The 144,179-nt window shown below is 35.5% G+C and overlaps 12 protein-coding genes, 2 long non-coding RNA genes and 1 pseudogene across 18 annotated transcripts in view; 7 read left to right on the top strand and 8 right to left on the bottom strand.

Moving 5' to 3' along the window:
- The window catches only part of LOC140822125 (quinone-oxidoreductase QR2-like), a 1,650-nt gene extending 410 nt beyond the window's left edge, over positions 1-1,240 (bottom strand). Inside the window, exons 1-4 of the mRNA XM_073182874.1 lie at positions 1,065-1,240; positions 737-830; positions 246-511; positions 1-6 (exon numbers count right to left, since the gene is read on the bottom strand). The exon at positions 1-6 is cut by the window's left edge and continues 410 nt beyond it. Of these exons, the coding sequence (XP_073038975.1) occupies positions 1-6; positions 246-511; positions 737-830; positions 1,065-1,087 (389 nt within the window). The 5' untranslated portion in view covers positions 1,088-1,240. The remainder of the gene's footprint in view (positions 7-245; positions 512-736; positions 831-1,064) is intronic.
- Positions 1,241-28,153: 26,913 nt separating this feature from the next.
- On the top strand, positions 28,154-33,160 carry LOC140822113 (protein CIA1-like). Of its 2 annotated transcripts, none has more exons than XM_073182855.1 (10): positions 28,154-28,529; positions 28,778-28,921; positions 29,053-29,271; positions 29,429-29,493; positions 30,412-30,477; positions 30,643-30,714; positions 31,396-31,458; positions 31,592-31,661; positions 32,305-32,388; positions 32,826-33,160. In XM_073182855.1, exons 1-10 carry the CDS (start codon positions 28,335-28,337, stop codon positions 32,901-32,903), a joined length of 1,056 nt encoding a protein of 351 aa, XP_073038956.1. In that variant the 5' UTR covers positions 28,154-28,334; the 3' UTR covers positions 32,904-33,160. The 2 variants fall into 2 exon arrangements, with proteins under 2 accessions (XP_073038956.1, XP_073038962.1); XM_073182861.1 differs by lacking the exon at positions 32,826-33,160 and adding an exon at positions 32,645-32,817.
- Positions 33,161-33,362: 202 nt separating this feature from the next.
- On the bottom strand, positions 33,363-38,063 carry LOC140822099 (G-type lectin S-receptor-like serine/threonine-protein kinase At1g11330). Of its 2 annotated transcripts, XM_073182843.1 has the most exons (8): positions 37,752-38,063; positions 36,503-37,637; positions 36,267-36,389; positions 35,941-36,146; positions 35,665-35,875; positions 34,759-34,996; positions 34,535-34,685; positions 33,363-34,005 (listed from the first exon to the last, which is right to left on the bottom strand). In XM_073182843.1, exons 1-8 carry the CDS (start codon positions 37,767-37,769, stop codon positions 33,706-33,708), a joined length of 2,382 nt encoding a protein of 793 aa, XP_073038944.1. In that variant the 5' UTR covers positions 37,770-38,063; the 3' UTR covers positions 33,363-33,705. The 2 variants fall into 2 exon arrangements, with proteins under 2 accessions (XP_073038944.1, XP_073038936.1); XM_073182835.1 differs by having other exon boundaries at positions 36,503-38,063.
- A 10,488-nt stretch (positions 38,064-48,551) lies between these two features.
- On the bottom strand, positions 48,552-52,041 carry LOC140822080 (G-type lectin S-receptor-like serine/threonine-protein kinase SD1-13). 3 transcript variants are annotated; one of them, XM_073182806.1, is made up of 7 exons: positions 50,583-52,039; positions 50,380-50,481; positions 50,052-50,257; positions 49,776-49,986; positions 49,342-49,579; positions 49,096-49,246; positions 48,552-49,010 (listed from the first exon to the last, which is right to left on the bottom strand). In XM_073182806.1, the coding sequence occupies exons 1-7, from the start codon at positions 51,850-51,852 to the stop codon at positions 48,720-48,722; spliced, it is 2,469 nt and encodes an 822-aa protein (XP_073038907.1). In that variant the 5' UTR covers positions 51,853-52,039; the 3' UTR covers positions 48,552-48,719. The 3 variants fall into 3 exon arrangements, with proteins under 3 accessions (XP_073038907.1, XP_073038915.1, XP_073038923.1); XM_073182814.1 differs by having other exon boundaries at positions 48,553-49,010; positions 50,052-50,254; positions 50,583-52,038; XM_073182822.1 differs by lacking the exon at positions 48,552-49,010 and having other exon boundaries at positions 49,111-49,246; positions 49,318-49,579; positions 50,583-52,041.
- Positions 52,042-63,252: 11,211 nt separating this feature from the next.
- LOC140822064 (lysine-specific demethylase JMJ28-like) lies at positions 63,253-69,872 on the top strand. Its single transcript, XM_073182792.1, is given in 13 exon segments — positions 63,253-64,335; positions 64,552-64,688; positions 65,157-65,259; positions 65,347-65,479; positions 65,566-65,629; positions 65,724-66,453; positions 66,724-67,053; positions 67,165-67,408; positions 67,411-67,700; positions 67,780-67,849; positions 67,927-68,012; positions 68,802-68,921; positions 69,005-69,872. Coding segments are annotated over 13 exon segments (2,982 nt in total). The 5' UTR covers positions 63,253-63,735; the 3' UTR covers positions 69,080-69,872.
- A 620-nt stretch (positions 69,873-70,492) lies between these two features.
- LOC140822075 (uncharacterized) lies at positions 70,493-71,313 on the top strand. Its single transcript, XR_012115900.1, has 2 exons — positions 70,493-70,945; positions 71,044-71,313. It is a non-coding gene; the product is annotated as an uncharacterized lncRNA (long non-coding RNA).
- Positions 71,314-78,212: 6,899 nt separating this feature from the next.
- Positions 78,213-82,162, top strand: LOC140822055 (uncharacterized; annotated as a pseudogene).
- A 3,710-nt stretch (positions 82,163-85,872) lies between these two features.
- Positions 85,873-87,318, bottom strand: LOC140824013 (uncharacterized). Its single transcript, XM_073185618.1, has one exon. The coding sequence runs from the start codon at positions 87,316-87,318 to the stop codon at positions 85,873-85,875; it is 1,446 nt and encodes a 481-aa protein (XP_073041719.1).
- Positions 87,319-89,659: 2,341 nt separating this feature from the next.
- Positions 89,660-94,252, bottom strand: LOC140822046 (protein AUXIN SIGNALING F-BOX 3-like). Its single transcript, XM_073182776.1, has 5 exons — positions 94,056-94,252; positions 92,970-93,549; positions 90,915-91,407; positions 90,032-90,815; positions 89,660-89,877 (listed from the first exon to the last, which is right to left on the bottom strand). The coding sequence occupies exons 2-5, from the start codon at positions 93,497-93,499 to the stop codon at positions 89,849-89,851; spliced, it is 1,836 nt and encodes a 611-aa protein (XP_073038877.1). The 5' UTR covers positions 93,500-93,549; positions 94,056-94,252; the 3' UTR covers positions 89,660-89,848.
- Positions 94,253-100,415: 6,163 nt separating this feature from the next.
- On the top strand, positions 100,416-103,397 carry LOC140824510 (endonuclease 1). The gene is made up of 9 exons (XM_073186089.1): positions 100,416-100,608; positions 100,808-100,988; positions 101,411-101,518; positions 101,796-101,851; positions 101,958-102,041; positions 102,222-102,317; positions 102,497-102,561; positions 102,683-102,756; positions 103,068-103,397. Exons 1-9 carry the CDS (start codon positions 100,471-100,473, stop codon positions 103,190-103,192), a joined length of 927 nt encoding a protein of 308 aa, XP_073042190.1. The 5' UTR covers positions 100,416-100,470; the 3' UTR covers positions 103,193-103,397.
- Positions 103,398-105,715: 2,318 nt separating this feature from the next.
- LOC140822026 (internal alternative NAD(P)H-ubiquinone oxidoreductase A1, mitochondrial-like) lies at positions 105,716-109,634 on the top strand. Its single transcript, XM_073182754.1, has 9 exons — positions 105,716-105,858; positions 106,572-107,246; positions 107,359-107,572; positions 107,840-108,000; positions 108,166-108,231; positions 108,310-108,473; positions 108,553-108,667; positions 108,894-109,076; positions 109,170-109,634. Exons 2-9 carry the CDS (start codon positions 106,662-106,664, stop codon positions 109,323-109,325), a joined length of 1,644 nt encoding a protein of 547 aa, XP_073038855.1. The 5' UTR covers positions 105,716-105,858; positions 106,572-106,661; the 3' UTR covers positions 109,326-109,634.
- LOC140822037 (E3 ubiquitin-protein ligase AIRP2-like) lies at positions 109,550-112,677 on the bottom strand. Its single transcript, XM_073182763.1, has 5 exons — positions 112,431-112,677; positions 111,769-111,919; positions 111,549-111,615; positions 111,221-111,455; positions 109,550-110,023 (listed from the first exon to the last, which is right to left on the bottom strand). Exons 1-5 carry the CDS (start codon positions 112,517-112,519, stop codon positions 109,813-109,815), a joined length of 753 nt encoding a protein of 250 aa, XP_073038864.1. The 5' UTR covers positions 112,520-112,677; the 3' UTR covers positions 109,550-109,812.
- Positions 112,678-114,849: 2,172 nt separating this feature from the next.
- On the bottom strand, positions 114,850-119,890 carry LOC140822018 (uncharacterized). Its single transcript, XM_073182743.1, has 12 exons — positions 119,521-119,890; positions 119,318-119,402; positions 118,613-118,743; positions 118,406-118,508; positions 118,218-118,232; positions 117,602-117,747; positions 117,270-117,465; positions 116,893-116,967; positions 116,290-116,406; positions 116,032-116,076; positions 115,663-115,761; positions 114,850-115,023 (listed from the first exon to the last, which is right to left on the bottom strand). The coding sequence occupies exons 1-12, from the start codon at positions 119,838-119,840 to the stop codon at positions 115,003-115,005; spliced, it is 1,353 nt and encodes a 450-aa protein (XP_073038844.1). The 5' UTR covers positions 119,841-119,890; the 3' UTR covers positions 114,850-115,002.
- Positions 119,891-121,373: 1,483 nt separating this feature from the next.
- LOC140822010 (RNA polymerase II C-terminal domain phosphatase-like 1) lies at positions 121,374-143,765 on the bottom strand. The gene is given in 18 exon segments (XM_073182722.1): positions 121,374-122,179; positions 123,087-123,160; positions 123,272-123,337; positions 123,825-123,911; positions 124,018-124,160; positions 124,163-124,246; positions 130,805-130,901; positions 131,130-131,183; positions 131,270-131,403; positions 138,030-138,093; positions 138,201-138,785; positions 138,876-138,959; positions 140,045-140,150; positions 140,255-140,325; positions 140,407-140,564; positions 140,661-140,871; positions 141,822-142,298; positions 143,029-143,765. Coding segments are annotated over 18 exon segments (2,868 nt in total). The 5' UTR covers positions 143,293-143,765; the 3' UTR covers positions 121,374-122,070.
- Positions 124,257-125,317, top strand: LOC140822012 (uncharacterized). The gene is made up of 2 exons (XR_012115889.1): positions 124,257-125,008; positions 125,040-125,317. It is a non-coding gene; the product is annotated as an uncharacterized lncRNA (long non-coding RNA).
- Positions 143,766-144,179: the final 414 nt, after the last annotated feature.

The following is a 144,179-nucleotide window of genomic DNA, read 5'->3' as shown; positions in this document are numbered from 1 at the left end:
GTTAAACTGCATCACACCAAATCTCTAAATAAGTCTTTTGTGGAGTGCACAAGTATAAATGCTTTGGGTTTTAAGTGGCCGTGGTAGAGACAGAAATATCATGTGTGCGAATAAAAAACTAAATAAAATCGAGCTCGATTCGGTTGGTTTGCACCACTAAGCGAAACCAATCAAAGTACTTTTGTTGATCGATCACTCGGACCTCACATTATTCTTGCAAGCAAAGGCTAAAGATGTAAACATACGCTGTGGTCTCGTGTCCGCTTCCTTGAGATGAAGTGCTTGTGAACATGCCAACAGGCTTGCCTACTAGCGCTCCGGTCTGCCACAGCTTGCCTGTCCCATCTAGCAGTGCTTTCAATTGAGCTGGCATCATCCCGAATCTGGTGGGCATACCGAATATGAGTCCATCTGCCTCGACCAGTTCTTCGGGTGTAATCACTGGCACATCAGTACTCTTAGGGGGCGCATACATCTTCCCGAGAACCTCAGCAGGAAGCGTTTCAGCAACCTGCATATATTATTACATAATTATGCATTAGATATAAGATCAAACATGATTTCACCCCCTAAATTTCTGTAGAAGCGAAGCTCCGTCGAAGAATGACATTTGACAGAGGAAGCTAAAGGGTTGACTTTAAAATATTCACAACACATTCATGGACAAACTAACCATTTACAACAAGTGAAGGGGTGGTGGGCTATAAATTATTCAATTCCAAACACCAACACAAACCTGAAACAATTTGGCATCAACTCCTTTGACAGTGTCTGCCCCTTTCTTGATTTCACGGGCAAGTTTCTCGACATGTCCATACATGGAATAGTAACTGTGAAACAACAGATCAGATGAAATTAGAAAACAGAAATCAAGAATATCCAGTTAACACACAACCAAAAAATCCCATCAAAGTTTACACCTTTACAAACCAAAAACAGATCGATTTCTTACTTAGAATCATCGAAACACGTCTAAAATTCAAGAATCCACAGATTCCATGCTCACAAACACAAAACAAACCAGTTCACTAAAAAGAAATGAAAAAAGAGATCGAAATACTTACACAATGTGAAGTTTAGTTGCCATCTCTCTCTTTTTTCTTCTTGCTTACGAAAGAATTGATCGTGGGGTTCGGTAGAATAGTTAGTAATCTCGAAGTTGGAGTAAACAAGAAGGTGAAAAGGCCCGTTTTTATAGATGATTGGATGACTAGATTTCACATTTTTTCACATTATATTAATTTACCTTCTGGAATGTAAGGCAGCGTAGACTAATCGTTTCCAAAATCACGGGTTCTCTCGGCTGACTCCGTCAAGTTCTAGACGTGCCGTGGAACTTGACTAATCTCCTCGTTCATTGGCTCAAAATTCCTTATTTTTTGCAAATATAATAATAAAAAAAAGGAGAAAAAAATTACAAGAAAAAGGTTTGTTAGTGGGGAGAAAAATAGCTGTTTGTATTTATTGACTGATGTTTAGATGGCGTAGGCAATGAATGAAATTCGATCTACATATGGTTGGTTTTGAATTATTTTTGTTAAGTAATTATATTAGTTTTTTTTTAAAAAAAGGATTAATGATATTAGTTAAATCTAATAAATCAAAAAATTTGAGAGCCATTCGAAAAAATCGTTTGATTTTACTCAATACGAATGATTGAGAATAAAAAATAAAATTCAAAATCTAAATTCATCTGACTAAATAGGTAAAAAATGATTATTTTGGAATTGGATGAATTCATCTGTGACTAAATACGTTTTTGTTTAATTTATGTGTCTATTTACATCATATTAAATCTAACATGGATATGCAATTTATTATAGATTATTGCCCCATTTGACGTGTTACGTGATTGTACAGTGTTTTGTTTTTAAACAAAATTCTTTGGATTTTTTTGCAATTATTTTGGTTTATATTATAAAATTAAAATTTATTATATTTTTGAAATGTACTTTGGAAAATGATATAATACTACTTTTATTTTGGTATAATTTGGTCATACTAATAGGGAATTTGTTCTGGAGTAGATGCAACAACAATCGTATGTGATTTTCAGGTACTCGTATAATTTAATTATTTGAAAATATATTTTTTTAAAAGAAAAAACTACGAGAGAGAGAAAAAAAGAATAATACTAACGGTTTGACTGAAAATTCGTACAACGATATTTATAACAATTATATCGTAAGATTTTGTTATTATATCGTGAGGTTTTGCTATTATTTCATGATATTTGTATTGAATTTATCATGCGATTTTGATAAAATAAATTTTTGTAATGAATTTATTGTGTTGTAAGAATTGATGTACAAATTTGGTTGTACATGTAGCATTATTAAAAAAAATGAGTTTAAGATAGATAGAAGTTTGAGGAAAATTGGGAAGAAGATGAAAAGAATTGTGGAGATTAATAATAAGTTTAACACCATTAAAATTACATAATAAATAAGATATTTGGTAAGTTGCACCCTATAATCTAAGTTTTTTGACTTCAATTAAATTTTTTCCCAAATATTAAACTAAAGGGTAAATTTTGTCGAATGAAAAACAGTTATTTAACCAATCTTAGAGGTCTTACGTTGAATATATGTCACTTGTAATTTGTTTGAAATGTATAGTCTCACGGATAAAATCTGCGAGATGCGTTAACCTTATTCATATATACAATAATAAGTAATATTTTTTACATGAAAATAATGTTTTTCATTGGTTACTCAAATAGAAGATTTATCTCACAAAATTGACTCACGAGATCATCTACATACTCAATAATAATAAAATCATGAGAAAGTCTCTTGTGACACGGTCTCACGAATCTTTATGTGTGAGACGGATCAACCCTACCGATATTCATAATAAAAATTAATACTCTTTGCATAAAAAGTAATATTTTTTCATGGATGACTCAAATAAGATATTTGACCCACGAAATTGATCCATAAAACAGTTTCATCATTTGTGTAAAATCAAATGCAACATTTTAATATGTGTCCAACAAAAATAAGTCAAGGCTTTTAAATTTTTAAAAATAGCACACCACACCGAATAATAATGTGTCCTGATTCATTTGCTTTTATTTGACTTACAATTTAAAATGCTTCCAATTATGACTTCCTCCTTTTTGTTCCTTTGTTAATATACATGCAATCACGGTTCACTCCATATATTACTTATATTATTTTATGCATTTTTTTTATTGCGCATGGGCCTCTTAAAATTTAATCATATCATTTTAGTCCTTAAAAACTTTACTTGTACCAATTTTCAACATTTAAAAAACATTAACATAAGCAATCAAACAATTTTTATGATATTATCGACAAAAATATTCTAAATCGTACATTAAATCATACATTTAATGATTTAAAATATTAAAAGAATATCCGATATTACGGATAATTTCAATTAATTTAATTGTGTCTTTGTAATATTATTATTCAAATTATCTTATTATGTAATGTATGGTAATTTTTTTTACTAATGATTAATTTTATAAAACATTTAATACAAGGTATAAGTAATGTATGGAAAAAGCTATACAACAAGCGGCGACATGTATAATTGAGGCGGGCAATTATAGAATTAATTAATAAATCTAGGAGGTTTAAGGTAGTACGGCAGTCGAAATTATGACACAATAAATGATAATTAAGAAATCTAGGAGGTTTAAGGTAGTGTGGCAGTCGAAATGATGACACAATAATTTCGAGAGTAGGTCTCTTGCGAGACTGTCTCATAAATTTTTATTCGTGAGATGTGTCAACCCTACTGATATTCAAAATAAAAAATAATACTCTGACATAAAAAATAAGACAAAAAACTTGTGCGAGACAGTCTCAGGGGTCGTATTTTGTTATACGAATATCTTATTTGGGTCATCCATGAAAAAATATTATTTTTATGTTAAAAGTATTACTTTTTACTGTGAATATCGGTAGTGTTAGCACGTCTCACAGATAAAGATTCGTGAGATCGTCTCATAAGAGACCTACTCAAAAAATAATATTTTTTCATATATGACTCAAATAAGAGATCTGTTTCACAAAATACGGCATATGACACCGTCTCACATAAGTTTTTATGTGTTTGGGATGGAACAACTTCTGCAGTATATTTCAAATATATTTGAGGTGTTATTTTTTTTTAAATGGTTAATCAAATCCATTTTCCTAAATAGCCGCAGGATCTGCATGTGTATTTTCGGGTTAGGAGGAAATAGTAAGAAAATATTAATTGGGTCGTCGTCAGAAAAAATTGTTAAATTTCTGGGAATGTGTTGCCGTAGATGCTTCTCGTGTGAATTCCATGGTAAAAGGTTCCAATATCCAGAAAAATCCATTTTGTTTGGCTTCATGCTTACGCCTTCAATTTTTAAAATGGAAGAAGTTGACTTCATCCAGGTCGTTTGGAATAGGTCCGATCCACCGCTCAATCTGTCTTGATCGAATCGAACCGCATCACACTGTCAATTCGAAAACTGACCGTAACCACAAATACAATTTTATTTTACATAAAAAAAGGGTAACCAACAAATTTTTCAAACCATATTATATATGACAATACATTCTGAATTTAATGTAAGGAACGGTAAACAGATAGAATATTGACAATTCACTAATGTCGAAAATGCAACAAATTAAAGAGACACTTTTTGATAACAAATATCTATAAAAACTTGCAACTCTTGGTAAATAGTGCCGCCAGACGCCTAGATGTGCACGCCTCCTTGGGCACCAATGGGCGCACCTAATACTTTGCTGCTTGGAAAACTTTCTGGTAGCTTTTTTTAAAAGCATGCATTTAATTGTTCTTGTTTAGTCGAGTTTTCTTTGTCTTTTCTTTTGGTTAATTTTTATTCATTAAGCTCAAAAATTCCAATATCATCAACTCTAACGTTATGCTTGAATTAATGGATTTGAAACGATTTATCTACCAGTTTTAAAATCGTGTTTGGATTGATGAATTATAAATCCATCAATTTCAAATATATTTCTGTCGTTTATAGAAGCAAGACAATAAACTTTAAACTCACAATTTACATGTTTGTATAATATTTAATGTTAATTATGATGTATATCAATTTCATACAATTATAATATTATTTGAAATTCATTTTATTTTACATTGGCAATGTGTAACCAAATAATATATAGATTTAATATATGATCTATTGTTTCAAATAATAAAACTATAATCAAAATTCATTGATTTCAAATACATATCTACAAAAATAATTTAATGTTGTGCTTGTATTGATGTATCTTCGTATCAAATTATACAATTTTAATAATATTTGTGGTGAATTTGAAATACACTTGAGACACGTAAGGTTGTGTGTGTATTGATGAATCTTCCTATCAAATTATACAATTTCAATAATATTTATGATGAATTTCAAATGCATTTGAAACATGTTTCATCAATATTATCAATAAAATTCTTCTGCAATTCAAATTTCTTCGTCCATTTTTTTTATTTAGAAAAACTCTTGTTTCAAATAAAATCCATCCATTCAAACTTATAGAATATTTTCCAGAGAATCAAATATTTTCCATCGAAATACAATAAAACCAAAACGTTCATACAATATACGGTGGTCCACTGGTTCGGGTCATTTCTCTTCTATCATAATGTGACATAGGATACGATGATACTTGGTCATAGATCTTTCAATAATTTAAGATATATATCCAAAAAATCAGATTTCTGTTCGTTACAAAAACTACAATGAAAACATCTCATAAATCGAATTTATGATACATATTTCTTATCCGAACTGATTCATAAAAAAATATTACTTCTCAATATAAATATGAACGAATCGACCCATCTCACAAGATACTACTCATTTTTTAAATGTCAGTCTTTGTTGTTTATTTTCTCATTTGATCATTAAAACTTTTATAATTATGTCTACATTTCGTCATAATGACGATGACTAGCAGTCATCAAATGTCAAGTCTTTACACTATTTGGGAAAACCCAAAACCAAAAACAATAAAGTACAAACAGATCAAACAGCTGTGTTTTTATTATTATTATTATTTTTCATTGACATTCAAACCTTGAAAATTGGAATGATACAAAGAATTAACTTATAATATTCTATTTTGAATTGGAAATTCTGTTACGACTGACTGGAAAATTGAAACGAAAAAATCTCACAAATTTCAGACATTTAAATAATTGGTAAAAATTTATGTTAGACGATCTCACAGGTCGTATTTTGTTAGACAAATATTTTATTTTGGTCATCCATGAAAAAATATTAATTTTTATGCTAAGAGTATTACTTTTTATTGTGAATATCGGTAGGGTTGACATGTCTCACAAGAGACATACTATTTTTTTATATTTAAATTGGAATTGAATACAATTTGTCGTTCGTTAAGTGTGAAAATATATTTTGTCATGGCTTGATTTCTCCCTTCTTTCATAATTTATGTGTTTAAAAGACTCAAAACAAAAAACCTCATCCAACTCTTCATTAAAAAAAGAAACTCAAAACAAATTTTTTATTTGTCTCACACTCAATTTAAATATCTCAACTACTATTTAGAGTCTCACAATCATCTCATATTATCATTTCATATATTTTTATATTTGTAATTTATGTATATGATGTACTTTTTATATGCATTACTTATTTTTCATTAAAAAATTATTTATTAATTAAAAGTATACTTTTTTTAAAAAAATTATTATATTAAATTTATACAATTAAAAGAAATAATACACAATGACTAGTTGCAATAGTTTCTGAAAGACCCGATAAAATTTTCACGTGTATTAAGAAATTGTAGGATGAATGAAAAAATTGAAAGATTTCATGTGTATTTAAAGACAAAAAGCCACAGGTTAAATTTTAAAAATACATTACAAAGATTAGTTGAAAAAAATACATTTTCTATATTTTTTAGCCAATTTAGTCATGTGATTTACTCGAATTTATTAGAATGGCCTGATCTCATTTTGAAAGGGAATGTTCCAGGGAGGAAATAATTTGCACCTGGGCAGCTGACGGTGTATTATGTTTCATTGATATTGAGAGTGAAGATGGATTGGTATGTAAGAAAAAGTGATACATGTAAGAAGAAGATAAAACGTGTAAGAAATGGCGATGGTTGTTGACTACAACTTTTGACAAAACATGCGTAAGCAGCCTCAACTTTAGAAAATTGAGATGCGTACACGCTTCTTCTTTTGACTCTCGGCTCCCGATACACTCATCGATGATGGTATGAGAAACGCCTATAAATACCAGTGATTGAAGTCCCTAAACATACACCACATAAGAAAATTATACATCATCTATAGAGTGCGTGAAGTGCTTAGAAGGCTTCAACCGTACGTCTGGCTTCAGCAAAGTTGTAACTAGAACCTCCATTTTTCAGATCCTCTGTGAATTACTATATCTTTACTCTCTTATATTATGCATGTTGGATCTCGGTTTTCTACACGCCCAAACGCAGCGGAAGTTTAAAAATTTTATTTTATTTTGACAATCAAAATATGTTTGGACGCTCGTATGATTTTAACTTAAACATACATAGGATGTTTAGAAAATTATACCTTTGTGAATTAATCACGTGGACACCAACCGATCCGGTATGACAGATCTGGCTCTTGATGATTCCCTACGAACTTTCTTCAAAAATCCTCCTATCAAGTCCACGACTAGATAGTGTGTTCCTCTTCCAACTTGCACTAGAAAATATGGAAGATATTTTCGTAGGAGAGAAAAATAATTGAGAGATGGCACAATCCTTTTTCCTTTTTAAAAATGGTGGCCGATTTTTCCTTTTTATTGAGTGGAGGCTCACGTAGGTTTCATAGTGGTGGGCTAGGGTTTTGATGTTTGCATGTGTTATTTATATTTAAATTAAACCCTAATTACATAATTAACATTAACGGGCTTGATTTAATTAATTGGGCTAGTCCAACTAGTTTAATTAATTTAATCAAAGTCCATTAAAACTTTAATTATTTAATATGTTGGACTTGTACCCCTACAAGCCCATTAAACATATTATCCACCATATTTATTTTATTAATTAATCAACTCAACTTTTGAGCTTAATAAATTAAATACATTATAAATTCAACATTTGAATTTATTATTTAAATTATAAATTCAACTACTTGAATTTACATTACCTCCAAAATTTAATATTTAATAAACCCAACATTTGAGTTTAATAAATTAAATCCTCAATTTTTATAAATTCAACTACTTGAATTTATTTTCTCCAAATTTCATAAATTCAACTTCTTGAATTTACTATATCATAAATTCAACTCCTTGAATTTATTTTCTCAAAATTTAATTATCATAAATTCAACTCCTTGAATTTACTATATCATAATATAAATTCAACTCCTTGAATTTATTCTCTCAACGGGAACAAACGATCCAGTGCTTGTGTGACCCTCAATGGTTCAGGGATACAGCTAGCCGTGAGTTCACAACTCTTTGTGATTCAGGACATAATCCTTTATTCGGGCTTACCCTAGTTAGCCCCATTCTTTTCATCAACACCTTGATCAAGAATGTCAGAACTCATTTCTGATTGCACTCATCGGATCATGGTAAGAGCGTCTAGTAGCATCGCCCCATGATCCCCTAGGTATCACTGATAGTGCCTGCAAGAACCAGTCGATTATGATTAACGTACAGTACGGTCCCTTCATCTCATATATCCCGATCGAATCTGCAACCATTGGTTCATCGAGGGTTGCATATTAATTCGATAACTATGTGATAACTATAATAGTGGCATCGCGTGTACTATTTGTAGAACTCCTTCTCCAACGTACATCTCGTACTCTGGCCAGAGATTCCATGCACTATTATTTCATTAGATCACATAGGATATCCACACCCGTAGGTGAGCGGTGAATCCCCGACTACAATACACTGGCTCCTATATGTGTCGCAACTGTACCCAACCTCGCCACCTGATGACTCTCCTGGAGCCGGTAAACGAGTCAAAGCACAGCCCTAGCATATAGAGCCTCAGTGTTGTCCCGGGTCGTAAGGACTAATGGTGTACAATCATAACCACGGACTTATCCTCTCGATGAATGATAACCACTTGGAAAGTCCGAGGGAGGGTTGTTCGGTATAATCATCATATGACTACCCATCTGCATGTTTGGACATCTCCATGCCCTTACCAAGAAACGCAGTACACAACATCACAGATGCTAGTCTCAAGCTCAAGCGACCTTTATCCATGTTTTAGGCGGCTGAATCGACTAGGAACGAATTTAGATCATACAGTATTTACAAACGAGTTTCAACATCGAATTACGATTCATTTGTATTAAAGTATGATCAAGGTCTTTATCTATGTTAGATAACATGGGTATACAGATAAAGAATTAACAAACCATGAAATAATGAATTATATTAAAATAAAGATTGTTTATTACACTTGAGTCAATAAAATCCCTAGTCAACAGTTGACTTGTAGGGCATCTACTCTAACAATCTCCCACTTGCCCTAGAGCCAACTACCCATTAACTTTAATCCCATTGTTTCGCGATGCTTCTCAAACAATGGACCTGGCAAGGGCTTCGTAAGTGGATCAGCAACGTTATCTGCAGAGGGGACTCTTTCGACTGATATGTCTCCCCTTCCCACAATCTCCCGGATGATGTGGAATTTCCTCAGTACATGTTTGGACCGCTGATGAGACCTTGGTTCCTTTGCTTGCGCAACGGCACCAGTGTTGTCGCAGTACACCGGGACTGGATCAACTCCATTAGGAATAACGCCCAACTCTTGGACAAAATTCCTCATCCAAACTGCCTCTTTCGCTGCAGCAGATGCAGCAATGTACTCAGCTTCAGTGGTGGAATCCGCAACGGTGTCTTGCTTGGAACTTTTCCAAGAGACAGCCGCACCATTAAGCATGAATACAAAACCAGAGGTCGATTTCGAATCATCTACATCACATTGGAAGCTAGAATCAGTATAGCCTTCCAATTTTAATTCTCCACCCCCATAGACCATGAACAAGTTCTTAGTCCTTCTCAAGTACTTAAGAATATCTTTCACGGCCTTCCAATGCATTGGACCAGGGGTCGCCTGATATCTGCTTGTAACACTCAAAGCATAAGCAATGTCAGGACGTGTCGATATCATACCATACATGATACTACCAATGGCTGACGCATATGGAATTCGTGTCATCATCTCTATCTCTTCATCAGTTTTGGGACACATAGCTTTAGATAGAGTAATACCATGACACATTGGTAAGTATCCTCTCTTGGACTCTTCCATAGAGAATCGTTTTATAATGGTATCGATATATGTGGCTTGGGTGAGCCCCAACATCCTTTTTGATCTATCTCTATAGATTTGTATTCCTAATACATAGGATGCTTCACCCATGTCCTTCATGGAGAATTTACTGGCTAACCATACTTTAGTTGATTGCAGTAATCCTATATCATTCCCAATGAGCAGGATATCATCAACATAAAGTACCAGGAATGTCACTGCACTCCCACTAACTTTTTTGTACACACATGGTTCCTCAGGATTTTTAGCAAAACCAAACTCTTTGATAGTGCTGTCAAATCTGAAGTTCCAACTCCTCGATGCCTGCTTGAGACCATATATTGATCTCTGAAGTTTGCATACCTTATGCTCACTTCCTACTGATGTGTATCCCTCAGGTTGAGACATATAAATTTCTTCTTTGATGTCTCCATTGAGGAATGCAGTCTTTATGTAAGGACCGTGTATCGTATTATCGTAAATCCTATGTGATTATCGATAATTAATGGAATTGTCATGTGATTATGTATTTGATGTATATCATGACAATGGAATTGAGAAACAAATATTGTACATGAGTTGATGTTGTATGAATTTGATTTGAAAGGCCGGACGCCAATACGTACAAAATCAAACATTCTGTACAGAACATGTGGCGCCCGAGCGGTAGAAAATTACCGCCCGAGCGCCAGGGTATCTGAAATGAGTATTCGGGCAGAACACCCCGCGCCCGAGCGGTAATATTTGACCGCCCGAGCGCCAGGATGTGTAGAAACATGTTCGCGGACAGAACATGCCGCGCCCGAGCGGTAATGTTTGACCGCCCGAGCGCGGTACACTTGACACTCGGGGACAGAATGTCTCGCGCTCGGGCGCGAGAATTCTACCGCCCGAGCGCGAGAGCGGTGGCAAGATAAGAACGATTTTGCTATTCGTTTTCTTCATTTCTATTTTGCCAACTTCGAGAGACACGAGAGAATTCGAATTTCTATCGTCCGAATCGACTTCTAAACGCTGTCTAAACGCGAAACAAATTATATATTTGTTATCTGCGCGTCGAGGGCTTCTGACTGAGGTAATTTTCTTCGGGTTTCAGCAGCTTTAAATATCATAGTGCTGGAATAGCATGTATTTGAAGTTGAATTTCTGATACGTAGTAGAATAACCGACAATAAACTCGTATTTGAAGTCGGAATTGAATTATGATATGATTATGATTTGATATGAATTATTGAAGTTTCAAATGATATTTGAAACTCATATTAATGATTTTGGAGTATGTTATTGATTGAAATGAGTATGTAATTGATGTAGATAAAGTGTATCTTCAAGCTACATCAATTGGAACGAAGAATTGAGGTATGTTGCGACCGGGTAACATACGACAGGTATCTGTATTATATGATATATGATTGGATTGAGTTGATTGGATTGGATTGGAATACGTGTCTATGTGCCTATTTGATGATTTGATGTGGCATACATGACATTGAGATTGGAGTATCGATGTATAAAATAAATGTTTTGTTAACACACGTCATTTTATACATACATCGATACATGACATGCACGTTGAGCTATGATCCTTGGATACCCTGATATGATTTGATTGGATTCCGGGGTTTGTGAACACAATGCTATGTTTGGTATTACATGACCCTTAAAACATAGACATTTGTGGCCCCATATGATTGGATATGAGATGTGGGATTGACGACGCTTCGTCGACGTTGTCATATGTGTATTCCCATATCGGCCGGTGTGCCAGCTCGAGCATTGATTTGATTTGATAGCGATTCGATTGATTCTGACATGTGCTCAGTGGATGGGCATTTGACCCTATACCTCCACGACATACATGCATTGCATACCATATATCATTGTTTAGATATCTGTGGTATATATGATTGGTTGTTCCATACGGAGCTTTGCTCACCCCCAAGGGGGGCTGTTGTTGTCTTTGTGTGTGGACAATGGCAGGTACTCCAGGATATCAGGAGGTCAGAGAGGGCACTTCTGGAGGAAGCCACAGCTTGGGCTGAGGTTTTTGTTTATGTCTTGTTCCCAGTATATATGTATATGTATCTATATACCGGGGCATGTCCCGAGGATATGAGTTGTTTGTATGTGATTGGTTTTGATTCCGTGTGGGCGTGTTTTATGATTTGAATTCAGATACTATTTTTAGTATTTAAATCTAGAAGAGATGTTTTGGGCTCATTGTAAAGAAATTTTAAACCCGTTTTCCGCTGTGATTAATTAAACCCTAATCAGATTGCATTGTAATAACGATTAGGAGTCAAGGGCCCCACACAGATGGTATCAGAGCATAGCTGGGAATGCTCTATTGAGTCTTGTGTACACTTGAATAGGCACAAATGAATTGTGCGTATGTGTTTGACTTATTTGTATTACTTGCTCTTATGTGATTTGATTTGAGTAAGTATCTGATGAGATTGATGATATGAGATGATGAGATTATGAATTGATATGAAATTGTGATATTCATCTTTTGATTTGTAGATGGATCCCACAAATGAAACTGCGAGTAGCAGTACTGAGAGGATTGTTGGGCAATTTGAAGGATTGTCCATGGATGTGGTCATGGCTCGATTCCAGGATTTGAAACCACCGAAGTTCTTTGGCACCGAGAGTGCTGAAAGAGCTGAGGCCTGGCTGAAGGACATCGAGCATTTGTTTAATATTGTTGAGTATTCTAAAGCTCGGAGACTGAAACTTGCTTTGTATCAGCTGAAAGACCGAGCTAAATCTTGGTGGGAAGCCGCTGAGATTGGACTGAAAGAAGCCGGGACTGAAGTCACATGGGATGTCTTCAAGGCCCAGTTTTTAGAGCAGTATTCTCCTCCTTCTTATTATACTGCTCAGGAGAATGAATTTAATAATCTGCAGCAGGGAACGATGTCTGTTGCGGAGTATGCTTCAAAATTTTCTACTCTGTTGAAGTATGCACCTCACGTAGCTGGAAATGCGAGGGCAAAATATAACAGGTTTGTAAATGGTTTACATCCTGTTTTATATACATATGTTGTTTCTGGATTGCCTACCAGCTACGCAGAGGCAGTTGAACGAGCCAAGGCAGCCGAAGCTGGACTTAGGAGAGGAGGTCCACAGTATACTCCTCCACCTCCGGTGTCAGCTCAGCAGCCTACTTTGAGGCCGAGAGGTAAGAAGTTCAAGAAGACTGGTTCTGTTTCTTCGTCTTCTTCGAGCTCTAGTGGATCTCAGAGAGGGAGTCCTGTGATTGCTCCCTATTGTAGTCATTGTGGCGGCAAACATACTATCGATCAGTGTCGAGGTATGTCTGGTACTTGTTATCAATGTGGGCAGGAAGGCCATTTCTCTCGAGTATGTCCGAACAGGGGTACGACTTCTGCTCAACCCCAGCCAGGATTTAGAGGTGGCCCTAGTACGATGAGACCTGCTGTTCCTGTTCCATCCTTTCAGCAGTCGAGTGTGCCACGATATCGAGGACCGGGTGGTCAGAGTGCCCAAGTTCCTCCTCAAGTGAGAGTGTATGCCATGACTGAGGATCAGGCGAGAGAAGCTCCTGGAGGTGTGATTGCAGGTATTTGCACGCTTTGCGATTATCCTGCACATGTTTTGTTTGATACAGGAGCATCTCATTCATTCATATCTCATGCATTTGTTGCATCTCACGATATTGAGTGTACCTCGTTGTATGATACTTTGTCGATAGCCACGCCAGCAGGGAAGATTATTTTATCTGAGAAAGTTGTGCATAACTGTGTATTGATATATGAGGATAATGTGATATTTCTGAATCTGATTGTCCTCCCTATGCACGACTTTGATTGTATTGTTGGCATGGATATCTTGATGACAAATCGAGCTACCGTTGATTGTTGTCACGGAGTGGTTCGATTTCGACCGATTGATGGACCCAAGTGGAATTTTTATGGCAAGGGTTCCCAAGCCAAAATTCCATTGGTATCTTCCATGGAAATGTCTCGATTGTTGATTAGCGGAGATGAAGGTTATCTTATCTACGCTATTGATATTTCGAGGAAGGAGTCTTCTTTATCTGAGATTCCTGTTGCGAAAGAGTTTCCAGATGTATTTCCCGATGAGATTCCTGATTTTCCTCCTCATCGAGAAGTTGAATTTAGTATTGATCTTGTGCCGGGGACTGCGCCTATATCTAAAGCTCCTTATCGCATGGCACCCCTGGAACTGAAAGAATTGAAAGAACAATTACAGGATCTTCTCGATAAGGGATATATTCGACCGAGTGTATCACCTTGGGGAGCTCCAGTTTTATTTGTTCGAAAGAAAGATGGTACGATGCGAATGTGTATCGACTATAGACAGCTGAATCGGGCTACTGTGAAAAACAAGTACCCACTTCCGCGTATTGATGATTTATTTGATCAACTTCAGGGTACTTCTGTTTACTCGAAGATTGATCTTCGTTCTGGGTATCATCAAGTACGTGTTCGAGACGAAGATGTACCCAAGACTGCTTTTCGTACGAGGTATGGCCATTATGAATTCCTGGTTATGCCTTTTGGTCTTACGAATGCTCCTGCTATCTTTATGGATTTAATGAATCGGGTCTTTCGAGATTATCTTGACCGATTCGTTATTGTATTTATCGATGATATTCTTGTGTATTCGAAATCGAAAAAGGAGCATGCTGAACATCTGAGACTGGTACTTCAAACTCTTCGTACTAGTCATTTGTATGCCAAATTGTCCAAATGCGAATTCTGGATAGACAAAGTGGTATTTCTGGGCCACGTCATTTCGAGACATGGCATATCTGTTGATCCTTCGAAGGTCGAAGCTGTATTGAATTGGCCAAGACCTACGAATGTTCCTGAGATCCGAAGCTTCATGGGTTTAGCTGGATATTATCGTCGTTTTATTGAAGGGTTTTCGAAGATAGCTAAACCTATTACTCAACTGACACAGAAGAATCAGAGATTCATTTGGTCAGATGAATGTGAAGCTAGTTTTCTTGAATTGAAGACGAGATTGACCACAGCACCTGTGCTTACTATTCCCTCAGGTACCGGAGGATTTGTGGTTTGTACAGATGCATCTGGTAAAGGTTTGGGCTGTGTTCTGATGCAACATGGCAAGGTGGTTGCTTATGCGTCTCGTCAATTGAAATCTCATGAAACACGTTATCCTGTTCATGATCTCGAATTGGCTGCCATTGTGTTTGCTTTGAAGATTTGGCGCCATTACTTGTACGGAGAAAAGTTTGTTATCTATTCGGACCATAAGAGTCTGAAATATCTCTTTTCTCAATCTGATTTGAATTTGAGGCAACGCAGGTGGATGGATCTCCTGAAAGATTTTGATTGTGAGATTCAATATCACCCTGGATCGGTGAATGTTACGGCGGATGCCCTGAGCCGGAAAGTTCATGATTCTGTTCTAGCTTCTGTTTGTGTCGCCAAAGTACATGAGGATATTTGTACTTCTGGTTGGACTTTTCACTCGAATTGGAATTCTGTCACTGTCTCAGCATTGCAAATTGAGCCGAATTTAATATCGAAAATCCGAAAGGCCCAACGAAGCGATGCTCAAATCCAAAAGTCGAAAGAACTGGTATCTGCTGGACATCAGTCTGGATTTCAGATTTCTTCTGATGGTTCTTTACGACTTAATGGTCGGCTGGTAGTTCCTGATGACTCTGATTTGAGATCTGCCCTTCTTCGAGAAGCACATTGTAGTAAATACAGTATTCACCCGGGAGGTCGGAAGATGTATCTGACATTGAGACCTCAATTCTGGTGGAAACGTATGAAGAAGGACATTGCTGAGTTTATTTCGAAATGTCTTGTCTGCCAGCAAGTGAAAGCCGAGAGAATGAAACCTGGAGGATTACTCCATAGTCTTGAAATCCCGAAATGGAATTGGGAACATATTGCTATGGATTTTGTGACTCATTTGCCTCGTTCGCCCAAGGGCTGTGATGCTATTTGGGTTATTATTGATCGGCTTTCGAAATCTGTACATTTTGTTCCGTATGAACGGACTTATCCTTATAAGAGAATGGCCCGTTTATACATTGAGAATGTTGTGAGACTGCATGGTGTGCCAGTCTCGATTGTATCTGATCGTGATCCCAGATTTGCTTCTAAATTCTGGGGCAGTTTTCAGGAAACGATGGGTACGCGTTTGGCTATGAGTACTGCTTATCATCCTCAAACTGATGGCCAGACTGAGCGTACGATTCAGACTTTGGAGGATATGTTGCGTGCTGTTGTGATGGACTTCAGAATGGGATGGCAAGATACCTTACCATTGGTTGAATTTTCATATAATAATAGCTTTCAGACGAGTATCGGTATGGCTCCGTTTGAAGCTCTATATGGGAGACGATGTAGATCACCGTTATTCTGGGATGAGATTGGTGAAAGACAATTGACTGGACCTGAAATGATACAGGAAATGAATGATAAGGTTCAGTTAATTCGACAGCGAATGAAAGCTGCTCAGGATCGTCAAACGAGTTATGCGAATAAACGAAGACGACCCTTGGAATTCCAGAAAGGTGACAGAGTATTTTTGAAAATATCTCCCTTTAGAGGCACTGTTCGATTCGGCATGCGAGGGAAGTTATCTCCTCGTTATGTTGGTCCATATGAGATTCTCGATCGAGTTGGTGATCTTGCGTATCGATTGGCATTGCCACCAGCTCTATCTGCTATTCACGATGTGTTTCATGTTTCTATGTTGAGGAAATATGAACCTGATCCATCGCATGTGTTGGCACCTGATGAGGTTGAACTGGATCCTTCTCTTTCCTATGTTGAACAACCTGTTCGCATTATGGATCGAAAGGAAAAGATATTGCGTAATAAATCGATTCCTCTGGTACGAGTGCAATGGACACGACATGGTGTTGAAGAATCGACGTGGGAATTGGAGAGTAAGATGCGAGATTCGTATCCGCATTTGTTTGATTCTACGACGTCTGTTCCATTGTATTCGATGTATTCTGATCCTTTTACTGATTTTAGTTTTGATATGTACTATAACTGGTGACATATGTATGTTTGCCAATGTTATGTATATAGAGATGTTTGAGATTTCGAGGACGAAATCTTTTAAGAGGGGGAGAAATGTAAGGACCGTGTATCGTATTATCGTAAATCCTATGTGATTATCGATAATTAATGGAATTGTCATGTGATTATGTATTTGATGTATATCATGACAATGGAATTGAGAAACAAATATTGTACATGAGTTGATGTTGTATGAATTTGATTTGAAAGGCCGGACGCCAATACGTACAAAATCAAACATTCTGTACAGAACATGTGGCGCCCGAGCGGTAGAAAATTACCGCCTGAGCGCCAGGGTATCTGAAATGAGTATTCGGGCAGAACACCCCGCGCCCGAGCGGTAATATTTGACCGCCCGAGCGCCAGGATGTGTAGAAACATGTTCGCGGACAGAACATGCCGCGCCCGAGCGGTAATGTTTGACCGCCCGAGCGCGGTACACTTGACACTCGGGGACAGAATGTCTCGCGCTCGGGCGCGAGAATTCTACCGCCCGAGCGCGAGAGCGGTGGCAAGATAAGAACGATTTTGCTATTCGTTTTCTTCATTTCTATTTTGCCAACTTCGAGAGACACGAGAGAATTCGAATTTCTATCGTCCGAATCGACTTCTAAACGCTGTCTAAACGCGAAACAAATTATATATTTGTTATCTGCGCGTCGAGGGCTTCTGACTGAGGTAATTTTCTTCGGGTTTCAGCAGCTTTAAATATCATAGTGCTGGAATAGCATGTATTTGAAGTTGAATTTCTGATACGTAGTAGAATAACCGACAATAAACTCGTATTTGAAGTCGGAATTGAATTATGATATGATTATGATTTGATATGAATTATTGAAGTTTCAAATGATATTTGAAACTCATATTAATGATTTTGGAGTATGTTATTGATTGAAATGAGTATGTAATTGATGTAGATAAAGTGTATCTTCAAGCTACATCAATTGGAACGAAGAATTGAGGTATGTTGCGACCGGGTAACATACGACAGGTATCTGTATTATATGATATATGATTGGATTGAGTTGATTGGATTGGATTGGAATACGTGTCTATGTGCCTATTTGATGATTTGATGTGGCATACATGACATTGAGATTGGAGTATCGATGTATAAAATAAATGTTTTGTTAACACACGTCATTTTATACATACATCGATACATGACATGCACGTTGAGCTATGATCCTTGGATACCCTGATATGATTTGATTGGATTCCGGGGTTTGTGAACACAATGCTATGTTTGGTATTACATGACCCTTAAAACATAGACATTTGTGGCCCCATATGATTGGATATGAGATGTGGGATTGACGACGCTTCGTCGACGTTGTCATATGTGTATTCCCATATCGGCCGGTGTGCCAGCTCGAGCATTGATTTGATTTGATAGCGATTCGATTGATTCTGACATGTGCTCAGTGGATGGGCATTTGACCCTATACCTCCACGACATACATGCATTGCATACCATATATCATTGTTTAGATATCTGTGGTATATATGATTGGTTGTTCCATACGGAGCTTTGCTCACCCCCAAGGGGGGCTGTTGTTGTCTTTGTGTGTGGACAATGGCAGGTACTCCAGGATATCAGGAGGTCAGAGAGGGCACTTCTGGAGGAAGCCACAGCTTGGGCTGAGGTTTTTGTTTATGTCTTGTTCCCAGTATATATGTATATGTATCTATATACCGGGGCATGTCCCGAGGATATGAGTTGTTTGTATGTGATTGGTTTTGATTCCGTGTGGGCGTGTTTTATGATTTGAATTCAGATACTATTTTTAGTATTTAAATCTAGAAGAGATGTTTTGGGCTCATTGTAAAGAAATTTTAAACCCGTTTTCCGCTGTGATTAATTAAACCCTAATCAGATTGCATTGTAATAACGATTAGGATTCAAGGGCCCCACACAGATGGTATCAGAGCATAGCTGGGAATGCTCTATTGAGTCTTGTGTACACTTGAATAGGCACAAATGAATTGTGCGTATGTGTTTGACTTATTTGTATTACTTGCTCTTATGTGATTTGATTTGAGTAAGTATCTGATGAGATTGATGATATGAGATGATGAGATTATGAATTGATATGAAATTGTGATATTCATCTTTTGATTTGTAGATGGATCCCACAAATGAAACTGCGAGTAGCAGTACTGAGAGGATTGTTGGGCAATTTGAAGGATTGTCCATGGATGTGGTCATGGCTCGATTCCAGGATTTGAAACCACCGAAGTTCTTTGGCACCGAGAGTGCTGAAAGAGCTGAGGCCTGGCTGAAGGACATCGAGCATTTGTTTAATATTGTTGAGTATTCTAAAGCTCGGAGACTGAAACTTGCTTTGTATCAGCTGAAAGACCGAGCTAAATCTTGGTGGGAAGCCGCTGAGATTGGACTGAAAGAAGCCGGGACTGAAGTCACATGGGATGTCTTCAAGGCCCAGTTTTTAGAGCAGTATTCTCCTCCTTCTTATTATACTGCTCAGGAGAATGAATTTAATAATCTGCAGCAGGGAACGATGTCTGTTGCGGAGTATGCTTCAAAATTTTCTACTCTGTTGAAGTATGCACCTCACGTAGCTGGAAATGCGAGGGCAAAATATAACAGGTTTGTAAATGGTTTACATCCTGTTTTATATACATATGTTGTTTCTGGATTGCCTACCAGCTACGCAGAGGCAGTTGAACGAGCCAAGGCAGCCGAAGCTGGACTTAGGAGAGGAGGTCCACAGTATACTCCTCCACCTCCGGTGTCAGCTCAGCAGCCTACTTTGAGGCCGAGAGGTAAGAAGTTCAAGAAGACTGGTTCTGTTTCTTCGTCTTCTTCGAGCTCTAGTGGATCTCAGAGAGGGAGTCCTGTGATTGCTCCCTATTGTAGTCATTGTGGCGGCAAACATACTATCGATCAGTGTCGAGGTATGTCTGGTACTTGTTATCAATGTGGGCAGGAAGGCCATTTCTCTCGAGTATGTCCGAACAGGGGTACGACTTCTGCTCAACCCCAGCCAGGATTTAGAGGTGGCCCTAGTACGATGAGACCTGCTGTTCCTGTTCCATCCTTTCAGCAGTCGAGTGTGCCACGATATCGAGGACCGGGTGGTCAGAGTGCCCAAGTTCCTCCTCAAGTGAGAGTGTATGCCATGACTGAGGATCAGGCGAGAGAAGCTCCTGGAGGTGTGATTGCAGGTATTTGCACGCTTTGCGATTATCCTGCACGTGTTTTGTTTGATACAGGAGCATCTCATTCATTCATATCTCATGCATTTGTTGCATCTCACGATATTGAGTGTACCTCGTTGTATGATACTTTGTCGATAGCCACGCCAGCAGGGAAGATTATTTTATCTGAGAAAGTTGTGCATAACTGTGTATTGATATATGAGGATAATGTGATATTTCTGAATCTGATTGTCCTCCCTATGCACGACTTTGATTGTATTGTTGGCATGGATATCTTGATGACAAATCGAGATGTTGTCAGGCTTTGTGGGCCCCGGATTAGGTTTCTTGTATGGCTTTTTGTTAGGCTTGTTCTTCTTTGGAGGGGCAGAACGCTTCTTGCCTTTGTATGGGGTTCCCTTTTTCGTGCCGGACGAAGAACCCACTAGAAAAACAGGCTTATCCTTTTTGATTGTGGCCTCATAACTAGTAAGCATATTGACCAACTCTTCAAGGGTGGTCTCAAGCTTATTCATATTAAAGTTAACCACAAATCCATCGAACGAAGAGGACAGAGACAGCAAGAGAATATCAGTCGAGAGCTCACTAGGGATAACCAAGTCGAGTCCCACCAACTTCTCGATGAGCCCAATCATCCTAACACCATGCTCATGGACCGAAGCCCCATCTCGCAAGCGTGTAGTCATGAGTTCTTTAACAACAGCATATCTCTCTGAACGAGTTTGTACAGCATACAATTCTTTCAGATGTAAGTGAATGTCAGCAGCATTCACAGCCTCCTCGAACCGCTTCTGCAGTTCATTCGACATAGAAGCCAACATGTAGCTCTTAGCTTGAATGTCATGGTCCCACCATTTTTCAAGCTCAGCCAATTTAGTCGGAGTGACATTTGAAGGTGCTTCCTTCGGTGGCTTCTTATCAAGCACATACAGAATCTTTTCCGAGTTCAGAATAATCTTTAAATTTCGAAACCAGTCATTATAGTTAGGGCCAGTCAATTTGTTTTGATCGAGAATGATTGAAAGCGGGTTACGAGTAGACATCGTATATATACTGAAAATGAAAACAGATAAATGTTACTGATAATTTTAAAATAATTCTAAGATATAAAATATGGATTTCATTTTATAAATTACCCTCCCACTATTTTGACATTTCCACCACCCTCTGATGAAAAAGGGAAATCGTATTTCCTTAGTAGGCACGTAGAGTCCAATTAGCCAATTATAATCCCGAATAATATCAGCAAATTATAATTTCTAAAAGGTAGAGTCCAATTGCATCCCTATGCAACCTCCGCGTGTTTTGCCTCACGTTTAATAAGGACCCAATAATATGACGCCGTTTATTTTCACGTGTCAAACCAACCCATCAATATTGAATTGTAGTGGACGGTCGCCATGAGTTCCCCCAATAATATGAGCCGAAGTCATGGGAGTTCCACTCAATTCACATCATATGTCCGGTGGAAGTCACAGCTTTCCGGCGTACAGGCCTCCCCAATAATATGAGCCAGACACTGTCCGCGGGTAGCGATCAACATGCAACCACGGTTGATGGAAGGCAAGGAAAAATTAAACTCTTTTAATTTTTACTTATTCGGTTTGATATAAATTTTGAATCATATTCAAAATGAGGGATTTTAATTAAAAAAATTTGTCTCATCATTTTATTTGAAAATCGCGTGCCACGAGTTTGTATGTTTGCCGGATTCATGCAACTATATTATATAATAATATACATACATGCATACTACTATATATCACATATATCATAATATGACATTCAACAATAAATAAGGATGATCGATTGCCAACACTAATAGATCCATGTGAGCCATACATGGATCCAGGTCCAAACCTAGGTGAATGCAGGGATGCAAATGCAACTTATTACAAAAGCTTCCAATATTTTACATGTCTTCATCTTGATCATCGGGCCCACCATCTTCCAGTCTTGATCTCCCACTACTTCTAATTATTACATTTGAATAGCCATGGCACATAAGGGATACATCTCATGGGGGTGGGAACGGGCCATAAACCAGGCCCACTTTAATAATATCAAATATTATAAAATTGAATAAAAACAGTAAAATATCCTAACATACACCTAACACATTGGTCAAGGCTCTCGATCATCCTTCATGCATTTAATATCAAATATTAACATCAATTTAATTAAACAATTTAATTAATTGATAAATCATATATCTAATAATTTTATCACTAACCACCACAATTATTAAAGAATTTAATAAATTAAATAAACTCTTTTATTTAATTTCCAATTAAATCAATAATAATTGATTTCTTATAAAACTCATTTTTACCATAAATAATTAAAATCATATTCTAATTATTTATTTTACAAGAAAATTATTAATTTTCCAAAAATTAATTTTCCAAAATAAAAAATTGAATCAATTTCAAAAATATCAATTTTCCCCATAATTTTGAAAAATCAGAAAATTGCACCCCGGGCCCAAACAATTCAAGCCCATCAATTTTGCACGCTTCCCGAGACGATCCCGGGTCGTCGCCCCCGCTGCCCGCCCGCTGCCCGAACGTTTCGGGCAGTGGCAGCAACCTGTGCGCGCAGGCGCGCACAGGTGCGCGCAACGCCGCGCGCAGCGTGCGGACGCTCCGCACGCTGCGCCGCGTTGTGCGCCGCGCGGGGCGGCGCACAGCGTGCGGACGTTCCGCACGCTGCGCCGCTCTGCGCGCGCACGCTGCGCGCGCGCGCTGCGCGTTCCTGCGCGCAGGGCGCTGCGCGCTGCGCGCGCAGCCCTGCGCGGGGTCTGCCCGGAACAGTTCCGGGCAGATCGCGAAATATTTTTTTTTTTTTTTTTTGTTTTTCCGAAAAATTTAATTTTTATGGTGCATCAATATTTCTGAAAATTTTCTTGTGTGGTTAGAAACAAATTATTCAATATAATTTAAATCATACGATTCAGAAAACCTGGCTCTGATACCACTGTTGGATCTCGGTTTTCTACACGCCCAAACGCAGCGGAAGTTTAAAAATTTTATTTTATTTTGACAATCAAAATATGTTTGGACGCTCGTATGATTTTAACTTAAACATACATAGGATGTTTAGAAAATTATACCTTTGTGAATTAATCACGTGGACACCAACCGATCCGGTATGACAGATCTGGCTCTTGATGATTCCCTACGAACTTTCTTCAAAAATCCTCCTATCAAGTCCACGACTAGATAGTGTGTTCCTCTTCCAACTTGCACTAGAAAATATGGAAGATATTTTCGTAGGAGAGAAAAATAATTGAGAGATGGCACAATCCTTTTTCCTTTTTAAAAATGGTGGCCGATTTTTCCTTTTTTTTGAGTGGAGGCTCACGTAGGTTTCATAGTGGTGGGCTAGGGTTTTGATGTTTGCATGTGTTATTTATATTTAAATTAAACCCTAATTACATAATTAACATTAACGGGCTTGATTTAATTAATTGGGCTAGTCCAACTAGTTTAATTAATTTAATCAAAGTCCATTAAAACTTTAATTATTTAATATGTTGGACTTGTACCCCTACAAGCCCATTAAACATATTATCCACCATATTTATTTTATTAATTAATCAACTCAACTTTTGAGCTTAATAAATTAAATACATTATAAATTCAACATTTGAATTTATTATTTAAATTATAAATTCAACTACTTGAATTTACATTACCTCCAAAATTTAATATTTAATAAACCCAACATTTGAGTTTAATAAATTAAATCCTCAATTTTTATAAATTCAACTACTTGAATTTATTTTCTCCAAATTTCATAAATTCAACTTCTTGAATTTACTATATCATAAATTCAACTCCTTGAATTTATTTTCTCAAAATTTAATTATCATAAATTCAACTCCTTGAATTTACTATATCATAATATAAATTCAACTCCTTGAATTTATTCTCTCAACGGGAACAAACGATCCAGTGCTTGTGTGACCCTCAATGGTTCAGGGATACAGCTAGCCGTGAGTTCACAACTCTTTGTGATTCAGGACATAATCCTTTATTCGGGCTTACCCTAGTTAGCCCCATTCTTTTCATCAACACCTTGATCAAGAATGTCAGAACTCATTTCTGATTGCACTCATCGGATCATGGTAAGAGCGTCTAGTAGCATCGCCCCATGATCCCCTAGGTATCACTGATAGTGCCTGCAAGAACCAGTCGATTATGATTAACGTACAGTACGGTCCCTTCATCTCATATATCCCGATCGAATCTGCAACCATTGGTTCATCGAGGGTTGCATATTAATTCGATAACTATGTGATAACTATAATAGTGGCATCGCGTGTACTATTTGGAGAACTCCTTCTCCAACGTACATCTCGTACTCTGGCCAGAGATTCCATGCACTATTATTTCATTAGATCACATAGGATATCCACACCCGTAGGTGAGCGGTGAATCCCCGACTACAATACACTGGCTCCTATATGTGTCGCAACTGTACCCAACCTCGCCACCTGATGACTCTCCTGGAGCCGGTAAACGAGTCAAAGCACAGCCCTAGCATATAGAGCCTCAGTGTTGTCCCGGGTCGTAAGGACTAATGGTGTACAATCATAACCACGGACTTATCCTCTCGATGAATGATAACCACTTGGAAAGTCCGAGGGAGGGTTGTTCGGTATAATCATCATATGACTACCCATCTGCATGTTTGGACATCTCCATGCCCTTACCAAGAAACGCAGTACACAACATCACAGATGCTAGTCTCAAGCTCAAGCGACCTTTATCCATGTTTTAGGCGGCTGAATCGACTAGGAACGAATTTAGATCATACAGTATTTACAAACGAGTTTCAACATCGAATTACGATTCATTTGTATTAAAGTATGATCAAGGTCTTTATCTATGTTAGATAACATGGGTATACAGATAAAGAATTAACAAACCATGAAATAATGAATTATATTAAAATAAAGATTGTTTATTACACTTGAGTCAATAAAATCCCTAGTCAACAGTTGACTTGTAGGGCATCTACTCTAACAATGCAACCATATCCACCTGATGAAACTTTCATGCATACCTGCTTTGTTGAAGTGTGACATGTTTTAAAATCATCATGCCCGCTTCTCTCTCTGTGTTTTTTCCCGAATCAATATACATTTGCAAAATTATCAGGTCCACTGCTCTTAGGTTAACTCACATCTAATTTAAATGCTGTACGTCGTAGATATGAAATGTCGTCGGCAATCAGCATTAACATCAAGCATTTAGATTCGTCTGTGGATGGATTGCTCAGGTTAATGCAAGATACAAGAAACTCACACCGAATAGTGACAAGTCATTTGAATTGGAGCTGAATAGTCCAGTTTGTCCATTAGAATATCTTAACATTCCCTATTTGCAATGCCTCACAACTTGACTTAGTGTGCGATTACATTAGTCAGACTTGGTAATGCTTTATACCTCTTCCATTTCTTTACAATTCTCAACTTTTTCTGGATGTTATTACAGTTTGATGAGCCTGCGTATAAATCGCTACTGAAGAAGGACCGGACCATGCTCATGATTCAATGGTGTTCCCAGGTTAAAGAGTCATACTAGTAAATATAGTCCTTACATGAAGGTTTCCGTACTAGAGTGATTAGTCTGATATAAATCAGTTGTTTCAAAAACAAGAAAATCTATGTCTACCTAATTGTATGTCTTGATAAACGTCTCTGAATAATTGGATATGAAATACAGATCTCCTATCCTGAATATGACCTTAATTATCATGCATTTTGATATTTCTCAATTTTCAACTATCTTAAACATTGTTTTTCTGCCACAAATACAGGATAACTCGCGTCTTGCCTCTGCGAGTGATGACGGAACAATCAAGATATGGGAATTGGCCTCCCTACCACGATTTTGAACTGGCATCATTGCTCTATGATTCGATGATCCCACTATGCTTCCATGAATTTTGCTGACCTATTGTAGATGATTCTCATTAGTTGTATCAACGGTAGCTTCTGAGAAGTAGTACACTTCCTTGTCAAGTTTTTCCGACTCTGAAGAGGAGCATACAAACCTGGCTTTCTGAATTTGATACACAACTTTAACATGGTTTTTGAGTAAATCATGCATATAACAGCAAGGTTGGGTAGAGGCAGACACGAAATGCTAGAGACATCATGGTAATTTCAACAATAATCAATCAAACTTTACAATGTATAGAGTGCTTGAGGAGTTTCCATTTTTACCGGCCTTCGATTATAGTCAAGGTGACATTGTTCGAAGAACATCTGAGTGAAGTCTTTTCAATTTCTGGAGACCTTTTACTCAAAGTAAATGCAGGTTGCCTTGGATGAGGAAGCTCTGCCATCTCATTACTCAGCAATGCATATTCATGGACCATATAGTCACTGCGTAACGTTAATTCGCTATATGTGACAGAAACAAGCAAATAACAAAGGATGTTGGAATGAAGCAGAGAATGTCAATAAGTTCCAACAACCGTTGTTGTGTTGGAATGGATTGGTTGGCACTTATGGTATCAAACGCCGAACAAAATTTCAAGAAGAAACGAGAAAATATGGACAAGAAGAGTACTTGAAGCCTGAAATCCATGAAACTTCAACCTTTTCTGCTATTATTAATATTCAACTGAGCATACAGTTCTGAATCATCTCATGATAAGAATCCATAGGCGGAGAACTTGTCTTGTAGAAGATTTTTTTCCCATGCATGCAAATGTCTTTCTTATGTTGAATTTTTAGAATGCTATTTAATAGAAGATTTTTTCCTATTTGGATGTAGTTTTTTTTTTGTTTTGTTTTTTTTTTCAGAAGACATTTAATCTCTGAAATTAATGGATCAGACTAATAACAAGTTTAATCAAGTAGACCACAATTTTCAATATTGATTGTTTAAAAGCAAAAAAAAAAACAAAATTAAATTAATACACTAAGTTTTCAAAAACGACTTCAATACACTTTTTTTTTCTCAGTCATGCTGACAGGACATCGTAGAGTACCTATATGAAACAGAAAATGTTGATGTGTTATCGAAAATTGTTGACTTATCTGATGTCATATCAGCAATTGAATCAGAAGTTAATGTACCGAATTAGAGTTTGAAAACTAAAAAACCTAGACAAAAACTTGTGTAAGATGGTCTCACGGGTCGTATTTGTGTGACAGATCTCTTATTTGAGTCATCCATTAAAAAGTATTACTTCTTATGCTAAGAGTTTTACTTTTTATTGTGAATATCGATATTCGTACCACAAATAAAGATTCGTGATACCGTCTCACAAGAGATTTATTCAAAAACCTAAAATTGGATAATTTAGTGGATCGATTAAAATTATTTTTGGCATTTGAGGTAAAATGGTCTTTCATATCTGAAACTTGGGTAATAGATTTTAAACCAATGGTTTGATAAATTGAATTTTTGGATAATTTAGCTATGGTTGTTTGGGTTTACCCACACTTATATAGGTGTACTAATTTTTTTTAAATCACATACTTGCCCATCCAAACCAGGCAGTGTCCCCGTATGTAGCTTCGAACTAACCGGTTGTTTGGGTTTCAAAATCGATTGATTATTAATTATATGGTTTTTGGTTTATTATGATGTCGGAAGCAGTTACTGAATCAGTTAGGAGAATAACCAATAGTGAGCGAACACGTGGCTGAATCTGTTACATACAGAGCTTCCCGCGCACTGGAAGCGGTTACTGATTTAAAATTGTTCTTCAGTAGCTGAATGTGTAGTTGATTTCTTCTCTAATCAAATCTCACCTGATTCCGAGCTCTACGATGAATTTCGCGGATAGGACTTTCGAGCTGAAAGAAATCGAAACGCTTCGAGGCCATACTGATAGGGTTTGGTGCATCGCCTGGAATCCAGCCTCAGGAGTCAACCGTGTCCCCGCCATGATCGCTTCATGTGGCGCCGACAAAAAAGTCATCATTTGGGTACAGGACCCCGCCACCGGCTCTTTCCAGTGCAAGGTTCGGCGTGACGTGTTTTAGCGCATTGATTTTTTTTTTTATTGATCTCTTCTATTCGTATTTTGGGATTCTGTGCGCGACTCTAGAGGTGTTTTCGGGTTGAGTTAATCAAAGAACTTTAATTTGGTGATAGATGGGGTAAATTGCTGACTTTGGTTTATTGAATTTGCGAGGAGTTTGAAAGTTTTATGTTTTCCTTGGATGACAAATGTGAGTTGAATGACACGGATTTTCTGGTGTTTATTCAGCATGTGTTGGACCAGCATGCTTCAACTGTGCGATGGTGTGCTTGGGAGAGATCTGGCAATTTATTGGCAACGTCAAGTCTTGATGGTGACATACGCATTTGGGAGAATGTCACGGGAAGATTCAAATTCACCCATGGTTTAAAGGTATATGCATTTTATTGAATCAAGTAAAACATCATATTTGGAGTAGAGTATTAATAATGGTTTGATGGTCTGTATGATCGTTTATTTATGCTTTCTGAGCCCTGTGATGAAAAATCTAAACATGTGTCTAGAATCACTACAATGCTCCTGTAAATATCTCTTGGAATGCATCTGGCATGATGCTAGCAACCTGTGTCCCGCGGCAACCAATATGGATATGGCAAGTTGCATTCACTCTCACTTTTATAGATTTATCGATGGTGGCAGCTAGTGCAGGACATGTTAAAATGATTCAGTGGCATCCATTGAAGGATATACTGTTTTCATGTGGCTTTGACAATACTATCAAGGTATGTATGTGTATTAAATATAGAGTTATCGGAGTGTGACGTACAGAATGAAATGACTGAAAATCTTTGTAAAGGTGACTCTGCTTGAATAATAATTTTCTTTTTGTTTAATCCATATCACCAACATCTGCTGATGAGACGTATATAACTGCTGTAGATTTGGGTTTCAGATTTGCGCATGATTAAATGGGAATGTGTGCAATCTTTAGGTGAAAGTCACAGGTAGTTTCAGAAACTTCTCACTATGTTTAATCGAATCCACAGCAGAATCACGTTCACAGCAAATTAAATTTTGTTCTATTTTGCTTGCACAACACAGTCCGATATCTTGTCGTATATTTTAATGGCCATAACGTGCAACGTATATTTCAAATTTGCTTGACGTCAAAAATCTTGATATTTGCAATATTAATTATTTTCGAGGCAGATGTTGCAATATTATATGACTTGAGAAGTTGGGTGGTGCATAATTGCCTTAATGAAGAGTAGAGATTTTAAAAAATACCCACAAATATATAGCGGCCCTTGCCTAGTCATTGGGAGGATAAAACTTATGTGAAAAGTTGTTGTACAGAGGGTAAAAGATGTCTGTGGACAAAATGGGTCGTACATTTTTTTGTCTCCCCTCAACCCATCAGCAATGTCAAGATAACTTGAAACCAAAAATCTCTAAATTTGTTTCTACTCACCCCTTTGCACTATTGCTGCTATGATATCAAATGACTTGTTTTTCATGATAAAGAGTTCCCACTTCTTGCATTGACCAGTTACATTGTGAGAGCGTACAACCACTGGCAAAACAACCAAAACCACACAGTCCAAGCTATTTGGTGTATTTTCCTCATGTTTCTAAATGTTCGAGGAATTTTAATTAATTGTATAAGGCATTGATTATTTAAGTTGTACTGTGCCTGACTTCTATTAGCCAATTTTTTGGGGGAAACCAATTGCTATGTATACTCTGATTTTGATTTGTATTTTATCTTGGTTCTTCTCCAATGCTTGAATTTTGCTTTGCTTCATTAGGTCATAAAGCTTCTATATATATAGTCTTAATTGTGTACTTGTGCATTAATTATTTTTGCTGATTGAAAGTGTGTAATATTTTTTAAATCTAGTACAATTGTTTTTATGTTTCAGTGGAGGCATACATACAATCCAGGCCTTAGCTTTTAATGCGAAGGCAGACAAAATCGTTGCCTGTAGGTACGTGTGAATCTTTTCTCGTTTCTAAGCTTACAAATGCAAGTGAAAACAGAAATGCAGCATGCTAATTTTTATTTTTTAAGTACTTCCGGCAAGAACATATGGTTCAGTAACTATAGAGTGTAGTTATGGGGCTAGAAGTAATTTAGTAAAATGATTTTGCAGTGATGATCTCTCCATTAGGATATGGAGTATTGACGTTGAGATGATACGATATGGAGAAAGAAATGCCGCTGGGTACGCAATGCTTCTCCATTTGTATTTGATCCTTCACCTGCACCACTGCTTAAGATAATCATGCAGTTTGCACTCAAGCTTAACTGCACCGCTGCTTAAGATGCCCATGCGGTTTGCTCTCAAGGCTTAATTTTTTCTTTTTCCCTTCTTGTAATGGATGTTAAAGAAGACTTTTTGACTTTGTATTAAAGTCTTTTTTGCTAAATACCCAAATATGTCTTGACTTTAACACTAACATTTATGGTAACAGGCTTCAATATTAAAATATTGCAAACAGTCAGAAAGTTCAAAGTAAGAGATTAAAAAATGTTGAGAATCGTAGCTATTGGCACAATGTGTTCAGTGATTGTGCTTATTAAAGCTTTTGAAATTTATTTTATGTCATCCATCATACCCTTTCCATTCCTCAGAGTTACTCCATATCCCTGTGTTTGATGTACCTTGTTTGGGATTCTTTTTCTTTGTAAGGTCCAGTTGGACAGTCTATGGCAGCACAACTTATCTTTAAGTTTGTTTAGCTTCTAATTGATTCTACATTTAGATTATCTAATGGAAAGATGTAAAAAAAAGTCCAAACATTTTCAAAAGCATTCGTCGAAATTGACTAGTGTGCTGTCATGATTTTAAAATCATAAATTGTTTATATTCAACTCGGTTATATATTCTTATACATTTTTGCAGGACACTTCTATGTACTCTTACTGGTTATCACAATAAAACAATTTTTTCTGTTAATTGGTCAAGGTAGCAAGATTTTATTCATTGTTAATCTGATTCTTTTTAACCATTCTCTCTATATTTTGGTTAATTTTTTCATTTCATTTGGTCAAATATAATTAGAATTGCATGATCTCATTTTGAGTGGTGGATGTTACAGGAAGGAAATAATTTGCAGTGGGGCAGCTGATGGTGCTCTATGTTTCTTTGTTGAGAATGAAGATGGATTGGTATAAGTTCATAAATGCAATTCATCGTATGATTAGTTCTCTGGATTTTCTTTTAAATAATCATCATTCATTTAAATCATATACAGTTTCAAACATCCCAATTTCTTGGTTGCCATGTATAGGAAATGTGTGTTCTTTCTGATAAATGAGTTTCTAAGCAATAAGGCTTTGAAACACTTTGTCTCAATCTGCTAAGTGAAAATTAATATCGTAAAGAACCTCAAAATGGTAGGACGCCTGTTTAAAACCCTCTGGCTTCAGCAAAGTTGCAACTAGCAGGTCCATTTTCCAGATCCTCTGTAAATTACTAGCTCTTTTATGCGGCTATCTCCACGTGATAAAACTTTTATGCTCATCAGCCTCGGTTGAAATGTCATTTTTTTCCATAAAATCATGGCATCAACTGCTCTCAGGTTAACTTGCACCTATCTAATTGAATGCTGTGCGTCCTAGATATAAATTGCAGCTGGCATTGACATCCATTTATCTTGAATATTAGAGTTTGTCTATATTCATTTGGATCGGAGCTGAATAGTCTCAAGAGTGATCCATTTATCTTGAATATTTTACATTCCTGACTTGGTAATGATTATACTTCCTTCATTTCTTCACAATAATAATATTTTTTTGGATATTATTACAGTTAGATGGACCTACATATAAATTGCTACTGATGAAAGACCATGCTCATGATAAGGAAGTAAATTCGGTTCAATGGTGTCCCAAGGTTAAGAATCCAACTTCATATATATATATATATAAATATATATATATATATATATATATATATATATATATATATATATATATATATATATATATATATATATATATATATATATATATATATATCCTATCCCTTAGAGATAAAAATTTTATATTCTGAATAGCTTTGTAAAATAAGTTGACCGAATGCTACGAGATATTGCCCAAAACCTCTGGATTTTCTTTTGGTAACATTTACATAAAAAAAATATCTGCAGTTTGAAGAACCAACCTGAAAATCTTTGTCTACCAATTGTATGTGTTGATGACCTCTCTGAATCATCGGGTACCAACATAAATCTGACATGCTGAATATGATGTAATGGTTCTTAATTAGCATATAGTTTGATATTTCTCAATCTCAACAATCTTAAACCTCGCTTGGTTGCAACAATACAGGACAGCAAGCGGCTTGCCTCTGCAAGTGACGATGGAACAATTAAGATATGGGAATTAGCCTCTCTACCTCCTCTCTAAACTGCCATCACCGCTCTATGGTCAGGACCATCCTACTATGCTACTGTGGTTTCCGTTGCCCTTTTGTAGAAATATCACTGCAGATGATTTTCATTTTCCGGTAACTTCTAAAGAGTAGTGCACTTCCTTGTCAAGTTCTTCGAAGTTATACAGACATGCATTGCTACTTGAATTTGATGAGACAAAGCGTTAAGATGGAGTTTTGAGTAAATAGATTGTCAGATGCCTTTGTTTCTCTTGTACATGCATTTAGTGGATGTTCCTTCTCCGCGTTAAATATCATTAAAAACCAACACAAATTTTACACTATAAAAAATAACTATAAAGTCTATTTCAGATTTTTGTAAAAGGAAAACTGCATACAAGAAACACTGCTACAATGACGTCCTGTTAATATAGGACATAACATAAATATTTAAATTTTAAATAATACAATCTAGAAAACCAGCATAAATGATATAATGTAACCAAAGAAGTATGCTCTTCAAAACATAGGAATGATGGAAAGGTAAATTTGTTACTAACATGTATACACAAAGATTAAAGTAATAAATCACAATGATTCATCAAACTTTACAGTGTATAATATTTGAGAAGTTCGAATTCCTATAGTCCACCGGCTACCAACCTTCATTGATAGTCAAGGTGATATCATTTTAAAGAACATCTGATTGAAGTCTTATCAGTTTCAGGAGATTTTTGATCCATTAACATGTATACACAAAGATTAAACTATAATATTATCAAACTTCACAATGTGTGGTACATGACATGAGGAGTTCCAAGTTCCAATTCCTACATGCTACCGGCCTTCGATTATAGTCAAGGTGACATCATTTGAAGAACATTTGATTGAAGGCTTATAAGCTTCTGGATACCTTAGATTCAGAGTAAATGCAGGTTGCATTGGATGAGGAAGGTCCACTATCTCCTTACTAAGCATCGATAAAACAGTAGAAATATTTGGCCTATCTTTAGCAATCTCTTCAACACACAATAGTCCTACATTTGCGTATCTCAATATCTCCTTTTCCATTCGTGAATCATGTATTAAAGGGTCCATCAAATTGACAATCTTTTCTTCATTCCACAATTTCCACGCCTGCAAACATTCACAGAGTAAAAACCATATACACTTATCATATATATATATTCGTGATATTATTACAGCAAGTTTAAAAAGAGGGATCTACTTTTATAAAAATTTAAGAAATCAAAATATATGTGCTGATTTAACTATAATTTTATAATCATTTTACAAAATTCAAATGTATACTGATTTTAGTTAAAGTGATCAACATTTTAATTTTGTACTGCTTGAAAATTCAGTTTATGAAGTAATAATAAATTTATAAATGGCATATAATATACTCTTTAAATAAGTTATTTATATTAGTACATTTATGTACACACCCTCAAACCTCACTACCCATTAATAAATGTAGCTATTAAAATATAAATCTACTGTTAGTTAACCTCCATTAGTTAATTTAAGGGCAAATAGTTTTAACATATTTTCCTTATTGTCCTGATTAACGTAGGATGACACCTATATTTCAGATAAAATAAGCACGGCACTTTATTTATTTATTTGAATTTGGTGAGATCCTCTAATTAAAAGAAAAACTCACATATCCTATGAGACTCGGGGATTGCTCATCATTCTCGAAGCAAGCATTTCTGCTTCCACTTATAATCTCTAGCAACAGGACTCCAAAGCTAAAGACGTCGGATTTTTCTGAGAATCTTCCATGTACTGCATATTCTGGGGCCATATAGCCACTGCATGACATTAAGTCACCATAAGTGATAGAATGAATTAAGAAAATAATAGAATAAAGCACCAAGTGCTCACTATGTTCCAACAACCCTTGCTGTATTGGCTTGATCTTCTTTTCCTCCGAAAATTCTTGCTATTCCAAAATCAGATATTTTCGGATTCAAATCTTCATCCAGTAAGATGTTACTAGCTTTTAGATCTCTATGAATTATTCTTAACCTTGAGTCTCGATGAAGATAAAGAAGACCTCTACAAATTCCCTCGATAATGATCACTCGTTGTCGCCAATCAAGAAACCCTTGTTTATGTGATTCTGTAAATTTGAATCCAGTCCAACATTTCATGAAACACTGAACAAGAGAAGAAAAATCTTAACAAAATCCAATGCTTTGTTCAGTAGAATTGACCTTACTGTTATGAATCAAGATTTGGGAATAAAGCTGTAACATGGATCATACTTCACCTATATTTTTATGCTACATCCTAAATTACATCTACATTTATTTTATGTTGAATAGGCTAAAAACTCCATAAACCACCTGTATTTGTAAATTGATCTCTGAAACTCCTTGGAGTCATTTTTTTCTGGTATATTGCTTCTTGTGCCCCAATATATAAAATTATTATCCAGAAATTAGAGTTCTTAACAACTGAATTTATCCTGCTGAATGTGATAGGAACATAAATATGTTCCTTTTATAAATTCTTTTTAACAAAAATCTCTCCAAACAAATATTTGAACTTTTGAGAGTGTTATAAGATGAATAAGAAACATTCATAATAATATTATTTACTTTCGAGTTTTAGCTAACTGATCTTTCACAATGGAGTTTAATGTAATATCTTTGGTATAACAGACGGGCTTCCTAAGCAGCTAACCCTTGACATATTAATTGGATTTTCATTCCATTATAAGACACATGACAAACATACAGACAGTGATATGTGGCACCAAATCAGAAGAATGAATCAATTACTCACCAAAGAGATACGCATCCAAGCTCCCATTGGGCATGTATTCATAAACAAGCATATTTTCTTCACCCTCCACACAGCAACCAAGCAGTCTTACAAGATTCCGATGCTGAAGCTTAGAGATCACCACAACCTCATTTATCAACTCCTCCACTCCTTGACTGGAGGATCTTGAAAGCCTTTTAACTGCTATTTCTTGTCCATTTGCTAAAATCCCCTGCGCACCAACCCATCACCTAATTATTTGATCAATATATGACAAAAACCTTAAAGTTTATGTACCTTGTACACTGGACCAAAGCCTCCCTGTCCTAGTTTATTGCTTATATTAAAGCTGTATGTTGCATTTGAGAGCGTCTCAAAGTCAAGCAATTGAAACTCCTCCAGTTTAACTCCGTGCACATTATCTTTGAGCCCGGTATCTTTTGAATACCAGGAGATGGCTGGATACCTTTCCGAACCTCGGATTGTGTTTTGCTTGCTTCCAGCTAATATATATTCGTCAGAAAATTCATAGACCAAGCGAAAATGTTAGTTATTGAAATGATATCTAACAAAGAATTCGCTGTAGTTATGTTTTTATAAAAAAATGTTATTTGAGTAAATACCTCTACACTTCCACAGAAAGTATGCACATAAGGGAACAATTATCAAAACTGGAATTACTGTAGCTGCAGCAATTGCTTTGTGGTCAAGAACTTTTTTGAGTTCATCTATTGCTGATCTAAAAGCTAGACAATGAAGAATGAAGAGAAATCTGAGTTTTGAGACTAATTATACGTTGAAATTAATATTCCTGAGCTAAAATGAAGTCATTTTTTAGCAAAAGGAGGAGAATTCATACCTAATTCTGAATCTGCCAACCTAATATACAAGTCTGCGCCACCAGTAGGAAACTTCTGCACGTCGATTAAGCTTTCAGTCCACAGCATACACCCAATGCCTGCATGATATGCATAAGCTAAACAAGAACAATTATTCAAGCATCGCATCCTACAATCTGGATCTAAAGTAGGAATCCACCTCAAATGATCAGGAACTTTCACTGTTTCCAATCTCAAAAACCCATCTTTTTCCCCCATTTCACCCACAGCAGAGTTCTTCCCACACTCGAGCAGAGCCCTTCTCGAGCAGCCACTTGTCCAATTTCCTGCACTCCATTCCTTGTTGTTTTTTGGTTCAAATCCAGGCATACATGAGCATATAGGTCTCTTCAGAGCATTACAGCTTCCAAATGGTCCACACTTACCATATACATTACACTCAGTCCGAATCGAGGACCATGATACTTTCCAATCTCCTGTTTGATCATCCCTCATCTTCTCCTCTAAATTCCCAGATGCATTCAATTCATAATACAGTAGAGATGAATTATAAGACATGAAGGCCATATATGCAGTTCCAGGATTACCATTTACAACTTTGATTCCACGGCGATGAAAAGATTTCATCTCAGGTATCCCGATGAAAACTTGTCCGTCCCAGGGACCGCTTCGCCAATAAGGAGAGCTGTCTAGCCAGACGAAACATTGAGGAATCTCAAGAGGTTCAATTGTAAAGGTGAATCGGCCAGGCGCTGGATCAGAAGGGCTTCTCCATGAGGTCACTACGTTTTTCTTATTTGTAGTTAAATCAGTATAAATTTTCAGATTCTCAATAAATGAATCGGAAGCATCTAGGAAACTTTCCCAAACAATTTTACCATTTGAGTTATCTTGTAACACCAGGTTCCCTGTATCCAAGAGCTGAGCACTTGAATTCAGGATCGAATTCGAAACATTTGATGACCATAGTATCTGCTTTTGCCCGTCCAAGATCACAAGATTTCCATCCCCTGCAATAAGCAACGTTCCATTTGCATCATTCAGAGGATTCTCTCTATTAGCCACCCATATCACAGTCATCACTGGTATATTGTACATTATACCAACATATCGGTAGGTGCTATTAACTGGGGTGAAGAAACCCAGTTTGAATTTCTGCCCATTTGAAACCAAAGTGTCAGGGTCTCGAATGGATTGGTCGGTGCTTATGGCATCAACGGCAGAACTAACTTTCCAGAAGAAACAATAAGATATCAACAAGAAGAGTACTTGAAGTGTGAAGCCCATGAACTTTCAACTTTTTATGTCGAAGTTTTTGAATCTACAATTCAAGCTCGAAGCCAGCGCCGCAAAATGTGGAAAATTCATGGAGATCGATGGCATGAGTCAACCAAAGAAAGTCGGCCGTAGTTATATGCGGGCTCCATGCTGATTAATTATATCGCTGCGTATCTTGGTTGCGATGGCCGAGCGGCGACGAATTTGCTGCGGGTAGAAGCTCGAGGATTCGACGTATTCCTCTTCTTTGGCTTCAAGATCGAGATTGACGACGAAAGACAAGTGCATACAGTGCATACTTATTACGAATAATAATGATAGAAAGTAGAACAAATATCGTACGGACAATTACATTGTTATATTTTATTTTATTTTAGGGTTAATTGAGATTCAGTACACTTTAAAAATGGAATTGGGTTTTAGTACATAGAAAGAGAAATTTTCTTCTAAATTGCCAAATTTGCCCTTTTACCCTATTTAAGTTTAATTGATCCCCGTGCTTTCGAAAATGGTATCAGAGCATGGTTAATTTATTTCAAACACAAAAATTTTATTATTACTAGTAACTAAATGTATGAGAAGGAGAATTTCGAAAAAATTATGAATCCGAACTTTAGTTCGAGAAGAATAATTTACAAGAACTATTCCAATATTTTGGAAAATACACAAGTATATCTAACTATTGTTAGATATCAGAAACAGGAGAACAAAGGTATGTTCCAATAGTGACCACCAAGTTATGGTATAGATCTGATGGAAACATCAGACATATGACGGTATATGTCATATATCAAGAAATGAAAGGATTTAGGTATCCCCGAAATCATTTCAATCTCTATTCCAGAAACATTAGTTTCCGAATAGAGCTATTCAGATGTTCTATAAAACATCTGAAACAACTCATTGAATCAGGGAATTTATCTCCTGATGAAAGACAGCAGTGTTTGCAAAACCTTGCATACACAAAAGGTAGACTCTTACAGGCCGAAAAGACCAGATCTTCAATGATCTGTTAAATATGCCAGGGACTACCATCCAGTTCGAAATTGAACTTATTTCCCTGGAAATAATTCAATTAGAACAAGAATTACAGCGAAGTACATGCTTCACTGAACTCGGAACGAAAGGTATGCGTTTACAAGGTCTAAAGAACCGTAAAAACATACTTCAAAATCTACTCAGAAGAAATTCTTCAGAGAACAACGGATCTGTATAGACAGAAGATCTACGAAGGGAAGCAACAGCACCCTCAGGTAAGAATTTATGATTCAGAATAATAAATTTCTGGAAATAGTACCAGACTCCTCTAAGCTCTCCCTGGATCTTAGAGAAATACAGAAAACGGTACAAAATTATGGCAATGTGCTATATTATGTACCTCAAAGGGTTGAAAAGGTCCTAGAGAAACAAGAAGAAATTCTTGAGATCTTAAAGGATATTCAAACAAGAATACAGAAACTAGAACAACAACCAAGTTCTAGTAGAAGATCTTCAGGAGGTTGGTTACCACCATCCTTTGGTACCGAACCTTTGTTACATCAACAAGGGAAGTCCAGAGTGGTGTCAAAACCTTTAACTGAAGAAGAAAAGATGATCAATCTAATCAAGTCTGTCTCAGAAAAGAAATTGATCTGATGACAACTCTAGAAAGGATTGGTTTGGAGGATCTACAAGAACTTGCGGAGTCTTTCGCAAATCTCAAAGTAGTAGATCTAAAGATGAATACAGCAGTAGGTGAAACATCACCTGCAATAACCTGGTCATCTTCTCAGGAACCACCAAGGGAAAGTATGGGATCTCATGATGTAAATATGAGAGAATCTCAGACTGATTTCCATACTGGGGGAGGATCACACCCAGCGGGAACAAGGGCAAGGAGAGCTCAAATTCCTTTGCACCAAACACCCTATGGGAAAACTGTTTTAGATCCTATACATCCTTACGGGGTTATGCTTAACCTTGATGTATTGGACTTCAAAAATAGAGAAGATCTCATAGACGATTGGACATCTGCTATGAGGATTGCAGCAGGAACACTTGACCTCAACAAAGAAGGATTCATTAAACTTTTGGAAATGAGTCTTATGGGATCAGTAAAAATTGCTTGGGACATGACTTCAGCAGACATGAAAGAGTCAGTCCTAGTTGGGGAATCTCTTAGTGAGATCGCTGGAAAGATGGCTACCCTATTCAAAGCACACTTTATAGGGGTAGACTATTTCAATAGTCAAGATACGGAGAAGAAGAAAAAATATACTCAAGCTCTGTATAGTCTTGAATTACATGATATATGTTTGGTAGATGAATACATTATGTTATTCACCAAATACAGATGGAATTCAGGAGTCGAAGAAGATATAGCTATGCAGCTTTTCTTCGCAAAAATGCCAAGTCCTTGGAGAGAAATGCTCATAAGGGAATACGTACCTGGTAATCCAGATACATTGGCAAGAAGAGCCTCTTTCCTTAAAGGAAAATTGGCAGAATGGTGTCATATGGCAGCATTACAAAAGAATTACAAACGCCTAAGGGGTATCAACAAAAGAACTCCTTTGTGTTGTAAGGAAAATGATCTTCCAACTATTATTGGAAGTAAACCACAGAAGCATAAAAGGAGAAGTTTTAGGACTCATCCCTATGCACGAAGTGGAAGAAGTTCTTGGAAACCAAGATCTGTTTGGTCCAGACAGAAAGCCAGATCTTATAAATCTGGACAGAGAAGCGGACCATCAAGAAGTAGGATATCGTCCCAGGCATCGAGTTCATCCCGAAGCACAGGAAGAACACCTACGAAGAAAACTTTCAGAAGAGCTCATACGCGAGCCAATGAAAGTTTCAAGGATTGTAATTGCTGGACATGTGGAGCAAGAGGTCATATCTCGACCAACTGTCCAGAAAATGAGAAAAGAGGTATTAAACGCTTCGATCCTACTCCGGATATAGAAGATGCAGTTTATTACCAAGATCTCATTCAAGTATACCGATTTGAGGACATTGCCTCAGATGAGAGTATATATGAAGAAGAAGAAGTCTTAAGTCAGGAAGAATCTGATGGAACAGAATCGGAATCTGACTGAAGACGAGGTGTTTCGACACGAAACACATGAAGATCTGTCTGGGTTTTTTTAGCCAGACAACAATATCTCATAACATGGTTCAAAGAATCATGAGAGAAAATCCAAGTCTACAGAGATACCAAGGTTTCTCTGCAGGACAGGTAGAAAAGTTCTTAGGAAGTCTTGGCCTAAGAAACAGAAAGCATCACCTAATCTATAAAGTTTCTAGAAGGGAAATGGCAATCCCGATGGAACTTACAGGAAATAGAATGGAGATGCAGTTAATTCCTTCCGAAGAAATTAAGGAGGAATTACAAAAACTCAAGATAGAAGTAGCAAGGACTATGTCCTGGATTCATATCGGAGCAATCCAAATTATGATAAAGGCTACTTTCAAAGAAGGAATAGATTCACCTATCGATATTGCTATTTGCGATAAAAGAATGGGGAATCTACAAGATTCAGTACTGGGAACAATCTCAGGAAACCTCTGTGCAGGAAAAATTGTAGGGGTAATCTATCCAAGGATAGCCTACAACCTGGCAGATCGAGATTTCAGCCGAGCCTTGACACTACATCAGAACTTCAAGGAAAAAAGGCTGATGAAAGAAGGTAATAGGCCATATTCTATTACCTATCAAATTTCATATGCTCTATCTAATACACATCATTCTGAATTGTTTATTAGAAACGAGTTTATTGAAATCCCTGAAATATTCGGAAAGGTTGCTCAGGCAATTTATCCAGAAAGAATTGAGTTTCCTTTAATACAGGAAACAGATATCCAGATCCAAGACAAACCGATTCTACAGAGGAATCAAAGTCTTAGATTGGAATCAAGAAGACTATCTTTTCAAGGAGATAGAATTACAAGTTACAGATGGGATAAAAGGCCTGTCATAGAAACCCAACAGGAGCTGAAAAGTTTTTCTACAATAGGAAAACTTAGATGCCCAGAAGGGTGGAAGGAAGTAGAAATAGTATTTGACATTACAAAGCAAAGGAATCAATTTCCTTGTAATTCAATATACTATTTGGAACAACCGATGATAGGAACTTACCAAGGACTGATTAATATCGGAGAATTGGAGGTTCATATTCAAGGAATTTCAGGAAAAGAATCAGATCGACTGATTCTTGGACTAGAGTTTCTCGAGGAACATAAACCTTGGAAACGTCTAGAGTATGGAATGGAGTTTATGGCAGATGATAAAATGTGGAAAATCCAATGACCACAAGTCCATTCTCCATATACATTCCAGTAGGAATGTTGTATGAACAATATAAGGCAGAATACTTTGCTGCATATATTGATTCAGGTGCTGGAATATGTACAGCAAAACGAGGAGTTTTTCCAAATAATTTGGAAGAAGAGTTACCCAAGATTGCTGGAAGAGATTTTTCCAGAAGAATCTTAATCTTATGTAAAGGAATTAAGATGACTGAAATCATGATTGGCGGTGCTGGACAAACACCTTGGTACAAGGTAAAGACACCACCAATTTATTTTCATGATACAGGAGCTGACATATTGTTAGGAAATAATTTCCTACAAATGTTCAAGTCCTATACACAAGAAAATGAGACTAGAAGATTAGTGTTCACAACACCATGTGCTCACAAAATCATAGTCCAGAGACTTAGGGAGGCATTTTACAGAAAATTGCCAATCCAGTTTCGCAGCAAGCGTGGTGATTCAGGAAAACTTCTGAACCCAAAAATGAAGGATTCAAGACGGTTTGGAGAAACAATGCTCCAGTTAAGAGCAAATAAGGAACTCCAACCAGAAGATATAGAATGCCTTAAGATAACTCTACATACAAATGAAGTAGAGTTTGAATCAAAGGTATCACTGGAAGATGTCAAGAAAAGGATCAAAGAAAATTACAATGAAGATCCCTTGGCATGGTGGGACAGAAATCAACTCAGAGCTTGCCTTAAGATTAAGGAAGGCAAAGAGTATGAATTTGTCCGTTGTAAACCCATCCCAATGAACATCATTGATCAGAGGGATATGCAGATTATAATCAAGGAACATTTGGACCTTGGATTAATCAAAGCAGGTATGTCACCATATAGCAGTCCAGGTTTTCTGGTAAGAAATCATGGTGAGATTAAAAGAGGAAAACCCAGATTGGTTATTAATTATCAAGAAATTAATAAGATTCTGGAGTTTGATGGGTATTTTATACCTAGTAGAGAACACTTGATTAGTTGCATTCGCAATGCCAAGATATTCTCTAAATTTGATTGCAAGTCTGGATTCTATCAAATACGGATGCAGGAAGAAAGCAAGAAATTCACAGCTTTCTCCACACCTCAAGGACATTATATTTGGGAAGTATTACCAATGGGATTGGCTAACTCACCCCAAATATTCAAAGAAAGATGGATAATCTTTTCAAAGATTACTTCAAGTTTATGTTTGTTTACATCGACGATGTTTTAATAGCATCCAAAGATATGAATGAACATGTTAAACATTTGGAGATTTTCTCTAAAATTTGCAAGAAAGAAGGACTGGTTTTATCTGAAAAGAAAGCAGTCATTGCTACAAGAAAGATTGAATTCCTCGGAATTGAAATCGATGAGTCAGGAATAATTCTGCAAGAACACATAGTCGAAAAAGTGCAGAATTTTCCAGAAAGTCTCAAAGACAAGAAGCAACTTCAAAGTTTCTTAGGAGTTGTTAATTTTGCTGGGATGTTTATAAAAAACCTAGCAAAACACAGGAAAGTGTTCAGTCCATTGTTGAAAAAAGATGCTAGATTTATATGGACAGACGAACACACAAAAGGACTTATCCATTTAAAGAAGGTTTGCAAAAACCTTCCAAAGATGGCTATTCCTCAAGACGAGGATGATCTGGTATTGTATACCGATGCCAGTGATCATTGGTGGGCTGCAGTATTAACAAAGCTCACACCAGATGGAGAACAACCATGCAGATATTGTAGTGGGTTATTCTCAGATGCAGAAGCCATAAGATGGCATATCAACGAAAAAGAATTTTATGCAGTAAAGAGGGCTTTTGAAAAATGGCCGTTATTTTTACTTGCAAAGAAATTCACTTTGAAAGTTGATAACACTCAAGTTAAAGCCTTTTTAAGGAATAAAATTGAGTCTAAACCTGAGAAGGCTAGATTATTACGATGGCAAGCTTTGTGTCAAAATTATATTTTTGATATTATGATAATAAAATCTCATGAAAATATTCTTGCAGATTTTTTAACAAGAGATGGACAGCATTGACATTGATGCTATTATCAAGATGCAGAGGCATTTAAGGGAACACCTTGAAATGCTTCAAACCGAGTTCAACAAGTTAGCTGTTAACGCAGAAGTTGCGGGAAGGCTACAACAAGCTGATAAGAGAATTGTCTCTGATCGAATTACAGGATGTTTACAGGCATATACTCAGTTATGGTCTGTAATGCAAAGGCCTATCCTCCAGGGCATTGAGAGACCACTGGTTTCTCAAATGGAGAGTTTTCGAGTACAGGGCTCTATACCTGGAGCAGGGGATTCAAATACCCCTTGCACAAGTGTTAAGTCGGGATCATCACGAGATGAGTCGGCTGAAACAAAAATTGAGACTCCTGATCCTTATCTTGAGTCCTCAAGTCAACCCTTCACCTCGGGGACTGAAGAGGGAGAGATCAACCTTAGGCCTCGTATTGACAAAGGCAAAGCTAAGGTTGGTACTAATGAAGATGTAATTTCTCCAATTCAGGATTATCAGCAGAAATGGGAGAAATTAAAAACACGTATTGGCATTAACCCAGCTACAAATAGGGTTGATGTTTCAGGAAAATATCCAAGGGTATGGATGAGACCTAATTCATATCCCAAGGAGGTTAAAGCTTGGTATGAATTTGGGGCTCTTGCCTCAGTTTATACTACGTCACCCAGCTTTCCGGAGATTTCATGTTTACCAAAATGGATCCAGGAAGCTGTTCACGAAACTTGGGCGAATAATGATTATTTGTCCAGAGGAGATATTCTGGAGTTGTATTTTTTCAGTGCAGCACCAGAACCAGCAGGGAAAGGCACACATGAAGCCTTTCATTTCATCAAGCTAAGGAGGCCAGATTTAAACGTCCAGAAATTCATCAAGGACCCTCCGGCAGAAGAAACACCCCTGGTGTCTTCGATTAACGAAGATGATATTTCTACCAGAAGAGCTTGGGGTATTTGGGTCTGTCTCACTGAGATGGACAAAGTTAAGTTTCCGTTCAAATTCTACAATCATTCAGTGAACGGATCATTCCTGTTAAATACCATGACAGGAAAAACAACAAGTTTTGCAGAAGATCTATTTGAGAAGAAAAGAAATCTTTTGTGGAACAGCAAGCTACCGGCAAGCAAAGAGACTCGCCGAAAGTTCTGCAATATGGCACACATAGGAAGATGGTCGGAGAACATCTGTCCTGAATGCCAAATTCAGAAAGAACCAGAGTTCGGTAAAGGTTTCAAACCAAGATCTGATCGGAAACATTTTACCGAAGCAAGGACAAGTAAAGAAGGACCACATGCACATTTTCCTCGAGGATACAAAAAACCAAAGATTCCTCGACAAACTTAAAAGGGACATGTGACCCTCCATTACAAAAAGCAGGACCACTATCATGTGAGTGATAGAACCAAGACAACCACTAATTAGTGGTAAAAGACAAATGGACCACCAATAACAAATGGTGGATGACTCAGCAAGCATTGGATACCAATCTAAAAGGAATCCAATGAATAGAAAAAAAAATTAACTGGTCCCGAAAAATTCATCCATAAATAAGGACAGAATGAAAACCAGTTAACATACGAGAATCAAAACTTAAAAATGTATCGAGTATATTTGAAAGTTTTGAAAAGAAGATTAACATACAAGAGGAAAGAGGCAGAAGCTCTTAAATGGTTAGTAAATCATTTTAAAGAGTATAAAAAAGATGAAATTACTGCCGATATCCTGGAAACTCATCGTCAATGGTACCTAAAAGAGATAAAGGAGGATGAGAAGTTGATGTCCAGATTAATAATCTAGACAGGGACCCTTCAACCACTACATGGTCCCCAAGCAAGCTGTAAAGGCTAATGAAGATTTGAAATCCGAGTTTCAAATCCGAAGAAGCCTTCTATAAATAAAGACGAAAGAAGGAAGTGAAGATCATCAAATATTTTCTCCATTTCTTTCATACAAGGTTGTAATATTTTCCTTTCAAGTTATATGTGTGTAAAGAATTCAGCTACAATAAGTAGCTAAAACAAGTTTCTCCTCCTCTACAGGAGGTTACTATGTAATATATAAATGTTTGTGTTTGAATAAAAGAGATCTTTTGCTCTAGCCCCTCTCATGTATTATTTTCAAAAATTTTATTTTATACTGTACACTCTAAGGTAGGAAACGAATTAGAGTTGTGCCAAGTGCTGCTGAAGGAATCTGCGTCTGTAACCATCGGTTGCGATCGTGTGGTTGAACTGTGAGGAGCAGTTCGTAAAATACGGTGGATATAACCCGGTGGTACTCCGGTCAAAAAGGTATAAGATTTAATTTTATTTTACGGAAGCATGATGGGCCGTTATTTTAAAAAGAAAACTCAATTATTTAAAAAGGGATAGGAAGGGTATTTTAAGAATTTGGGTACCAAAACCAAAGTTTATAAAAAATGGGTACTGATACACAAGTTACCCTTTATTTTATCAGAATAATATATTAAATTTTTTATTTAAAACAAACTGATATACAAATTTGTGCAAAAATTTGTGTGAGACGGTCTCACGGGTCGAATTTGTGAGACATATATCTTATTTGGGTCATCCATGAAAAAATATAATTTTTTATACTTAGATAATTACTTTTTATTGTGAATATGGATAAGATTGACCCGTCTCACAATTTGATTATACACATAAAATTACTAATTTATTATTAACAAAAACTTACGTGAGACGGTCTAACGGATCGTATTTTGTGAGACAGATCTCTTATTTGAGTTATCTATGAAAAATATATTACTTTTTATGCTAATAGTATTACTTTTTATTGTGAATATCGGTAGGATTGACCTGTCTCACAGATAAATATTCGTCAGATCGTCTCACAAAAGACCTAATCTTTATTATTTACTTATGATCGATGGCTACAGACTACAGTAACAGAGTTGTGTTTATACTTTCATAGCATAGAATTTAATATCATTATTATTTTTTATGATTAATAAGTAGTTTATTAAAAGAAATATTTGTATTTTTAATAATGTAATTTGATATATTTTTAGTTTTAGTATAAAAATTGTCGAAATTTGGTTTTTTATCAACTTATATTTTTTTGTTTTATATATTTTTATCCGAAATTATTAAATTAATCGAATATTGCTTATTTGATATTGATATTTTTGAGATGACACACGTTAAAATATAGGTAAATAAAAATTAAGCGAAACGACATATTTTATTTCTTAAATTGTGAAATATTAACTCAAAATTAAAAGAAAAGACTTTCTAAATTCTATCGTGTGACTCGGAAGTTGGAAGTCATGAGGAGCGAGACGATGTGCGAAATGGGTGGCTGATCTTTTGCGATGTCAGAAAACAGTGTGGGCCATAAGTATCCCGCAATGTGATGTGGACAAATATATTTATAAAATATTTTAAAAATTATTTCAATAATAAAATAATTTTGAAAATAATTATATAAAAATATTTTTACTTATAAAAAACTCTTTCTATTAAAAATATCAAAAAATACATGTCAATTATTTTTTAAAAAAATATACTTAGAGAAAAACACATTAATTAAGATTATTTTTGAATTAAACTATTAATTAATTTTTATGTTTTGTGAGTTTTTTTTATTATTAAAATTACAATGGAAAGTTTTAGGACTAAATTTTTACCATAGGCATTATCTAATTTTATTTTTGTCATTTATCATCAATATTTTGTGTTTACCCACATAATTATATATATTACATATTTATCAAATGATATCTTAACAAAATAAAATTGTATCTATTTTGATAAATTAATTTTAAATAAAATCAAATAATTTATAGATTATTTGATAACGGATCCAGTTAGTTTACATACTTTTTTTTATAGAAATTATTAGAAATCCATTAAGAAATGTTCATATTAAAAAATATATATATTATTTTGATCACGATAATCTATTAAGTATTTTCTCATTTAAAATCCTAAAATACAAAAATATTTAGAAAAATACAATAATTTTTTTTATCTATATATAATAACAGTATAACAAAATAATTATATTTAATTGGACATCTTTATAAATTAGGTAAAATTTATGTGAAACGATCTCATTGATCGTATTTTGTCAGACATATCTCTTATTTGAGTCATCCATAAAAAATATTACTTTTATGCTAAGAGTACTACTTTTTATTATGAATATCGGTAGGGTTGACCGTCTCACAGATAAAGATTCGTAAAACCGTCTTACAAGAGACCTACTCTATAAATTGAGTGAGTCTCATGTGAGACCGTCTCACGGATCATAATCTGTGAGACGGGTCAACCCTACCCATATTCAAATTAAAAAGTAATACTCTTAACATAAAAAGTAATACTTTTTCATGGATGACCCAATTAATAGATCTGTCTCACAAATACGACCCGTGAGACCGTCTCACACAAGTTTTTACCCTATAAATTATTCTTCCATAATATTTTAGGTCACTAATTTTTATATTCCTCTTTTGTCCCCAGACTTTAACAAATATCACAAAGTAGTCCCTACAATTAAATTTAACCTTAAAAATTACCGATGATGACTAATTGTGTTGCATGTTTTTAAAGTTTTAAGGACTAAAAGTGTTAAATTGAAATGTTTGAGGACTTTCAGTACAGGGACAATGATTTTATCAAATCTGACGAGTTCCGATTCCTACCGGCCTTGGATCATGGTCAAGGTGATATCGTTTGAAGAACATTTGGTTGAAGTCTGGTCAGTTTCTTGACTCAAAGTAAATGCAGGTTGCCTTGGATGAGGAAGCTCTGCAATCTCATTGCTCAGCATAGATAGGATTGTAGAAATATTTGGCCGATCTTTAGCAGTCTCTTCGACACACAATAGACCTACATTTGCATATCTTGCTATCTCCTTTTCCATTGGCGAATCATTCACTAAAGGGTCCACCAAATTCACAATCTTTTCTTCGTTCCATAACTTCCACGCCTGCAAATATTTATTCACACAGATGTTTTACCTGACTTAACAAAAGATGGACTTTAGATTTAGTCTTGACAAAAGATGGACTTACATATCCTATGAGACTTGGGGATTGCTCATCATTTTCAAAGCTAGCATTTCTTCTCCCACTTATAATCTCTAGCAACAGGACTCCAAAGCTGAAGACATCTGATTTTTCTGATAATCGTCCGCGTACCGCGTACTCCGGGGCCATATAGCCACTGCATCATGCATAACATTGATTTCTTCATATATAAAATGATGGGATTAAGTAAGAACAAAGTGATATTACTTGATCAAAGCACAAAGTGCTCACTATGTTCCAACTACCCTCGTTGTACTGGTTTGATCTTCTTTTTCTCCGAATATTCTAGCCATTCCAAAATCTGATATTTTCGGGTTCAACTCTTCATCCAACAAGATGTTGCTCGCTTTTAGGTCTCGATGGATGATTTTTAACCGTGAGTCTCTGTGTAGATAAAGAAGGCCTCGGCAAATTCCCTCGATAATAATCACTCTTTTTCGCCAATCAAGAAACCCTTGTTTATGTGAGCCTGAGTTTGGATTCAATCCAAGATTTCATCAATGAAACAGTGAGAAAAAGTTTCTTAACAAAATCCAAAGCTTTGTTCAATAGAGTTAACCTTCTTACTTTCTTGTTTAGACATTGATTGTATGCTCATTCGATGATACAGCCTGTGATGAATGATTATGTGGCACCAAATATAAAACTATGCATCGACTACTCACCGAAGAGATATGCATCCAAGCTTCCATTGGGCATGTATTCATAAACAAGCATATTTTCTTCACACTCCACACAGCAACCAAGCAGTCTTACAAGATTCCGGTGCTGAAGCTTAGAGATCACCATTACCTCGTTCATCAACTCCTCCACCCCTTGACAGGAGGATCTCGCGAGCCTTTTAACCGCTATTTCTTGTCCATTTGCTAACATCCCCTGTACACCAACCCATTGTTTAAGTACTGGATCAACACATTATAAAAACTTCAAAGTTCACATACTTTGTAGACTGGACCAAAGCCTCCCTGTCCAAGCTTATTGTTTATATCAAAGCCATCTGTTGCATTCGCAAGAGTTGTGAATTTAAATAATGGCAACTCCTCCAGTTTAACTCCATGCACACTATCTTTGAGTTTGGTTTCTTTTGAAAACCAGGGGTCGGGTGGATCCCTTTCTGCACCGCGGTTTGCGTTTCGCTTGCTTCCTGCTACATACATGTGTGCATCAAAAAAGTCATATGCCAAGCAAAAATGTTGTTTGTTGAATTGATGTCTAACAGTAGAGTAGATCGATGAAGTTGACAGTTTTCTATGTTATTCGAATAAATACCTCTATACTTCCACAGAAAGTATGCACAAAAAGGAACAATTACGGAAACTATGACCACTACAGCTGCAATAATTGCTTTGTGGTCTTTCTTGTTATTGTTACCTGCAAAGTTTTAAGAAAAACAAAAGAGAACAAAATATAGAGAAATTCAAATAAACCGAATCGAAAATAAAGTCGTATTCTTGCAATAGGAGAACTCATACCTAATTCTGAATCTGCTAGTCGAATGTACAGGACTGTGCCACCACTAGGAAACTTCTGCACGTCCATCAAGCTTTCGGCCCACAGCATACACCCAATGCCGGCACGATATGCATAAGCTAAACAAAAACAATTATTCAAGCATCGGCTCCGACACTCTGATTCAAAACTAGGAACCCAATTCAAACGATCAGGCACTTTCATCGATTCGAGCCTCAAGAAACCATCTATTTTTCCCATTTCCGCCACAGAAGAATTCTTCCCGCACTCGAGTGGAGCCCTTCTCAAGCAGCCACTTGTCCAATTTCCCGCATTCCATTCCCTGCCGTTTTTCGGTTCGAACCCTGGTAGACAAGAGCACATCGGTGTCTCCCGAGCATTACAGCTTCCAAAAGGCCCACACTTAGCATAGACATCACACTCCGTCAGAATCGAGGACCAAGTTACCATCCAAGCCTTCGTTTTATTGTCCCAAATCTTCTCCGAAATATTCCCGGTTGCATCCAGTTCATAATACAATATAGATGAATCTAAAGACTCAAAGGTCTCATATGGAGCTCTAGGATTAGCATCTTCAACTTTGAGTCCCCGCTGATTAAAAGAAGCGTTCCCGTATATTCCAATGAAAAGTTGACCGTCCCAGGGACCGCATCGCCAATAAGTAAAGCTATCTTGCCACACGAAACATTGAGGAATCTCTAGAGGTTCAATGGTAAAGGTGAATCGGCCAGGCGCTGGATCAGAAGGGCTTCTCCAAGAAGTCAATATATTTTTCTTTTGCGTAGTTAAATCAGTAAAAATTTTCATATTCGCGATAAAAGAATTGGAAGCATGCAAGAAACTCTCCCAAACAATTTTACCATTCGAGTTATCTTGTAACACCAGATTCCCTGTATCCAAGAGCTGAGCACTTGAATTAAGGATCGAATTCGAAACATTTGATGACCATATTATCTGCTTTTTCCCGTCAGAGATCACAAGATTTCCATCTTCTGAAATAAGCAATGTTCCATTTGCATCATACAGGGGATTCTCTCTATTAGCCACCCATATCACAGTCATCACTGGTATATTGTACTGTATACCAACATATCGATAACTACTGTTCACTGGGCTGAAAAAACCCAACTTGAATTTCTGCCCACTTGAAACCAAAGTTTCAGGGTCTCGAATGGATTGGTTGGCACTTATGGTATCAATAGCAGAACTAAATTTGAAAAAGAAACAAGAAGATATTAACAAGAAGAACACTGCTTCAAGCTCGAAACCCATAAAATCCCAACTTTTTACATCTGATTTTTTTGTATCTAACCCAGCGTTGCAAGATGAGAAAATTCATGAACAAAGACAGCATGAGTCAGCCAAAGAAATGACATCACGCAGGCTGCAGGCAACTACGCGCGCGCGCGCATAGACATATATAAAGATAGATATAGTGGGAAATCGCCATGATGAATCAAAAGTCAATGTGAAGAGCGCACGACGGCTTTGACGGATTCTTATTCTTTTTTTTTTTTTTTTTATGAAATTACTTTCATTAAATCTATATCAATACTATTATCTATATATGAGTTTGAATTATGAATTTACTTGGTTATCATTTTCCAACTATCTATCTATATCTATACTTATACTTACTATTATAAATATATGAGTTTGAATTGTGAATTCACTTGGTTATCTTTTTCTAACTATTACTTAATTAATGTCTTATTTATTTATTTAAGTGACTTTTCAATTTTCTTATCTAATTACCTAATTTGTTTAATCAATACATTTTATTTTACTATGCATTATTTCACATCAATATATTTTCTAAACTTTATAATAAAAAAATAGTTCAAAGACTTAATTTTTTTAAACTTCAAGTTACATGAACATATAAATTTTTGGTTAGCGGTTCGTATTTAATTTTTAAAACTTCAAGTTAAAAAAGCATATATGTTTTATACCTAAAAATAATTCAAACTTTATTTTTTAAACTTCAAGTTAAATGAACATATATATAAATTTATGGTTAGTATTTTTTAAATCTACAATAAAATTTTTTCTAAACTTTATAATAAAAAAATAGGTCGGACTTAATTTTTTAAAACTTCAAGTTACATGAACATATAAATTTTTGGTTAGCAGTTCGTATTTAATTTTTAAAACTTCAAGTTAAAAAAGCATATATGTTTTATACCTAAAAATAATTCAAACTTTATTTTTAAACTTCAAGTTAAAAGAAAATATATATAAATTTATGGTTAGTATTTTTTAAATCTACAATAAAATTTCCCATTTTTTAATATATTTTCTATGTTTTATAACCAAAAATGGTAAGGACTTAATTTTTAAACTTCAAGTTACATGAACATATAAATTTTTTGTTAGCGGTTCAGACTTAATTTTTCAAACTTCAAATTAAATAAACATATATGTTTTATAACCAAAAATAATTTAAAATGTATTTATTAAACTTCAAGTTAAATAAATATATAAATTTATGGTTAGTATTTTTTAAACCTATAATATATTTTCTATAATTTTAACAAAAAATGATTCATACTTAAATTTTTTAGCTTAAAGTTAAATGAATATATAAATATGTCATTATCTCATTTATATTTATCTATAACATTCATCCATACATTTTTTGTGATCTAATATTTGATTTGCATATGGTTTCAATATATAAATTTAGCTTAAATAAATATTTGTAGATGTTGGTGATTTATTTTATTTGAAATAATTGTGAGATCATCACGATGTGAATAATTTTAGTTCTTTATTTTTTGTAATAATCATAATGTATTGTGATTTCACCGACTTATTAAAATGAACATACTCATATAATATTGTTCTAACGTTTGTTGATTTGATTGATTTATATATGATTAATATTATATGTTCTTAATTTTTTAAAATTAAAGTTAAATGAACATATTAATTTTTAGTTAGAGGTTCAGAGTTAATTTTTAAAACTTCAAGTTAAATAAAGTTAATTTATTTAATTGATAGATTGATACATCATTATGCATTATTTTCCCAATTATTAGTTAATAATTGATATATTTTTAATTTAATTTAGTTTATTTATTTATTTAATTGATACATAAATATGCATTATTTCAAATAAAAAGTTGAATGCTATTAATATTTCTTACATATTTTTTATTATGCATTCTTTCACATGAAAAAGTAGGCTACTATTAATATTTTTTAAAGATATATTTTCTATATTTCATAACAAAAAATAGTTCAAACTTAATTTTTTAAACTTCAAGCCAAATAAACATATACGTTTTATAAGCAAAAATGGTTCAAACTGTATTTTTTAAACTTCAAGTTAAATGAACATATAGATTTGTGGTTAGTGGTTCAGAGAATAAAATATAAATCAAACAAAGTGAAGAATTTTGTTTTCTGTTATATATTTTATTTATTTAACAATGGGCCTTTTATAGGCAAATACACATATGAAAATAACCATAAAAATAACAACAATATTCGACCACTAAACCATGAAATAACAAATATGCTAAGATAATTATTTTCTGTAATACTTTGTTAATAATAAACAATGACTAACAGACTTTATTTGACAAGACAGATAACTAAGTACTTCGACAAACCTTTAACAATTCATAATATCCCCCTTAAACCGATAAGGTAAACATCGGCTTAATAAGAACATCATCCCTCAAATTTGTTTTGTAGTATGCTAATACCAAGAAGCTCCCTTAGTTTATGAAATGCAGGCAGTTTCAGGGACTTGGTAAACATGTCAGCTACTTGGTTTTCACTTTTGTAATAGATGAGATCAATTGTTTCATTCTTTGTCAGGTCACTTAAAATTGATATTTCACATCCATGAGCTTGCTTCTTCCATGGAGGACTAGATTCTTTGATAGTTTTATGGCTGAACTATTATCATAATAAATTGCAAAAGGATCATGATTCTTGAATTTAAGCTCTTCAAGAATTTTTCTCAACCAAATAGCTTGACATGCACGTGAAGTTGATGCAACAAATTTAGCTTCAATGGTTGATAAAGTAACAATTGATTGTTTCTTCGAAGTGCATGGAACAACTGCTTGATCTAAGAAAAAAAATCATATCCTTAAGTTCTTTTTCTATCATCTCGATCTCCTTCAAATCTGATTGTTCTCCTTTCTTATAGTAGAGACCAAGTTCTTGTGTTCGTTGTCGGCATCATAAAATCCTCTTAACAGCTTAAAAATGCATTTCTGTAGGATTCTCAATGTATCTGCTTATGATACTTAAAGAATACATAATATCCGACATTGCTGCTGTCAAATACATTAAGCTTCTAACAATTTGCTTGTAAAATGTGTTGTCAATCTTCTTTCCTTCACAAATTTTTGTTAGCTTCAAACCATAGTCTATGGGAGTTCTTGCAGAATTGCATTTCTTCATATTAAATCTGCACAAAACTTTTTGAACACGTTTCTTTTGTGAAATAAAAATCTCATAAGTAGATTGAACTACTTCATACCAAGAAAATGATGCATCTTGCCAAGATCCTACATATCAAACTCAACCATCACGGACTTCTTAAATTTTTCAAACATGACACTATCATTTTCAGAAAATATAAGATCATTAACATATAAACAAACAATGAGATTTTTCCTTCATCTTCAATTTTGTACAAAGTTTATACTCATATGGACTTTTTTTGAAAACATACCTTAAAAAATAAGTCTCAATTCGACTATACTAAGCTCGTGGGACTTGATTTAGCCCATACAAAGTTTTTTTTCAATTTATACACTTTATGCTCATTTCCAACTTAATATAACAAGGAGGTTGATGGATACATATATGTTCTTCCAAGTCTCCATGTAAGAACGCCGATTTCACAGCCAAATAGAAGATAGACCATGAATATGAAAGCGGACCGGTTACGGTGGCCGGAAGCGCAACGGAAGTTTGAAATCTAAAATTTTTAGCTCAAAATTTCGGCCACCCCATACATTGTGCAACAAATACAATAAAAACACAAAATGACATTCATAGGGTGTAAGAAAGTATACCTATCAACTTTAAAAAGTTGATTGTGGCTCCAACTTTGTTGTTGAACAACAAAGCTCTTGAATGGAAGATGAATCTACAAGCTCCTCCTCCAAATCCTTGAATCTTTCCTACAAATTAGGCCCACCACCAACTAGGTAGATCCCCTCAAATATTGCACTAGAAATATTTGAGGATTTTTCAAAGAGAAGTGCTGTGTTTTCTCCAACAAATTGAAGAACACAAAAGAAGAGAAAAATGGAGAGAAAAGGAAGGGAAATTTCGGCCAAGGTGAGATACAAGAATGAGGGAGTGAAGTCTAGACTTGGGTGTGGGAAAAGTGGAAAAAATTGTTCCCCATGCCATGCATTATTTTATTAAAAAGTATTCAAAGTCTCTTCACCTCCCAAGCATGCAAACCCTAGCATGTCATGCATATATTATATGGTTTCTAACACATTAAAAACCATGGACTAAATTTTAATTATCTCAAACACATTTGAGATTAATTAAATACTACTTGAATTTATTCAAGTCCCACTAGTTAAATAATTATTTTAATTGAGCTCTACAAGACTCAATATTATTTAATTAATTCAACACTTGAATTAATTTAATTATTTAGACTCTACTAGGTCCACTAGTGTTTAATTAATTCAACACTTGAATTAATTTAATTTAGTCCACAATAATGTTTATGAAAATCACAATTTTCAACTACATTATTTACTTGGCCAAATTTTAATCTTAGGAACACTTCCATAAATTAAAATTTATGTTTCTCTCTTAGAAGTCATACTTCTATTTTTCTTTGCACTTATAAACTCATTTATAAGTCGTTCAACACATTGAACTATTTTCTCCTTTATAGAAGTCATACTTCTAATTTTCCTTACGCTTATAAACTCCTTTATAAGCCGTTCAACACATTGAACTATTTTTACTTCTCATCGGGATTTACAAAGCTAGTACTTGTGTGGCCCTCAATGGTTCATTGATACAACTAGCCGTGGGTTCACATCTCCATGTGATTCGGACTAAACATGTCCTTATTCGAGCATACCCCAATTGCTCCATTCTTACTTATCAACTCCTTGATAGTAAGAACGTCAGAACTCAAGTCTGATAGTACCCAACCAATCACGTTAAACGCCTAGCAGCATCGCTTACGTGATTCCCTAGGTATCACATGATAGTGCCTGCAAGAACCATTCAATTATGGTTAGCGTACAGTACGGTCCCTTCAACTCATATGTCCCGATCGATTCGACAACCATTGGTTTATCGAGAGTTGTCAATGAATCGATACTATGTGTCATGTCGTAGTTGCATCGATGGTGCAATCTATGAAACACCTTTCATAATTACAACCATACTCTGGCCAGAGATTTCGATCTACATACACATGATAACACATAGGATATCCATACCCGAAGGTAAGCGGTGAATCCCCGACTACAATGCATCGACTCCTATGTGTTTCGACAGAACACCCAACCTTGCCACCTGATGACCCCATGAGAGTCGGTAAACAAGTCAAAGTGTAATTCTAGCACATAGAGTCTCAATGTTGTCCCGGGTCATAAGGACTAATTCTGTACAACCATAAACCAGGACTTTTCCACTGATAAGTGAAACTTGGAAGCCTTTTATGGGGGTTGTCAGTGCAATACAAGGAGAACTATTGCATGTTCCATCACAATGTCCTTGATGTACTCACATCCATATCTATGAGCGGCCTATATCTTCTTAGGGCGCTGAATCGACTAGGACCGTTTAGAATATACAAATATGGTTTCATGATACTTATGAGCATCTCAATATACGATATTAAGGGCTTTATTAGCAGTAGCATGGTATACAGATAAAGATTTGCCAAATGATAATTCAAATATTATTAACTAAGATTGCTATTCATAAGTTTCATTGTGAACACTCGGCCACCTTGGCTCGACGGCAACTATCACAGAATATTGTGCTACTAAGGCAATTACCAGTCTGATCGTATCATGTCTGCAATTGAGCAAATATTTCTTTATAACGACTCCAAACTCTTGTTTGTAATCTTTTGCTACCAACGGTGCCTTGAATTTGTAGGCTTTCCATTTTCTTTCAATTGTAAATCTACTTTACACATCATTTTTTGACCTTTTGGAAGCTCGATGAGTTCCCAAGTTTTATTTTTATCGATGGATGTGATTTCAGAATCCATTGCCTTTTGCTATTTCGATTCTTTGACACCTTCTTCGAAAGCTACTGGATCATAATATGAAAATAGAGCAAAATGAACAAATTAATCTTCAATTTGGTTATTACCAGTTAACTCATAATTTGTCATCCATTTTACTCTTCTTCTAAATCGTTGAGATCTTTGTTCATTTTCTGTCTCATTGACTGAAATATGTTGATTGATTATTGATTGTTGTTTGTACTCTACAGATTATGCATTCTCCAAAGGATGCTGCATTTCTTCTCCATTTTCTCCATCAAAATCAGCTTGAAATGGTTGTTTAACAGTATTTTCATCAACGAAAAACTACTGAACATCATGAATATTTTTGGAATTGGGATAACTGCATCTACCGATTATTGTGTTAGTATTTATTTGGTTCAACTTTGAACACAATTTTTTTTTCTGCGCACATATTTTACCTTGTTGACTTCTAACTCAACTGAATTGAGATAAAGCGATTGTATTTTGTTAGCTCAAACCAATAATACCGAAAGTTTTAATAGGTATTTATTCACCCCTGCTAAACATCTAGCCGGTCCTAAAAACATATGAGATTGAGTATATGCTGATAGTCATAGACTAAAAAACGAAAGCTAGAGAAATCCACCATTCATTGTTGCAATAGCAATTATGAAATAACAAAAGGACACTTGGTTATTGTATGTTGTTGAATTAGTTAAATATAATTTGACATAGTATATTGATAAAATAATGAATTCCTTCAAAAGCATTGCTTAAGAATTGATATGTGCATTAACCGATATTTGAACAGTCGTTTGTAATTATTTTAATTTAAATTATTTAAATTGTGTTTGTTTCATCTTTTTATTTTTATTTTAATGTAATTTATTAATTTATTCAAGTTTTTTTTCAAGTTAATTAAAGAATTGTTTTTAATGTAGATTTGTAATATATCAAGTTTTGTAGGACGATATCCGTACTTGTTATTAAGACTTGACATGTACACAGAAATAACAAACAAAATTACATAACGAAAAGTAAATTATTTAAAATAAATATGTGAAAACATGTAAATTTCATATATGTAATTAATATTAATTTATAAAAAATATAATTTTCATTTTTATTTATTATATCAACTAATTTTATCTCAAATAAAATCATTTCCACGTGCAACGCACGTGCACTTTTCTAGTTATGTAAAAAGAAGAAGACAAGTACAAGTACACGAGGAATCTCCAGACTAAACCTAAGACATAGTTCTTAACGTCATACTACATACTAGTTACTACACATCGTCTATGACATATATCACACTCGAAATACAACGATAAATTAAAATTTTGATCTTCTTATTAATATCATCAACATCCGGCTTTTCGTTTTCAAAAATCGCCTTATTTCTCGAATCTCAAACATGGTATATCGTAGCTGTAAGTGCCATACATCTCATCTTGTTAATCGATGAGTTACCCCGGTAAACACCTTGAAAGGCTTTGAGGACAGCCGTTGCCGATCCCATACCTTTCTTCATGCCCAACCAATCTCGAACCCCATCCCATATCTTCTTCGAAAACCTATACCTGAAATAAATGTGGTCGTGGGACTCGTGTGCATCACTACACAACACACATGAATTATCCAGGACAAACCCAAGTCTATTCCGAGTAAGAAACTTTGCGTGTGCAAAGAGTCAAAGCGCAAACCGGTGCTTAGGTAGAATAAAGGACTTTGATATCAGAGGTTTTCATGGCCATCTTCACTCTTTGTGAACAAGAAATCATACGCATGCTTAAGACCTGTCGTGCCACTAAACCAACGATCTAAGCAATAAATAGCCGCATCAATGGAGCCAAGATCACGAATCAACACATCCCGGATACTAATAATCTGTTTTATTAGCGGTGATTCCTCTCTATGCCACCCCCAATGCCACACATTTTCGAATGAGCTATATATGTGATTCACCCATTTAATCCAAAGACTGTCTTTCTTTAGATGTATTTTCCACAGAGTTTTGCAAATCAAAGCTTCATTCCAAGCACGTAAGTTTTTCAGTCCCCATTCACCATCCTCAATCGGTCTACACAATAACTTCCAAGCTATAGGAGGCCTTTTGCTCGACCACACAAACTTCCTGCAAAGAGCATAAATAGTATCCAAAATATTAGTCGGGATAGGTAGAATAGAAAGCCAATAACAATCCATATCCTGAACCACCGATCTGATGAGCTCTAGCTTCCCGGAATATGATGGGAATGGCGCGGCCATGAGTTAAATTTTGCTGCGCCTGCATCTACAAGGAGACTATAATATGAGGATCTGAGCTTTCTTGAGGCCAGTGGAATTCCTAAGTAACGGGACAAAAGTTCACCCTGAAAAAAGCCTGTAATACGAAGAATATTTTGTCGCACATCCAAGTTTACACTAGCCAAATATATACTAGATTTCAACAAATTCATTCTCAATCCTGCCATATCCCCAAATTCATTCAAACATTTCATAACCATAGACACACTTTGTACATCCCTTCGAGATAACAACAACAAGTCATCCGCATACGACGGATTCTTCTTCTTGGTATGCAAGACTGACGACAAAAGGCATTACTGTTAAATATACAATCCATATTTAGCAATTTGACTTGGAAGTCCCACTACAAGAAAAATGGTTTTCCGCAGCACGTCATCAACGGCGTGCATTAAAAGCACGCTGCGAATACCACTTTCCGCGGCGTGCATCTAATGCACGCCGCCGAAATTCACTTTCCGCGACGTGCATTTAATGCACGCCGCAGAAAGTGATTTTTCGCGGCGTGTATTAAATGCACGCCGCGGAAAGTGAATTTCTGCGGCGTGCATTTATGCGTGCTGTTAAAAAATTATATAGACGACAGCGTGCAGGTTTATGTGCGCTGTTAATAATAATAAAAAATTTTAAAAATCGTGTCTAAATAGTAACGGCGTATATTAAGGGCACGCCGTAATAATTAGCAACGGTTTTATGATAACCGTCGCTCATTAGCAACGGTTAAGGCAAACCCGTCGGTATTTTAAACTCAGCGACGGGTTTATTTTCGCCGCTATTAGCGACGGTTTAATAACATTCCATCGCTATTTGCGACAATAGTTAAAAACTGTCGCACATTGCAACGGTATGTTAAATGCCGTCGCAATTAGCGACGGTGTAACAATAAACCGTCGCCAATAGCGACGAATAATCTGACAGCCATCGTACAATGTCTATAAATATCCCCACTTCCGCTCCATTTTCCCCACACGACAACACTTAAATTTTTCGAACATTCTCGTTAAAATTTAGAGTTTGTTTTTTCGTTTCATTTTTTGTTAATTTTTAAGTGTTATTTTTTTTTTATAAGAATTTTTAAGTGTTACTTAAAATCCTGAGTATAATTAGTTTTTTCAGGTTCTTTTTTTTTTACAAATTTATTACAATTTTATAAAAGTAATTTTTTTTTATTTTATTTAAAAACTTAGCAACAGATTATATATACCGTCGCCGATCCAGAATTAGCGACGGCGGAAAAACCGTCGCCGATTTAAAATTAGCGACGGCTATATAACCGTCGCTGATTTAAAATGCGCGACGGTTTTAAACCGTCGCTAATGTTATATGTTTCCACCGCGCCGCGGATACTCTTTAACTTTCAACGGCTTTCAACTTTGCAGCGTGCAAATGTGCGCCGCGAATATCTTTCCGCGGCGCACATTGCACGCTGCGGAAACACACTTTTCTTGTAGTGTCCATGCGATTTGATTTGGACTATCGGCTTCATGGCGAGCGCAACCTGCCGTGTTTGAGTGAAACCAAATCGTACATGTCAATGCCACTTGAGCTCAAATAATCTCGACTTCATAATTTTATATGTACGTATTTTTTATATTTATGATTTATGATCATGTGTAATTCACGTTTTTAGGCTCGTGGGTCTACTTTTTTTTGGATCATGTAGTCACATTCTTCATGATAGTCCATGCAACTTTACTTAGAGAACTCCCAACACTTGACTACAGAGTACGTGTCTCCCCAAATTTCATAAGTACTTGACTATATTGGACATCAACATAATGTATTTATAAAGTTTAATTGTTTGTGCAATTTACATTGCTAAAAACACAATAGAAATCATCATCATCATCATATAAAATCAAGTTATAAATTACATTTACGGGTTCTTTTCCACACGACTAAATTTGAGAAAAAGGAATGACTTTCAATTTCAAATTTACAAAATCTGATAGAATTTTAAGAAAAAACTACGGCACCAATATATTTCATTTATCTGGTATTTATATTGAGATAAATTTATCTTCGTGTCGATATGAAGTTAATTATTAATAAATTTGATATTTTGAAAAATCACTAAATTGGATTCTAATATATTTTTATATTATATTATTTCAGTACTTTTAATTTCCGTTTTCCAGTTAAAATAATGTGTTACATGTGCTTATGAATATTCTTTAAACTAAATTTTGTCCAAGAGATAAAAATTTCTACTTACATCCCTCTGTTTATTTGGGGTTTACTAGATCTCAAAAATATATTGCATACAAAATTAATATTTTCATTTGTTTTTGAATTCTTTAATTATATATTCTTCAACTCGGTTCCATTTTGATTTAAAATATATATTATCAACTGTCATGCTTATTACCACATACAGATATTGTAAGGCATCATCACCTTCAAGATGCATACCCTTGGTGGTGAAATAGGAGATGCCCACTTGAAACACCAAACCACCTGCTAAAGAACTTGAAGATCCAAAAGTTCTGTTAAAATATAATACTCAAGTTTCGTCGTAAGCCCTCCGAACCCAATTAACATACATTTGAACTCGCAAGTGTGCGTGTTGAATCTGTCGATTATGTAATATACTTGGGATTTGGGTAGAAAATGTAGAGAGGAGTTGTGTAGGCCAATAGCTTGGAGAATTGGACGCTCAAACTACACTACGTACACTCTGTGGCGGCACACAGTGAAATTAACATGGCGTACTACAGGAATGTAATATACCAAGTAGTGCTGCTACATTTGCTTGGATGTATATGCTCACCCATTCTCCAAATTGGCAAGAGTGACATTATTAGCAAACTTTCTCGGAGTTCATAGGCGAAACAACAACTTAGTAAAGATCCATGCAGTCTTTTGTGTATATAGACAGACGGCTTAAACCGTAAACCGAAAACCGAACCATGTTTTGTGAATGGAAAGGATGCACAATGTTGCTGCCAAAAGCAAATAAAAAAGCATCCTTTTACTCAAAATGTTCCAAATCTTAGTGTCAAAAATACAGATTTTAATGCTTAGGATATCCCGTTAAGCAAAAGATTTGACTAGCAGCACATAAAGAAAATAAATTCAAGTTAATTTTTGCTCCAAGAATCTTGAGGATTGACCCCTCAACAGTGTAATCCCCACAAAAAACTTTGGATATTCCTATTATTCAATACGAATACAGATATGGAATCTTATCAGAAAATTCAAATTCCTCAACTTTGATCAAGAAATCAATTCCCATCCAATAGTAATATTCAAGAAACGTTTGGAAATTTAATTTTTTTCCTAATCTTTAATACGAGTATCTTGAAAGTTTATCTGAACATTGATCGAGAACCTCTGATTTTGTGGGCACGACGAAGCTGTATCAGAATTCAGATATGAATACACGCAGTATATGTACGGTACGGAATTTCACAGTCAGCAGAGCGAAGTGGCAGTGTCGACATTATAATGATTCCACCTGTGATTACGCTGAAGTGTCAAAGACAGAGTAATAAATTCTTCCTTTTTGGGCACAGAGCCTTTCCTTTTTTTCTTACGGATACTCTTCGGAAACCCTAGAAATTTTCTGAATTGCTACTGATATTCTTGGCTCGAGAATTTCTGGGAAAGTGAGTTGTGAATAGCGATTCTCAATGCGGGGGAAAGATCCGCCCCGGGAGGAGCTCCGGTGCAAGCGGACCGATGGGCGCCAATGGCGGTGCAAACGGCAAGCGATGGCTGGGAAAACGCTGTGCGATATCCATTATCTACAAGGAAAGCACCGTCAGAACAGACAGAAAGTCCCAGACTCGCTTAAACTGGAGAGAAAAGTGACGAAGAAAAGGGCAAAAAATGGGGATACTGTTCGGGTTCCAAAATTGAAGCAAGTGTCATTGGCGGTGGAGAGGAGGAAGCGGCAGTCTGTTTCGGAAGCTTTGGATGATGTATTGAAGAGGATGAAACTGAAAAGCGGGGATTTGCAATTGGAATTGATTAGAGAGTTCTTAAAGAGGCAGGTGACAAAGAAGAAGGAGAAGGAAAAAGGGTTGGAGGACAATGTGGTTGCTGATGAAACGAGAGAGTTACCTTATGGAGTTATGGCTATTTCGCAATCCCCTGCCAGTTTGCAGAAATTTGGGGAGTGCAATGGTGGTTTGGATGTGAAATTAGGGGTGAATTTGCATGAAAACTCGGTTTTACAGAGGCATTTTCGGTCAAAAAATATTGAACCACTCCCCATTGGTACAATGCAGGTGGTTATAATCTACCAATCTTTAGCATAACCTATGTTAGCTACGACAGATGTGATATATCTGATTTTAGCTTCAGAATAATCTTTGTCGAATTTTGATAATGTTGTTTTAAGCTGAATGAATCCAAAGAAGTGTTCCTGGTAATGAAATGAAAAATCATTATTGTTATTTGTTTGTGAATTGATATCCATTCATATATTTGTTATTTTGGACTAGATTGTGCCATTTGCGTGGAATATGAAGAGAAGGAAAATAAGAAAATGTCATTGGTGTAAACAAAGTAAAGGGCGGCTCTTGATCAAGTGCTTGGCTTGCAGGAAACGATTCTTTTGTGTGGTTTGCTTAAAAGAGAGGTCTGTAGTTCTTATTTGACATCAAAGTATGCATATGGATATTTAGAATGCACATGTTTATGTTTCAGGTCGTGTTTGTGTTCACTAATAAGTTGTACTGCAGTGTTTGCTTTTAAAATTGGTTATAGACGCTTGTTTAAACTGAGTATTGGGGGTTTGCTTATCCATGCATCTGCCTGTTACAGGGTTTGAGCAACCAAATTTCCTTTTGTTGAGAGTCAAATTTTTGCACCAGTTTTCATAAAATATGATTTAGCTGCTCACGATCTTCGGAAATATTGTTAGTCGCCAAGATGCAAACAATGTCAAATACTATTTTTTACGCACACTTTCGTTAGAATCTGAGATAAATGTTTGAGAGAATTAAAGAATGTAATAATTATCATATCAGTTATTCTCCCTTGCCTAGTGGAACAAACATGATTGTCATGGGTAAACTATCACTAGTTACAATTGAATCTTATGTAGGTATATCGAGAAGCAAGCCGCGAAAATGAAATGTCCTGCATGTTGTGGAACTTGTAGTTGCAACATTTGTGAGAAACGACAAAATAAAGCTCTCAGTCATAAGGTTTGCTGGTGAAGATATGCACTTTGTATGTTGTTTTTTGGAAAGCGCTGTATTGATTCGACTGTTATCTACCCGGATTTCATCCAGGACTGCTATAGTGGGAAAAGGAAGGTCAATAAGATCGAATTGCTTCACTATCTAATCCACGTGCTTCTTCCTGTGCTGAAGCAAGTAAATCATGACCAAAGTATTGAGCTCGAATCTGAAGCTATGGTAACAGGTATAGGTAATTTCTGATAACTTAATCAGTGAGTTGATTTCTTTTATTAATGTTAAAGCATGCATACCGACTTCTTTTTACAATAGGGAAATCCCTATCTGAAATTCAGATTCCACAGGCCAACTTAAGTTTCCATAAGCTACTTTGCTGGTGAGTTGCACTTTATTGCAATATAATTCAATGATAAACACCAATTGTTTTTCTTGATTTTGATTATATGTGTGGTCATTCGAATTTTGAGCAGCAACAGATGTAAAAGTGCTATCACGGACTACCATAGGACGTGCATGAATTGTTTGTACAACCTTTGTCTGAGTTGTTGCCAGGAGATTTCTCAACGTAGTTCATATGGAAGTTGTAAACGCAAACGTTTGAAGAAAAGGAAAATATTTGCTTCTGGTGATGATCTAATCTTGGAGCGACATATTTCTAGGCAAAATTCTGGTGAAATTCCCTGTCACTTCCCGACGTCCTTGCAAATTTGGGAACCTAGTTCTGATGGAAGTATTCCTTGCCCACCTATAGATATAGGAGGCTGTGGTGGCAGCAACCTTGATTTAAAATGTGTATATCCCTGCTCCTGGAATAGAGATCTTGAAGTCAGAGCTGAAGAAATGTTGCGCCTTTATCACCTTCCAAAAACTGCAGAATTTTCTTTGTGTTGCTCGTTATGCGAGGACATTAGTCATAAAGATGGTGATGCTAAGGTTCAGAAAGGTACATATAGGAAACTAGGTTACAAGGACAACTATCTATATTGTCCTGCTATTCACGATATTCATCATGAATCCCCTGAGCATTTCCAGAACCATTGGACTAAAGGTCAACCAGTTGTAGTTCGAAATGTGCTTCGGAGAACCTCGAGTTTGTGTTGGGATCCAGTTATCATGTTTAGCTCTTACATGGAGAACAAGATTTCTGAACATTGTATTGAAAACGACATGAAAGTGACAAACGACATAGATTGGTGTGAGGTCAATTAATACTCATCTTTCTTGTTACTCTCTTATTTGACAATTTTCCTGCAGTCATTAATCATTTTTCTTGGAAACACTGTCAACCGAAGATGATTTTTGGATTGTTATGTCAGGCTTTCACCTTCATCTTTTAATGTACAACTTTTTTTACCGTGCTATATCAATGGAATTTCTGTGATCGTCCTTTTCATCTTACCCACTCCCATGTTTTGCCTGGTGAAATGTAGTTACTATGTCTTTGTCTAAAGACAAGTATTGTTATTGCAGGTCGAAATCAACAGAAAGCGGATTTTCATGGGATCATTGGAGAAGGGAACACACGCTAGCATGCAGCTAAAAACTCTGAAGTTCAAAGCTTCGCTTTCCTCTCATTTATTTCAAAAGCACTTTCCGATCCACTATAACGAGATCTTAAGTGCCTTACCTCTTCCAGAGTATATCAATCCAGTGTGTGGCCTTCTGAATTTGGGAGCGAAGTTGCCAGACCAATTTCGGAGGCCGGAATTAGGTCCATGTATCCATTTTTCATATGGAGTCCCAGAGGGACAAATGCAGGCTGATGTTTTGTCGAAGTTGTGTTATGAATCACATGATATGGTAGGACATAGATGTTACCGAATATGATCTCTATGTCCAAATGTATTTAATTAACGGTTAGTGTTTAATGCTGGCAATGAAATATAATGTCCTTTGGCTTTTCATTCTCAGGTTAACATTCTAGCTTGTGCTACTGATACCCCAGTTTCACCAGAACAAATTAATAACATTGGAAATTCAATGAAAAAATGCAAGGCTCTATATCACAATCGTGGGCAATCAGCAAGCAATTCTAGTGATCAGAAAGGTAAATCACCTTTGCAGAGTGAAGGCACAGGTGAATCGGGCTTGCAAGATATCAAGGAAAACATCCACCTGGAAAATGAAATTGCAAAAGTTCCTTTTAGCTCTAGTGAATCCTTGAGGATCAAACACTTAATACTGAAAACGGGAATGTATCCAGCGATAGTGAATCTGATACTGAGGCCTCAATATTCTGCTGTGGAACTATCGAGAGATCTGAAGATACTGATGAGTATTTTCTAGGAGCAGATGTAGAAAGCTCATGCTCCAGTGAAGATAAGCATGGGATAAATTCTTGTGGTGCCCAGTGGGACATTTTTCGTCGACAAGATGTGCCAAAACTTCTTCAGTACCTCAAGCGACATTCTAAAGAGCTAAACAACGGGTCATGCTATCTAAACAATGTATGTTTTCACTGAAAAGGAAGTATTCTACAAAACTGCAGTTTAGGAGTAAAAATTGATTTTCATATATGTGTAACAGGCTCATCCAATTTTAGATCAGACAATTTTTCTTGATGCATTTCACAAAATGAAGCTTAAAGAGGAGTTTGGTAAGTCTCATATGTTCCTATTTTCTAAGCAATCAATTACACGTGCTCAATAAGGACCTTGTTCTCAATGCTTGCAGATATCCAACCATGGAATTTTGATCAATATCCTGGAGAAGCTGTTTTCATACCTGCAGGCTGTCCTTATCAAATCAGAAAACTTAAGGTGGTATTCTAAACCAACCATTTTACACTACATTCATTGGCATTTGTCTGCACTCTTGCTTTGAGTGAATATGTGTAGTATCACAGCATGTCTCAAAAATACCCATCAAATAGATTTTTTATTGAGAAGGATCTTATGAACGTCTTTAAGTATGATTGATAAAGTAACGTTATTTGAAATTCTAAAATCTCCACTTAAAGTTATTCTGCATCTCTACATCAATGTGCACGGACTTAGGTCATGATGTCCAGTCATTGGGCCGAAGACCAGTTTTGTAGGACTGCATGAAATTATAATTTCCAAATTTAATTATAGGGTGGTAGTGGAGTAATTCCATCTCAGAAGCGTGTTTGATTTTAGTGTATCCTCACTGGATTTGTTTTTGAAATCCAAATGGTGTGTGTCAGTCATATGAATCCTAGCTGTTAAAAAAACCGAGCCATGCGCCTAGGCCTGGGGCACAAGCTAGGCCCTTTTGGTGAAGAATATAGGTTGTGTGTAGGTTCCATAGGACCTAACGTTTCAATATGAAATGAACCAGGCAGGCAGGTTGATAGTTTGTCTGTTAACATGCTTATTTAGGTAGATAAATCACTCGCCCTATTTATTTTTTCCTTTCTATGTTCGTTGTCAACACGTGGTTTTACTGAAATCACAACTGAACATTCAGTGACACTCAAACTGACATACATAACTGTAAACTATCTGTCTCTTCAAATTTACTTCAAAATTCTATTTCTGGGTTAAACATATGCAACTTAATTGTTGATATCTCTTTCACTTTTCCAGTCATGTGTCAATGTTGTTTTGGATTTCGTCTCTCCTGAAAATGCTACTCAATGTATTAAACTGGCCGAAGAAATTCGCCTTCTTCCTATGCAACACAAAGCCAAAACAAAATTGTTGGAGGTAGGTTGTGTAAGGGCCTTCTGCAGTTTTCTTATATTGTTCATCTTCGTGAAACTTGCCAAATGTACAAATGGATTTTGCAGGTGAGGAGGATGGTTCTCCATGGAATTAGTGAAGCAGTTGAAGAAATAGGCAACCTGAAGCAAGTACTCCTGTAGTACTTTATCTTGTTTAACCCTCATTTGGATTAATAGAAAAAGTTCTTAAAGAGCTCCCCCCACCTCAATGTAAGTACTAATGTGCGTACAGAAGAGTCGAGTCTTTCTCTATTTCCAGTTGAGCTTTGTTTTGTCCTCTTCTTCTTTCTTTAATAGTTGCGAATGTCCCTTCTCTCTCTCATTATGACAAATGCTGTGCGTTGCAGTTATATGTACCTAAATTCTCCCCTAGCATTTGTGCATAAAAAATATCTTACAAACCTACAAGCAGATGTCGCATGAAGAATTGCCATTGTTTCCTGTGAGGAAGAAGTGAAGTTTGTATACTGATTATAGGTAACTGAACTGATTTTCTTGAAGATGATAGGCTTTACAGGTAACGTGTTGTTTATATGAAATTCTTGCAGGCTAAACCATTTGCTGCTTCTGATGACTGATTGTAGTTAGGATATCGTTAGCTGGCAATAGAGCTTAGTACGATGACTTGTAAATTGAGATTTCAGTTAGAAGCCTTATTGCACACATCTTAGGAATCATCTTTGACCCCGGTTAATCATAGATTGAGGTAGATATATTTTTTCATTTGTTTAAATGCGTTTTCATTCTACAATAATTATCCTTGTATCTGAATTAAAATGGTGATAGTTCTCATGGGATATAAAGAGGAATATAGAGTGCCTACCTATTGTACGTGGATTTTTTTCCCCATGTAAATGTAAATGCTAAGATGCTATTCTTTCTTTAAGGCGTGTTGAGCAGAAAGATATTGCAAATGCCGGAATCCTTCTCATTCCCACACTTGCAATTCTTTTTAGTGCCAAGCATGTTTATGATTAGGGGTGCAAAGGAGTCTAGTCGAGTATATATCGAGTTACTTGAGCTTGACAAGCTCAACTCGATTTATTTTTTGTCTACTTGTGTATATATAGAGTAATTCATTTCGAGTTTGAGCTCGACTCGTGTATATATTGAGTTACTCGAGCTTGCCTCGGTCTGAATTCTAGTATTTAAATTTTGAACTCGGGTTTGGACGTATATTGACAAAAAAAAATCCTGATTTTTCATATTTCTGGATAAAAATATATATGTTGTACATAACTGAAACTGGAGCTCAGACTCGAAAAAATACACGAACTCGATCAAACTAAGCTCTAGTCGAGTTTTAATCGAGTTGTTCACGAGCTATTCATGAGTAGTTGCAACGATATTAATGATACAAATGACGTGAAAATTTTGAACATGTTAATGAAATGCAGTATATGCTCTTTTATAATGCGTGGACGATATTCTGCTTGATTATTTTTAATATGATATATTTGTTCTAGAATTTTTAAGTAAATTTCTCATTGATTTCAATAATATATTCTATTAATTCATTAATAAATATACTACTTCTTCCATAACAATCATGTAGTCATGTTTTTATATTTAGTAACATTTTTTATTAATATATCTTTATCAATCAAGTCTTGAATAACTTATCAACATTTTTTCAATGAGTTAAGCATCAATATTTTTTGAATGAATTAAATAAGAAGTTTGTTTGTAATTTTTTTTTCAATGATTTTCTTATTATATGTGAATAAAACAAACAAATTCAAAAAAGAAACATGTCTTTTTAATGTCATTCTTGTTCTTGAAAAATAATATTTACTCTTATCTTCTTATCTTGTAATAAGTTTTTTGGTATGGAAGTAATAATGCATGTTTGAAATTTCCGAAACAATTGTAAAATATCGAAAGTGATGGGCATTAGGCTACGTTAAATTCCGGCACCCACAGAAACAAAGGCGACCCCACCATAAACCAGTAATCCGCGGTCTGCTTCTTTCCACTTGCATCGCCGCCTGTTTCAGTCCAAACCCGGTACCGTTACATCGTCATATATATAAACGAGGGCCTCTGCCATTTAAATATTCACTACTGCTTTAATAAAAATAGATCGTACTATGAGGCTGATGCAGGAACAGAGCAGCAACTGTAGCCCGACCATTGATTCTTTCAAGAAATGTAACTATAAGTCATCTCCGGCGAAGCAGGCCCGGAAGTTCTCCGGCGGTGTCCAGTCCAAGGCATTACTAAAGACTGCAAAAGTTGAAAAATTAAAACAGGCCGAAGACTCGCTTCGCACTGTTATGTACTTGAGCTGTTGGGGTCCCAATTGAAACTTGTGTGTGTATAAATTGAAGATATGTCCGTCGGAAAAGTTTGATAAAATTAATTTCTCATTTTCAGTGTCTTTTTTCCTCAGTTAATACTGTACGAAATCTAGCTAACCAAAAACAAAAAAGGCAAGAAAAAAGAAGGAAATATAGCATATGTTTAAAGAAAAATCAATCATTTTCATCGAGTCGTCACTTTAAAACATAACACAAAAGAAAATACTGTGTATCGGAGGCATAATATAGAACAATCGTCAATCCATAGTCTGATAATGCAAACGTAACTTGATGATTCCCCAAAAGACGAAAAATTCCTAGAAAATAAACTTGTGAGCCTACCTTATTCATAAAATTTCATTATTGGCTATGATATGAGTCGCTATTAGTATTAAATCGTGAAGCCTTCGACGCAAAGCCACTGCCCAACGGAGAGCGCGTCGCAGTTTAGGTTCGGGTTGAGTGCATCAAACTGCGCGGTTGTCAAGTTGTTGCTCTTTGCGATGGCGAAACAAGTGTCTCCTTCATTCACCGCGGTCACAGTAGCACACACAAGTGTGGCACTTAACTTACTCTTAGCTGCAAAATTTCAAGAAAGTAGAGATACGGATTGGGACATAATACATTGATTTAGATACACTGAATGTAACATAAATAGTTAAAGTCGTAATCACTTGGCTGAAGTAACATATTATAAACCACTCTCGTTCAAGGGAGAGACGTGAGTTCAAATCCGCATCAAAATAAAAAAATCTATCATCCCACGTCAATGCTTTGATAAAAAAAAATCTTTAAATTTATTAAAATATATCGGTGTTACGCATGAATATCATATTTAAATATTGAAGGCTTACAGCTGACGATCGCTCTGCTTTCTGCTATAGTAATGAAGAGAATAAGGGAGAGAACCAAAGTGAAATTGAGAACGATAGAAATTAGGTTGCTTGCCTTGGCCATGATTTCTTGATTATTATTCTGAGTTACTTATTTAGAAACTGCTATTTATAGCAATAATTTCCATGCAATTCTCAAATCATTGCCAAAAGTGCATTGTGATATTAGATTTTGACATAGCCGGCCTGAAACAATGAGACTCGAGAAATCGAGTTTAGTTTTAGGATACTTTTAACCGACTGTCAAACTATGAATTAATTTTGGAAATAGAGACCTTTTTAGTTGGACGTAATAAATGTTCTTCTAGGATAGAACAATCGAAACATGATGTTTGAGCTGTTATACGATTTAAAAGATTTGAGTTACATCATACCACATGCTATAACTTTTAGTAAAACGATAAATGTCCGGTCCTACTATTGGTATCAGAGCTAAGATCATAAGTTTTGATTTTCAGTTATTGCAATGAATGTAATTATTTGAAGGAGATTGTTCGGTTGTAATAATTGTCAATGATGAGTAGATCAACCAAAACGTGACACTTGAGCTGTTGTACATTTTAAAGTATAACGACTACACTTCTTTTTTCATATGTCTCAAATATATAGTCAAATATCTATATTTAATATTATTTTATCTATTCTTTTACCAATTTACTCATACTAAATAAATAAATTAGTTATTTCTAACATGTTTTTAAATCATATTAAAAACACTCATTAAATAAAAGATAAAATGAGAATTTTATACATAAAATTTGTTTTTCTAATAATTTTTTTTATTTTCTTGATATGTGTCAGAACACAAATAAGCTTAAATATATGTGACAGAATGGAGTATTTGATAACATTAGTTTGTCATAATTCAAAGTTCTCTCTTTTTTTTAAAATTCTAGTGTTTCATGTTTTATATAAATATATATACACATTATGTTGTAAGAACAACAGAATCATTTTCATAGAGTCAACAAATTTTCAACAAAACGCAGTTTACTGAAACACGACATAAAAGAAACTCTTTGAATTGGAAACATACTAAAACAAGAAGGCATAGCTAGCCCAATGGAAAGAAAGTTGTGATTTCCAAAAGACAAAAATGCCTTAGTAAATAAACTTATAATTAGGCACCTTATTCATTACATAATTGTTCAATGAAATATGACCAATGAGATTATTGGCTTTTTCATAAGATGAGTTTGTAGCAGCCTTAAACGGCAGTAAAGCCAAAGATGCAAAGCCACTGGCCGACAAAGAGTCCGTTGCAATTCAGATTGGGGTTGATGCTATCAAACTGTGCAACGGTCAAGTTGTTGCTCTTCGCAATGTCGAACAAGTGTCACCGCTGATCACCGCGGTCACGGTGTCACACACAACTGTGGCGCTTGCCTTACTGATCTTGGCTGCATGCAAATTTTCAAGAGAGTATAGAAACTGGTTAAAACTATATATGCTACATTGGATGAGATACACTATACATAACATAAATCGTTAAATTTGTCGATACATAACGAGCCCTTCGTGTGTTTAATAGATGCATAGATAAATGATCCAATAATTTTATACTTAATATCATTAAAGAAACTGATGGTTTACCATTGATAATTGCTCTGCTTTCTGCTACAGCAATGATGAGAGCAAGTGAGAGGACCAAGGCCAAATTCAGGATGATGGAAGTATTGTTGCTTGCCTTGGCCATATTTATTTTCTTGTTATAAGTTCTTGAATATTTGCTCTTCTGGTGTACTTGGATTCCTTAATTAGAAGCTGCTATTTATAGCAATAATTTCTATACAAATCTCATATCATTGCCAAATTCGCATTGTGAACTTAGATTTTGACAGGGCCGGCATGAAACAATGAGACTTAGATGGTGAAATATACAATGAAAATTGGGATAAATTGAATTTATGTTGAGGTACTAAACAATTTAATAGTAAAAAATATTAATAATCAAACTAACATTTTGATATTCGGGCGTGAATTGTATTAACTACTAATAAATTGTTGAGTAAGTAATTTAAAGACAAAAATATTATCTATGTATCTGCATGTTATAACATGATTATTTCCAAAAAAAATTAGACTTACAGAGGTATGTGGGTAACTTCTGAAACACCTTATCATTGATCATTTCAATTAATTTCTTGGGCCTCACCTCTTGTCTGAGGCTGCTATCCGGAGACGATAATGCTTGAAAATTTCCGTTTTTTCGACTGAAATACCGTCTTGACCGAAAATAGTATCTAATCGTTGTGCATGGTATGTGTTTTCTCTGTTAGCCTGGAGGATGATCACTTCCATGCATGGTTTCTATACAGGTTGAAAGTTCAAGCATTAACACCTAGCTGGCTAGCTTTAATCTTTTTTACCTCCCATTATTGCAACAATCTAATAGTTAATTGAGAAACTATTTGTCATTCCTCTAGCAACTATTTTCTCTAATTCCCAGACTAATTAGATTAAGGCTTTTCAACTGATACCGAACGATAGGAATGGTTCTCAACATTTATCACATTCAAATCGTGTAACAACTTCATATTTCAAGTTCTTCTGAGTCACCAGTGGCCTTGGCGCCTTGCTTTGAGTTCAAGCAGACAACTATCTGCCACATGGAAAACATTATGAATCCTCGATAGATTGGGTGGAAAGACTAATTTGTATGCCGATGTCGAAGGCAACACACGATACACTGCCTCAGAGCAATAGAATCACCGTGTCAAGTCATTTTATGCTACTGGAATCCCCATGAACATGCCCCTGCTGCAGGCATGGATCTTATTTTTAAACTTTGATACAGAAATGAAAAATTGTACAAGGATAATTCAGATCCTTTGGCGAACACTTTTTTTGTCTACTTGTTCTTGGCTTGAGACTAAGGATTGGTATAGCTGGCCTATGTGATATGTCTTAATCAAGTTTTCGAAAATCTGATGGACAGGTTCTTGGCGAAAGAGTCTCTCAGAAAGTTCAAAAAGCCTGTAAATGGCTGTAATCTTGCCACAACGTTTTTGTTTAACATAACATACATATATATATGGCACATTCCTCGCTATTTCGATTGGATTCATGCTAAATATCTAATAAGCCAACACAGGAGAAGTAGATACCTATACATTATTCTGATTCCATGATTTAGTATTAGCTAGAAATGGATACCGTTAACATCAGATTTCCTAGTCTGTATATATATATATTACAATTTACACCAGGTGAGTCACATTGTCGCATGCCGGCCCTGTCAAAATCTTAAGTAAACAAGGCACTTTTGGAATTGATGTGAGGTTTGTATAGAGATTATTGCTATAAATAGTAGCATTTCATCAAGGAACCAAGCACCCAAGAAGAGCAAATATACAAGAATTAACAAGAACTTAAAGATGGCCAAGGCAAGCAACAATACTTCCATCATCCTCAGCTTTGCTTTGGTTCTCTCACTTATTCTCATGATCGTTACTGCGGCAGAAAGCAGAGTAACTATCAATGGTAAGCCTTCAATTTTTTAAAAAGGTATATTCTTTTGCAAGTTCTAACATAGTCTTGTTAATCTGTGCATAATTGTACATTCTTGAAAATTTGCTGCAGCTAAGAGTAAGGCAAGCGTCACACTTGAGTGTGTCACTGTGACTGCTGTGACTAAAGGAGACACTTGTTTTGACATTGCAAAGAGCAACCACTTGACCACCGCGCAGTTCGATGCCTTCAATCCTAACGTGAACTGCGATGGACTCTTCGTCGGCCAGTGGCTTTGCATCGATGGGTTTGCGATTTAGTATCAACACCAAGTCATCTTATGAGAAAGCCGACAATATTCTCATTACATGAATAAGTTTTCTACGTATATTTGCCTTTGAGGACTCACCAAAATGGCTAGTCCATTGGCCTATTCCGTATGTTTCAAGTTCAAAGCATTGTTCTTTTATGTTATGTTTCGATAAAGTTATGGTTATATTTCATCGATTAATAAAAAGTCTCATCAATACCAGACTGCCTGTTTGCAAAAGAGAATAGCCAAAAATTTCATTTACTCATGAATGATCTTATTATTGATTTTTATTAATATTCTGAATTTATCATAATTAAATTTTATATAAATTAAAATTTCCATAATTCTAAACGTATCAATGAATTTGATGGAAAACATACAATTATCTTTAAATTTTTTAAATAAAAAATCATATTTAATTTACTAAAAACTTTTAACATTGAAAATGTTGCCCCAAGACCACTAAGGTTTGGAGTAGATCTTTTGTGATACGGTATCATGAATCTTTATTCGTTAGATAGATCAACTATATATGTCCATATGTACAAAAAAAAAAGTATTACTTTTGATATAAAAAATAAATTTTTTAATGGGTGACTCAAATGAAATATTTGTTTCATAAAATTGTCTCGTAACGCTGTTTTACAAGATTTTTATAGTAGGATTTAGAGTTAAATCTGAGTAAGATGTTTAGTTAATTTAAGTTTAGATGAATCCCAATACAAAGATTTTGTCGGGTTAAAAACAAATGTATGATTTGTCCGAAAAGACGATTTATTTTCTTGCGACTTTTGTTTTCATCTTCTGAAAAAATGAAAACGCTACGACGCTTTTTGTGAGACCTGTTCTTAAACAGTAACGTTTTCAATCCCCAAAACCCCACTCTGCAAATTATTCTAGGCCGATACAGACCAGGCGCAGTAGCCACCGGCCGCCATTTTTGAGCTGCAGCTTAGCCCTATCCAGGTACAATTTCTTTTTAATTTTCTCATCTTGTTTTTTCTCGCCATTCATTATTTTATTTAGGCCACTACTACCACGACTTCTAGGTGCTACCCTGCCACCTTTGCTTCGCCTTCCATCATCATCCTTTCTCTTCCATGTACGGTTTGGGGATCTGAGTCAGATCAATTTTTTCGGGAGTTTCATGTTAACATAAACATGAGTTTATATATTGCTGTTAAAATATTGAAAATTTATTGGATGGAGGGCCAAAATAGACGTGTTTCTACAATTTCAATCCTATAGAGTCTTGGTACAGGGTATCATTCTCTTCCTTTTTATCACGTCATATATTGTTTAAGTTCAAATAATTTGCTTGTATGCCATTTATTCTTGTTTGGTTCTGAAAATTTGACACATTGAGCAAACTTGATGTTAGGCAACTTCTAATGAGACATATTAATCATGATATTCTTTTTTATATTTTAGGGATGTGAGATTTTTATGTCTTCATGTTTAGAAAGGCTGTTCTGGTTGTATTTTGGATTTTGGTGAATTTTGTGATATGGATTAAGAGAATTGGAAGATTAAACTTTATTTATTTTTGTTTCTAATGGATTTATTATTTTAGTTATAACTTTATATTTTGTTGTCCGTTATATTGAAGCTAAGAACTTGACCTTGAAATTGAACTTTGCAATATTGAAATTCAATTTTGATGCTGAAAAAAATGAGGAGTTGGAAGGGTGGAGTCAAAGCATGGAGAGAAGTGGGTGAAATTTTTTGCTTAAGTCTCTTTTATATGATTTTTTGAATAAAAATTAGTGTTTATAAATTTTGTTGTTTGCTGAGAAACTATTGAAGATTTTGAGTTTTGTTAATTGGTTGGATTTCATGTTGCAATGATGAGTACAAATCTTGTAATTTAATGCTGTTAAAAAAAATAGAGTCATGTGACTAGTACGTGACATCTACCGTTAATTTTAACCACGAAGTTAATGGTAAGGACCATTGTTGAGCTCTTTATAAAAGTTTTGGGATTAAAATTATCATGGTAAAATGTTTTGAGGACTAAAATGTTTAAGCTGTAAAGTATAGGGACCAAAAGAGTGTTTTTCCCAAAATTAGGATTGAGGTTTAAAAGGGAACTCTAAATTTTCCCAACAGACGGGGTGAATTCACATCATGTTGATGAAATCCGTGTGAATAAAAAATTGCAAAAACAAGTTGCACCGGTGGATTTACATTATGAATTTGAGATTCTCTTGCTCACAAGTCCTTCAATCCAAACAAATCTTCATATTGAAGTGAAATTCGTGATTTTTTCGAATAATGTAAGTTTCTGGTGGCTCTGCAGGATTTTGGAAGTTGATGATATGGGGGGAAAGCGGAAGAAGGGTGGCGAGGATGGTAGTGAAAGTGGGGAAGAAGGAATAGAAGAGAGAAAAACCAAGAAGATGAAGCAGATAAAGAGGCCTTGCGTCCATCGATGATTAAGAACAAGGAGAAGAGGTCAGCCATTCATGCGAAATTGAAGCTCAGAAGAAGGTCGACAAGCGGAAGAAGGTCAAGGCTCGTGAAGCAGCTGAGAAGAGGGCTCTGGAGCTTGGTGAGGAACCTCCTCCTAAGAAAACCCCTCGCACAATAGAGAATACGCGTGAACTGGATGAGACAATATGCAAGCCGGATGATGATGAGCTCTTTGCTGGCAATGATGCCGATGAATTTAATAATATTTTGAAGCAAGAACGGATTCCAAAGGTCTTGATAACCACATGCCGCTTCAATTCGACTGTAAGTGTTTCGTGATTCAGGATAGAGCCATGATTTGAGTTCATTGGGGTGGCATGATGTTTTTGGATGCACAACCTACTTTTTGGAAAGTTAAAGTATCAAACATGTTTTTGTTGGGAGATAACTCGACGAATCTCCTAGTGTGGGGGAGGACCTAGGTATATAATTGCGGGGCAGGGAAGGCACTGGGGTGATTATGTTTATTTGAATTTGGTGGGTCTGGCCTACCAGATTTGTGTTCTGCAGTGAGTTTTACTTAGGTTACATCTGTTCAATTTCTGGTTGATTGTTTATACTGCAGAGGGGACCTGGTCTTGCTTCGGATCTTCTTTCTATAATCCCCAATTCTCATTACTACAAGCGAGGGACATATGACTTAAAAAAGGTTCAGTCTTTGACCTCTGTCCCTCTCCCCCCTTCCCCACCATGTTTTGAAAAGATGAGCCTTCGTTAAGTGAGATTTAAGTTGTATGATTGTTGTCCATGGGACACGATTTTATTTTTTCTATAAATAGTCATCATTCCTGCAGATTGTTGAGTATGCGAGAAATAGGGATTTCACCTCAGTCATGGTCATCCACACAAATCGCCGAGAACCAGGTCATCCTTGCTCTAAACCTAACCTGATAATTTTTGTTGCTTTCACGATTCTGTATCCATAAATGTGTTTTTATGTTGTGGGTTTTAAGTTATATGTGGGACTAATGCAGATCTGGTATTTTTTTGTGGAGTTTAAAAACTCCAGAACTTGCTATTGGTTTTAATATATTTAGCTGATTTGTAATTATCTTATTCAGATACTTTTGTACCTAGTTTGTGAGCGTATTTCTTGGCTGTTTGGTGGTTGTAAAATTGAAAGGGGGACGGGGGAACTTTAAAGCCTTTTAAGGGATAGGATAGGTTCCCTTTTATGTTTCATCGTAGAAAATTTACTATGTTAATTCTTGTGAGTTGCTGCAGATGCTGTTTTAATAATTGGGGTGCCTGATGGTCCTACCGCCCACTTTAAACTTTCGAATCTTGTTTTGCACAAAGACCTCAAGGTTCGATCAATTTCATTCGCTTATTTTCATAGTGCATCTGTTTTTATATAAAACCTCAAGAAAGTGAACTAACATTAAGTGGAGTATATTTCACCAAATCTTGACCTCTTCATTGTTATTTTTGGGTTATTTGACGCACTGAACTTGCTTATTGGTTTTCTGTTGTGATGTAAGTAAGGTTTTATCTTACTTTAGTGGTTCTTGGATTATCTGGTATGCTATATATTTTGTGCTATTAACTGTCAGTCTTTCAATTACTGCAGAATCATGGCAACCCAACCAGCCATAAGCCTGAGTTAGTTTTGACTAACTTCACGACACGCTTGGGGCATCGTGTTGGCAGGTAGTTCTTTTTGCTGCTTCATATGATAATTGAAAAGTAACCGAGTCATGAAAGTTAAGTTGTAGTGGTAAAGCACAAGCTCTATTGATTTTTGGTATTGTTTTTTCTTGTTACAGAGTTGCTATTTAGGGCTAATTCTTGATTTGAAATATGTTGTCGAGTAGTCATGATACGATGTTATGGGTTTCAAAAATCAAGGTTTATAAAAGTTCACTGAGCTAGCCTTGGTTTATGTTGAAGGTGTTTTGAAGTTGGCACAATCTTCCTTACATCTTTTTTTCTTTCTTTTGTTTACGCTTTACCCTCTTCTGGACTGTTTGCCATTGACAGGTGGTTTTGGTACTGCATTAACATTTTTTTAATGATTTTGTGATTAGGTTAATACAATCTTTATTTCCACAAGACCCTAATTTTCGTGGTCGGAGAGTTGTTACCTTCCACAATCAACGTGATTTTATATTCTTCCGTCATCACCGGTACTTAGATTATCTGCGTATGATCCATTTTCATTTCACTGAATTATGGCCTGCTTTTCTGAAGTTATCCGTTCTTCTCTTTGAAAGATACATATTTGAAGGCAAAGATAGCAAACAGGCGGAATCAACAAAGTAAAGATAGCAAAAAAACAACGAGGACGCAAACACCCAGCAAAAAGTTATGCCCGGCTTAAGGTTTATGCTTCTAGTCTCTGGCTGGTGCCATAACATAAGTCCATTACATGTCTATTCTTTTTTTCCAAATTAATTCATGGTAGAAAAAATCAGATCCATGATTTGTATGAATATAGTTCAAGCTGCATAAGAAGTTGCATTTATTCTGTATCTATCTGGTAGGTGAATGGACTGATCTGTTAGCCCCTATTTTAGGCTATTGATTTTATATGATACTGAGATTAACTGTCCTCAACTCACTCTAGCTGTTCAATATCTATTATGCCCACCATTATTCCATGCACTAGCAATGACCCACTTCATCAACGGACCATTTTGTTGGAATATATAATACCTTTTATTATTAATTAATTCCCAATATGGATATGCTGGTAATATCAAATTTCTTATGCTCAGCCATTTCTAGCAGATTCTTGCACGACCCTTTTTATAGTATACTAATTAAAAAACCAGCAGAAGTAATCCAGCATCTAACATCTTTGTGCAAGTTTTAATTAAAAATGCCATAAAATTTAAGAGAGAATAATATAACCCCTGTAACAAATCACTCCATCAGTACTAGTCACCCCATTTTCTCAGTCACCCATTAGCTCAAAAAAAAATCACTCCATCAGTAATCTTTTACTCTTAAGCAGGGTTAGATTGAAAAATTATAATGACATGATACACGTTTTCGAAGGAGGAGTAAAATTTTTAAATGAAAAGGGAGTGTACAGTTTAATTGTTATGGTCATAAAAACTACTGGCATTTTAGAATGCGTTGCAATTACTAGTTGACTTGTGTGCTGTGCATATAATTGAAAAGTTAGTTTATCAGCATTCTTCAGCTGTTATTTCAAAAGTGATTGAAAACTGTTACAGAATTTGAATTTATTCACTGATTATTTGTTACGGCCTTGTATTTGTTAGCAATTTAAACGTTACTTGTATAATATACGCTTAATCCATGTGCTCGTGCCTTTGTGTGGGTTTACGAACTGTATGATGATAAACAACTATTAATGCTCTAATTTCAAACTCTTAGGAATGTGGTCCTCGTTTCACGCTGAAACTAATCAGTCTTCAGCACGGAACCTTTGATACCAAAGAGGGTGAATATGAATGGGTTCACAAGGTACTTTCCAAATTGCTAAAATTCTTAGCATCTTGGATATGCACGATTCATGGTTGCTTATATTTGTTTTTCATGTGTTCTTGATGGCAGCCCGAGATGGACACAAGCCGCAGACGATTTTTCTTGTAACTTGCTTTATTTTCCAAAATGACTTCCAATTGCAGGTGATTTTTCTATTTGACGTAATTTTAGATACAGTTTCTCGGCCATTGACTGAGAAGCTATATTGGTGGTGTAGAAGTGAGCAACAGTAGTAGAGCTCTGCGTTCGGCAGCTCGAATTTTGAGCCGTATTTACTTTCTTTCTTTGCTAATATTCAAATCACTATTATATGCACAATTTTGTCAAATGTTTCCAAAAATAAAGTAGGTCTATTGTGAGACGGTCTTATGAATTTATACGTGATACGGGTCAATCCTACCAATGTTCACAATAAAAAGTAATGTTCTTAGTATAAAAAGTAATATTTTTTATAGTATGACCTTAAATAAAATATCTGTATTATAAAATACGATCTATGAGATCGTCTCACACAGATTTTTATCATCCAAACAAAGAAAAAAGAAAATTGTGTCATAATTTACTTGTCTTAATAAATAGTTCTATGAAGACCATTCTTTAAATGCAAGCAGACCGCAGAAAGTCTGAAAAATAGTCCGCCATCTTTTCTAGAATATATCACAAAAAATGACAGTGGGCTTGAGTATTAGCTGTGAATAAGTTACGGTTTTCCATTCAATAAATTTAGTTTTTTTTTATGTTATCCAAGTATGTTTATGTAATGGATTTCTTCAAAATTTAACTACATGTATTAGGTCATACAAACCATATAAGGCCATAAGTAAATTTATTAGATAAAGTATACAAAAGTAATCCAATAAAAATACATAAAAAAATAAATTAGTGAAAATGAAAGTCTATTCACATGTCCATTTGTCAAAATTTTATAATTATTTTTATGATAATTTAAAATTGTCATATTTAGTTCATTTATTATTATGAGCTGAGCTGGCATATGCAAGCATATGCTGGCCGTGCTCTCGGTGTTCGAATTTATACATGGCTCATAAACTTGTATTTCAATTAAGTAACAGTTGTAATCGGCTATTTCTACGATTTTATGCCAAAACGGACTTATAAATTAGTCGATAATTTTAATCAGCCAACTTTTTGTTAACAATCTGATAAAATCATAAAATACTTATTTTTAGATAAGTGTTATTGATTTACCTTCTCATTCATCGATATGATTCATAAAATTAAAAGAGGGTGATTTTAAGTAAACTCAAATTTGATATTCAAAAAATAAAATCATTTATCGACAACAAAAGAATCATTTTCTTTCACAAAATTTGGCAAATTTTATGTGGTCCAAGTCACACGATATTGATACCTCAACGGATAGGCCCTTCCCAATTTTCAAGTTGGTGATTGGTATATAGTCAAATCATCGCAAAAGTTGTGTTACACCCGGTACAAGCATAGAAGAAAAACTTAAATTTTTATATATTGTTGGATGAATATACTCATACCACATATACTTTATATGAGAATTAACAAATAATGCCACCTAACTTGTATTATGGTTGCATAAATATCGTTTATAAAAGTTTTCGTTCGATTTCAGATGATAACTGATGTCACCCGGGCAAAATGGTCGAGTCGGGTCGGGAACTCTACCGGGTAAACTATCAAAAATTTATAATGAGGGAAACTGAGCAAGAACTGTATCAGTGGTGAAGATATATCTCTGCAACACGGCCTTAACTGTAACCTGTAACAAGGAAAAGAACTCGTGAATGGGCGCCGGAGGGGTGTCCGGCGTGACCACTCCGATGCTTAAGTCAGCCGAGTACTCAAGCAAGAAAACCAATGTAGCCCAGTGGGGGCTGTGATGATTGGTGTAATAGAATGAGAGTATTAAAATGTCAAATGAGTGTGTTAAACATATGTGTGAGAGTGAGTTCTCCAGAAAACCAGAGAGAAGCCCCTCAATGAGAAATGCATACCTGCTATTTATAGGAAGGAAAATCAAGGATTACATCGATTTGCGCGTACACCTACCACTCATAGCCTTTGATGTGACTCATGTCAAGCCACCCTATTTTCCCATCGTGTCATATCAATAGGATTCTGTCAGGCACGTTTCTCAAGACAAGACCTTATCTTCTGAACCACTCGAGTGCGGCACTGTTATCGAGGTGCCCGGGTAAAATGCCTCCGGGAGATTTATACAAGAGCCCGGACCTATGACTGCCCGGAGAGTAGAGAATGGGCTTTCGCCTGCCCAGCTCCAGAAGAATCCATCTGCAGACTCACTCGGATTTGGGAATCCATTTGATATTCCGGGTCATCCATGACTCGGGCTCTTACGGGGGTATCAATAACGAAACAAAAGTTTTCGTTCGATTTCAGATGATAACGAAACAAAAGTCTTTGCTCGATTTCAGATGATAACGAAACAAATTTACTTTCATATTTAATAATAAGAGTAGATCTCTTGTGAGACGGTTTCACAAATCTTTATCTGTGAGACAGGTCAATCCTACCGATATTCACAATAAAAATAATACTTTTAGTACAAAAAATAATACTTTTTCATGGATGACCAAAATAAGAGATTCGTCTCACAAAATACGACTCGTGAGACCGTCTCATACAAGTTTTTGCTTAATTATAATAATAATAAATCAAGAGAGTGATTATCTCAATAATAACAGGGAGAGATCACCATTTAAAGAGTTAACATGTTACCTCATATTATACCAAGGGTTGACCGACCATACATCATATTGCGGAGTAAAAAAACGTAAGGGACATGCTGGATCCCATACTCCTTTGTCGAGTAAGTTTCTATTGTCTCACGAATCTATATTCTGAGATAGATCGACCTAATCTATATTTTTCATGATAAATAATATTTTTAACAATAAAAAATAATATAGTTTGCTAAATCTAACCGTTAGAAAGCTTTTTTATATAGATAAACTATCCAAACAACTATGCTCCGTCAGTCAAATTTCTTCCATTTGAATTGGATTCCTGTATTATCTGGTGTTTTTCGCTTTCATGCATCCTTTCTATATGTTGTGGCACAAGGTTCCAAATGTGTTGAATACAATATGTCCAAAATGAGAAAAGGTAGGACAATGGAAAGACAAATGATAGAAAATAATGGACAAGCAAAAAGAGGGGGAGTTAGATCATCAATCGCACTCTTGTTTCCGAGTATTGGAAGTTATACATTGCATTGATGGCCAGTGTTTTTATAACCGGACCGTTAATCGAACCGGTCAAGCCTTAAAAAATGGTTCAACCGGTTCAACCGGTTCGACCGGACGGTCGAACCGGATCAATAAAATTAATATTTTATTTATTTTATATAATAAATAAAATAGTAAAATATTGATTATTTATGTTTTTATAGTTTTTATTTAATTTTTAAGATGAAAATTACAATAAATATCAAAATAAAAATCATTTTTCAAATTCAAAAATCCAAATTACACATAACATGTAACCAAATAGTGATGACCAAGTTTAAGTGTCCAAGTAAACATCAAGATTAATTATAAAAAAATAGCAAACATCAAATTTCTTATAAAAAAGTTTCTAGTTGCAAAACCGTCGCTATTTAGCGACGGTTTTAAAACAACCGTCGCTAAATAGCGACAGTTATTCTTTAACCGTCGCTATATAGCGACGGTTTTTGAAATAACCATCGCCGATCTCTGGGCAATTTTTTTATAATTTCACAGACCCGACCGGTTCCTGAAGACCGGCCGGTTTCCGGTTTTTCCGGTTGAACCGAGTTTTTTCCGGTTAAACCTGTTTTCCGGGTTTTTATTTATGTCCGGACCGGTCTGGAGGCCGGTTCACGATTGAACCGGTCCAACCGGCCGGTCCGGTTTTGAAAACATTGTTGATGGCTACCACAAGATCTTTTCATGTGCACATAACTTAAAAGAATCATGCATTAAATTCAGTGCAATAGATAATAATTGACTAAGTTACAAGTTTATTAAATAATGTTGTTGGTTAAATAAAATAAAATGGGGGATTATGTTGTATTCAAGAATGCCAGAATCCACCCAAGATGCTGCTGAATTTAGTGGAACTCAACTTTCTGACGATCTTTTTGGCATCTGAGACCTCAGCTTCTGCAAGCTTTTCGATGTTCTTTAAGTAACCTGAATTTGAAATCTTTTTTCTTGCGATGCTGCTGCTTGTTAACGACATCAATATTGAAAGCAATAGCTGTTTGCTACCGGAATTAACGTCCCCTGGGCCGAGAAGCTGCATCAATATGCCTACATTTTGATCGTTATGCACAAATTTTTTCCTGTTTTTGGGTACCATTACCATGTTAGATAGTGTTTTTGCTGCCATTTCGCGAATTTGGAGCGATTTTGATTCTAGGAAACTAACAAGGACTGGCATAAATCCTGCATCCCCCATCACTTTCTTAGCATCTTCAGACGTCCCACATAGCCAAAACGAGGCCTTTAGGGCCAATTCACGAACTGAGATCTCCCCAAATCGAAGAAAGTAAAGTACGTGATCTGTAAAACAAGAATTCATCAACACATACAGAGATGTATCCGATCCAAAGCATAAATTCACGATTCCTTTGAATGCCATCTCTCTTGTCTTGGTTGAAAATGATGATTTGGGATCCAAAAGACGCACTAATACGCGAATTCCACCTTCTTCAACGGTCATTTCTCTGATCGATGCATCCGAGTAAGCCATGGTCTGCAAGAAATCAAGTGAAGCTATCTGCATACTTTCATCTTTGGACCTTACAAGCTTAAGGAACAAAGAAATCACCCCTTCCTCAACCATAAACCTCTTGATCTCTTCAATCCCAACAAGATTTTTCAACACCCGACAAGCCAAATTTGCCAATTCTCCCCCATTTTCACCATTCTTGCCACAGATTTTCAACAGGGCTGACACCCCACCATGAGCAGAAACAGACCACGCATTATCAGAATTCTCCGTGACCTTTATCAAACACCTTGCTGCAAATTCTTGACTCGATTCATTTCCCGACTCCAGAACTCGAATCAATGGAGCAATTACCCCTGCATCAATCAACACACTTTTGTATGACTGAAAAACCGCAATCAGGCACACCGCCTTTGCTGCTGCCTCTCGAATTTCACTCTCTTGAGAATCAAGAAAACGAACCAAAAAATTGACAAAACTCTCGAGTTCCACAGCAATATTTACATATCTCTCATCTTCTTGAATGGCTTCGTTGAACTCCACAAGGGCTTGTTTCTTCATAATAGTGCTTCCGATCTTTATCCTGGATGATATATCGTGGACATAAAACCTTATCTCCTCTTTAGAAGCCGAAGGCGCAGGCTTCAAAACTACAATAGCATAGCGCTGCGTCACCAATCCCAGAGCATATATATCAGAAAGAGTCTTCACTTGGCTATCTAATTTAGCAGATACAATATCAAGATCGCTTTGCATGTAAAGCTTCCCACAGTACGAAAGTTCCATACAGCGCTTTAAAAGACCACTACATTCACCAATGGTGGCTGAAATCGACTCTACCGTGATACAGAGTGAAAAGTTATCATTTGATTCACAATTTTCGACGTTCGAGAGTATGGATAAAAGCTCTTCCATCTTGTTTCTTATGGACATCCATTTTGAAGCAAACACTTTGGTTGAATGTGAGAGTGCAATCAAGGAAGAGATCGACTCAATTGCTTGCAGCAGTCTTCTCCTTTCAGTGGATGTTTCGGGGAGACTATTTTCTTCACCCATCGGGAATATTTTCACGGGCTCCAAAGAGATCCCGTTTTCCGGTGAGATGGTTCTTGCTTTCCGGCGCGGCTGGGTTGAAGATTCCTGCGAGAGCTGAAGTTTTGGCTTCAGAGGTTGTTAGAAAGAGATTCATGGAATCCTGAAGATTTGGCCTATGTTTGTAACAGGATGTCCATTCGACTAGATTTACGACTCTAGCCTCGGAACATGGTTCAGTTAAACGTCATTTGGGGTAGAGGTCAGGGTCATTTAAGTAATTGTCTCGCAAGAAATATGGATCATCACAGTACCATTTTGCGGTCTTTTTTTTTAATTCAAACTGAATTGTCATATATCGTCAGTTAATATTTTAAAAAAATAAGTAGCTTTTTTTATGTAAAATTATTCTTATGATTTTTGAACTGTTTCAGATGGTTGCGATCGGTTTACGATTTTTTAAATGAAAAATATTAAAACATAAATTTTAATTTATTTTTTCTAATATAAAATATAATTCAAATAATATAAATATAAAACTAAATAAAACACTAATCAAGATTCAAAACTAAGTTAATAATTTAACAACACAACACACTCACAACAAAAACGACATTTACATTATTTTAGCATTTTTTTTTACTTTTAAACTTCAAATAAAATATTGTGTTAAAATAAATAAATACTTTAATAAAAGACAAATATGCAAAATGATTAAGAAGAATATGAGTTTTTTTTGTAGGAGTAATAATTTTTTTATGAGAATTGAGATATAATGAATGACATTTTCTTAATTGAATATGTTGTTTACAAATTATTATAATCATATACCAAATATTAGTACAACTACAAGTGGTTTAGGCGTTGCGGTTCTTAGGAAAAAAAATAACCAAATTGCATATAAATGCGGTGCAATTCGATTGGAGCAGTTCGGTCGGTTAATCAAAACGTTAGAAAATAGTGCTAATTCCATTTAAAGATCTCCTTATATTTTTATTTATATCAATTTGGTCCCTCAAGTCATGTAAAGTACACATTTAGCCCTATAATCTTATTAATTACATCGATATTCCCGGTTCCCAGCTAACAATATGCAATGCACATTTCACCTCCTCGTACTGTTAATTGCATCTCTAACCCACTTTTTTTTTATTATATTGTATAATTTTTTTAAAAAAATTAATTAGCAGTCAAAAAAACAGTTCTGATACAAGTGTGTAAATAGACCACTTGTGAGACAGTCTCACGGATCGTATTTGTGAGATGGATCTCTTATTTGGATCATCCATGAAAAAGTATTACTTTTTATGCTAACAGTATTACTTTTTATTGTGAATATGGATATGGTTGATACGTCTCATAGATTATGATCCGTGAGACGGTCTCACATGAGACCCACTCCAAAATTATATTATTTAAACAATAGTTCAAATTTGTCAAAAAAATTTTTTTATAAAAAATCCACTGTTAAAATTTAACTTAATATATTCTTCTTTTAAAAATTAAAAATTTACCTAGCATAAAAGATACTATAAATATTTTCTGAATTTCACATCTTTCAATGTATAATAACATATGTAATTCATTTTTTTACATTTGATATATTTTATTGTTATACTTCAATCCATCATACTAGATTTTAAATTGTATTACGACGACGACAATATATGATGGTAAAAACTTGTGTGAGATGGTTTTACGAGTCATATTTTGTGAGACAGATCTCTCATTTGGGTCGTCCATGAAAAAATATTATTTTTTATGCTAAGAGTATTACTTCTTATTGTAAATATCGGTATGGTTGACCTATCGCACAGATAAAAAAATCGTGAGACCATCTCACAAGTGATCTATATATATATATATATATATATATATATATATATATATATATATATACCTTGTAGCTGATGTGATATTATATCAAATTTAAAACGAGAAACAAATTCCAACCCGGGTTTAAAAACTCTCTCTATACTATCAACGACATTTATCATATATTATTTTTAAAAGGGTCATTTAAATATGTCATTTTATCAAAAATATCAACAAAGGTTGTGTCAAACAACATACTCTTTAATCGGACAAGAATCAATTGCAATCAACTACTTGGTTTTCAAGTTTACCAATCTCTCTCAGATCTTAACAGATCAAATATACTAAAATTACAACATGGGAAGAAATGTGAAATAGGGACTGATGGAGATGCATGCCAAACGCTTCATATCTTCTCTGAAATTCTGAGCTTACAAGTTTCAAGTATCAGTTGGCATACTGGCCTCTTTTACGTTCTTGAATGGCATGTTGCATATCCTGCAACAATTAGGAACCCGAATTAGTACAAAAACTGCCAAACAGCAATCTTGAATAATCAGATCAGGAATTTCAAGACATATTTACATCTTACTGACACATTGGTTTTGAAATTTCGTTTCATTTCATTAAAAGAGAGAGAACAGTCACTGACCGAAGATTTTTTGGCCATGTGTGGTGGTATCAAAGAGTAAGAACAAAGGGCGGGCGTCCCTTCTCGGACCTGCTACCGAACGATAGACGTAAACTTTGTTGGCTTGGAAGCCGTCACTTTCCTCGTCTTTTATCACTTCAACGTTTAACCTTGGCATCTCCCTTGCCAATAGCTTGCACCCTTTCATAGTCACGTTACAAGCTGACATCCACAACGACCTCATCATTTCATATCTCTCGAGCCCAGAAAGCAGAGCAGCATTTCCAAATGGGCAATCCCTTATCTCGAGTTTTCTAAGCTTGGGGCAACCTTCAAGAACACACTGCATCCCACGATCACTGCTTCCCGCAAAAGCCACGGAAAGGGTCTCCAAATTCTTGGCATATTTACCTATATACTCGAAGGTCAGATCTGTTAAAAGCCCCGAAACTGAAAGCCGCTGGAGTTTAGTGCAAGTTTTAACCACAGAACCAAAGGCCTCGTCCATAGCTTCGTTTGTCAGGTAATCTGGCTCGCCAGGATTCATTATGCAAAGACGGAAGTGGGTAAAATCAGGGCAGTTGTTTACTATGGTCTCAACAGCAGCATTAGTCATCCTCCGACAGAAGTAGAGGACATAATGGAGTTTGCGACATCCACGAGACACGGCTACAAAACCTAACTCTGTCACTCCGTGACGTTGATGTTGGTCGTAAGGATCTGAAGGGAAAACTCGGAGTTCTTCGAGCAAGGGACAGCTTAAACCAACAGCCTCTAACCCCTTGTCCTCTACTGTATCGGCAACCTACAACCAAAGAATTCATTTAGGTAACAAGAGTCATGGAATAAGCTAACGGTCTCCCTTAATAATCAGTTCAAGTATTCTCGGATATCCATTTCTTACCCAAAGACGTCGTAAGTTGGGACAGTGAGCGAGAAGCTTTTCAAATGCAGCACTCTGAAGGGCAGCATCGCTCAAGTTCAAGAAACTCAGACTTGCACAAGCTCCATAAAGAACTGGGAGATAAGAGGCCGTGACGTCCCATAAACCCGATAGAGTTTGAAGATTTCCAACATTTCTAAATGCACTTTCAACTTCTTGGTACTGGCGAGGGGTAAGTTCTGGGAAAAAGGAACCGGTGCCGAGCTCTTTTAACTGAGGAGCAAGCACAAGCAGACGTTGCAGTTGGTCCAAACTAATACTCTCGTTGACTTTTAGAACCCTTAATGAACTGCACCTACTGACAAGTCTCTCGAGCTTATCAAATTCGATCTCACTGTTGAGACATGCAAAATTTAATATTTCCAGCGAGGAGAAGTTTTCAGGGAAACAACTTAGCCAATATCCGCTGAAGTCATCAGTTGCTATGTCCTGTATGTCAAGTTCTGTCAAATTCCTGGACGCCAAATAGGATCGCGTTAAGTTTTTTGCATTGTTAAAAATAAATCACAAGAAACACTAAAATCTAGGAAGCCATGGTGCTTAATGCCAAAGAAACTAATACGCAGCAATTCAAGAAGCTAGAATCCTTGACATTGTCAATATTTGGTTTTCTTCAAATTATCAGGAGGGCAGTAAGTAAAGCAACGATGATATTTTACACCGCTTGATCTCCAAATCCTGGTTTTTTTTTCAAGATCTTGCAATTTATCCCCCTCGATTTCAATATATAATTGCAATATTATCCCAAAGCTTATTAGTAGAACTAATTTACAGCAATTATTAGCTCGTCCAAATATCACGTGCTTTTTTAATAATGTTTATATGATGCCAATGGAGAAAGCAAGGGAAACAAATTGATTCGGGTCAGACATTGAAAAACTTCCAAAAGCTTCACGTTAATAATCAGAGCTTTAGCGGATCTCCAAAACCAAAACTCGCTATTAAATGCGACCCAAAAACTTCTGAAATTCAAAACATAAACTCAATTCTAGTCATCTTCGACCAAAGCATAAGTTCTAAGTTCGGACTAAACCAATCGAATCTCCAAAACCATGGCACAAATTTTGAAAAAAATAGTCTTCAAATCACAAGGATTAATAAGCCGAACCAATTTCTACATCACAAATCACCAAATGAATAAAGAAAGTAAACATGGCCTCCATTGACCAATGAATATGGATGTATTATGAGGATAAAAGTGAGCATAATTATATATATATATTATTCCATTAAATGCCATTGCCATGTAGCAGGTCAGTAGTCACATCAAGAAAGCAGCACCAATAAGCTTCGAGAGGACAAAAAAAAAGGACCAGCACTTAAATTTTTTCCACTAAAATCTCTGTTCGTTACAATAAAAACAAACCAAAAAAGGAGATGGGGAACACACAGAAACACCATTGCCCTACCCAAAGCTAACTCATTTATTTCTCAACCATATACATAACCCACAACTTTTTCAGGCCCTAAGCCCACTATGTGACAGCATAACCACGTTAAAATAATCTCAGCTAATCTACAAATATCATTAAGCACAATCAATTGGTGCAACATGAAAACTATATAACACAACTAAAAAACTAATTTCCAAACAAAAAGGCTGTTACTTTAGGAGCATTCTTGAAGAAAAAGGTGCCATTTATATAGATTATATTGAAATCTTAACAAAATAATCAGAACTTTCGAGAGTTGAGACCTTAACCGAAAGGAGAAACTCAAACGAGATTAAGAGGAAACCAGAAAGGTAACTGAAAGTAACTCTAAAGATAGAATCGTATCAGACAGAGCATTTTCAAAAGCCAAAAAAGGAAAGAAAAAGGGGAATATAATTTTCTTCCAAGAAAATCTTGTCTATAATATTCAAAAAGCTAAATCCACACACATAAGGGGAAAATAACAAAATTCAATCACCAAGAAACCAGAAACCTTTTGCAACCCAGACAGCATGTATGAAATTAATATGACACATTAACAATATAAACGAAACTATCGAGAAAAACCACTAAAGATTCTTACCTACAATGGGTGGCTATAGCTTTGAGCCCCTTGTTAGTGAACCCATCGCAACTATACAGAGACAAAGCTTTGAAGTCTGGAAAAGATTTCGCCAAAATCTCCAAGCTCTCATCATTTATAGCCATCCTCTTGAGTCTCAATTCCTCCAAAAAGGGGTAAACTTTGGCAAACATTACCAACCAAGAATGCACATCAGCGCCCCAATCTCTAGGCAAAAGGTTGAAATCCGAAAATCTTGGCTTCCCTTTGAGGGTAACACTCTTAATTCTTGGAAACCTTCTTGCCACAATTTCAGGAGACACTGAATAGCAGTTGCCTATGAAGAGCTTTGATCTTGTCCAACGTTCAGCATTATACCAGTCCTTGCACACCAGGGAGACCGAGCTCCTGTCCTTGTGTGAATCAATGAATGACACTACTTTTTCCAATAATTCATCTGGGAATAGTGATGAATTCAACGGAACTGGCGCTTTCGAGTTGCCTAAGTTTGGTGGTGGTGAGAATTTGGATTTTTTTGAGTCTGGATCCATTTGGACCTTGATTGATGACTCAGAAGAATCTCAACCCCCCCCAAAAACAACTGCGATTTTGACAAAAAAAAAAAAAATGTCCACAAAAAAAAAACCCAATTCACTTCAAATAAACGATTTCATAATACAATCAGAAATAAATCTTTACCCGAACGACAACAGCAGTTACCACAGTATTGCAATAAGACAAGAATCTTTAAAAAAACAAGTCACAGAAAAAGTATAATGACACAATAAGATTGCCAGAGAGCTTCATATCTGCAACTAAAAATATAGAGGAAGTCTCTATTGCAAGTAAAAAAAAAGTTTTTGCTAATCAATAACTTCTAATTTTTACATGGCACACTTGCATATTGAGGTGAGATCAGTGGCAGACTGAGGTCATTTAAAGAAATGGTTTTTGGGAACAAAAAAACAAACAAACAACAGCGTCAAAGCTCAAAAGCATCTCAAATTTCAGAAACACAAACCAGAAATTAACCATGAAACATGATATCCCAAGAAACATAAATCAATACTCATAGAAGAAATGGAAAAAAAACAAACAAAAACTTACAGAACTTGGTATTCGTGGAATGATTGAATTTACAACAGATTACATGACGCGAAACATAAAAACTTCGCAGGAATGAATTTGGTGTGTGTTGTATTGCTTGAAGGAGCCGAAAAGTCGCGGGCACAAAACCCACTTAAATTACAAATACAATAATAATCAAATGGTTTCATTATTAATTAAATTAAAAATAATTAATGGGTTTCCCTTCAATTATTAGCTATATATATATATATATATATTATCATTGGCCGAAGCTGACGGTAGAATGGAAAGGCACCTAACCTCCAACTGGGTCAGATTGAGCCTGTCCAATAGTTTTTCTACACGTACACCTTATCACATTGCTTTCTTCTTCGGCCCACGGCGGATGTGAGACTTTCGTGCTCCGCATCTGCAACTTTCCCTAAATGTTTTTGTTTATTGTTGTGTTTTAGTCGGTGAGAAATTTGTTATAATTACATCTCAGACTCGATATTTTATCTTAAATTCGAGATCTTTCTTTCAGATGAATTTAGTACTTGAGCTGGAGTCTGATGAGAATTTTTTTTTGTTTTACTATCAGATAAAGGTTTCCGATTCTGTATGACAACAGAATTCAACATACCCTCTATTCTCTTCGTTTTTTTCCGAGAAATAATCGAAATGAATGAATTTTTTACCATAAAAAATGTGATTTTTATGTCATATAACGTGGTTTATTTCACCTTATCTTTAGAGAAATATCCAAATATTTGATCAAATGTTTGTAAAAGAAAATAATATTTGTCTTTTCACGTTAATATGAATTACATAAAAAAAATTGATATCAAATGTTAGTGGATGACATTTCATTTTATACTTTTACTCACGTCTAGAACGTTAGTGTTTTGTTAACAAAGATTGACCTTTGATCCACAAATGGGTCCTGGAATAGGAGGCTTGATCATTATGATTAATATTCTCTTGGCATAGACAAAAATTTATATCCTCACGTGTCGTATTTTATGAGACAAATTTTTAATTGGGTCATTCATGTAAAAGTATTATTTTTTTATGCTAAGAGTATTAAGAAGAGTTAACTCGTCTCACAGACAAAGATTCGTGAAACCGTCTCGCAAGAGACCTATTCCTTCCTTGGCATAATTAGGAAACCAATATAATATTTAATTTCACTAATCATGTGATTTAGAGGTAATGGGAGGGCTCAATTTTTCACTCCTGATCATATATTATGCTACATCGTTCCATCTTTTTATGGTATTAGGACATAATTCAACATTTTTGTTTTACGGTCAGTAGGAGTTGGTTGGTGAATATTTGATCGATCATCATTTTTTTGGACGAGTATGTTGCACAAGATTTATTTAGTATGATTTACTTGACTAACATGTTTTACATGCTATTGCGTCGACTTCCATTACTCTAACCTTAGCCCAACAAACAGCTTCCCAGAAATTACCGAGATTCTTCAAATAATTCTCTACATTATAAATTTGATTTAAATATACAAAATAAATCGTTTTGTCCGTTGAATACAAATCCTCCAATCGAAACGACGAGCTTTTACATTATTTTATGTTACGAGTATTTTTCTAAAAGGAACCAAGAAAGTGAAGTGCAGGGTTATTGGTATTCTAGGAAAGCTCCAACTCCATTCATTTTGTTTCCTATTTTATCAAGAAAAGAAACCAATTTTTGTTTTGTTTTGTGTTTGCCATGAAAGTGAAGCTGGACTAAATTCGAATAATAGAGATCCAATAATACAGCAAGAAAAAAACAAAAGAAGCCACGTTCTTCCTCTATATCACATCATTATCCATTCAAACTTTTCCATGTATAAATAAATCCCACTTTAGTTTTTATATACATGTGGGTACTTAAATTGTAGTGCATCTAGTCTTCTTTTCATAACTATGTATTATTTTATTATCATATATCTCAATTTGTATTATTCTGAATTTAAGTCGTATCTGGATTCATAAATTTCAAATATATTGTTGTTGTTTTAGAGAAGAAAGATCATAAACTTCGAATACATATCTTGTATGTTTACATGATGTTTCAGGTTAATTATGATAGATATCGAGTTCACTCAAAAATAGGAGGCATTTGAAATCCATTATACTTTCTGTAACTAATGTGTAAATAAATATATGGATTTAAGATCTGATTGATTGTTTAATTGTTAACGATAAAAATATAATCGAAATCTACGGATTTCAAATTTATCTCAAAAATGCAACCTTGGTTCATCAATTCATATATATAAGATTTATTTAAAATAAATATACAAACATGCATTACTCATACATCGGTGTTCATTACTTCCTGCCAATTTGTAATTTGTGAAATTGGACCCAATTCTTTTTGACCCAGCATACGACGACGTGTAGAGAGAGATGGATAGCTTTTGCTTTCGAAAGTTGGCTAAGCTCTCTTGACCTCTCAATATAATATTTGTTATTAAATCATAACAGTTTAGATTGAGTCTCGTGTGAGACCATCTCACGGATCTTAATCTGTGAGACGGGTCAATCCTACCGATATTCACAATAAAAAATAATACTTTTTCATAGATGACCAAAATAAAAAATCCGTTTCACAAATAAGATCTGTGAGACCATCTCATACAAATTTTTACCAACAGTCTACTAATAAAACAAAAAAACAAAATTAATGACTTCTCCCGACTGAAATCTAAAAATAAACATAACGATTATCAAATAAAATTTGTCCGTCCAGCAAATAACGATCTTAATCTCGAAAAATCAGAATGACTCTGTTTCGAGTTTCGATTCTTACTCAACGACGACTTTGTCATATCAAATCGTTTCCGCACAATTTCTATCAATCAGATTCAAGAGCACTCTTGTTAGATCGCAAAATTCGAACCTTTTATTTAATAATAACAAGAAACGATAAAAGATAGAAATAAGATAAGATCAAATATTTTGTCGTCCCGTAACGAAAACTTTGACATAAATTATAATATATATTTTATAAAAAAAAATGGAGTTCTGAAATGTTTGTCTTGGCAGTTGAATAAAGGCCATGTTACCACAATCATACCTTTTTTTTTTGTTGGAACTCCATTATTATCTCCATCATTTTTGACCACTTTTATTTAATTTCTTATTATTTATTTAGTTGGGGGCTTACCACCTGTCAGCAATTATTGACTTTCTTGGCCCACTAGCTTCATTGGGCCTTTTTTAGCCCATTTATTTCTTTCTGGTCTTTTATATATGGGCCTTGAAGAGAGGTCATTAGGCCCAACGGTGAGGATATTTGTTTGGTGTTGCACTTGAATTTGAAAATATCAAAGGATCTTTAAACATTGTGATATTAATACGTATCTTATGGGTTCTTAAATCAATTGTAAGTTATAAAAATATTGTTACTACTTTACTAAACTAAAAATGACTTAGAAAATAAGAAAAGAATGATTGTTGGAAAGTAGACGTTTTGAATTTTTTAAGAGAAAATATTTTGGATTATGAAAATCGTCTAAGAGAAAATATTTTGTGAAATTGGACCCAATTCTTTTTGACCCTCCAAACGACGACGTGTAGAGAGATTGGAGAGGGATAGCTTTTGCTTTCGAAAGTTGTCTAAGCTCTCTTGACCTCTCAATATAATCTTTGTTATTAAATCATAACGGTATAGAGAGAGTATTATGTGAGACCGATATTCACGATAAAAAATAATACTCTTAGCATAAAAAGTAATACTTTTTCATAGATGCCCAAATACGATATCTGTTTCACAAATACGACCTGTGTGACCGTTTCATACAAATTTTTACTCACAGTCTATTAATAAAACAAAAAACAAAATCAATGACTTCTCCCAACTGAAATCAAAAAATAAACACAACTATTATCAAATAAAATTTGTTCGTCCAGCAAAAAACGATCTTAATCTCGAAAAATCAGAATGACTTATTTTCGAGTTTCGATTCTACCACCTCATTTTACTCAACGACGACTTTGTCATATCAAATCGTTTCCGCACAATTTCTATCAATCAGATTCAAGAGCACTCTTGTTAGATCGCAAAAATCGAACCTTTTATTTAATAAAATAACAAGAAACGATAAAAGATAGAAATAAGATAAGATCAAATATTTTGTTGTCCCGTAACGAAGACTTTGACATAAATTATATATATATATATATATATATATATATATATATATATATATATATATATATATATATATATATTATAAAATAAATGGAGTTCTGAAATGTTTGTCTTGGCAGTTGAATAAAGCCCCTGTTACCACAATCATACCTTTTTTTTGTTGGAACTCCATTATTATCTCCATCATTTTTGACCACTTTTATTTAATTTCTTATTATTTATTTAGTTGGGGGCTTACCACCTGTCAGCAATCATTGAATTTCTTGGCCCACTAGCTTCATTGGGCCTTTTTTTCTGATCTTTTATGTATGGGCCTTGAAGAGAGGTGATTAGGCCCAAATGTGATAATTCGTGATCCCGCACGTGTGAAAAGTTTCCCTTCTATTAGGACTAGTTTGTCAATGGTGAGGATATTTGTTTGGTGTTGCATTTGAATTTGAAAATATCAAAGGATCTTTAAACCTTGTGATATTAATACGTAGCTTATGGGTTCTTAAATCAATGGTAAGTTATAAAAATATTGTTACTACTTTACTAAACTAAGAATGACGTAGAAAATAAGAAAAGAATGATTGTTGGAAAGTGAACGTTTGTGAATTTTTTAAGAGAACATAGTTTGGATAATGAAAATCGACATTTACAATTACTTGAAGTATATTATTATAGTCGATTGTAATATATCAAAGTCTTTTGGTGAAAAACATATCATTGAGATAGAAAAGATGATGTAAGAGCATTTGAAGTATCTGAACATTCATAAAAATCCGTGTATTTTATCCTACTATTTATTCAGTTATCACATAATTTTGCTTTTCTTCACCATGGCTCGATTCTGCGTGGAGACGAAGAGCCACACGGAGGGACTGGGCCGCGGGTTTTATTAGGGTTTACAATAGAAAGGCCGGGGAAAAGAGACGGGTGGATCATGGTGAAAGGGTTGTGATGCACCCAGGGACGGAGCCACCCCAAAGGCTGGGGTACTATAGGCTCCAGTCCATGCTAAAATTTTTGGGCCTAAGAAATTTTTTTATTAACAACTATTTATAGATCTAAACGGTTCATTTTGTGCCTCAAGCCCAGCCCAGGCTAAAATATTTTGGGCTTAAGCTGCAAATTTTGTCCCTCATCATTGGTTCTGCCTCTTGTTGCCGTGACCACCACCGTTGGCGGATGAACTCTCGATTGAAGTTTATCGATTCATTCAGCCCATAATCAAAATATTTTCTGGCTACGTCCTTTGATGCACCAACCATCACGATTGGAATTTGATAACCATGATTATATTTGACGGGTAATAACCCAATTTACATCGTCTTACTTTATTTATCTCATTTAAATTACGTTCGTGCAAGGCTCAAGTCCAGAAAAAGGCTCATTTGCTTTGAGCCAAAAGGTAAGCCCTCATTTTCGCTCTGAAGTATTTCTCTATTTTCTTTGATTTTGGATATTGTTGACTTGAGCGTATGAAGGTTTTCGTCATCACTATCTGATGTTTCTGATCTGTTCGTAACGCAGGTAACGATCCACAACTTTTCTTTGGGTTTGCAGGTTCAACTCTTCCGCCCAACGACGATTCTTGATCAGATCCATGTGCCTAGTAAGCGGCACGAGCCGACTAGTAAGCGGGACGCGCCGACTAGTAAGCGGGACGCGCCGACCATCTGCCGACCATCTGTTATCATCTTCCATGTACTTCCACCATCTTCTCCTTGTTTGCCTTGGCCAACCGCAAGGTTTTCACACCTGCATGTCCAAAAGAAGGAAAAAAAGAAGAAGCTAACTTCAAGCCTTTGATTGAATGTGTGTTTATATATATATATATATATATATATATATATATATATATATATATATATATATATATATATATATATATATATATATATTATTCGTCGCAATCATTGCTCAATGCTCATTATAAAATTCTTATTAATCTTTTTAGGGTTAAAATTCTTATAAGTAATAAAATATATTTATAAATACATAAATAAAGCATGATAATTTTAAATCGATATTTAAAATGGTAGAATTTTTTGCTTGTAAGCATTGTGTGTGTCGATAACTTCTAATTTTCAAAATTTTTATTTTTTTCGATGCGATATATACATGCCAACTATATCTTGCTTATATCTTGTTGGACTACTCATAAAAGAGTAACTTAAAATGGTAGAATATTTTGCTTGTAAGCATTGTGTGTGTGTGTGTGTGTATATGTGTGTGTAAGCCGTGATGAAGAGTAATCAATTTATTGTTTGAAATTGAAGATTGGACGAAAATTGAAGTTCCAATAATGGGAGAATTATTGAGAATTTTAAGACAAATGTTTGTGTTCTTTTTCATATACTGTCTTTGTGTTTGTTTTGTTTATGAACCGTTTGTTGAAGGGTGGAGCAAAGAAGGGCATGCCATGACATGCAAGATTGCACAGGTACATTATTTTTGTTATGTTTACAAGGTGGTGGTACCTTAATTAGCTTGTTTAAATTTAAATTAAAGTAAACTAAATATAATAATATCGAATTTAATGATATCTTTTAGGGTGGAATTATCCCGTGTTTCGAAATAAAACCTTTTATACAATTTTCTTGAAAATGAATTGATTTTTTTTTAAAAAAAACAATGAACAGGAATTGCTAGATCCAGAAGCAGATACTGCGGTGAAAATGTTGTTACCAGACTATGCGGACGGCGATTTATCGGCGCTGTGCGTGTGGCCGGACCAAGTCAGGCACTGGTACAAGTACCGCTGGACCAGCCCACTTCACTTCATCGACACCCCCGATCAAGCTTGCAATTTTAATTATCAAAGTATATATATTTTATCTATAATTACATTACTTTCTGTGCAATATACACAGGGACGTAGCCAGGAAATAATTAGAGGCATGGCTAAATGCTAATTGCAACGGATAGATATCTAAGCGTCCCTACTAGCGACGGCTCTTCCAAACAGATCGGCGACGGTTTTGATCAAACCGTCGCCAATCGGCGACGGTTTGTACGCAATCGTTGCTATATAGCGACGGTTATAACTAAACCGTCGTCGTTTTAGCGACGGATTGATTAAAACTGTCGCTAATCCATCCGTTTTTTTAGTGTGGGTTATGAGTTAAAATTTTTAATAAATTCAAAAATTTTAGCGACGGATTTGTCTTTGGGGGTGGCTCCATCCCTGAATATACGTATAAGATATATATATATTGATCATATAATATCATCCAAAATGAAAGGGGACTGCCACGATTCACATGGAGTTAAGGATATGTGTGTTGCGGGAGCCATACGAAATTTCACCAACCAGCTCTCACATTACAGGCATGGAACATCTGATCGCCGCCGTAAGATCATTTTTCTTCTAATTATGTATATGTATATATATATATACACACACACACTAATATGCATATGTTAACAGTACGATGTTAGTTGATAATTGATCGGAAAAATGATTTTGATAATATAATACCAAAAAAGAAGTGCTAAATTCAAAATAAGTTACGTGTAAAACATGAAAATTGTATATTGTAACTCAACTTTACAAAACAAATCTTAAATAAATAAGAAGGAATTATTGAATCTCACGATTCTTTTTTTTTTTTTTTTGGTACGAAACAGATAATATGACAGAAGCCTTATTGTTCTTAGCACATTTCATGGGAGATATCCATCAGGTAAATATACATGATTAAACCATGAAAATTTTGGTGATTAGCCCAAAGTCGTGTAGCGTTTTCGATCGATTTTTTTTAACGATTAATAAATGTTCATATGATATAGCCAATGCACGTTGGATTCACAAGTGATGGAGGAGGAAACACCATTAACTTGCGTTGGTTCAGGCACAAGTCTAATCTGCACCATGTAAGTACATAAATATATCGTCCAAAAATTCTGTCTTCCATGCCTCTAAATCGATTATTTGTTGCACAGAAGATACCATTTTACTAAAAATTACAGCTAGTGATACGGTTTATGATTAAAATCTTATATACGGGAGGAAATTAAAGCCCGGTTAATTGCCATGGGTTGATTTTTATTTAGGTTTGGGACAGAGAAATAATTCTTACAGCTGCAGCTGATTACTATGGAAAGGACATTAACCTTCTCCAACAAGACATCAAAAGAAACTTTACTCATGTAAGTTCACTTAATGGTAGATTCCATGGCCATGCAATATATATTACTCGTGGACTTTAAATGAAAAAATATATTTATATTTTATATAATTTCTCAAAAAATTAATTAAATCGGTTTTTTTGGGGTTAATTTCTTAATATTGTCTAATTCAACATTTTGGATCAAATTGAGACAAACAGGGAATCTGGTCAGATGATGTTAGCTCATGGATGGATTGTACTGATCTTTTCCCTTGTGTCAACAAGTGGGTTCTCGTTAATCATTCAAATTCAAACAAACATAAATTATTTTTTAAAAAAAATTGAAATAAATCAAATTTATGGTTATTTTTTCACGTTAAAATGTTTGAATTAATACATGCTTAGGTATGCCTCCGAGAGTATTAATATAGCTTGCCAAAGCGGATACAAAGGTGTTGAATCAGGAGACACTCTTTCCGGTAAGAAAATATCAACTGAAATACATTATTGATAAACACGGTTTAATTTACATTCTTAATTGATAAGATTGAGACTTTGACTTAACTCAACCCTAAAAAGTTATTTCAAGGGGGAGGATATTGTATAAGTCCATATATGCAACTCTCGAGGATTTTATCCAACTGCTGTAGGATAACTAACACTAACCTATATTCAGCATTAGTTTATACATTTGTGAATATGATTCTTGGGGAAAAAAAATAAATTTATCCACGGTGTTCCGAGCATCGGTTATAATTTTTTTCTTATTCGATTTTATTTCGAAATGCAGAAAAGTATTTTAATTCAAGAATGTCAATTGTAATGAAACGAATAGCTCAAGGAGGAGTCCGACTAGCCATGATTTTGAACCATATTTTTGGTGATACTCTACAAGATCCCATGCCTGCAATTTAGTCCTAGCTCTATCATTGTCAAGGCATTCATTCATTAGGTATTTCTTGATGTAATTATTATTTAGTTAATGTTCAAGGTTCTTTATAAAATTATTAATTTTCAAGGTCCATTTGATCTAATATATACCGTTCGATACGTGGTATAAAATAATCCTTTGCAAAGAGATTAACAAGAAGGAATCATGAGCAAAATCCCTTGCATTTTTTATTCAAGATTTTGATTTCACAAAGTTCAAATGTTTGTTTTCATTGACGGGTCGATGCCGAATAGGATGTTATTCGAGCTCGATTATACCATTAATTAGTCACACATTTATCAAAAGGATTTATTCATAGAACTAAATTGTGTGTAAAAAAATACATTGAATTTTTGTAGGTATGATACATGGAGAAAAAATGATTCATTACAATATGTAAATTGCACGAGTTTTAAGCCATTTTTCCTTAAATAGTGACTTTCAACAAGCAAAAATGAAAGAGTAAGTCTCTTATTAGACGATTTCGCGAATCTTTATCTGTGAGACGGGTCAACCATATCGATATTTATTCACAATAAAAAGTAATACTCTTAGCATAAAAAATAATATTTTTTCATGAATAACACAAATAAAAGATTTGTTTCACAAAATATGACGAGTGAGACCGTCTCACACAAGTTTTTGCCAATAAAAACAACTTTGGAAACGTATACTCATGGTTCATATGTTCTGACATTGAAGTTAAATATTTTCAAGTGTCGGCCAAGAAAAAGGCGCATCTCCATCAAATCATGAATGTTAATAAAAATTAGTTTGGAATTCAAAATATTTAAGGTGTTGCATTTGGATGAATGAATTTAAATTTACAGATTCCAAATTCATAAGAACAAATTTATTGGTTTGTTTAGCGAAATCAATGTGACAATGGATTCAAATACAATTAGTTATTTTCGAGTTTTAAACGGAGTTATTTCCAATCTTTCATTCAAATACTTCTAAGATCGTCTAATCCAAACACAACTTGAGGAGACGTGTTAAAATATTTATATATTTTTCAAAGAAATAAAATCAAAGAATTCTTATTTAATCGAAATAGTATTACGTAAATTTGTGCCAAAGAATTAAGATTGGACGAACAAACATTATTTTGCGCCACAAAATAATGAAAACAAATTCATAAAAGATGGATTGCTTGGGAATGAGATGGGATATATTATATATATACAAAACTTGCCGAATTTGCCATTTTAATTTTTTGTTTCAAAAATAAAATGTTTTCAATTGTATAAAAAAATCCAATAAATCTTTTTATGAATGCAATATATTTTATTATCTATATTATATTAAAAAAAAGAATATGTCTCTTGTAAGACGGTCTCACGGATCTTTATCTATGAGACGGGTCAACTCTAACGATATTCACAATAAAAAGTAACACTCTTAGCATAAAATGTAATACTCTTTTATGGATGATCCAAATAGGAGACCCGTCTCACGAAATTGATCCGTGGGACCGTCTCACGAGAGTTTTTGTGCAAAAAAAATACTGAAATTTTGTTCCCAAATTGCCCTAGTTCCAACAATTTTTCACAAAATTGTATTGCGACTTATTTTCAGTATTACATATCTCAAATTATATTATGACTCCTCACTAGTTTCTACAATTATGATACTACCCTTATTTTATTATAAATCAAATTAATTAGAAAAAAAAAATGGTATACATACGTAATGCTTGAACAAATACACCAGTATTAATAAAACTTTAGACATGGGGTTTCCTTAAAACAGGCAACTTGGGGTTTAAGACAGATTACGAACACGGAAGCAAAGTCAAAGACTCTCCAATAATCAAGCATCAATCATGAAATTAAACGTTTAAAATTAGGAAAAATTGCAACAAGTGTTCTATATATTGACATATTTGTTCTAAAAAAAATATTTCAATTAGAAAAACTTGAGATTTTGAAATAATTTTCTATTAGAAATTTGTAAATTGTCGAACCATTTGTTTTAGTAAACCTAATATAATACTATTTTTTAAAAAGAGATATATTTACGCTTCATTTCTTCTAATTTTTCACTTCATATGTAAATAAATTTGATACATATTTTACACATGAAGTAGAGTGTAGATAACACAAAATTGAATTTTTAAAACATATATAAATAATAAAGATGACGAATTGACATGCTTCATAACCACTGCATGAGGAGGCGCACGACAATTTCTTGAAATCAAATATTTGTCATTTTAGATAATAGTACTAAAAACTAATATAATAAGCTTTTGAGGTTGTCTCGATGATTTATTTATGTAAAATGATGTCATAGATTTACTATGTGAGAATGTCAGACTTGTCTATAAGAGTGAAAGTAATATTTGTAATGAATCAGGTTGAATATGAAACTCGACTCACAAAACTAATTCGTGATATCATTATAAGAGTTTTTGTCCGGTTTTTGGACAATTTGCCCCCAAGGAATATGCTTTTTTTTCTCTCTTTTTTTTGTTCAAAATAGAAATAAAATAATATTATTTTCACGATTTATTGCAAAGGTAGAGATTCAGCAGATCTAGGAAACGTGCTTTTGTTTCTCCCTACCAAAACCCTTCGCTTAAACCCTTCTCACTGCTCACAAAAAAGCAACTTCACACACACTAATCCACCATTGACGAGAGCCGAAGGTAAAGAAAGATCTCTACCTCCTCACTGTCAATATCCAAAGAAAAAAAGAATCCGTTTTATGTTTTATTTTTTGTTTTGCATTTATTATGTTTATTGTTATTGGTTTCTGCTCTAGTCATGAGCCTTAATCGTCTCTGCAGAAGTTTGATGCTGATGTTCATTTTCTAGTTTTTGTATGCATGACTTGAGGGGATAATTTCTTGAGTCATGCTCTGTTTTCTTGATCTTTTTCTTCAGATTAGGTTAAACATGTATGCCAAAAGTAGGACAAAACAGGAGCTATATTCAAGAATTTTATCACATGCATTCAAAGATTTGTTCATTTGATGTTAGCAACCGTCCTATCCGTCTACGTCTCGTGACAAAACTATTGCCATAATTGAAATGGAAGTGACAGCTAAATTACGCATGCTTAATGAGGCAAGAATTTACCTGACACCGTGTCTTGGTAATAGATCCTTTTATTAGAGATTTACAAGGAGTATTTTCTTGAATCTGCCTATAGTTTACGGCCAATTTTAGGCCTGTCTTGTCTTCTGTCCACATAAAGTCAGAAACTTTAGTTGTCTTGTTTCGAAACAATAGATACCTAATTTAAACCGAAATTGTTTAAGGGCCTTGTCTCTGCTTCTCCAAATTGATTGGAGAAGTTGATTTTGTCTTCCTACTTAAGGTTTTCAGTTTCCTTAATCATCGCACAAATATGTTGCAGTTTGGCCTGCTTTCAAGAAAATAAAGCAATTCAACCTGTTCTAATCACAAGTTACTTCAAGAGTGGTGGTGCTTGTGACTGATACTCCAAATGGCATTTTCAAGAATATCGAGAAATGGTTTCGGACGATCGGGTGGACTCATCGGAAATTATTCTGGTAAGAGGGATATACTCAGTGAGGGTGTCTCGGCTCCCAAACCTCACTCACCTCTCACCGAAAACTTTACAGTAGGTGGCTACTTTTTTTATCTGTCGAATCTTAAACAACCATCTGGTATAAATTATGGAAGAAGGGGAATTAGAACGACTCCTCAATATCAATTTGCTCATGCACAAAGTGTGGTAGAAGAGTCTGATTCAGAATATGAAAGCATCAAGTATCCTACACTTGAAGCCACAAAGCCAGGCCAAAAGCCTCGAGTAGTTGTTATGGGTAGCGGATGGGCCGCATGTAGATTCCTCAAAGGCCTCGACACTAAGTTATATGATGTTGTTTGCATCTCACCGAGAAATCATATGGTCTTCACTCCTTTGCTTGCCTCAACTTGTGTTGGAACGCTGGAATTCCGTTCTGTAGCGGAACCAGTTAGCCGGATACAAACTGCATTGTCAAAGGATCCTAATTCGTATTTCTTCCTTGCTTCATGCAATAGCATCGACACGGAAAAGCATGAAGTAAGTAGTTGTCTATAATTCATATGGTGATTCAGCCGACTCTTGTTTGATTTCCTCATTACGTTTGAGCATCTTTTGAATCTATTGCATGATTTTGGGCCTACCAAAACAGGTGTATTGCAAGACCGTCGATGCTGGTGGACTTGATAATGAATCTTACCGTTTTAGTGTTTCATATGACAAGCTCGTGATTGCTTCCGGAGCTGACCCATTGACATTTGGCATAAAGGGTGTTAAAGAACATGCCTTTTTCCTGCGGGAGGTGAGTCAAGCCCAGGAGATTAGGAAGAAGCTTCTCCTCAATCTGATGCTCTCCGAAAATCCAGGTGACTATTTTACAGAATCACCAACTTTTTTACCCCAACAAATGAACCCCTTTTCTCGAATCTTTTCAAATATTAAATCTTGAAGAACGTTTCCCATGGATCACACCAAGAACCATTGTTTTCAATGGACGATGCAAGAGTGCCATTATTTAATTGAATGGTCTCATAAACATTATATTTTTGGATTCACAGTATACATACATATGCCTGTGTGTGTGTGTGAGAGAGAGAGAGAGAGAGAGATGAAATAGATTTGCATTTTTACAGGCATGTCAGAAGAAGAGAAGGAACGGCTCTTGCATTTTGTTGTGATCGGAGGTGGACCTACCGGAGTTGAGTTCAGTGGAGAATTGAGTGATTTTATAATCAGAGATGTTAGGCAGAGATATTCTCATGTCAAGAATTACATTCGTGTCACATTGATTGAGGTACCTATCGATCAGTATATATCATGTCATACTAAATCTGGGAAATTGCACTTTGAAGCAAAAAATAATTTTGTGCTTTTATATTTTATACCACAATACCAATTTACCCTGTTTGACCATCATTAGATGTTCATACATTTTGTGCCAACTTCTGTTTCTTAACAGGCAAACGAGATTTTATCGTCTTTTGATGTTGGATTACGGCAATATGCAACAAAGCACCTGACAAAGGTACCTTAAAATCAGGTTTCTTTCAAATAAATCGTTGAGATAGTTTCAATTTGATCGGTAGTAGTAAGTGTATTTTAGTGCGGAGTACGGCTTGTACGCGGTGTCGTGAAAGAGGTTCATCCGAATAAGATAGTTCTTAGCGATGGAAGTGATGTTCCTTACGGCCTCCTTGTTTGGTCCACTGGGGTTGGTCCCTCTCAGTTTGTCAAGTCATTGGATCTGCCCAAGTCTCCAGGAGGAAGGTATAGTCTATTTATTTCTTGTTTTGGGTCTAGTATTATGTGCATATACATACGTACGTATATTTTCTGGGTCTTATAGGATTGGTGTGGATGAATGGCTGAGAGTTCCGTCGGTGGAAGATGTTTTTGCCATGGGGGATTGTGCTGGTTTTCTTGAACATACTGGGAGACCAGTGCTTCCAGCTCTAGCTCAGGTTCCAATTCCGTTCATGTAATTTGAATGTTTCTAATGATTTGATCCATGGTTCATAAATGGGAAAAAAAACGTGATTGCAAAATGCCCATATGATTAATATGACTCGGTGTTAAATTATCTTTTTAATTTGGGTAAGGAAGTTATAATTTCAATCAGAGAATTAACATAGGATCGCTAGATTTCATTCAAGAAAGCCGAGCAGGAATCTAATGTTTTTAAAATAGGTTGCGGAACGGGAAGGAAAATTCCTGGTTGAGTTATTTAACAGAATGGGAAGAACACAGGATTGGGGCAAGGCTTTCTCCATGAAAGATACGGCTCTAGGGGATCCATTTGTGTACCGACATCTTGGAAGCATGGCATCGGTGGGGCGATACAAGGCACTCGTTGATCTACGTCAATCCAAGGTAAGTCGAGTCATCGTTTTGTCCTTCTCTACCAGATGTTCAATTGCTATAGCTATAGTTCTTACAAAATGCTAGCACAAATATATTTGACAGGATGTAAAAGGTCTATCGCTAGCCGGATTTGTAAGCTGGTTGATTTGGCGCTCTGCTTACCTAACTCGAGTTCTTAGTTGGAGGAACAGATTTTACGTGGCTGTGAATTGGGCAACAACACTAGTCTTTGGCAGGGATAATGCAAGGATCGGGTAGCTACCACCAATCAGAGAAATATCCAAACTTGCGTCCTAAATTTGACAGGACTGGATATGTGAACTACACCTACTGCCTCCAAGAAACTACGAACCTCTCAACCAAAAGAAGAAAAAGAAAACACAAACACACATATAGATCTAGAAAATTATGGAACCCAGATTCCTTTCGTTTCATCATGGAGCATAATATTTTTCTATTTTACGCAGCAACTGAGCAAAATATTAGAAATTATGTTATTTATTCAATGAGCAAACATCAAACTGTACAAGACCTTTTGAATTTTAAGGCAACAAATATATTTACCTACGCCATTTCCATATGATCTTAAACGTCTGCCATTGATCAAGGCTCGGTTTTTCTTGTAACAGGTGGAATGAACCACAGAAGTCTCTAAATTTTATTTACGTTGACTATTATTGACCACGAGATCGAGATAACGACTAATATTTGATGGCATATGGGCTTCAAAGAAGAGGTTGGTTAATTACCTCACATGCGTATCATAATCGTATAAAAGGGTATCAGGGATAATAAGAGGTAACTTTTCAATATACATGAACAGCCTCTTCAAATTCTCCTTTGTTATAGTCCTCATGTCAATCACATCCTTGCTCTCCAAATATACCCATAGATCACCAGAGTTTACTCTCTTCAAGCTGCCACGGCAAAAGGGGCATGATTTTGATCTAGCACGCCTGCACCAGTAAGACCTTTCTTGTTATTAACCACAATAAAATGAACATAAAAGGATTACAACACACGTGATTTGAACAAACATTAGTATGATACTTAAGTCACCATGCAAGGTGGCAATTGGCATTGCCACAAGATTCTGCAGAAACCCGACAAAAGACTCAATTACAACGTATAATTTTTGCGAATGTATGAATGAAAGTATTCAATAATTAAAAAAATAAAAAATACAGCACAACTCAACTCATTCCATGAAACAGAGAGAATTAATAAATATTGACATTAAAAAAATATACTAATAGTAAAATATCCGTGGAACGTATTGGTTTTGGTAATTGTATGTTATGGCCAACATTTAGAATCACTCGATTTGAAGCACATCATTTTCCATGCGAAGCATGTACATTTTGAAAACATCTGTACTACGATAAATGCTGTAGTAAAAAATTGGCATGTTGAATAAACACTCCAAATTATGTAGAGCCACAAAAAATAAACAGTCAATTAAGATTCAAGGACAGCAAGATGGAACAACATGATGAAAAATCATCCATCCCCTGTGACATTGATAGCCTTTTCCCTCCAGGAGTAACTTTGAAAAGACTATGCAGGTCCATGCGTCATTCCCACAAAGAAACCTTCTAGATATACTGTATCCTAGCCGTCTCCTAATTCTTGTATCTCCAACAGTTCATCAATGCCAGAACAATACAAAAACACTCACGTAACCAGATCCCAAGCACAAACCTAAAAGCATCTGGTCAGTTTGGTGCCACTAAAGTAAGATGCATGCAGATGAAGTGTAATTAACCTGAGGTCTCAAATGTCTCTTACGGCATCGTGTGCACATTTACTACGGAATACTGTGACAGAGCATGCTTTGTTTTCTTACATTTTCCTTATAACAGTTCTCCAGTTTTGTTAAAAGCAAACACAAAATTTTCTCAGTCAGAAGATTAAGCACTGAATAGACATGTGAAAACATACAGGCAAAGAAATTAGAAGTGATGCTGTGTTTTCATGACTTGAATCATGCAATTTCTTAGATATCACAGATGTAAGTATATCGAGGCCATTAAATTTGATCATTCAATGAAAGATATTTCCAGCACAAAGAAATTGTAGAGACTCCAACAATAACTAGTCTGATTTTACATGCACGCAAGAAATAGGGATGGAAGAAAAGGCGGAAAGAATACCAGTCTCTATAACATTTCAGGCATATGGTGTGGTTGCATCCCGGTAAGACTACCTTATTGTTCATCTCCATGCAAATTCCACATTCTTCTTCCCTTTCAATATCTATTTCAGAGTAATAACTATGATCATCTTCATCCCTTCTCCGGTATCTCTCAAAACAAACAGCTTTTTGCTTTTTTTCTTCTGAATCAGTGACACCACTTTGAAGTTGCAATAAAGAGGGATAAATAACAGCTGACCACCAAACACACCAGAAATCAGATTCCACCAGTCACTAAAGGCCTTTCCAGTAAAATAATCTTAATCTGCAAGAAAAAAAAAGCTTACCATAGAATTCTCTGACGCTCGCTTTTCTCTCATGAGTGGACATAGTGGTGGTGCCATCAACATACACCTGTGACATAATGCAGTCAATCTAATTGCCAGCAAAACAAAGTGGAAATTCGTCAAGGAAAATACGTATGTTTGTGCCATGACCAGTTCCAGCCACTAATTGGAGAAAACAAACATGCACGAATGCAGCAGGGCATTTTAAAAAAATACTTGCCTTGTATATCAGGATTCTTAAAAGTCCAAGAGCACCAGCTAGTTGGCAATCAGTCCACTGTACTAGGAAAAGGAAAAGGTGAGCTGCCGGACTGTACGACATTCTCATTTGTAGGCAGGCACCATCGTACTCGCATGGGAAATCAGATGCACTGCAATGTCCCGAAATTTTTCAAAATTTCATATTACATGCTAGCATAAAATTATGAAGTTTAAAAGGATAAATCACGAGCCTTTCCATACAACCACCATTTGGCAAGCTCAGTTAACCTCTGAGGTTCCTATTACTAATCAACATAATCAATAAGCAAATTTTCGCAAAATCAGAATACAACTTTATACACTCCAAGCAGACAAGTTAAATGCTCAAAATCAATAGTCGGTGCTCGTTTGATTAACTCTCAACACAATCAAGCACTCTATCCTTCCATTAAAAACTTTCATAATTCAAACTGCAAAACCAGAGTCCTTAAAATCAAACGTATAAAAAGAAATTCTGATCAATCACAGAAAGGAAAATTGCAAAAAATATCGAAGAAAACAAGAAACCCCGTCAAAATTAAAGGAAAAACAGGGAAAAAAAAAAGGACTGATCGTCAATTTATTTACTTCTGCGAGGCAAAGACTAATAAAAAAAAAAACAGAGACAGAAAAATCACATACAGAGTATTAGCATGCTGAATATCAGCTTCAAGCAATTTGAGCGAATCCTTGAAAGACTTCCGCGTTGGACTTACGCCGCCTACGTACATCTCCTCCAACAAACACTCCACTCTTCCAAACAATTCTACTCCTTCCTCTATCTCAAAGAATCATCCCCCAGCGGATGAAATTTGAAGCCAAAAAAAAAAAAACAACTGCTGCAGAGAAAAAAGGAGAAGGAAAAGGAAAAGGTTGAGAGATATTTCTTAATGATTATTTATTAAAATTTTGTTTTATTCACTTTACAAAATTTCCAAGGAAAATCCTGACTGATATTGACTTGTCTCAATTCGGAGGTGTCTGACATATTATGTCAGTCAGCATTATCCACCTTCGTTTTTATTAAACAAAATTTATTTTGATTATTATTTTAATATATTATCAATTTTTTTATATAAAAAATTCGAAATGAAAACAATATATTAACTATCTAAATTATGCCATTAGTAAGCTTTAAAAAATATACATGTCATTAATATCATTGTACGTGAGAAAAGACAACTTGCAACTCAGTTGCTAGAATAAGTGAGTTTTAGTTCGATTCTTCTTACTAACATTATTTTTTAATGATTTTTCCGCACATAGTGGATGAGTGTGATTTATGGTTTGTATGTTACTACGTTAACTAAGATTTTACCTAACATATGTTATGAATTTCAATGTTATAATTTTTTTTATAAAAATTGTTAAAGTGGACCCAAAAATCCCTTGAAAATAGAATAAAAAATGACTCGATTCAAAATTGAGATTACTTCAGGAATTTTTAAGGAGACTTGCAAATGTTTATTTGCAAATTTACGATTGATAGTACAGCTGTTGGGTTGTCTTGTCTATTATTATTATTAATAATTAATAAAAATATCAAAATATACATTATTACAAGTCAATTTTCTGGTGACATAAATATCGGTCCCACTCTCTTTTAATTATTTAAATGGGGTGGAATTGTGGGGTTTTTGGGAGTGGAGATGCCACTCGACAAAGGGTGGGTCGGTGGCTCCTCTCTCTCGCTATTAATCATTAATATATATTAATTAATATATATATATATATATATATATACTTATTAATTAATTATCGATAAGTTTATAATCCCTTTGTTTAAATTACTAGGTAAACGTTAATTGTCATTATAATTAATTAAAGCTTTTTTTTTTAAATTTTGAAACAACTAAAACATGAAATAGTTAATTATAATATAATACTAAAGCTGTATATTATGTTAAAAAAATAAAATAGACTCTGAAACTTACCGAATTTGTTATATAAGTATATTTTATATAAAAAATTAATATATGTATTAATAATAATAATAATAATATACCAATAATAGTATTTTTACTTACTGCTTTATTATGCTTTTGTGCCTTGGGCTGCTTTCGGTCCCCTTTTGCGTCTTGTTGATTGTCAAACTTTTGATTAAATGATATTTAATGATCTCTTGAAACAATTTTTAAATAGTCGACTACAGTTTATATAATTTAATATTGAAAATGTAAAAAAAAAAAAAACTATTCAAAACATTAAATTTTTAAGAACGAAATGTTGAAATCTGTAAACATGACTACTTTTGGATCACTGGAGTGCATCATTTATACATTAACACGACAAATACTTATTACATATGGGCAATTTATTTACTAAATGCCAAGCTTAATTGGAGCACATTAATCTCAGATGTAGACAAACCCCACCAGCAACTAATGTAACGATCATGGCTATAGCCTATATTCATGTGGTCACTATTAGTCACTCATCATAGTTTTAATTGATATCAACACTCTAAGAATCTAGATACTAAATTTAGAAGTCCTGAGTTCGAAAGAAATATTGTATAGGTGACAGTGCATAAACATAAACTACGACTCATGTTGGACCAATCTATTGCACATGGTCTATAATTATGCATGAATATGAGTTGAAACTCGTGTTAGATCAGTAATTCTATGATCAATAATGATGCACGTGTATTAATTAAGAATCATGTTATCTCCACCTATGACCCATAGTCAGTTACATATAGGGCGGCACGCATATTCCAGAATCAGTTTTTATTTGTGACCCAATTTAATTGGATTTATCATTGAAAGTGGATACTCTTTTTAAATATATCAATATTAGTCTTTTAGAGTCAAATGTCACGACAACGGCTGTTATATTTCTTGTCACACAAATATATATATCTTTTTTTTTTTTTGAAGAACACAAATATATATATATATATATATATATATATATATATATATATATATATATATATATTAACATTATTCAATAATTATATTATAGAGTTTTTTTTCCCCGTACCTCTACGATGTAAGAGAAAAAATAAATAAAAAAACACAACAGTACCGTAGGCCAAAAAGCTTGGCCAACTAAATCAAACTAAGCTGAAATAATTTTATTTTTCAGATAAAAAAATCATCTTTCGACAACAAAAACAAGAGTGGGTTTGTGAAACTTCGTGCTTTCACAAAAGAATCCCACAACCAAGTATGGAGATCTACATATTCCACCACCAGTAAACAGTTTATCACTCTGAATCAACATATATCTGCAGATTGCATTAAGAATAATAGTCCATCAGTACATCATAAAAACAAGATAAAAAGAAAATTTATCATATAAAACGATGGTTTCCACGCAGATCATGGAGCTGGCGGAGAAAATACACACCAGTAAGACTAACTAAACCCAAATCACAATATTTTTGCTTCTGGGGAGCCTTGTTGAGTGAGTTTGAAGATTATAAAAATTCAGTGAATGATTGTCTGGACTCTTGATACTGGGACTCAACTGACTTTGCTTTTCTTAATTTTAACACTTCAAAATGGTCATTCAAACCTCATGATCGCACAATCATTTTCTTTCTTTCTATTCTACCAATAATAGTGATATTCCATCTTTCACATACAATCATTACACCACCACATTTCTTCTGGCATATCACACAATTAACTCAAAATTCATAACCAGATGTTTTCTCAAAATTGTTTCAAAATACTTTCATCTATCTTCTCAAAAAATCTAACTAGACTTAATTTCAACGTCTGACCAAATGAGATTATAGAGTTCAAAATAAAGATGCACTAGTGTAACCACAGGACTGCCTCAAATTCAAAATCAGTCAGATTGATCACACATATGGCCATTATAATACATAGTAGTGTGGAACTCCAAGAAAACAGCTAACCTCCAGTTCTAGTAGAGAATCATAAGTTTTCTTCTCTATCGTATCAAGCACCGTAATGCCACTGATTTTCTGAATCCCATTCTTTACTGCGATTAAGTTCTACATGCAAACAATGAACAAAGATCATTAAGATATTATTGACCAGCGATCCAACTCCAGTGGTTTTAAAAAAAATTTCTTTTCTATTCTCTATTTAATATATGAATCGTCTATATGTTTATTAAGACAGTGTCCATCGTTAGCTTATTAATACAAGTTTAAAGCAAAAATCAAGTTATTGTAGAAGGCAATGCCCATCATTAGCTTATTAATACAAGTTTAAAGCAAAAATCAAGTTAATTGTAGAAATTAAAAAGTGAACACACTAACCAACTGGAACTCCAAAGAGCTTGATGCTTGCACCTCTCCAAGAGTCTGACAAATTGTATGAAAATACATACAATATTCAATCTCATATCTTGAAAAAGTCCTGATGGATATTTTAGGCATCTTTAAAGAAGTACATGTATCAACAACGAAGCCGTACTAGGAGTTGATGAAAGTGCAAAAACAATTTCATGTTCAGGATGGAACAAGTGTTTGGAACAGAGGTTTGTAAATAAAATCAAGCTGTTTTAAATCACTCACCATCGTCTGAAGACCATTGACCATTACTGTTTTCTCATCAAGTGTATTACTTTCTGATAACCACACTTCAAAGGGGCCAAGTACTCTGTCAGTCTGGTTTACGAGATTCAAGCGTGCCTACATAAGGATACCGAGGATGTGAATGATTAAAGCTTAGGCATCGTGAACACATGCATTAAAAAAATAACTTATACTGTGTGTTTTGTGCATGGCTAAAGTATATAAATTGCAGCGATTTCACTCGGCACTGGCACTGTTGTGATCAGCACTCTTGAATCCACTATTTACATAATTTAACAGGCAGACTCTAATAATCAGAAGGACAATCTTAAGGGACACTTTTCTGTGGGAATGCACATTCTGTGACTACCAACCAAAACAAAGGAAAAATCCAAGCTTTACCCTACAGAAGGATCAAAAGGTAACGGATGTTGTTTCTTCTAGCCATAATAAAATAGCTCCGATCATAAGTCATTATTTAAAAAATAGCAAAGGCACGAGGACATCAGGATACAAAAATATCTCTTCACAAAGGGACCAAATATGGATTAAGTAAGAAGTTCAATAAATGCATACAACCATATCTAGAGAAGTAGAGGTTACCACAAAAGGTTTCTCCAAGATAATGACGGAAGGCACCTCAACAGCCTGCAATTCAATCTCCTTGCGTGTGATGGACTGCAAGGGAGTAAATAATAATAGCTATAAGAATAGAGAAATGTGAAATTAAAGAAATCTACTTTATTGAATCAGCCCTTCGCATCAAAACCAAAGTATTGAGACCCTAAATAACACAAATTACAATAGACTATTCCATTCGTGTTGACTTCTAATTATTGAATCAGAGATCAGTGACAATTTCTCATTTTAAATAATGTTTTCCGTTTCAGATACAACTTATTCAGCTGTCAGCAGGGGTATAGAATTCAATACATGTCAACATTTTATAGTAAAATCAATTAAAAAAAAAATCAACTCACATTTCCTAGAATATTTTGAGTCTGCAGGCGACCAGGTTCACCCAAATTTGTGTGCCATGTTATCTGAAGCTTACCAAGAACATTACTTCCCTCGAGTTTCACTCGTGCACTGTCCTGTGATGACAACCTTAACTGATAGAGATAGTTGTAAATTCCTCCTCCAGCTCTAATGAGAATGGGTTCCTTGAACACTTCTCTGCCAAAACAATCTAGCATTCACTATAACTATAAAGAAGGTGATGCCAACATCAAGTTGGATAAATTTAAACCTTTAAAAACGATAAAACAAAAAACCAAGATTGCGAATTAATTAGAATTATTTTCCAAATCACCTTGTCAATAGATTGTGTTCCGGAAGGTGACCATCAGCTTTGAGCACTGTTGCAGTCCAATTATGTGCCGGCTCAAACTCAACTTGGTCCATGTACAGATTAGATTTTGTATTATTTTCTATACAAGCCTCCAAAAAAGTGTTTTCCTGAGAGGAAGGACGATCAGACGATCGTGAAAGGAAGCAGCTCAGCGGATACCTCTAATTTACAAGTATTTGCATCTCATCCTGAAAAATTAAATACACATTTGAATGATCTACTGCTACAATGAACTCTTAAAATAGGTCAGAGAAAAACTGAGTATAAATTTCAAGTAGCCTCAGCCACCATTGTGGGGCTCCCAGAACTGACTCAAACTATATGACATGATATATGGATCATATTTGAGGACAATATGAGTATCATACTTTTAAAACTTTTCAAAGACCCATCATATCATACATAGGAAATGTAACCAAGAATAAAGCAGGTACAAATTCAGTATGTCATGCATTTGCAGATTCCATTCTGCCTAAGAACTATATGACACAAGTGGTTTCCTAGAATAACATATTATGAATTGCTAGGAAAGATCACGAACTTACACTTAATAAGCCATAATCACACATCAACCTACCTTCACAACCCGGACCTGCATGACAAGTAGAGTAACTATTACTTAATTTGAAAATTTAATAATTAAGTCGATTTTCAAGATAAAAATATACAAATAGAAACGACATTCTGCCCCTTGCACATATTTTAAAGAAAATTGTCAGATATTTCAGTGGGGATGCACATTGCGAGACTTGGAACAATTTGTACCTTTGTTCTAACTGAGAGGGGATTAGAAACCATGAACTTGAAAAACTGTGGGAGATACTTCCTCTCACCGTCACCGTCACTATAAAGTGCAGTGCACACCAAGCTACAGATAAGAAAAATGCGACCATTGAAATTAGAATACATATTATCAATCACTAAAAATATCCAGAGAGAAATATTTAAGATATATCCCCCAAATTGACTAACGTGTGTGCACCGAGTTCTTTCACATCATGTTCGACGATGAAATCATATCTTCCAGTCGCACGTATTGATTCGACGGGTGATTTTGATGTATCCAACAACATTATTCTCTGTTTTTCTGTTTGAATTTCAGCCTGTCAACAAAAAATTGCACAATTTAAGTTATCTTCAGATTGTTGCAGTAAGTAAAAGAGGATTTGATAGAGTGTCTCCCAACAGATTGATACACTGTTGACAGTTCTAACTCATGCACACAAGAATCTAAAGTTTCTCACAAGATTTATCATGGATTTGAACTGTGACATGGATAATATTCTGGAACATTTTCTCCATCATTGTTTCCAATTTGAAAGTTCTTAAGAGAGGAAAGGAAAAAGTCAGTAAATCTAGATACTATGACTGAATGCTCGTATCCCTCTAAATTTATATGAAAAGACACAAATTAAGATGACAACATGATACAATAGATACTGATAGCATTATAAAGAGAATATATACATCACTGAAGCATAATGACACATCCGTAACAAGCTGTAACAAGCATATAGTGCATGCATAGAAACCATACAAATTGACCTTAACCATCGAAAGAGAAATAAATACTTGGCCTTATCACTTAGCTTACTTGCAACATCAATATTAATCACAGCCGAAAGGAAAACAACTTCAGTTACAATTCTTTGGTTCACCATAAATTAACTTTTAGACCTTGATTATAACATCACGAACTTCGATATTGGAGCTGTTGTTGATACTTATATAACTGCAGAATGTCTCCCCCAAATATATCGCCCTACAACCACGAGAACAATTAATACAGTGATGCTCGCCACACATTCCTATAGAATTAAACTGGTATAAGCTTAGACATGAAGAAGGTGAGTGCGTATGTCACTGTGGTAATAATATACCCGAATGATTGTGGGAGGACCAGGAGGCCAGGAAGGCCAATGGAATCGGAAGGGTCGTTGAGGAGGAACCTGCTCCGGTAACTGAGATCCGCTGCGTCCATGGCGGAGTTGTTCGACTGACCGCCGACATTAATACTAGTGAGAAGGCGAGGGAGGTGAGAGGCCGCGATTGGATCGTCAAAAAGGTCTTCGCCAAAGAAAAGATCGCAGGGATCGAATTTGAGAGTAGCAGTCTCTACGTGGAAGGTCGGGCGGCACATCCTCATAACCCTGAACGCCAGCGAGTGCGCCGCCTGAGCTCCACCGCCACCGGCACTCATCTCAGCTCCTAAGTAGAGTGGCAAGGGGCTCGGAATCGGATGCCAAATATTGGCTTAAAATAAATTCTGATTTAGTATAAAATATTCGTCTGGAATTAATTAAAATTAAAAATAAAATAAATAACCAATGAACCTTAACATGATATATGCATTTTTTTTTCCAATTGATTTAATCTTTGCTCACAAAAGACTATTAATATCAATTAATTTAATGTTTACTTACAACAAAAAAAAAAAACTCAAGGCTGGTTAATAATTGAATTACAACATGATTTTTAGTCCTTAATTTAATAAAAATAAATAATTTTTGCTCTTTATAAATGAAAATAAAATGAAAAACTTCTTATTATATAATTCATTTTCTTCCTTTTCATAGTTAGAATGCTTTAATAATCACCCTATAAATTATCTTCACTTATCTTATCACTTAAAGATGCTGCCCAAAAGGTAAGGGTGTCAATTCGGGTACGTTGGGTGGGTTAGGTTGGGTTGAGTTGAGCAATAGTACTATTCAAAAATTTCTCAACCCGAACTCAACCTGAACTTGGGTCAATCCGAAAATTCTCAACCGGACCTGAACTCGAATCAACCCGATCAATCTGATTAACCCGATTTTGAATTTATTTTCGAAGAAAATTAAATAAAATTCAAAAAAAATTGATTTAAACACATAATAACAAAATCTCCCTCGTATATATAATTTAAATTTGAAAGTCTAATCGTATAAAAATAAAATAAATTTACTAAATCAAATAAACAATTGTTTAAAAAATAAAAAAAAATTATTCAACATAAATATTAAATTATGAAAATTTATGATATAAATATACAATAAATATTTTTTTCAAACATACAGTATGTATAAAAATGTAGGCAATATTTATTAATTATATTTTTGAAAAAAAATTAAATTTTCGAGTCAACTGAACCCAATCCAATCCGATCATTTTTTTCGGGTCATCTATCGGATCCAACCCGATCTGACCCGAACCCTAAAACTCCAAACCTAAACCTAGTTTTTTTCTGATTGATTCATGTCGAGTTGATGAATCGTATCTGATTTTGACATCCCTCTATCCAATTGTGGTCATTTGGACCACGAAAATCAATGAAGCTCGTATATGTTATAAATATTCAGCTCTAAATCATCCATAAGATAATGTAATAAAAAATTAAAAATAACATCTCATCACCTTTTACACATTTTAAATATTTAAATTAAAGTAGTCACATTGATAATTTGCTTGATGCCGATGTAATTATTATCCATTTAATTATATCAAGAATAATGTGTTCTCATCCATATATAGAAACTAGTTCTCTTGGCACACGGATGCATACATATTAAAATTTTAAATACATTTATGTAAAAAATATATATATTATTTTAAATTAAAATTTTAAGAATTTTTGTAATGTCTATGTTATCGGTATCTTTAAAACTTCTGTTTAACGCTAGCAATGAGGATTGGTAGCTCTCGGCCCAAAGTGACCTTCTTGCCCTCGAGAGGAATTAAGCCAAAAAGGAAAACGGAGCTGTCTGCTTACTAGTTACTACAATATAAAAACCAGAAGTTAAAAAAAAAATAAATAAATAAAAAACATTGTCCCTCTTAATCTCAAGAAACAGAGATTTTCAGTCCTATTAACAGAAATTTGGGGAGGGAGAGTCGTCTGCTTCTCTGCAGCGTCGATTCGCCCTTGCCTCCGTTAGTTCCAAAGCTTGGCCCCGGTACAAGTCAAGAAGCACGAGTAATAAAACAAGTTGACATACCCCATAGTGGGGAGCGAGGTTAGGTTAGCTAGCAGATCAAAAAACACCTCTGACTACAAGTTCAACCCCCAAAACTTGCATGATATGTGCCACTGCGAATAATGTCCCCAAGATGGACTGAAGGTCTTGTATTTTTCTTCTTTACATGAACCGTATTTACATTTCTAGGCCAAGATGGAGATGCATGGGTCACAGGGATCCAAAGATGTACCCAGACTTCTGAGTTTCAACCTAAGGGATAAGCAATTGCTCCAGCTTCCAACAGATTAGTGTTGGGTCAGTACTAAAAATCAAGGCCTGCATTCTTTGCATTTGTTCCAAGAAATCACAAGCGCAAGCCATAGTGAGTAGCCGGAATTACAACTTCAGCAGCTCAGCTGCTTCAACTACGTGTTTTTACAACAAATCTATGATTCTTGTACGATAAAACCAGGTAGGATAACGCATACAAAAGATTCATGGTATGGGAGATGCATTCTTAGGGTATCGGTTAGAGGATGGTATTCTTTGCACAGCTCTAGAGAAATCTGATTTTAACCTTTTGTTTGACAAGCCCTGCAAAGATCTGAAGATCAAAGATTCAAGAAAATGGTACTGATTGAAGCCTACATATAAGTTACAAGAAGCAAGCCATGAAGTATGTTACACAAAAATGAAACATGTACATTTTACAAAGCCAATTAAAACATGGTTACAAAATCCAGCATCGAAAACCATTTAAGATTTGAATAATACATCTTTTGATATTAGATTTCTGGTTATTAACATCGCCGGAAGAGGACACTGAATGGGCCCATGTATGTTCAGCCAAAACTCATTATTGCAAGTCTTGCAAATATACTTTGCTGGACGATAGTGCCAGAGCAAGTTGCATGAACTGGCAATCCAATCCACCATCTAGATTTTCTTAGTCCTTCATTTGAGTGTAGTGGAACAGTCTTTTATTTTCATATCCTCTGCTCCTAAGTGTGACTTATATCACGAGTGACGAGTCAAGACCCAACAGACTCCATGACACCATAAAAACACCAAATCAACAATCCTCGCCATCCATGATGCTGTTTTTGTTGTCGATTTATTAATATGTTTTGCTATCTTTTCCTGTATATCATGTAGTGTAGCATCGTCTATATTTTGTGCAAATGTATTCGATGAACTTGGAACATATAACAAGAGTACAAGACATGAAAGACTGGCGTTCAACAGAACTTGCATTTAGAAACATTTATGTACAAATTTTCAAATTTTATCTTCTATTAATTCATCTCGTTTCCCCATTATTTTGAATGTGTCCCATATATATGGAAGATACAAGAGCACCATGAGCTAACAAGATAGAATTGTGATGGGTGAGGAGGGATCTAATCACACTAATGGGATGAGGGTTATAGTTTGCAGAAATGGAGAAAAAAAGCAAGAATAACAATTAAGCGGACAAACTGAAAAAAAGAAAAAAAAGTAAAATCACTCACGATGGAGAACCATGGCGTCTGTGAGGAAACTGACCAACCATGGAATACAAGGCATCAAGTGCCTTTTCAGCAGCCTGTGGTAAATGATTTTCAAAATTCACAACTTATATCTTAAAGAAGATAAGTTCAATGCCAAAATAGTTAGAAAGAAAAGAAACATAAAATTTTGAACTGATAAGCGGTACCTGTGATTTAGCCTCATCCCATGTTCGACCAATTCCCTTGCCCATCAACTGTCCATTAATTTCAACCTGAAGTGCCATCGAGGGAAGTAAAGTAAATGCCAAAAAATAAATTAATATTCTTTTTTGTTGAAGGAGTCCCACAACGCAAGGACCAGATTAACAAAGCTATCAATCAAAATATCAATTAACCACAGCAAAGAAGAAACAATAGTTTCCGAAATAAGAATGTTCTCAGATTGTGATGTCCACAACCAATCAAAAAACCCAAGGTTGAGAAACATCAGAATCGTGAAGCCTAGGGAATCTCTAATATAAATCTGACTTCTGAAGCATTTAAAATCTCAGAGACATGGAATTGAGACAGTGACAAAATTCTCAAAAACTGAATCACCAACAAACCGATTGGCTGAAGTCACGAGATAAAATTCAGAATAGAATCCTGCAAAACATGCAATTAATCTTCATGTGCAAGAGTGGGTCTTTTTCCCAGCGCACAGTCCACGTCTATATTTTCAAGAATGCGGTTATAAACAATAAAGTGTAAATGTCTTACCTGAGCGTACACTTCGTTTTTTAGGCTAGGGTTAGCTGAAAATTGAGGTAGGGTTTGAAATGCTACACCAAGTCCCTCCTTCATGCTCTAAAAAATTCGAAACCATCAATGGAATGCTAGGGATCAACAACCTCACTTCAACATCAACATTTACCGCAGTAGCTATGAACCAATTTAAGTTTATGATACTCACAAATTCGTTAAGTGCAGCTATTGATCCCATTGACTTCTTGGAGTTCTTGACTCTTGCATCAGGAATCCTTGGTGACACTGATGTTGAAAAAGGTACCAACTCCTCATGGTGTGACTGATATAAAAATGAATTAACATCACAAAAGAACCACTATCATTAGGATTAGCAAACCTACCATCGTTCCCAGTTGTGTAGCTAAACTCAGGTTCAAGATTTGATAAATATTTATCTGCAAAAAAAAAAGGTAAGCTGTTATTACAAGCATTGGCATCAAAACAGTGGCATGAAAGAAAAAACCATGCCAAAGTTTCTAAGCTAGGATTCCACGAAATCCAACGGTTATATATGCACCAGTGCATTAGGAATTGTGGCATGAGAGAAAAATAATGCTGAAGATCAAGTTAGAATTTATATACACCAATGAAGAATCGAAAACATATTTATCACTCTAGCCAAATTATGCAAAACCAAAGAAGTTTACAAAGCTAATACGAACTACTTTACAGGTAAACAACAGAAAATCCTTACTACGAACATTGCCAGGAAAATATATGACATGCAGAATGAATTAATAAAACACCTTTTATCAGTTGATTGGCAGCATTCCCATCTCATTATAATAAACTAGATCACCAAAAAATTTCATGCAACAATGGCATCTTCATTTAAATATTATTTAAATCTCCGTGTCACAATACTCAAAGCATCGCATCTTCAATAGATAACAGAACTCATTATGTTCTACCAACTACAGTGACAAACATTTACAGGCACCAAAGGTAATGCAGCAATCTTAAACTTAATTTTAACCCAAAATCTGAAATGGGAGTATAATCATAAACAAATTCCTGTCTATAGCATCAAGTTATGATTCCCCAATGAACATTAGCACCAATATATGCCACCAGTCAAACAAATTTTGTTATGCTGAGAACCAAAAAAGTCCAAAGTTTGCAATAAAGACTGCCTTATCCCCAGCACTAATTGGCAGGTTTCCACAAAACATGGTTTCTGTAATGAAGCTGTGCATATATAAAATAAAATCCTCTCTTTTGGGTTGTTCTCTTCCTTTCAAGGCATGAAAAAGCTTATCATCAAACATAATACAATACCATTAAGTTCAATCAAAATTTACTGATAAAAGGCAATAACAAAAAATTCAAAGCAAGACAATTAATAAGAAAGATATATGTAGTTAATTGAAGACTGCTGCTAAATGAAAAACTTAAAGATTTATAAAAAAATAATTTGAATATAGCATGAGTCCTTTAGTGAAGCAATACAAATGTTACATGTGCCTGTGGAAATTACATTCCTTCCTTCCCATTAGATGTTCACCTAGCCTCTGAACGTGAAAAAAATTCTAATTGACAGGTTCTAAATTAGCATGATTTACATAGTATTTTCTTGTTCAAGAACGACATCAAAATTTACCAGAAGCAATTCACTGCAAAACAGTTCAAACTTCAAAGGAGGGTTGGTCATTCGGCGCCTCAAAGAGTCAATGAAGGCTTTTCTCCATTAAACTCTGGGTGCAATTTCAATTTCGGCATAGAAACTCATTATGGGCCAACTTTATGTGGAATAAGTATGGCCATTCGTGCTACCCAAAGGGCGCTCCTAACAGAGAGAATATCTCTCCTACTTGAGCTGAAGCAGGGATTAGCTGGGGGTCTGGGTGCTGTGAATACTAGCTTCTAAGATGATACCTAGCTATCGTCAGGACCCCTATCCAGTTTGTGCTCGACGACTGGTCCTATGGGTGTTTTTTAATTTAAAGAAAAAATGTTTAACATAATTTTACGTTTTCAGCTCTCAGGTAATTGGTAATAAATCTGTCATCGAGTGGTTCAATGGTGGTTAGGATTAATTTCTTTTGGATCAATACTTGATGGCACGTGGAGAAACTTCTTCAGATTGTTCCCCCTTGCTGGAAATCACATTCTTATCTTATCTCATTAGCTTATTTGTTTGAAACTTATCTATCTTTGTTTGTGTTTTGTATTTTAAATTCCTAGGTTTAGATTAGCTTATCGTTTTCGTTTGTTCTATGTAGTTTTTATAAAAGAGAACAGTTATAATTCAGAGAAATAAACCGCATGTTCTCTGTTTCTCCTTCCTTTACTAGCTACATGGTATCAAATTTCTAGTATAAAAGACCAAATACAGCATGGCAACACCGAACAAAACCTCTGATCCGGACTCCACCCCTGTGTCGACCGATTTTCCATCGGTACCCATTACCTATCACAGAATAAATGACGAGAATTATCTAAACTGGTAGCAATCTATTATGTTGTTCATCCGCGAGAGAAGAATGCCTTCTTATCAGGCGCATCGTCTCGTCCAAAATTTGATGATCCCAAGTTTCGGATCTGGAATTCGGAAAATTGCATGGTCATGTCTTGGTTAATAAACTCCATGACAACAGAGATCGGAGAAAATTTCTCTCTATCGCAGTGTCATGGCAAGGAAAGATGGGATGCTGCCCGCAACACCTATTCCTCTAGAGACAACACATCCGAGTTTTTTGCAATTGAATGTCGTCTCCAAGATATGCGCCAACGGGAGTCCTATGTCACCGAGTTCTTTCATTCCCTTCAACGGAAGAAATCAACGTCTTCTCGAGGTTGCTCGTGCCTTAATTTTTACCTCAAATGATCCCCGATATCATTGGGGTGATGTCATCCTAATAGTCAATTACCTGATAAATAGGATGCGCTCCCGAATACTAAAGTTCAAAACCCCCATCGAAACCTTCCTCGAGTCTTTTCCTTTTTCTCATCTAATTCATGACATTATCTTAAGGTGTTTCGTTGTTTTCTTTTGTCCACACACATAACCACGGAAAAACTTGACCCACGAGCTATCATGTGTATATTTCTTGGTTATTCTCCAAGCCAAAAAAGGTATAAATGATATTCACCCACCACCAAAAACTACTACACCTCAATGGATGTCACCTTCTTTGAATCTCAACCATTCTACCCAATTTCTTCGGTTCAACCATTCTACCCAATTTCTTCGGTTCAGGGGAGACTAGGTGGGAATCCACAATACCATCCATCCCTTATAAAAAGCCTCCTACACCTAATACTACGCCAACAGATCCACCTCATGTTCCTAGGAGACCAAATCTCAATGAACCAATTCATACTTATTCTCGAAGAAACCATCCCCATCAAGAGAATATACAAGTACCTGCACAAATTCAAACCGCTCATGAACTCTCTCTGCTGCCAAATTCAGGTACATACTCACAAGAATTAATCAAATCGGATACACATGTGATTAACAGTAGTGATCTCAATGATAGTCTTGATGACAGACCTATTGCATTGAGGAAAGAAATCCGATCATGTACACGGCACCCCATAGGTAACTTCGTCTCACTTGAACGTTTTTCACGTACATATCATAACTTCCTTTCCAATTTATATCAGGTCCAAATTCGTCCCACCATTGATGACAACTTGAATGATCCAAATTGGAAAGTTGTTGTCCTTGAGAAATAAAAGCACTTGAAAAGAACAATAAAAGGAGCATCACTAATCTTTTATCGGGAAAGAGACATGTTGGATGCAAATGGATTTTCACAGTCAAACATAAATATGACGGTAGCATAGAATGACTAAAAGCGATACTTGTTGCCAAGGAATACACACAATCATACGGCATTGACTATCAAGAAAATTTCGCTCTTATTGCTCGGCTAAACTCTTTTCGGAGTTTTCCTATCAGTTGCAGCTAACTCAGATTGGCCGTTATATCAACACGATTTTAAGAATGCATTTCTTAACGGTGATCTTGAGGAAGAAGCGTACACGAAAATCCCGCATGGCTTTGAATCATCACTGACAATGGACAAGGTGTGCAGACTACAAAAGTCGTTTTATGGGCTTAAACAATCTCCTAGAGCTTGGATTTATCGATCCACGGGTATGTTAAAGAAGGATGGCTACACTTAATGTCGATCCGACCACACTTTATTCGTGAAGCACTCTGGAGTTGGTAAAATTGCAGTCCTTATTGTTTATGGGGATGACATTGTACTTTCAAAAAATCACGAAAAAGAAATGACACATGTGAAACTTCTCCTTGCTAGAGAATTTGAGATGAAAAACCTCGGGCCTAAAATATTTTTTGGGAATGGAAGTTTCGAGATCTTCCAGTGGTATATCTATTTCTCAACGAAAATATGTCACTGATCTTCGGAAAGAAACAAGAATGTTATGGTGCAAACCTGTGGACATTCGAATGTATCCAAACGTCAAGATCAGTAAAAAAGGTTGTCCTCTAGTTGACAAGGAAAGATATCAAAGGCTACTAGGAAAACTAATATATCGGGCACATACACGACCAGATATTGGATTAGTAGGGATCGTCATCAGTCAGTTTATGAATAACCCAATCGAGGAACATATGGATGTTGCATATCGTGTGTTGAGATATCTAAAAAGATCTCCCAGTAAAGGACTTCTCTTCAGAAAACAACAAATCGAATAATTAATGTATACATTGATGTTGATTAGGCTGGATTTCCTACGGACAAACGTTCCACATCAGGGTATTGCACATTGTATTGGGAAACCTAGTGACATGGCGAAGCAAGAAGCAACACGCAATTGTTCGCAGCAGTGCGGGAGCTGAATTTTGAGCATTGGCCATGGAATTTGTGAAGGGATGTGGATCAGAAGACTACTAATCGAATTACATGTGGAAGATAACCCCCCAGTTGAATTGTTGTGTGTCATAATCAAGCAGCTATCAGCATATCCAAGAATCCAGTACATCATGATCAGATAAAACATGTTGAGGTAGACCGACATTTCAACCGGGAGAAGATTGAGAATGGGATTATCAATGTCAGCTACATTCCCACTCAACCGCAAATAGAAGACATTCTGACAAAGGCTTTATTTCGTCTTATTTTTGAATAACTGTGTCCCAAGTTAGATATGATCAACCTATATGACCCAACTTGAGTGGTAGTGTTGGAAATCTGATTTTTATCTTATGTCATTAGTTTATTTGTTTGAAACATATATATCTTTATTTGTATTTTGTATTTTAAATTCCTAATTTTAGATTAGCATATCGTTTCCGTTTGTTATATATATTCTTTGTAAAAAAAATCAAGTATAATTTAAAGAAATAAACCACATGTTCTCCATTTCTTCCTCTTTTACTAACTACACCCCTGACATTATTGTTACAGATCCCGGTTCTGAAATCTTTGCCTGATAAACTTATATGGAAAAATAGTTCTATGGGTCCTTCTCCACCAAATTGGTGTGGCAGCTTATTTGCTTTTTGAAAGAAGTAAATGCTATCTATACTTTTTGTTGGACTACCTTACTTTCTCCTACCATTTCCTTCTTCTGTTGGAGGTACTTAGCCAGGAGCATTCCAGTTTGTGACATCAATAAAGATCAGGGATTTCAGCATGTGTCAAAATGCCAATGTTTTAACCACGAGGGAACGATGGATCATCTCTTATGCTCTAGCGATATTGCTATGCAGATATGCACACGTTTCGCCCGTTTCTTTGGTGTTTCTCACTTTGACAGGTTGAAGGATTAGAAGCTTGGACAAGGATAGTTGCAAAAGGGGCACATCAAGAATGACCTTATCTTTTTAATCTTATAGTTTATCTGGGTAGCCCGCAATAACTCCAGGCACCGAGATGTTAAGTGCTCTATTTTTAGGATCATTCAAGCTATCTCAACTTATATCTCTCTTTGTGTTGATGCGGGAATGTATAAATATGAGCATCAGTGAGGATTATCACAAATTGTCATAGCTTGGTATGTCTTGCTCAATATGGAAAAAATTAATCGCGTAAATGTGATTGAATAGATCAAACCACAATTTGGCTCATTTAAACTTATAGGGACGGCTACTCTCGGGGGAATCTTTTGTTGGTATTATCTTATGAGATCACAAACAGAGCACTGTCTACGTGTTTCAGAATTATATTGGCATCATATCAAATGTCAAGGCTGAATTAATGGCCAATATGATGGGATTGGAACTTTGCCAACAATACCACTATCTTGAACCAGACTCACTTGTTTCATTGCATACCATCAAATCGGATCATTGGGCTTGGAATTTTAATCACATTTTAACTAGAATTTGATCCATTTCTCCTACCATATTCATTTCTCACACATTTATAAGGAAGGAAACGTTGTTGAGGATACCACGCCTTTAGTTACTTTCAGAGAATAGGCTTTCCAACCACATTAGAGGTTTGTGCAGGCTCAATTGGATGGGTTGTCCATACTTATGTACTTCTTCTAGGGTTGCTTATTGATATCTGGTTGTATTCACCTAGTGCGCCTTGTAGTACTGTTTGATTTGTTTCCAAGTCATTGTAAGATTTTGATCCAGGTCCCCCTTATGTCCGCCGTTTTCTTTCATTCAATACAGCTGGAATTTTGAAAAAAATCAAAGAATTATAAGACTATTCTGAAGCAAAAAAGGTGTCAAGTGCAGAACCCATAAGTGAAATATCCTTTTATCCTCAAACTAATCTCAAGAGGTTTCCTTCATTGTTGTGCTGGGAGACTGCATAGAAAAAGGTTGAGCAGGAACTTTCTTTTGAGCCTCAGACCCTTCAACCTTGTAACATTTTTCACTCATAAGGTTCAAAAAATTATGCATAGTAAATGAAATCTTCCAAGTAAAAAAATAATCTGACTAACTGGATATACAAACAAAAAAGGTTATATACAGCAATCATTTCATTTCAATTATAAAGAGGCCTGCATTGATATGTTACCAGCCAAGTTCATAAGAGATACTTCAGTGGCCTGACGCTGTGCTTCCCTTCTTGTTCTGCCAAACCCTTCACCAATTTTCTGCCCTGCAAACATAACCTGCAGAAAACCACATAACATTCATCTCATGGACTTTTTAACCCAAAGATTTCCAAATTAAGTAGTCGGCACCAGGTGTGGTGTCATGACATAATATAAGACCAATTTGCAAGAAAGAGTGGTAGAATCAAGAAAATAACATAAATGTCAATCTTAATTGTTATTACTCAATTATTCTTTCTGTTTACACATGGTGAAAACTAACTGCAAATGCCAGAGTGAAACCACCTCCACAGAGAATTGCAGTTCCAAGATCGGTGATAGAGCTTGATTGAACTCGACCTACAGGAATGTGAGACACACATATCACAAAGTTAGACAACTAAACTACAGGAACCAACACAAAAAGAATCGACTAGATATCATACCTTTGTTCCACATTTCAATGCAATATCCTGTAAAGCTCCGGTAGACGTTTCAGGATAGGGGTCAATTTGTCCTGCTTCAAGATCTAGATCCTTGTTTACTAAAGATGGTTGAGGCCTTCGAGGACCACCCTCATCTTGTAAAAAAAACATGCATCTCAGTGTAACTATTTCTAAACAGAGTTGGCATGGTACTAAGTTTTGAAGCATCCTATCAGATGCTAACAAAAATATAGTAAATTTAATCAACATAAATATTTGACTGACATAGAAGACATTATTTATATGCTTCAAGCAGATCTTATAAACTGGAAAAAGTTCGAGTCACATCACAACCACCCAAATATTTTCTCTCAGCGCTTTCTTCTCATCTAGGTGTATGAGTAGGGGGATCTTCAATGACATGTCACACGAGAAGCTAGTGATTACACGTAGCACAATATGATTTTATTAGCTCACCTTGGAAAAAATATAGCATTAAAAATTTCAGTAAGTTTCTGTTGTAAACAGGAGAAATTTTAAAAAAAACCACCTTTACAATTTTATCAACAAGATTCTAGCAGGAAAATTATAACAGTTTCATTGTCGAGGTCTCCAAATTCACATCACACGGTAGGAAGCAGAATACAATTGTGCCTAGCGGATATGATTCAAGGGGATGGCAGAAGATAGCTATGACATTGGGTAAACTAGTGGCAGGAAGTTTACAGAGAACTGAACCAAAGGTACAATTCGTTTCAAAGCCAATGAGAGTCAGGGACTTTCCTCAAGACGATACACAAAGTACAAAGGTCAGTAACGTCCACAAGCTGCCAGAATCGAAAGTACCGGCGCTAAATTGGTTAGAAGCAATTGTCATCACAAAAAAAAAGGTGAATATCTCTTGGGACAACATTCAGAATGTCATTCAGAAATCAATCAACAAGCAAGTCAAGGTTTTCCCATTCCAAGCTAATAAGGCAGTGTGGTGGCCCTCAAATTCGGAAGACTTTGATTACTTCACCAAATTGAGAAGGGGTTTTTTTGAACATGGGATCGGTTTGGATTTTGACGCATGGAGACCGGAAATAAATACAGAAGAAAGGATCTTCAGTTGCTGTGATAGCTGGATTCTAATTCACGGGTTGCCTTGGAACTGCTGGACTCCGGAAAACTTCAAAATAATAGGGGAAGCCTGCGGGGGACTGCTGGATATCAACGAAGATACAAGACTTTTCCGTAATCTGGGAGCCGCAAAGATTAAGGTTAAAGGAAAAGAGGGAGGGTTCATTAGGGATAGATTGAGCATCCGGTTGGAAGGGAAGGATAGAGAGATCCAAATTCAAGTGGAAACTTACGATCCGGGGGCTTATGAGCGTTACCAAAGACAAACTTATGCACAGGTTGTGGTAAATGGTAAGAGGACTTTGGCGGGATGGGGGAATAACAACATCCTGCAGTGGAATGCAAGAGGCAAGGGACCTATGAGATCTTCTCCAAAAGACAGCAAACAGCCGGCGGATTTAGGAAATCACTCAACCAACTCTGGTACAAACATGAATCAGCATCATCATGAGGTATTGGTGCAGGATAGTCTGGAGACAAATCGATCTACCGGCCTGAAGGATAACAACAGCTTCAAAGGGGTCTTCAATGATAAAGTAACAGCAAGTAAGGCGAGCAAAGCGATTAGAATATTGACAAACATTATTCCTAAGGCTACTGAAGAATTCAGAAAATCACCGATCCAGTCGATGACGATTGATAGCATTGCGGATGATCATAATGGGGAAAGCAAGGGTAACATCAACACTTTATTGTCTCCGTTTGGGAAAGTGTATTACAGGAAAAATTTCAAAAGGAATCATGAGCGGGAATTGGGCCACGGAGATGAGAGGATCGACAACTCAGCTTATGGATTAGGTGTCGAGAGTGAGTATGAGGGGCTGTACGATTCTGATGATGGAGCAGCAATGAAGATTATTGACTCTTCAGATGATTTGCTGGATAATGAAGTAGACTCAAAAGTTGATGCCACTGAAGGAATGATGCTGTCAGATGATTCCACGGCATGCAAAGATAAAGAAGCTTCAATCAAGGATCTGTTCTTAACACCAGAGAAAGAGGAGGATTGCGCTGCGCCTAAGCCACCTGACAAACGCAATTCTGATGTGGGACAGGTACTAACCAATTTAACTACTTCTTTTTTTAATCACTCTGCCAAAATCCATTCTCTTCTTTCTGCGTCTTTGGTATTGGGATTGTCTAGTGGCCATTTAGGAGGTGAGGGGAAGGAATTAGTTGAATTGCCGGGTCAGGATCCAGAAGTGAACAGTGGGCGTGATTTGGAAAGTGATGGGAGTGCTAGTAAGGACGTGCGGTTTGTTTTGGAGGAAGGAAAGTTTGATGATAAGGGACAACCAAATGCCGGGCTGATGAGAAGAAAACAGAATAAATTGAATTGTGGAAGTACCCTCGTTTCAGGTTATTCATCAAGGGGTAAGGAGGTTATTTTATGAAGATACTCACTTGGAATATTAGGGGAGGAGGGGACTCGAAAAAAAAGGAAATGGTGCGCAGGATAATACAGAAAGAAAGGCCTGACATCGTGGTGATTCAAGAAACAAAGAAAGAAAAAATTGATAGGCGTTTTGTGGCTAGTTTGTGGAAGTTTAGATTTGTTGATTGGGTCTTTCTACCTTCGGAAGGCCGTTCGGGGGGTATTTTAGTGATGTGGGATCCGAGGGTCGTCGAGGTCGATGAAAATTTGATAGGGGATTTCTCCGTTACTATTCGGATATTGGTTAATGAGACAACCAGCTGTTGGTTCTCGGCGATCTATGGTCCAGTGAAACCAAGAGAGAGGGAGAGATTTTGGGATGAGTTGGCTGGATTGAGTATTATTTGTGAGGACAACTGGTGTTTGGGGGGAGATTTCAATGTGGTGAGGAATACGGGAGAGAAAATGAACAGCTCCTCAAATACAACGAGTATGCGTTGCTTTGACAAACTGATTGGGGAACTGGGTTTGCATGAACCGCCCCTTCTCAATGCAAAATATACATGGTCCAATTTCAGAGCCACACCGATATGCTGCCGCTTGGACAGATTTTTGTTCAGCAGTGGGTGGAGAGATCTATTTCCTAATTTCAGACAATCCGTGCTCCCAAGAATCACTTCGGATCACTTCCCGTTGAAACTTGATACTACTAAATCGAAATGGGGGCCAATTCCTTTCAGATTTGAAAACGTCTGGCTGGCACACCCCAATATCAAAAACCTAGTGCAGGTTTGGTGGAACGAGGGTGTTTACCAAGGGTGGGAAGGATACAAATTCATGACTAAGCTGAAAAAGTTGAAAGGTGATTTCAGATTATGGAATAGAGAAGTCTTCGGTAACTTGGATTTCAGTTTGGGAGAGTTGACTGCTAGGATTAAGTCTTTGGATGAGCTAGAAGGAAATGGGAGATGGTCTGAAGATCTTAGGATACAGAGAAGAAATCTTCGTTGTGAGCTTGAAAAAATGACTTTTAAAAAATATCAGATGGAGAGCCAAAAAGCAAAGCTAAGATGGTTGAAGGATGGAGACCAAAATTCAAAATTTTTCCACTCAATGCTTACCAACAGAAGAAATAAATCCGTAATAGATAGGTTGGAATTGGATGATGGGTCTGTGATCGTGGATGAAAAAAAGATTGAGGAGCATATTGTCAATTACTTTAAACATCTTTATAGACGATCAGAGGGGTTCGAGGGAGGTTTGGAAGGATTGGAATGGAGCCCTTTGGATAACAACCAATCACGTAGACTGGAGGACTCTTTCTCGGAAACTGAAATAAAAACAGCAGTGTTCGAATGTGACGGGATTAAATCCCCGGGTCCGGACGGTTTCACCTTAGCCTTCTTTCAAAAGAATTGGGAATTGATCAAGGGGGATCTGTTGAGATTTTTTGCAGAGTTCTTTGAGGGAGGTGTGGTAAATGGTATTACAAATGAAACATATATTTGTTTAATACCGAAGAAGCATGAATCGCTTAGGGTGAAAGACTTTCGCCCAATTAGCCTGATAACCAGTTTGTATAAGATTTTGGCAAAAGTTTTAACAAACAGATTAAAGAAAGTCATGACGAGTACGATCGCCGAGAACCAATGCGCATTTTTAAAAGGGAGACAGATTTTGGATTGTTGCCTTGTAGCCAACGAGGTGGTGGAGGAATGCCGAAAAAGAAAGCAGAAAGGATGGGTTTTAAAGGTAGATTTGGAAAAAGCGTATGATAACGTCGATTGGCAATTCTTAGACTTTGTGCTACAAAAGAAGGGTTTCGGAGAAAGATGGAGGAAGTGGATTCGTGGGTGTGTGTCCAATGTCTCTTTCTCGATCTTTATTAATGGGAGACCGAGGGGGAAGATAAAAGGGGAAAGAGGAATCCGTCAGGGAGATCCATTGTCACCATTTCTGTTTAACTTGGTTGTGGATGTCTTGGGGAGGATGGTTGATCATGCTAAGAATTTGAATGAGGTGAGAGGTCTAGTGGTGGGTAAAGGTAAAATTGAGATATCACATATTCAATTCGCGGATGATACGCTTTTCATGGTTCAAACAAGGACGCAAGTGATAGCACTAGTGGAATTGATCAAATCATTTGGGAAAAATTCTGGACTCAAGATAAATTTTCAAAAAATTGTTATCTTGGGGATTAATTGCTCAAAAGAGGAAATAGGCGATATGGCGCAACTTATTGGATGCAAACCGGATGTTTGGCCGATCTTGTATCTAGGATTACCTCTGGGAGGTAAGCCTTCATCATTTGAGTTTTGGGAACCCGTTATATCCAAGATGTCCAAAAAATTGTCGAATTGGAAGAAATCGTTTTTGTCAAAAGGAGGCCGTCTTACTCTCATAAAATCGGTTCTTTGTGCAATGCCTTCCTATTACATGTCCTTGTTTAGGGTTCCAAAAAAGGTTACTGTAATTCTGGAAAAAATAATGCGTGACTTCCTTTGGGACGGTTTGGACGGGGATAAACATTGTCATCTTGTGAGTTGGGAGAAGATTTGCAAACCCAAGGAAAGAGGAGGATTGGGATTGGGAAGTATCGTTTTGAGGAATAGAGCATTGCTTGGTAAGTGGTGGTGGAGAAGTTCAAAGGAGAAGGGCAATTTGTGGATCAAAGTAATAACAAGCATTTACGGTCACCAAGATAATGGGTGGGATTTGGGATTGGCCAAAAGTGGTACTTTTAGAAGCCCATGGAAATTCATTTCTCGTACTTTCCCGGCAATTCAGCTAATGTGGGGCACGGTTTTGAGGGGGGGTAATTACATTCGATTTTGGGAGGACGAGTGGGGGGGTGGGGGTGGTCCTTTCAAAGTTCGTTTCCCCTCTTTGTATAGAATTTGTTCTGTCTCAAACAAACCTATTAAGAATTTCTTAGAGATCACCACTCATCAGGGTGGTCGTGATTATAGGTGGGATGTGCGGTTTAGGAGGAATTTAAATGACGCAGAGTTGGAGGAGTTTGTTATTCTTGCGGGTGTGTTAGATACGGTTATGGTTAGGTTAGATGTGGAGGATTACAGGGTTTGGTTGGGGGAATCCTCGGGTTTGTTTACTGTCAAATCCTTTTATGAGTCTTTCTTTCCTATTCAAGCATTTCCTATTTTTCCTTGTTACGATCGTATTTGGAAGGTTCCTGTCCCACAAAAGGTGCAAATGTTCTCGTGGTTAGTGGCGTTGGGTAAATTACCTTCGGCGGATTTGTTGCAGAGAAGATGGAAGACATGTGCCTTGAGTCCTAACTGGTGCACCTTATGCCAATGCGACGAAGAAACCCAGGATCATATATTACTACATTGTCAGTACTCAAGGAAATTATGGTCGTTGGTTATGCAAGAAATGAGTTTTCAATGGGTGCATCCACAGAGGGCGGCAGATTTATTCATTAGCGATCCAGGTTTCTCTAAGGGTCGCAGGGCTAGAATTTTATGGTTGGTCATGATTCATTTCTTATTCTGGAGCATTTGGCTAGAGAGGAACAAAAGGATCTTTAACGACACGAAGGAAGACGTCAGTGTCGTTTGGGAGAGTATCAAATTCAAAGTGGCGACTACAATCACAAGGATTAATGATTTTCAACATTTAGCGATTTCAGACGTCGTCAGGGATTGGAATTTTGTAATGAAGTGAATTTCTTTAGTGTTCGGAAGTTTTTATTCTCGCGGATTTCTCATCCGCTTTTTTTGTAATCAAAAAATTATCTAATAATAAATGTTTCTTATCAAAAAAAAAAAAGAGATTTATTCATTAAGAATATTATAGCAACTTGCTTGTGTGGGGGTGGACACACACATTACTTTCCCAGTGCGATATTTCTCATGGCAAGAGATATGTCTTAGCATGCAAAAGGTTTCCACATGATAAAGCAGTAAAAGTGGATAAATTTCTAGCCAGATGCAGCTGATGATACTTTTCCTTTTCAACCTTTCTTCCCATAATTACTACTTTTAAGGAGAGCGGAGAATTGAGCATACAGAGCCAAAAGGGGGGAAATGCATGAATATTAAAATTCAACTCTAATACCAGCTATCCATGAAGGCAATTACATGAAACAGATGCGTCATTGCACGTGAAAATATATATTATGAAAAGATTGGGTTCATATTTCTATGTCATTTGAGCTTTTTCCCATGCGAAGCAAATTAGATAAATTTAAGAGGGAAATGTAAAAAGTCTGGAGATTCCAGCACATTAGCAACCAGATTGGTTATGGAAAATAGCAATTACCAGAAAAGGAATGAAAACCAGGCAGCTGTTGGTTTAACCTTAACAGGTCATCCCTCGGAAGCACCTGTATGTAAACCTTTGTTATATGAGGAAACTAACATTAAAGTCATATCAATTTCATCTTATTTTTCAATTCTACGAAGCAAGAGTACAGCGATGTCAATTACTTACCTCCTGGGACAACCTTTTGTTTTCAAGAACTCTACCAGGTGGAATAGAAGGCTCCACTTTGTGTAGAAAAGGCGGATGATGAACCCGATGGTCAATAGGAAGAGACTCTGCATTCAAAGGAAACTCCTTATGTGGCGCAACTTGGTTAAGGTGTCCTGGGCTCATCTCCTCTTCACCTGGAAACCAACCACGTGGTTGAACTGCTGGAACAGAGACTTGCATGGGAGGTCGGGCAGGAAACTGAGATTCAGATGGAGTGTGGCCTCTCATGTCTTGACCATGTTGCAAGATGAGCAGTCTCCTCCTTGTATCAGGATCTAATTCAGACTCCGGTACCTCACCCTCTTCCGTTACAGGAGAAATGTGAAAAGTCGGTTCTGCTGGCCCAATTTGAGTTAATGGTGATTTAAGCAAAGACGTCACTTGAGGTGATTGCTGATTGGTAAAAGGCACTGGCAGCCCTTGAATTGTTGATGGAGGGACTGAAAAAGAAGTCGATGGTACTGTGTACTGGAGAGCCGGAGGAATTCTTGGGTCCAAAGTTTTTGTCGGTGGAGGGCCAGTTGAAGAAGCAGGAATTGCCTCCTGATTATTTTAGTTTATCAGCATAAATTTAGAGAACAGCACAGATATTGTTAGAAGAATAAAAAAAATTAATAGAACAAAACATCACACCTTTAGCCTCCTTTCCACCCCAATATCAGCCATTCCATCAAAAACATGTAAATCCTTGTTTCCATTAGAGGTTGAAGGATCATCCTAAGCAATGAAAGAAATCCAACGGAATCACTTAATTTTGAAAATCTTGGAAGAAAAGCATATGGTTTTCAATCAATAGAGTATTTGGCTAAACTTATTTAAAACAGATCATAAGCTCTTATGTTTTGTAAGATGTTTTATGAATAAGTTGTATGATCTTATTTTACAACTAAGTTGTTAAAGTGTTTAGATAAAATCAGGTAATGAATCTTAAAGTTGTTATGTGTTTGATATTATAAGATTTTTTGTCATGATATTTACCAAAAAGGCATAAGTCATAACATAATGAAATAATAATTATTTGTATGATCTTATTTTACAAATAAGTTATTAAAGTGTTTGGATAAAATAAGGCAATGAATCTTAAAGTTGTTATGTGTTTGGTATTATACGATTTTTTGTCATGATATTTACCAAAAAGGCATAACTCATAACACAATGAAATAATAATTATATTAATTATTATTCATGTAATAATAGCATGAATAATAAGTATTAATTATTATTATTAATATAATTATAATTTTATAATTAATAAAAATATAAATATCATTTATATAATTAATAACATTAAATATGATGATAATTAATTAATTAGTATTAATTATAATATAATTATTATATTTTTTATAATTAATAAAAATATAAGTATCATTTATATAATTAATAACATTAATTATAATGATAATTGATTAATTAGTATTAATTATAATATAATTATTATTATCAACAATTATAATACCTTTGCTAATATTAACACACGTAATCAATTATATATTATTTTGTACAAGGAGATGTTCGAGATATTATAAAATATATAAAAATAATATGGTCTATGAAAAATATGCAAATAAGATCTTAAAAAATAAGTTGGCCTAAATGTTGTTAAAAGTTACTTATTTTTATATATTACAAGTTTTTTTTAAAAAAAGTTACCAAACAAAATTTCAGAGCTTATAAGCTCCAAACATCCCCTAAGATTGCTGAGAACTCATAATCTCGATTACTCAAGGCAAAATTTTTGCATAACAGAATCACTGTTAAATGTAACTGGTAACAAGGCAAAGAACCCCATTTTCACTTGCCTCTGATATCAGGTAGTTGCTCACATCGGGTGGGAAAGCCACATTTTTAATATCATCTTCATATGCAACTTCAGCAATTTGTTGCAAGAGACCATCATCAAATTCTCTGCATCCAATATGTTTCATTAAACCTAATCCTTAAAGAGGTAGTCATAAACAAATCTTGACAGACTAAATATGACCTATGAATTTATTCCTATATGAACTTACTTGAAGAATCCACCTCTAACATTGCAAGCTACATTTCTTGCAACGCAAAGCACGGGTACGGTGTTGTTGGCCTGATCAACATAATTTTGAAATTTTTAGCAATAAACATTTTAAAGTTCAAAGAAGAAGGGTGTTGGTGGAAGGCAAATTACTTCAGCTTGAGGCGCATAATACGGAGCAAATGCAGGAACTATATGCACTCGAGGCTGATCTTTCTCATCCCACACTTTTAAACGGTCATCAATCACCAATGCCATCTTAGGATGGCAACTTCCATCGTGAAAGACATTAAATAGGGATTTCCTAGAACCTGTAGAAAATTTGACATATCCATGCAATCAAAGACAATCCCCAGTAGCAGCAGACAGCAGTTAAAAGCTAAAAAATGAAGTTTCTCAAAAGTTACCAGACTTGACGCAAACAATTCGATCCAAGAGCTCATTAGAGTTTATCAAATTTGACTCTGGGTCAAGAAGCCTCCACATTTCTAATGCGTAGTCTCTTTCAGCCATAGTACAGACAAAAACCTCAAACCGCTTTCGACCTCTAGCAGTTAAATAGGTTCTAAGATCCTCCCAAGCAGGTCTTAATCTCACTAGGACACTGGTGTCTCGAATCTGTTGGAGTACAAAAAAAATCCTCAATCTTAAAAGGATTAGAACTTAAAATAAAATCATCAATCACCAAAAAGGTGGTGCATTTGGCACGGGTGCCACAGGAAGAACTATAATATGCAAGATAGCTACCTAAACAGCAATGTAAACTTGTTTAGATATATTATTTGCTAGTGCCGCATGATATAACCACTATAAATAAATAGCGGTTGAGTGTTACCTTATTAGTGAAGAGGGGTACTAATTAATCGACAAATGACGATTTATTATTATGTAGAGTAAAATCACGATTTAATTAATATACTTCAATCGGCCGTGAAATTGTATATGTTATAAACTTAATCAATTAAATGTGAATCCTCGTATTAACATATTAGAATAACATATTTCTTGACATGAAAAAGAATGAGATACAAATACAAAGAACAAAATATACAAGTCGATAATTCAATTTAAAATATTCACATATGTAGCTTTGGAGCTCTCGAACTATCGACAACACTAACACTAACAAAACATTTTATTATAATTTGAGAAGTCAGATTTTTAACTTCATCAAAAAAAATTAGAGATAGATTAAATTTTAAATTTCAAGAAAAAACACTTAATGACAATTCGCATTATAGGAAAATGTGAAAATAATTTTTTTTTTAATATTTATAATTTACTAATTAATTATTTGAAAGGTATCATAAATTTATACAAGTGTTTTCACAAAAGTAATATCTAATTATTTTACGAATTATTATTTTATCTTTTTAGCCCAAATTGTCATTGAGAGATTATTGTACATAGAAGTTATTATATTACTGAATATTGATCCATGGGAATTATAATGTAAGCAAACCACAATGAAAACAAAAAAAAAATCTCAAGCCAGAAGTAATAAGATAACAGGGCTCACAAACTCCAGGTTAAATGACAAATGCTATATGAACAGACGGTATAAATACCAGTGGATTAATGCGAGTCAGAACGATGCTCTTTTCTTGTAGTCGTATGATTGGACGGAGGATAGGCTCATGATTGTCTGACAATGCTGGAACCATCTCAGGCTGTGATTTGATAACCTTCCCATTATCAATCACCTGATCACTTTCTGCATATTGCTTCAAAATATTTTTATCATCCTGATAACGTTTGACCTCTGCAACCATGCCAGAAACACGGTGCGGATCAGACTCAGAGCTTATTTTTCTCTGCAGCGCCTCTATTCTGTCCTCAAATGAGCGCATTGTGTTTGCAACTATGAGAGTTTCATCAAGATCAAATACTATGCCAAGACATCTAAGATTCAGCATGACAAGACAAGAACTGTAAAGTCCCGGAGAAACATTGAATCCCCAAAAGCATGGGCCCTGCCCTTCACACTTCCTAGAATGCATGGCAACTAAATGAATTTCCCCTCCTCCAATTGACATTACAGCAGTCTGCGAGACAAAATATCATGATCAGATAATAAATGTAGGATCCAATATTAGCAAGTGCCAGTTACTTCCAAGATGCAAACAACAGGTTATCTTCTATTGAGAGTTTAGATGAGTGAAAACATGAGAATTACTTAACGAGCCTTACATGCTCCTCTGAGAATCAAAAGTTCAGTGGGCCATTGAAACTTAAAACTTCAAACCATCGAAGAAGGTGAAAATAAATATTGGGAAAATAATTATCATCATGAATAGAGCGAATTATCAAGGAGGTAGATTTGATTTTCAAATTCTAGGAGTAAAACATTGTAACCGCCTAGATTTAAGCTGTTCGGAAATTTTCTGGTTGACTCCGACTAGGGAAGTCGCAGTTCACGGTAATCCTTCAGATAAAAAAAAAAAAACTCCATAAATCAATATTCATGTCAAAAAATTTGGGGGTTTTTACTCATTAGTGGAAATCGAAATGGTTTTGCGGTAAGGTAAGGTAAGGTCAGTTTACCTGAATTGTGTCTTGTTGATAATATGAAACTTATTTTCTACCAAACAGTATCTTCTTTCCTTAGGTTCCTAAATTAAATAAATCAGAGTTTACTTCTTTCCAATCAACCGACTGGGTTAGGGTTTCTCTGTGGTAATAACATAATTGAGACTTTTGGTAGTTGAATCAGTTAAGGTTTACAGATTTAGAAAGTGATTCCGAAACTGTTGGTTGGCACCGCAGTGTCAATACCTTGTTTTCTCTGAGACATGTAGCATGTAAGACAGAAAGCGGCGATTCCTGAGACTTCAAAGAAGATTCCAATTTGAAGCATGCTCCCGTTGCGGATACAGTGTGAAGCACGGCGAGTGGCGGGCACCTCTCACTGGGTTGTGAATAGTGCGATATCCGAATTTCCCTAAATTCCTCTCCAAATACAATTCCATTTTGAGGGTGCAACTCCACTTCTCCCAGCACCCTGTCTCCTAAATAGACCAGCACCGATTTACTATACATTTTCGTTCCAAGTTTATAAAACAACTGAAATTTCGTTCCCCTTGGATTTGATGCGTCCCAATTCGAGATAAAAATCAGTATTTGGTAAAACAACCGTCCATAAAATAGACAGGATTACACTTTTCGTTGTGGTGGAAGTCCGTCGGTTCAATTTGTTCAGATTCACAGACCGATTCTGGATGAAATCAAATCGGACATAAAAAGAAGTTTGTGCCACAGATTAGAGGTTTCTTAAATCAGGATTGATGTGATGATTGATTATCTTGGTCGAATTCTTGAATTTTCTTGACGCCACCGAGCTGTATTTTAGATTTTGAGTGAGAATTAGGGTCAAAGTAAACCAAAAAAAAGTGATGAATCGGTAGTGTGATGGGTACTGGCAGAGGCGTGTGTGTGACGATGGGGAAGAAACCCTAGATCAGGAAAATTCGAATCGCCTCTTTTCTTTTCTTTTTTTCTTTTTTTTCCTTTTCTTTTTTTTGCCTCTCGCGTGCCTTTACACGTAATTTTGTCAGTTCATGGAAAATATGTTAAGAAATTAAGGTACAGTGTACTACTTATTTATTTAATTTGGTGTTGTGAACTACATTTTTAAATATCGAAAATATATTTTTAAATTACAAAATATTCTATTTTGATTTAAAACATTGTTATTTAAATTATATTTTAGTCAATTTTTAGTGAACTTTTAACTACATTGTCACATCCACCTTTGTAAAAATAATTCCTAAACTATTTTTTTTTATAAATTTGAAATTACTGTATATTACAGAAAAATACGATTACATTATCAATTTCACCTTTGATATTATAATCTTTAGATATTTTTTGGTATTATGATAGACGTGTTTCAATACTATTTAAATATTTCATGGTTACTTTTGTGA

Source organism: Primulina eburnea, chromosome 2 (genome assembly GCF_022965805.1).
Source record: "Primulina eburnea isolate SZY01 chromosome 2, ASM2296580v1, whole genome shotgun sequence".
NCBI lineage: Eukaryota > Viridiplantae > Streptophyta > Magnoliopsida > Lamiales > Gesneriaceae > Primulina > Primulina eburnea.
The sequence above is the reverse complement of the archived record's forward strand: the minus strand, read 5'-3'. Positions and strand labels throughout refer to the sequence as shown.

Excerpts from the sequence above, each read along its gene's own strand:
- LOC140822099 (XM_073182835.1), bottom strand. The coding sequence starts at position 37,769 with ATGGGCTTCACACTTCAAGTACTCTTCTTGTTGATATCTTATTGTTTC. Across the intron at positions 34,997-35,664 it reads CTTGGATGCGTATCTCTTTG|AATCACATAAACAAGGGTTT; the intron begins GTGAGTAATTGA and ends TCAAATTTACAG. Across the intron at positions 34,006-34,534 it reads CCCCGAGTCTCATAGGATAT|GCGTGGAAATTGTGGAATGA; the intron begins GTGAGTTTTTCT and ends GAATGTTTGCAG.
- LOC140822046 (XM_073182776.1), bottom strand. The coding sequence starts at position 93,499 with ATGGATCCAGACTCAAAAAAATCCAAATTCTCACCACCACCAAACTTA. Across the intron at positions 90,816-90,914 it reads CCAACTTACGACGTCTTTGG|GTTGCCGATACAGTAGAGGA; the intron begins GTAAGAAATGGA and ends CTTTGGTTGTAG. Across the intron at positions 89,878-90,031 it reads ACATGGCCAAAAAATCTTCG|GATATGCAACATGCCATTCA; the intron begins GTCAGTGACTGT and ends TAATTGTTGCAG.
- LOC140822037 (XM_073182763.1), bottom strand. The coding sequence starts at position 112,519 with ATGTACGTAGGCGGCGTAAGTCCAACGCGGAAGTCTTTCAAGGATTCG. Across the intron at positions 111,616-111,768 it reads TAAGAATCCTGATATACAAG|GTGTATGTTGATGGCACCAC; the intron begins GCAAGTATTTTT and ends ATTATGTCACAG. Across the intron at positions 111,456-111,548 it reads GAGCGTCAGAGAATTCTATG|CTGTTATTTATCCCTCTTTA; the intron begins GTAAGCTTTTTT and ends TTTGGTGGTCAG.
- LOC140822018 (XM_073182743.1), bottom strand. The coding sequence starts at position 119,840 with ATGAGTGCCGGTGGCGGTGGAGCTCAGGCGGCGCACTCGCTGGCGTTC. Across the intron at positions 117,466-117,601 it reads GAACACAATCTATTGACAAG|AGAAGTGTTCAAGGAACCCA; the intron begins GTGATTTGGAAA and ends TTGTTTTGGCAG. Across the intron at positions 116,077-116,289 it reads TCAATGGTCTTCAGACGATG|ACTCTTGGAGAGGTGCAAGC; the intron begins GTGAGTGATTTA and ends ACAATTTGTCAG.
- LOC140822080 (XM_073182806.1), bottom strand. The coding sequence starts at position 51,852 with ATGGGTTTCGAGCTTGAAGCAGTGTTCTTCTTGTTAATATCTTCTTGT. Across the intron at positions 50,482-50,582 it reads ACTAGCAGATTCAGAATTAG|GTAACAATAACAAGAAAGAC; the intron begins GTATGAGTTCTC and ends AAAACTTTGCAG. Across the intron at positions 49,011-49,095 it reads CCCCAAGTCTCATAGGATAT|GCGTGGAAGTTATGGAACGA; the intron begins GTAAGTCCATCT and ends AAATATTTGCAG.
- LOC140824510 (XM_073186089.1), top strand. The coding sequence starts at position 100,471 with ATGGGAGAATTATTGAGAATTTTAAGACAAATGTTTGTGTTCTTTTTC. Across the intron at positions 102,042-102,221 it reads ACAAGTCTAATCTGCACCAT|GTTTGGGACAGAGAAATAAT; the intron begins GTAAGTACATAA and ends ATTTTTATTTAG. Across the intron at positions 102,562-102,682 it reads CTTTTCCCTTGTGTCAACAA|GTATGCCTCCGAGAGTATTA; the intron begins GTGGGTTCTCGT and ends ATACATGCTTAG.
- LOC140822026 (XM_073182754.1), top strand. The coding sequence starts at position 106,662 with ATGGCATTTTCAAGAATATCGAGAAATGGTTTCGGACGATCGGGTGGA. Across the intron at positions 107,247-107,358 it reads TCGACACGGAAAAGCATGAA|GTGTATTGCAAGACCGTCGA; the intron begins GTAAGTAGTTGT and ends CTACCAAAACAG. Across the intron at positions 108,001-108,165 it reads TTCGTGTCACATTGATTGAG|GCAAACGAGATTTTATCGTC; the intron begins GTACCTATCGAT and ends GTTTCTTAACAG.
- LOC140822113 (XM_073182855.1), top strand. The coding sequence starts at position 28,335 with ATGAATTTCGCGGATAGGACTTTCGAGCTGAAAGAAATCGAAACGCTT. Across the intron at positions 28,530-28,777 it reads CCGGCTCTTTCCAGTGCAAG|CATGTGTTGGACCAGCATGC; the intron begins GTTCGGCGTGAC and ends GTGTTTATTCAG. Across the intron at positions 28,922-29,052 it reads AATTCACCCATGGTTTAAAG|AATCACTACAATGCTCCTGT; the intron begins GTATATGCATTT and ends ACATGTGTCTAG.
- LOC140824013 (XM_073185618.1), bottom strand. The coding sequence starts at position 87,318 with ATGGAACTTTCGTACTGTGGGAAGCTTTACATGCAAAGCGATCTTGAT.